A 122,734-nucleotide genomic window follows, 5' to 3' on the forward strand; every position below is an offset into this window, starting at 1 on the left:
AATAATAAATAAATTATTTAGCTTTAGTTCAGTCTTATTGTAAGCTTGGATTAATGTTTATTCTAAGGGAAGCTTATATATCACTTGACACAATTGTCACACAATACATTTTGCCTTACATTTTTCTTCTTCAAATATTTCCCCACTTAGGACATACACCAGGACTGGAAACATTAACTGAATGTGATTCATCCTGAATAAATAACTTATCAGTGCTGTTCACATTGCCAGTTTTATTAAAGCCTACAAGTCTGAAATGGTTTAATTGCTGCATTACTGCAGTCACATGTGCTCATAAATCACAAATACACCCAAACTGTGCCATCACACCGCTCGGCTAAGGGTGGAGAGAAGGGGTCAAAGTCACAGTCTGTTTTGTCAGTGGTGCAGAGTTATGGGCTCTGAGTTTAAAAGGGCACCTTTAAATGTGGATGGATTACATTACTGACCCTTTAATGCTGTTGTCTGAGACACAGAGATGCTCGTTGGGGAAGGCGTGTTTGGTAAGTGGGTAACTGTTCATCTCTGGCTACTGTGTCACCCCCAAATTTCTGACCAAATGATTCTGGGGGGTCACATTATATTCGAACAGCTCCACTTTACTGACGGTCATCAAGGGCAAAAGTCACTTGATGGACGGGCTCAAATGTCACAGATACGAGAGAACCGAGAACGTTCTTGTTCTCCAAGAGACAGGATCCTGCCACACAGCGGGGCGTCATGCATTTCACTCCCAGTCAACGTTATCGACAGGAACTAAGATGGATCACACCACCTTGTTTCCATCCAGTTACATGGATGACACTGCAGGTCACCATGTCATGATGTGGTGGAGGTGACTGCATATGTTCCTGTGGTTGCTATGAGAACGAGGTCCGAGCGCTTGAAAAGCTCTTAATGCTGTTAAAAAGTAGGGCAAACGCCGTGTGAGCTTGTGCACTGTATTACAGGCAGGCGGAGAACAGACTTTAATTGCACTCGTGGCCCATGTGCACCGATAGAATCGAGATTCTGACTGCCTCAGCAGCACTGCAAATGCAAATATTCTCTGCTTGGTTTCTAGAACAAAACACAAGATTTATTCCTCTCCTATTAAGCCCCTGACTAAATATGTTATTTCAGGTGATGATTCTGATCCTTGATGTAGCATATTTGTGTTTTTAAAAGCCGTGTTTCTGTCATCTAGGGCCTCAATAAGAGGTGTATATTTGTGTTTCTCTAGGTAAAGCTGTAGGTGTTGAAAAACTGTTTAAAGCCAGTGCTTAAATTAGCCTGCAGCAGCGCTTCAAAAAGAGAAAGCCCTAAATCATTTTTCATTCAGTTATGAAATCTTTATAATCTCAGTGAAATGTCACAGTCTTTCCTTAAAGAGTCCCTACTGAACCCCTTTTATCTGACACTGTTTTACAGACCCACCTAAAAGTTTAGATTCTTAGTCCGTGCATCAAATCATGGAGGGGTCTGACATTTTCATCTTGGGTGCATGTCCACTGTGAGAGACATAATCAAAAAAAAAAAAAAAAAAAAGATATCCAGAAATCACAATGCATGAATTTTTAATAATTTATTTATTTGATTTCTAAGTGGGAGAGCTTGCAAAGTCGCTGGGTGTTCAAATACTTATTTTCCTCACTGTGTATAGTCATTGTAAATAAATGTACATTTCTATATAATAGTGATATGTCAGAATTGTATATGAATGTGTTTTTATGTCCCTGTATATGTTAATGCCAGCATCCTAAACTATAATTCTAGATTTCATTTTTTGGATTAGCAGAGATGATGTGAACTAAGAGGATTTACCTAATGCAGCTGGAGATGATCTAGGGGATCGTTTCTGCTCTGTAAACATCCAGGGCTCCTTTTCCACTTTGGGCTACATCACAGCGTTCAAAAATTGTCTCCAATTTTGAGGCTTGATTAGGTAAAGAAATAGATCTTTTATTTTTTTCTACGAATAGACTATGGAAATAAAATCACATTATCCGCAATGTGTTGGGAAGACATAAAAACTGTAATAGCCTTTTGCATGGGTTTTCATGTTTTCATGCAACATCAAATGTAAACTTATTATACCCCATGACTCATTCTAGCAGACCTCAGCATCATGGAATGACCAGAGTGTATTTTAAATTCCACCCGCCTGTGTGTTTTGTATGATTTTATGTGGTTGTTGAGATTTATATCAGTTTATTGCTTTTTGAAGGAAAGCATCAGACACAAAAGCGTCTGCAGTTAATTTCAGATGTAATGCTTTAATCTGGCATATTTAATTGAGAATGCGGTAACACCTATTCACGATGCAAAACGCATGCAAAGTTCACTATTCACTTCACCTGAATGTTTTCATGTACTGACGTCAAGGCCATTAGCTACTCCAGTTCCCAAGCTAAGCAGTAGGAGGATTTTCAATGGGATCCCCAGGAACATCTAATGGATGGATGGATGGATGGATGGATGGATGGATGGATGGAGGGGTGAATGGGTGTATGGAAGGATGAATGGAAGGAAAGGAGGATGGATATATGTATTTTACAGTGTGTGTCAATATAAATTTTTCACAGTGTGTTTCAGAAATGTGAAATGTGTTTACATACCCAAGACCCAATGACTATTATGGTTGCCTTTTAGTATGTTAATTCAAGTTTCCCTCTTTTATGTTAAAAGATAACCACATTTGTTTGATGGTTTGTGACATATTACAGATTTCCAAGTATAAATCATAATACCTTGGCTAAGGATTCACCACATGAATACATGAATGTCCTGTTCATCATTCTTAAAATATCAACAACATCTGACCTTTAATAGCACTGATTTGTAACTGCGTTCTAAATGATAGATTCCTTGGAATCACATTTGCAATGTTTCATCATTTTGTAGACCCAGTGGTAGTAGACACCCCCTCTCCCCCCAGACCCCATCAGCCTATTAGGATACATGTGGAAGCCAAAATGTTTACAAATGAGAGAAAGAAGCAGGAGGCTCCCTTTAACCTCCTAACATCTTCTCACCTTCCCTGGCGTGGAGGTTTCCACAGCAACGCCTACACGTGCGTTCTGTTCTGTTTTGGGTTCGTGCTGTTGCTTCACCTCCACGTTTTGGGCTCCGTCCTGGTCACAGTATTCCCCTGTGTCCTGTTATTCCACGTTAAACCCTGTATTTAAGCCTTCTGTTTCGGTAGCTTTTCTGTCAGTGATTTTAGGAAAACAGTCATGCATGGTTGTTTGTTTTCCTGCATGCATTTCATGTCTTCCTATTAATCTGTTTCCCCATATGGTTTTTGGCCTTTGTCCTGACTCTGTTTTTGTTATCTTGTTTTCTCTTTGTTGGTCTTGTTGCTTCATTAAAACCTCTCTGCACTCACGACCCTCCACCCGTCCCTCATCCCTCGCTCGCCTACCCATGTCATACGTGCCATGACATCACAGAACTAATCAGATGCTTGCAGACATAAAAAAGTTGTTTTACTTATAATGAGATAACCTGGATTCACAAGTATTAACAAAAGCAAGGATCAAAACCAGAGCTGAAAGATTGCTGAACCCAGGAAGCATCCAAAAAACATAGTGCAAAAACAGTCCAGGTTAAAATGAGAAGACGAGAAGATAAAGCAGACCAAAGCAAACTGTGCAGGCAAAGAGAACAGAGGAGACGTGAACACACCAGGTCAGCAACTACAATAGGCAACAAGGACTGGGGAAATGTTTGGTGCACACATCTGAATACTGGCAATACTTTGCAGTAAGAAAAAACAAAACAGAAGCGATTAAATAGATTCGTATAATGAGCTACATTCAGTAGTGAATTCAGTAGTCTGGGGAATGGGGATGTTGCAAGGGTGTACTTGGGAACCTGGGAGTTGTAGTCAGGCATGTGGAGGGTGACTACACGACATCTGCAGTCTGGTTAAACCAGTTCAGATTTGGTATAAATCCTTAACATCTACTTCCCCTTCAGAAATACTTGAGGCCAGAAGTAACTCGCGTGGTATTACCTGCTTTGATGAGTTTTTTAGTCAATATTGTTGTTGCAAGGCATTCATGTTATAATTAGACTGCAGTATTGGGCCTTTCCTTTTATCATCAGAGTGACATCAATTGTGGAAAATTTGCCAATATCTGTTTCAGTGTATCAGCCAAATTTGGACTATTATCAGCTTTGAAGTAATTGCTTGCCTGTCAGTGGGATGCGGAAAGATTAGAGCACCACCAAATCCATCTTTGATTTTCATTTGTCTCAGAGCATTGCTTTTTTACTTTATTTTCTTCTTTCTTTCTTTCTTTCTTTCTTTCTTGTACTTTTCAAACCCAGCTATGACTGAATCAATAAGTACTTGGAGTTAGTGCTTACAGGGCCAGCAAGCATTCTCAATAACCAACACACATCTACACTGTGTGTGAGAGTAGAACAGACACTCTGCTCTAGTCTGGCCTCACTACGTATCCCATCATGCCCCCACACCAGCGTCATCTCTCAGAAAAACTCCTCTGCCCTTGACAATATATAGAAACATTTGTATTTAACATACTTACATTGTCGACATCACATTTTCCTGGATTCCTTCTTGGATTATTTTACTCCAGTGTCGAGCAGCACACCGGATTGAGCGCAAGGCTCACGTTCCAAAGGGATTTCTTCCATCGCTCCTTTTCTTTCCCAAAATAAGTCGATCTCCAGCTCCAACTCGAAGTCTGCATCTGACTTCAGAGGAAGCGTGGGGCTCAGGCCTGCAGATTGGCCTCCATCTCCACCAGGCACTGATAAGGGGCAGGAGGAAGGGAGGTGTGAGATGGGACAGGAAGGGTTCTGCTGGATAACAGGAAGGATAACGGTGAAACAAACATCTCGGCTAATGACTGATCCCCATGACGCTGCAAGCTCAACCTTTAACGAGGACCTGCGACTTGCCCAGACCATTGGCTCACACTTCACGGTGGATTGTGAAGCTGGATAATCCAAACATGTACACACACACAACCAAGTACACAAACACACACAAAGACACCAAATGTCACATAAAAAATAAATTCTATTTGGCAACCCAAAAAGAGACAATGAGGTACACAGTGCATTTACTGCAAGAGCAATATATATATATATATATATATATATATATATATATATATATATATATATATATATATATATATATATATATATATATTGGGCCTTGGGGCTCAGTCCTCCCGAGCATCATATCACGCAAAAGAACCTTGCTGGAAAAATAACAATCAATAAGTTGATTAAATGATGGCCTCCTCTGTTAGAGGATGACTCATTAACACATAAAGTGATAGATCCATCATTTCCTGCTCCGCTCTGTTCTCCCCCATTAGACTGCGACCGGCCTCTGCCACTGTGTCATCTGCAGGACCGTTCAGAGCTGCGAGCTGCCTGGCTCTCCTGATGTATCACCTCGCTTGATCGCCAGTGAAGTCCATCGAGACAGAGCATGATCAGGCGTGTATCTTTTTGGCTGTATTTGTCAAGCCTTTATTTTTGCGAGATGTTGCGCGTGCTTGTGTCCTTTCCTCTGAAGACTCACTGATCCAATCATGTGACCAGTAACGTAAAGTTCTAGCACAGAGTGTTGACATATTTTTGTTTTTACGGATCTCTCAGACTTCAACCCCACCTGAATCAGAATCGCATACACAGGTGCAAACAGACACTTGCACCGGACTAACCACACTCTCCCAACAGACTTTTCCTTAAACTGTGAAAGGTTAAATGCCGTTGTTAATTTGTGCTTAATGATTGTTTGGATGCTGTGAAGGTCAGGGAGCTGCAGAGGAACAGCACGAGTCCAGGAGAATTGATGGAGATCTCAACACCTGTGATAGAGGTGTGATAGAGGTGTGATGGATGTGTGATAGAGGTGTGCAGGAGTTTGCAAGGCAATTGCAAGAATATTTTGTCCAATAATCATACACACATTTATTCAATATTAAAACATTAACTGTAACCTGGAGGGAACACAAGTCAGCTTGCCTGTTACAAGAACGGAGGTGTGCATATTTTATTAATACTGCTCTTCTCTTATTAATAGGTGAGTAGGTCTCTCTGTCACCATGTCACTGTTTCTCCTTGTATATTTCCCCTTGTTCTCTCTCTTTTCTCTGTTTCTCTGTGCATCTGTGTTTTAGCCTGTTGTGTGTGTCTTTCATTTAACTGGCTATGGAGAACTAATAGGTGCTGTGATTGCAATGTAGTAGATCCTGAAGCCCTAGTTGTGTATGAATTATAGAGGAACTCTGACTGAGGCAAACAGCCATCCTCAAGTCTCAGCGACACACAGCAGCAGACAGCAGCTTCCTGGGGTTATCGTTTACACAGCCAAAGGCGGATCTGACAGAATTGTATCTGACTGGATGTATTGTTCCGATCTGGACTACATGTTGGGTCTACATCAATGTATCTGATAAAGAAGATAATCTGTAGTAAACTAGAAGTTTCCACCAGGGATATGCTGCTCAGTTTCTGATTGGTTCACAACGTTCTTGGCTTCTGCCCACTGTCAGGCTGTTGTTTTGCGTTCCCATTCATGTAACACTTAACTGAAGGGAAGTGTTCAGAAGGCTACATGACACCCACATAAGCCTTTCGTTACCACTGAATTAGATGTACATAAACATTTACAGACTCTTTTTACAACTGGCACAAGCTGTGATAAAAGCTGCTTTGTTAACTTTGGTGTCAGGTTGACATAACTATGGTGACATGAGAATGTGTCATGAGTGTGTGGGGTGAGATGACACAATATGACCCTGCAGCTCAGTGTGGGGTGTTTTTTTGGGTATGTCAGAGTGACATAATACTGATGATGCGGCAACATTTGAGGCTGTAGGCAAAACTGAATTAAAGGAAAGAATTCAAAAAGATGCTCAGCAGTTTCTCTTGTACTGTTATGACAATGACAAGACAAACATGAATGGTGAAAATGGTAAGAAGAGCTAATGTTAAAACACTTTTTTGTGCAGGGGGTAATGATATCCACAGCTTTCTTCTGAACATAACATTTTAACATAGAGAGTAAAAAAAATAAATCAAAAAAATAAATCTTCACTAAAATATGTTACACAGCAGTTTTTGTGACAGTGCTACAACAGTACAGGTGATGAAACAGATAATTTTTTTTTATTAATCATTAGCTTCATTTGCTATGTCATTTCACCCTCCACAGTGTCGTACCACATCATCATGTCAACCATTGCCTGTCACGTGACCCTGCCGTCAGAGTTACTGCATGCTTGTTATTTCAGTATTTCAGAGGATGACATCTCGTGTCTAGTTATTTGAGCGTTTCAACGCAGCCTAAGGCACTAATTTCCCAACACAGGTGATTGGGAACACATGACTTTAAATCATATTGTGAGGGGAGGGGCCCACTCAAAGACTTGTGAAGTATTCATGTCATGTACCACAAATCCACTTTAGCTGCATCTATTCCCTGCAGTCAATACTAGACTAAAACCAGAGTGGAGATGAGTTTCATATGTAATACATCTTAAAAGGATATTGGCACAAATATAAATGTACCTTATGTCCAAATTGATTATGTAAAATGTTCCATGATCTTTTTCATATTCAATTATTACAAACTTATTATTATTACTTTTCATACTGCAGGATAAGGGCACTTTTATTTATGTACTTTTATCTTCTGGATCTTAACAACTGTTGAACTGCTTTAAAATCTGCTTCTGTACTTTAAGATCTCCTTCTTTAAGATCTCCCTCTTTAAGATCTCCTTCTTTAAGATCTCCCTCTTTAAGATCGCCCTCTTTAAGATCGCCCTGTTTAAGATCTCCTTCTTTAGGATCTCCCTCTTTAAGATCTCCTTCTTTAAGATCTCCCTCTTTAAGATCGCCCTCTTTAAGATCGCCCTGTTTAAGATCTCCTTCTTTAAGATCACCCTCTTTAAGATCTCCTTCTTTAAGATCTCCCTCTTTAAGATCGCCCTCTTTAAGATCGCCCTGTTTAAGATCTCCTTCTTTAGGATCTCCCTCTTTAAGATCTCCTTCTTTAAGATCTCCCTCTTTAAGATCGCCCTCTTTAAGATCGCCCTGTTTAAGATCTCCTTCTTTAAGATCACCCTCTTTAAGATCACCCTCTTTAAGATCTCCTTCTTTAAGATCTCCCTCTTTAAGATTGCCCTCTTTAAGATCTCATTCTTTAAGATCACCCTCTTTAAGATCTCCTTCTTTAAGATCTCCCTCTTTAAGATCGCCCTCTTTAAGATCGCCCTGTTTAAGATCTCCTTCTTTAAGATCACCCTCTTTAAGATCACCCTCTTTAAGATCTCCTTCTTTAAGATCTCCCTCTTTAGGATCACCCTCTTAAAGATCTCATTCTTTAAGATCACCCTCTTTAAGATCTCCTTCTTTAAGATCTCCTTCTTTAAGATCACCCTCTTTAAGATCTCCCTCTTTAAGATCACCCTCTTTAAGATCACCCTCTTTAAGATCTCCCTCTTTAAGATCGCCCTCTTTAAGATCACCCTTTTTAAGATCTCCTTTTTTAAGATCACCCTCTTTAAGATCTCCTTCTTTAAGATCACCCTCTTTAAGATCTCCTTCTTTAAGATCTCCCTCTTTAAGATCACCCTCTTTAAGATCTCCCTCTTTAAGATCTCCTTCTTTAAGATCTCCCTCTTTAAGATCACCCTCTTTAAGATCTCCTTCTTTAAGATCACCCTCTTTAAGATCTCCTTCTTTAAGATCTCCCTCTTTAAGATCGCCCTCTTTAAGATCTCCCTCTTTAAGATCTCCTTCTTTAAGATCTCCTTCTTTAAGATCTCCCTCTTTAAGATCACCCTCTTTAAGATCTCCTTCTTTAAGATCACCCTCTTTAAGATCTCCTTCTTTAAGATCTCCCTCTTTAATATCTCCCTCTTTAAGATCACCCTCTTTAAGATCTCCTTCTTTAAGATCACCCTCTTTAAGATCTCCCTCTTTAAGATCGCCCTCTTTAAGATCACCCTCTTTAAGATCTCCTTCTTTAAGATCTCCTTCTTTAAGATCACCCTCTTTAAGATCTCCTTCTTTAAGATCTCCCTCTTTAAGATCGCCCTCTTTAAGATCTCCCTCTTTAAGATCTCCTTCTTTAAGATCTCCTTCTTTAAGATCTCCCTCTTTAAGATCACCCTCTTTAAGATCTCCTTCTTTAAGATCACCCTCTTTAAGATCTCCCTCTTTAAGATCACCCTCTTTAAGATCTTCTTTAAGATCTCCTTCTTTAGGATCTCCCTCTTTAAGATCTCCTTCTTTAAGATCTCCTTCTTTAAGATCTCCCTCTTTAAGATCTCCCTCTTTAAGATCACCCTCTTTAAGATCTCCTTCTTTAAGATCACCCTCTTTAAGATCTCCTTCTTTAAGATCTCCCTCTTTAAGATCTCCCTCTTTAAGATCACCCTCTTTAAGATCTCCTTCTTTAAGATCACCCTCTTTAAGATCTCCCTCTTTAAGATCGCCCTCTTTAAGATCACCCTCTTTAAGATCTCCTTCTTTAAGATCTCCCTCTTTAAGATCACCCTCTTTAAGATCTACCTCTTTAATATCTTCCTCTTTAAGATCACCCTCTTTAAGATTGCCCTCTTTAAGATCACCCTCTTTAAGATCTCCCTCTTTAAGATCTGTCTCATGTTCTTCTTCCTCATCCTGGCATTGCCACTATTGCGTGTAAAACGTCCAGTTGCCAGATAAGCAGTGATATTAAATTCCTGTAGCCTAATTTATCCTACTGACACTGCTTGTCATTAAGATCACAGTCAGGTATACACTTTGGCACCTGATGCAACTCATTAATGATGCTTGTAATTAGGCATTATGACAGTTGATGTATTAGCAAAAGCAGTGTGCCTGCTCTTTTTGATAGAATAACAGCACACAGCTGCAACCCTGTGTCCTCGCCCTGTTCAACCTTAAAGGTCAGTGCTCTAGAACCCATCCAGTCCCCTCAAAAAAAGAAAGAAAGACAAAAAAAAGAATGAACAATACCGCAGTAGCACAACTCAAAGGTTGGCAAAGGTTGGTGAGTTCTAGCATGTAAACAAGTCGAAGTGAAACCTCATCGGACGCACTGGCTAAGCACAGCTTTGTGACAGCGGTGCGGGCAGACATCCCTTTGGTCTGACTGGCAAAATATCTTTCCAGTCGGGCCTCGAGGCAGTGTTGCTTCACCATGCGAACCAGACACTTGGACCGAGCACAGAACTCCCTTTGCACATCATCCTTTATGGTACGAAATGAACTGAAACTGTCCCCAAGGGTGTTTTGTTATTGTTGTTGTTGTTGTTTTGTCTTGTGACTATGTGCCAGTTTTGTTGCTAGTATTTACTTCATCTGTTGTTCTTCTTGGGCCCATGAGAGTTTAAATAAGTAAATATAGAAAGACGATGGGAGTGAGCCCTTCTCTGAGACACGCTGCTAGCAGGGAGCGGTGCTGATCACCAGGGGATCGATCCTAAAAGCCTCTGATGATTTGATCTTCTGGGAGACGATGTTTGCTCGTTGTCGGTAACGTCCTTACAAGCTTGCACTCAGTCAGTCAGGAGTCTAGCAACCTGATCAGGATTTCAGGTGATTTCAGGAGAATATTCCTGCGTGTGCCAGTTGATCTTGTTTGTGAAGTTGTGCCGTACGGATGGCGCCGAGATGTCTGTGGAGAATGCAGTGCTGCAGGTGGCTCTTTTTAAGCAATATATGAGCTTGTACACCAATTTCCTCCAACCAGAAGCGATAGATGTTGTTTAGCTGTTAAGGTTTATGAAGCAGGACTGCTTGACCAAGTGACCGCTGCTCTCGGTAGGCTTTACTGTCAAATCATTTTATAAATCAGACAAGTCAAACAACAACGCCTAAGGAAATGTTTCCCTTTGGTTATTCGTTAAAAGACCCAATGCCCACTCAGATATCTCCCTTTCTGCACTGGGGCCTACAGCGTGAGCGCCTGACCGTGCGTTTGCCTCTGACCTCTCCCCGTCATCCTGTCCTGTGGCTGTGGACGTCCACCGCTGTCCATATTGCGTATTGCTTGGCATTTATGAATCTTTCATAGTCACAGAATAAACCTCCCTTGATACCCCCATCCTCATACATCATTGATGCTGTGTGCCAGATCTCGAGACTAATTCTATAAAGCACATATGGGGCGTTATTGCCCGTCTCGAAGGAATAATCTTACTGTGCTCTGGCCTTGCACAGAGAAGCCAGACTTATTCTGGATTTTAGCCTGAGCACATTGATTCCTGAATCTAGGCCATGCCTCCGCACGGCTTCATTCATTTGCACAGCACTGATAATGTGCCTTCTCATATTTGACAGAAACATACACACGTGAGGTTAAGCAGGTCCTTCCATGGAGCGTTAATGCTCTTTCTCTCGTGGAGCTCCCGGTGGGTTTGGGCACATGCTCACCCTGCTCCTGGAGCTCATTAAGACCTCGTAGTGCCACAGCATTCGTTTACTGGCTCGGGAAAGGCCACATGAAGCTAATTAATCCTGGAAAGATTAACTGAGTGGTCAGTATATCACAAGGAGAATTGTACAGAAGAAGCCATTCTTCCTTGCAGAACAAAATTGCCCTGGTAGATAAGTCATAGTAAATGATGTTTGCAATGTTTGTAAAAATCACTACATCATCAGCACTACTAGCCTTAGCGTCAAATACTCATCACATTACTACCCAGTGTGAGTGTATTATCTGTGGGTGTGAAATAGTCACCTGAAAGCAGGTGAGCACGCATCCGTCCACATACGGACGACGCCTTGTCAGACACATCTGGGATGTCAGGAGATAATGTCACTGTTTTCCACTCTAGAAGTTTGGAGTGATTCCGACAAAGCTAGATGTTTCTTTTAGTTTATTCTCTTCCACGTCTGGCCACGAGAAATTATTTTACGTTTCCCCCTGATCTTTTTTCCTTCTCCCCTCCAGAAAGGTTTCATTTGCAACATCTAACATCACACAGCGGGGCTGTCTTTGTTTCCACTCTCCTGAATATTGCAATAGGTGAACCTCCACTGCAATGTGCAGCATTGCAGCATAATAGTTTATTGCACATGTCTTGATCATCATATATCATATCTCTGTCTGTTTTATTAGCATTTATTTAGTATTGTGCACATTGTGCACAACAGTGGAAAATAATAAAACCGATCAAACATATCCTATTGAATGTTAAGCAACTGGAATACGTAACGATGTTGTGTAATCACTAGATCCGTATTTGAATCAGATGTAGTAATGTCTTCACATGCTCAACATTTCACATTAGACCATGCAGATATGGCTCAGTACACATGTTGGCAGATAACATTCAGCTGGGCTGATTGATCCTTCAGTCACCTCACAGGTGCAATAGTTGATAACATGTGATGTGTGATAAAGGAGAGGGCCAGGGAGTCAGGAACTCCTTCTCTAAGAGGCAGATGCTTTTCTTCTTCTAAAAAGGTTGGATTTGTTGTAATTCAATGGAGCAGACAAGCAATTCACTACCAGAAGGTGCTTATTTCATTATGGCTTCCACCCGGGTCATTGCGCTACATGTGGCAATGACATTTGTAAAGGTCAAAAACCTTTTTAACACAGGCTTTGGTTAGATAAAAAAGCAAATAAATAAATAAATGCCCACCTCTATTTCTTAGATTCTAAGTAGAGATTTTACCTGAATGAAAAACTATACAGGTACTCGTTGTTTGTAAATAAATAAATGTTCTACATACTTAGGTTTTTATGTTTAGATTTATCATTTTAAGTTTAAAATGGATAGTTCTTGGAACACCCAGACAACACATAATTCAATTAGACAAGACAATTGTCAATTAGACAAGTTCAGCACAATACAATAAATGTCTCTACAATAAATCCACATGGTGTAATTAAACCCCGCAGTGCAGCCCAATGCAACAAACATGACACTATAAATAAGTGAATCTATAAGTAAGTGGGTCTATAAATGAGTGGGTCTATAAATAAATGGGTCTATAAACGAGTGGGTCTATAAATAAGATCCATTTGAAATCGACAGAGTGAGCATACAGTGAGCGGTTCAGAAGTGTACAGGTCTGCAGACCTGAGCTCCTGCCCCTGTGCTCGTCAGGTCTGCTGCCTGCTGCGTGTTTCTGTGAACGGAGGTGAGAGCGCCACCTGCTGGAGCCCCTCCCACACAGCACTGCTTGCTCCAGGCACGTGGCCCCTGTTCACAAACTTTGGCTGGTGGTGCTCCTTCAGACGGCCAGCGTCCTCCACCGGCGTTCTTCTCTGGAGAGACCGGCCGCTACTGTGGATCTGAGAAGAATCCACCAAACTCGCATGAGGACCAGTCCTTGATGGTTAAATCCGAAATACAAATGAGATCAGCCAGAGAGGTGCACATATTACACAAAAAAACTTAATTGGGAAGATGTAGTCTGTGTGCCACTGCGTCAGAACAGAAATGTTTTTGAAATTAGAGAGCTGGAACCATGGAGCACGATTTAATTGAGCAACGGACTTCCTCTACCTGGCTGAGACAGAAACGTGTAGTTGTCACTGGGGTAAGAGCTGTCTGGAGGCTTCTGCTCATGTAAAAAACTCCCAGGAGTTCACTTAAAAAGTTCTCCATAGTAGTCAAACAGCGGTTTGTTTACAAATAGAGAAAAAATATGAACATGAGGATTTTAAAGAAAGGCTCATTTCAGGACTGACCGCCCATCTAAAGCCCAACTGCAATCTCATAACCTCCGTAGTACAACTGATTAAGAGGGTTGTGACCTATTACCTTATAGACCCAAGTTATAGTTCTGAAGATGCCATTGTCAGTGATGACCTATCATCTAACATCTGCAGCTAGTCCGTAATTGGTCCTGCTCCCTGGATTCAAAGGATAGCTCAGTCATTCTACAGCTGTGTTGGCCAGTGCGGAGTATCTGCAAGCTGACTTCCTCAGAAACGAGCAGTCAGCACTCTCCTCCAAGCAGGTTCAACTTCCTGGCAATGTGCCCTGAGCAGAACCTTGAAATCTCTTTTATGTACAATAATCTAAATATAAATATAATGTTTACTGAAGCAATAGGAGAGCTGAAAGTATTTCCAGTCTTCATTCACAGTCATTACTGGTGCTGCACATCTCCAGTCTGACATTTATTCTAGTCCCATAATAAAAACACATAACATATGCATTGCTTCACAATATGTTCATTATTTCACAGGCACAATATTTAAAATTATAACATCATTACATTTTGATAGACTCTTAGCTATCTATACTGATTATGTAAATTGCTTCCCAAATTGATTATTGCCTTGTCCTGAAATACAAAATATACAGCACAAAAATCCTTTGTACGACTAAAAGTGAAAAAACAGAACAGAGAGTAGAATGAAAACTGGTCGTATGGGAAATGTGAAATGTAAATGAGTAATGAGGAATCGTGTAGAAAAGGGTGTTTCACCTGACTGCTAACGTGATCTGGGTTTTTCCTCTGCATTAATGTGAAATTTAGAGACAGATTAACTTCTCTAGTAGATGAGAGGGGTCTAGCCGACATCACCTGCAGGTTCTGAGCTTATGTCCACAAACAGACTAAGACCGAGACTTCCATGCTTATGGGCATTTGCTGGGTTTCATGACGTTTTTCCTAGACTACTGCTCTCTGTATGCAAGCTATAAGCAAGAATGATTTGTGTGTCTCATTAATTGTGTCCTGGGTGGATCATTATTACATTGTATTGCCACAGGCAATAGGTCCAGTAACTCAAATCTATTATGAGCAGGTTCACTATAACTCTTATTTTAAGATCAAGCATAAACAAATTGCCATAGCAGCGGTCTGAGTTAAGCGTAGTCAACACAAGTCACAAGAAACACAAGGCACATAGAGAGTTCTGAAGCTCTACTAAGAATCCAGATTCATCAGAAGAATCCCAAATGTATTAGGTCATCTAACCTTGAGGAAAAACGTCAGAGAACTTCTTTAAAATGGCATGCGAATCAATGCCAACTGATGGGCCATTCACTGCAGTTAGAGCGCGTGACCTATCCACGCCTGACCTCTTGCACTGAAACCTACCACGGCCCTCGTGAAAGGGCCCTGATATGCCACTTTTTTGCTCGTGTCCAAGCAACGGCTTGTGCACCAAGCCAGCTAAGGAGTGATCGCTCTTAGCTCACAAAGGCGATTACGGACTTACCCAATCTCCCCCTTCAGGACTGAAGGCCAGGCCATGAAAGCTCGGGACGAGGGGCGTGCCACGACCGAACTGGCAAGGCTCTTTGGCCTTTGATGGACTTTTTAAAGATTCGGCTTCCATTTCCCACAAAGGCAACACTGGACAATAGGCAGGGACCGGGTCTAGAGGAACGGGACCCAAATCTGGCATCGCAGAGTGTGAGAAGCACATCAACGTGATTATAATCATGTGGGGCACCAAAGGCTGTCCGAAGTTTCGAAAGTTAGCTGGGCCAAGGTGACCCTGCGCTTTACTGCACATGTCTCTAGACTTGCAAATTTGCCCACTCAGTTCTCCGGCTGCTGCTTTGGAGGGTGTAGCACAGGCTAAAATGACAGCGTGGCTGAACTCATTCAGTATGAGCACTTGAACTTGAAGCTTCTGAATAATTGATTAGCATATTTGCTACATAATTGAGGGAGCTGTGGGGTGGCGTCATTTGCTCAGTCTCCCTTTCACATGGCTGTCTGAGAAACGCAGTGTATGTACAGCATGAGGTAACCTTGGAAACATCAGTTCCGGTCGCACACGTACACATGAATTGTGCTTAGGAACAAGGATGAAAACATCACTGGCTCGCAAGCTGGAGACACACAGTGTAAAATAATAGACACACAGTGTAAAATAATAGACACACAGTGTAAAATAATAGACACACAGTGTAAAATAATATCTTAATGTGCAAAGCAGCAAGCAGAACATTAGTTGCCTTCCTTCATAATGTTTTCATATTGTTCATATTGTTGCCCCATATATATATATATATATATATATATATATATATATATATATATATATATATATATATATATATATATATATATATATATAATGACAAAAGTCGCAGTAAAATGTGAAATATACCCAGTGAACATCATGCTCTCATATCTCAAGTCACATTTGTATATAGGGCTGATAAAAAAAGCAAAAACAAAAGGCAATAGGTTACAATCAGCTACAAAACTGAAAAGCATTTCTTATTTTAAACAGAATAATAAAGAACATTGAATTTGTTCCGGTTGGTTCCAGGCTATATTTCAACATTTAAAGCTTAAGCCCAACCCGATGAAATGGAGATGCTGATTACTGCGGTGATGTTTATGTCTCTGTCTGCTTTCGCATCTAGATCGTGCTGAGAAGATGTGGAGACAAGGAGTTGGACTGCAGTTTTACACTCACGGAAATTTACAACCTGATACAATGAATATTATATTGTATTTTTTCAAATATAAAGTGAGCACTTTAAAGCACTTTAAGCACAGTAGCTAATAAAGGGCCCGTGTGTGTGTGTGTGTGGAAGCACTTTACCTGCACAGCTGATGAAACGCCTCTGTCCAAAACATCCTGTTTCTCTGGAAACCTTGTGTGCTTCTCATCACTCTATGAAATGTCCCATCAGCAGGTAACACAGGTGGCCCCCATCCCATCCACGACAGCAGAAGGCAGGTCTGAGGAACACAGCAAGAGCCGATCATGGTGGCACCAAGCATGGAGCTGGGTCAGAATCAAAATGCAAGACACAGGCCACACACATGAGCCGTGGAGACAATCCAGCATCTAGTAGCAGAATGCAGGGTGCTAGGAGGCGAGCAAACACTGAGAGACAGTGCCAAGAGGCCAGGATCAAATACACGGACATTCGCAAGGAATGAGAGCTGGATGCTCCCAAGTCCAACCCAGAGGAACCATAGAGTGTTGGAGAGCAAGACTTAGATCATATGGCATCTCCAGGGGAAAGATCTCAGGGTGAATGGGCTAGCTCAACAGTAAAGATATTTGTCTAATAATCAAGATGCTGTTGTTTCAAGTTTCACCATCATGTTTTTAGTAAAATCCTAAAATCTTGAAATATTGAGTCTTAATTAGTTAGGCCTAACTTAATTGGTATCTAATCACCAAAGCAAAAGTCATTAATAAATAATAAAGTAAAATCTCATCTACAGTACATTGCTCACAAGGGCAGTGGGTGTCTAAAAAAATTTAACTGAACAGTGAAAGTTCTCAATTGTCCTCGGGTCCTAGAATGTGGTTTTAAAAGTGCGTCCTTTGTGCTTTAATGTGTTTCCCTGCCAGTCGGTGGTTGTCTTGCAGTGCTTCGCACGTGGGCTGCGCTATTCTACGGGACCAGATGTTAGAGCTGCTGTAAATGATGCTTTTATATGGTGCTTCAGATTGAATTAACTCCCTCAGTGGATTTACAGCTCAGAGCATAATGAAGCCTGTGCACAGCTTTTCCCACACAGTTAAACAGCACATTCAGTCTGCCCCTTCTCATGGTACTACTCATCATTTTCTCTTATTTCTCTCTCTCTCTCTCTCTCTCTCGCTCTCTCTCTCTCTCTCTCTCTCTCTCTCTCTCTCTCTCTCTGGTTTTCATACTGTAAAAAAAAAAGAAAATCAATCTTATTAGTTTTACTTTAGGGCAAGTTGAAATGCAGGTTTATTATAGTAGGAAGCAGGTACTGGAACGAGGCACCACTGTGAGGTGTTAACGGTACGACTGTGGGGTGTTGGCAGGGTACGACTGTTAGGTGTTGACAGGGTACAGCTGTGAGGTGTTGACAGTACAATTGTGAGGTGTTGACAGTATGATTGTGAAGTGTTGACGGTACGACTGTGAAGTGTTGACAGGGTACGAATAACAGTTGAATAAACTGACCTCTTTAACTGAAGCATGTTTAGAAGAATCGGGACCTGTCTGATTAATCCTTTTTTTACCTAAAATTTAAAAAATGCCTTTTATTTAAATGCATTCATAACTTTTGACTTCAATACATGAAATGATCAAGCCTTTATTTAACTGGTATTTCAGAAATTCACATTTTCATAATAACATGCATTTATATCATGTTCTCATCACCTCAATAGTCAGTTCTAGACACAGAAAAATCTAGTGAAAAAAGCTGCAAAAAAACTGGCCCATTAAGATGGACAATGAGATGCCAAATGATTAGGATATTGTAAATGAGCTGGGGAGGCCACAAATGTTGAAAATGGAAATGTGGTTAACTGGCTATTTCATGTTTGCTTGACGTGTCTGGTGGGAGGGCTTAGGAATGAGCAGAAAATTGTCATTCTGAACTATCAAATGTCATTTAACCAAGCTGGATGTTACATGTGTGCCAGGGAGAGCACAGGGTCAACAAAGGGTCAGTACAGGGTCACTGGAGAGAGGATTGTGTCCACACAGTGTCAGTGTCAGTGCAGTAACACAGGGTAGAACACAGTGTCAGTGTCAGCTCAGTAATGCAGCGTTGAACACAGTGTCAGTGTCAGCTCAGTAACAGGGGAGAACACAGTGTCAGTGTCAGCGCAGTATCACAGGGTCGAACACAGTGTCCGTGTCAGCGCAGTAACACAGGGTAGAACACTGTGTCAGTGTCAGCTCAGTAATGCAGCGTTGAACACAGTGTCAGTGTCAGCTCAGTAACAGGGGAGAACACAGTGTCAGTGCCAGCGCAGTATCATGGGGAGAACACAGTGTCAGTGTCAGCTCAGTAACAGGGGAGAACACAGTGTCAGTGTCAGCGCAGTAACACTGGGGAGAACACAGTGTCAGTGTCAGCTCAGTAACTGGGGAGAACACAGTGTCAGTGTCTGCGCAGTATCATGGGGAGAACACAGTGTCAGTGTCAGCGCAGTAACACTGGGGAGAACACAGTGTAAGTGTCTGCGCAGTATCATGGGGAGAACACAGTGTCAGTGTCAGCTCAGTAACACTGGGGAGAACACAGTGTCAGTGTCAGTGCAGTAACACTGGGGAGAACACAGTGTCAGTGTCAGCTCAGTAACACTGGGGAGAACACAGTGTCAGTGTCAGCGCAGTAACACTGGGGAGAACACAGTGTCAGTGTCTGCGCAGTAACACTGGGGAGAACACAGTGTCAGTGTCTGCGCAGTAACACTGGGGAGAACACAGTGTCAGTGTCTGCTCAGTAACGGGAGAACACAGTGTCAGTGTCAGCTCAGTAACACTGGGGAGAACACAGTGTCAGTGTCAGCTCAGTAACTGGGGAGAACACAGTGTCAGTGTCAGCTCAGTAACAGGGGAGAACACAGTGTCAGTGTCAGCTCAGTAACACTGGGGAGAACACAGTGTCTGCACACCTTGAGTAGGTCATGTTTCACATCATCATCATCATCATCACTCACATGCAATCAAATGTATGGGATGCCTACACGCCAACGAAGTTAGAATACCACTGATCATCTTACACTGCATAAAATATTAAGCCGAGCAGTCGAATCTCCACTCTGGGCTAAAATAAGAAAACCGCTTTTAAAATGCTAAGTCCCGCTTGGCTAAAACTGAGGCATCCAGCAGTCAGCCCAGTCTTCTCATATGTCATGTGTAACTAAAGCTGACTTCAGCAACCCAACAGCGTTATGGTGATGCCTCAACAGCTTCTGACAGAGAGCAGCACAGTACAGCGGAGAGCTGACAGCAGGAGAAGTGTTACATACGCGGCAACACGCTGGGTTAGGTGCAGGACGCAGGAACCACCCTCTCAAAGATGACACTGCACAGCCATATTTGCTGGCTTTCAAAATGGGTGTGTGTGTTCCAGCATTTGTACCCCAACTACAACTCCCACCCCCTAAAAATCTCCAACAGACAGGCCTTGGGCTGGCTGCGTGGAGACAGCCATCGTGTATGCATTGCCTTCTAAGCATCATGGGGCTGAAATCTGTTCAAGTTCACCTTAAACACACTTTAATTGAATTACCAGAGGGACATTTTTTAATTTGACTTTACAAGTCACGCAGAGAGGATTGCATGATAAATTTCATAAGTAGGAAATCTTTGCAATGGATGACTTTTTGACTCCTGTTTGTCCCTGTGAAGGAGAGAATAAATCACAGTTAAATCACAGTCAGGAACTTCAAAACAAAAGTGATTTTCTGAACCCTTCAATGGTTTTACTAAAAGGTTTTTCAAAGGGTACAGAAAGGGGTCACTGAAGGGAAAGTTTTTTATAGCTAAAGTTCATGGTCAAGAACCAGTAATAAATGGCAACCTCATCCCCTATTCAATCAGGGGACCCCTATTCAATCACTCTTTGAAGAGTGAACCCTATTCAATCACTTATATATATATATATATATATATATATATATATATATATATATATATATATATATATATATATATATGTGTGTGTGTGTGTGTGTGTGTGTGTGTGTGTGTGTGTGTGAGAGAGAGAGAGAGAGTGTGTGCGTGTGTGTGTGTGCGTGTGTGTGTGTGTGTGTGTGTGTGTGTGTGTGTGTGTGTGTGTGTGTGTGTGTGTATGTGTATGCACAGTAGATGAAGAACATCTACTGTTATGGTGAACCCTAGAACCATGAAACATTAAAACAACCATAAGACATGAAAAAAAAATCCTAACTTTGGCTTTAAAAATCCATCAGGTTGGAGCTGGAGTTGGTGTGACTGAAGTAGGTGGGGCTGGAGTGGGTGTGGCCGTGGCTGAAGTGGGTGGGGCTGGAGTGGGCCATGGGTTCTTGATCCTTCTTGCAAAATTCTTGGCGCTCAAGGTGCTGTCCTCTGCCAAGGTGCTGAAGTGTCCTTCTCCAAGGTCCTGAAATGGAAGAAGGGATCACAGGTGGTGCCACAAGTCTGAGCTTGGCATCACAGTATATATGTTATATAGCTTTTGTGTGAGTGTATATCCAAAGTCAAGCCCACAGTGTTCCATTCGTACAGCTGTTATATTTATCAGCAGTGGGAAGGCTAATTGGGGGTTATAAAATGCAGATTCATAATTATTTGAATACATGTTTATGTGTGTATCCTCCCAGAAATGAGCCATTCTGAGTTTGGTGCCTCATTAACTCAAATTATGCTTATTACTGCATATTACACTGCAGAACTGACCTAACACCACCTCCTCTTTATAATTCTCCAAGGTAGACCTCAGATTATTCAAAAATATGTTGCAGAAACCTCATTACTGATGCTTTACACTGCGCTAGTAAATAACAAAAGCTTAAAGGAGCTTATGTTTAGGTTAGATCTATGGTAAGGAAACATATGATTTGTTTGGAGATTTATACAGTTTAGTGGATGGAGTGGTGAAGAAAGCATGGAGTGGCCTAAACATTTTCGGTTTTTTTTTTTGTAGAAAATGCAGGTCTGCACAAGATGTACATCTCTCCCTGAAAGGCCCTGTAGACTATGTAGACAGCTAGACAGAGAGAGAGAGAGAGAGAGAGAGAGAGACAGATGGGGAGAGAGAGAAATGTGAGAGAAATAGTGGATGGAGAGAGAGAGAGAATCACAAGGCCAAATGACTATGTCAACAACCACTGGCAGCACATGTGTCATCTGAAAAACTTGAAAAATGCCTCAGTGTCTTTGAGAAACACAAGCCTGAGTGAGACTCTCTCTGACAACACAAGTTTATGCTGTGCTGAGTCTGTAAGTCTAAATGAGATGCTATTTCATGGCATGACTTTCATTGGAAGGATGTGCATCAAGGCAATTTCTGAGACACATAAGTCAGCCTCTGCCTCCGCAAATGGAGACAACAAAGGCTTTTTGAGAGAGCTCCCAGATAGAGGCATCAAAAGAATAACCGCAGACCCAATTCACACAACACAAAACAATCCGGGCAAAAAGGAACCAATTTTTTTAATGATCTGGGAAAATTTGTAGCTAATGAATGCATCTGAAGAAAGGCTTTTAAAATTGCATTATGCAGTACAATTGTTCTGTTAGGCTTTAGCATATCAGATAACTTGCTGATTTCTTGTAGTCATACTATCCAGACACACCTAGAACATGTTGCGCACAACATATTGTGCACAAAACTCATTTGCTTGTTGACAACATTCGCCATTTCGTTGTCTGCATTTTCCCATATATGCTGCCATGTCTCATAGACGTGAGCATGTTTTCATCAGATGTCCTGGGAGTTGCCCCACGGGCTGCAGTTACAGAATGACTACTTTGCTTTTACACTTAGAACTCATCTGTTTCGGTCTGTTGGATCACGCCAGACGGCCCGGCTCTGAATCTGCGTTTTCATCTGCAACGGTTTTATCTCACCACCATCTGTCGATTGCTTCCATGAATCTCTCAGTGTCTACAAGCCCTCAAGAATTCAATCTGCCTGGTTCTAACAGAATTATGAATATTAAGATGTCTCCTCTGTGGCATTTCCATGGAGGCAGCTCCCATATAAGGAATCACGAGTTACGTCACGGCCTCTTCGTTCCTCTGACTGGCTGATCGCATGACCCCTGACCCCTTCCACGAACACCAATTTCTCATTCTCCAGTGTACCATAACTCTTAAAAGTATATATATAATAATAGTAATAATAATAAGGATAATGCTAATAATAATAAAATACTCTTAATTAATCTTAATTAATCCTAAGAATTAAATTATCTAATCTTCTCAAAGTCAGCAATGAGTATTTGTTTAAATTTCAGTTTCATATATAAACAGGTGAATTCATGAATTGAAAAGACGTGCTGCAAAAAGATGCAAGAACCGAATGATAACTATGCAAGCCCTGCAACATCTCACCTGTGTGTTTGTAACTAGCTCTCCCACAGTGTCACTCATTATTAAAAGTATTCGTATCTGTGGGAGAAAACTACCTTTAGGGACCCAGTGTACTCCTCCAAATCTATACTACAGAGCGCTCTTGTCCCCGACTCACCTTGACAACACAAATAGGAACACAGGTAGATCAATACCTGCTCTGTGAAGGTGACCCCTTCTCACAGTCACCTGGACACAGCTCTCCTGAGATACTCACTGCGCGTCGAAGTAAGTCAAGTGTACACTTTCTCCGACAGCTAATGACTCCGGTTTCAAAAACACCCCCCCCCAGAACAATCCCTCACAGATGGAGCAGCATTGCAGTTACAATCCATGTCCCTATTTGGAGGGTTATTTGCGCTCCAGCACAAACACCCGGTGGCCATTTGATGGACGGCAGGTATTCAGCCCACCTATCAATCACAAGACTGCACAGAGACCTGCACATCTCTCAGCGTACAGAGCTCCGCTGTGTATCAGCTCCACTATAATGACCACTGCCAAGGATGAGCAGTGATTAAACATACAGGTCGGTTCATAGTTGGACACAGTTGGACAAGGGGACAGGAAAAATAGTACCCAGAGTCCATAAATGCATATTTTCTCACTTATACTTGCTGTCTTTTCTTTCTTCTCCTCTCTCTCTCTCTCTCTCTCTCTCTCTCTCTCTCTCTCTCTCCCTCATCTTTCTTTTCTCTCCCTATTCTTTCTGGCTTCAAGTCCGTTTCACTCTCTCTAAAAGTATACCCTAGGAAAACATTCCAAATACACAATCATAGAAAATCTCAGCACAAACATCCACTCCATCTTCTGCTGTCAAGCTAACCCGATGTCAAGAAAAAGTAGCCCAATAGATCCACTTCTCAGTGACACTTTTCACAGGATAAATGTTCTTTGTAGAGGGGAAAATGCAGTGAAAAAACCCAGCCCAGCTAATTTTCTGGTTTTGGACAAGATGACAGTTATAGGAAAAGTGCCACTCTCAGTATTTTGCTCCTCATTCACTTGCATGCAGGATGTATTCATCCAACGAGCAATCCAAAGTGTTTTCAAAGAGCCCAAATGGATCTTGGCATTAGCATAAGAATGGGGTTTGTCAGCAATATTAATACACAAACACTCTTCAGTGCCAGCTCCCCACAGACCCCACCATCATGCTGCCGCAGCTGAGATCAAGCTTCCTCAGGTCCAGCCAGGACAGCCTGGCAGCAGACTAGCTCCCCCCTGCCACAGCAGGGCTGCCCCTTGTCGGTGTGCGAGGTTATAGGCCAGAGGTCAAGGGTCACGGGTTTGAGTTGTGCTGTTTGAGTTGTGGGTTTGAGTTGTGCTGCTCTGAGTGGAAGGCGCTCTTCCTGTAGGGTTCAGTCAATATTACAATACATCACGCTCACCCAAGATAATCATGCTCGGTTCCATCAAAGAAGGCAGTACCAGAGATTACAAACCAGGGAGGGTTTTTGAAAAGCTACAAACTTCCGCATCAGTTTAGGACTTATTCTCCTGATGTCCAATAAAACTCTTCTTCAGCTGGGGGCAAAAGATCACATATGAATGCAAAGCATGACAGATTCTATGTGCAGACATATTGACCACTGTTTTGTGTCGCTATGGGATAAGCACAGCCTGACGGAATGGAGAGGCTCCATTAAACCCCATTAAAGCCCAGACTGCTGCTGACAGGGGCTTCTGGGAGGGCATGAGACTGATGGAGATGTTCATTAGTTATGCTGCTGGGCTAAAAGCAGCACTGATGATAAGTTTATTAACAACTCACTGGTTTAATCAAACACCTCCACTCTCACTTCCCTATTCCAGCCCGACGAATTTCCAAAGTAAAAGTCACCTATAAAGTCTCACACTGTGCTGTTTGGAACTTAAGTGATCACAGATGCACAGTTACTTGTTATTATAAAATTATGCTAGTATGATTCACTTAATTACTCTTTTCTCTCTCTGTCTTTCTCCCTCTTTCCTACTTTCTCTCCTTCGTTTTCGAGTTTTAGATTAGTTTCAGTGGGCTAGAGAGAGGGTTGCAATTGATAATCAATATCATAGACAGCAAACAGTCACGTGTTGGGCAACAGTGCACTGCACAGCTCTGCAAAACATCACACACATCAACACAAAGCAGAAACCCCATGCTAAGATGACAGCCAAACTCCTCGCTCCAGAGTCTATAACACCAAGTAAAGAGAGGCTAGATGTACCACTCTCCTCGCTCTGTCTATCACAACACAGACAGGCAACCTAAACCCACACACACACACACACACACACACACACACACACACACACACCGACACTTACACAATGATAGATTCTTTCAAAGGCAGTATTTTCCACTTTGCAAGCAAGAGATTGGTTTCCAGCTAAAGCCTATGTTATTAGTTTGTGCACAAATAAGATTGAAAATGGTATCCCCATAATTCCAGATTGCATTACAGAAAATACATTTTATACTTCTCGCAGGGGGCCTTTTTCCAAAATATCAATGATCATACAGCAGGGAGAGAGGGAATGAAGGGAACAAGGGCACATAAGGGAGGAGATGAAGGGAACAAGGGCACATAAGGGAGGAGATGAAGGGAACAAGGGCACATAAGGGAGGAGATGGTGGGAACAAGGGCAAATAAGGGAGGTGATGAAGGGAACAAGGGCAAATAAGGGAGTAGATGAAGGGAACAAGGGCACATAAGGGAGGAGATGAAGGGAACAAGGGCACATAAGGGAGGAGATGAAGGGAACAAGGGCACATAAGGGAGAAGATGAAGGGAACAAGGGCACATAAGGGAGAAGATGAAGGGAACAAGGGCACATAAGGGAGTAGATGAAGGGAACAAGGGCACATAAGGGAGGTGATGAAGGGAACAAGGGCACATAAGGGAGGAGATGAAGGGAACAAGGGCACATAAGGGAGAAGATGAAGGGAACAAGGGCACATAAGGGAGGAGATGAAGGGAACAAGGGCACATAAGGGAGGAGATGAAGGGAACAAGGGCACATAAGGGAGAAGATGAAGGGAACAAGGGCACATAAGGGAGAAGATGAAGGGAACAAGGGCACATAAGGGAGGAGATGAAGGGAACAAGGGCACATAAGGGAGGTGATGAAGGGAACAAGGGCACATAAGGGAGGAGATGAAGGGAACAAGGGCAAATAAGGGAGGAGATGAAGGGAACAAGGGCAAATAAGGGAGGAGATGAAGGGAACAAGGGCAAATAAGGGAGGAAATGAAGGAAACAAGGGCAAATAAGGGAGAAGATGGTGGGAACAAGGGCACATAAGGGAGGAGATGAAGGGAACAAGGGCAAATAAGGGAGGAAATGAAGGAAACAAGGGCAAATAAGGGAGAAGATGGTGGGAACAAGGGCACATAAGGGAGGAGATGAAGGGAACAAGGGCACATAAGGGAGGTGATGAAGGGAACAAGGGCACATAAGAGAGGAGATGAAGGGAACAAGGGCAAATAAGGGAGGAGATGAAGGGAACAAGGGCAAATAAGGGAGGAGATGAAGGGAACAAGGGCAAATAAGGGAGGAAATGAAGGAAACAAGGGCAAATAAGGGAGAAGATGGTGGGAACAAGGGCACATAAGGGAGGAGATGAAGGGAACAAGGGCAAATAAGGGAGGAAATGAAGGAAACAAGGGCAAATAAGGGAGAAGATGGTGGGAACAAGGGCACATAAGGGAGGAGATGAAGGGAACAAGGGCAAATAAGGGAGGAGATGAAGGGAACAAGGGCACATAAGGGAGGAGATGAAGGGAACAAGGGCAAATAAGGGAGGTGATGAAGGGAACAAGGGCAAATAAGAGAGAAGATGAAGGGAACAAGGGCACATAAGGGAGGAGATGAAGGGAACAAGGGCACATAAGGGAGAAGATGAAGGGAACAAGGGCAAATAAGGGAGGAGATGAAGGGAACAAGGGCACATAAGGGAGGAGATGAAGGGAACAAGGGCAAATAAGGGAGGAGATGAAGGGAACAAGGGCACATAAGGGAGGAGATGAAGGGAACAAGGGCAAATAAGGGAGGAGATGAAGGGAACGAGGGCAAATAAGGGAGGAGATGAAGGGAACAAGGGCAAATAAGGGAGGAAATGAAGGAAACAAGGGCAAATAAGGGAGAAGATGGTGGGAACAAGGGCACATAAGGGAGGAGATGAAGGGAACAAGGGCAAATAAGGGAGGAAATGAAGGAAACAAGGGCAAATAAGGGAGAAGATGGTGGGAACAAGGGCACATAAGGGAGGAGATGAAGGGAACAAGGGCACATAAGGGAGGAGATGAAGGGAACAAGGGCAAATAAGGGAGGAGATGAAGGGAACAAGGGCACATAAGGGAGGAGATGAAGGGAACAAGGGCAAATAAGGGAGGTGATGAAGGGAACAAGGGCAAATAAGGGAGAAGATGAAGGGAACAAGGGCACATAAGGGAGGAGATGAAGGGAACAAGGGCACATAAGGGAGGAGATGAAGGGAACAAGGGCACATAAGGGAGGAGATGAAGGGAAGAAGGGCAAATAAGGGAGGAGATGAAGGGAAGAAGGGCAAATAAGGGAGAAGATGAAGGGAACAAGGGCACATAAGGGAGGAGATGAAGGGAACAAGGGCAAATAAGGGAGGAGATGAAGGAAACAAGGGCAAATAAGGGAGAAGATGAAGGGAACAAGGGCAAATAAGCGAGGAAATGAAGGGAACAAGGGCAAATAAGCGAGGAAATGAAGGGAACAAGGGCAAATAAGGGAGAAGATGAAGGGAACAAGGGCACATAAGGAAGAAGATGAAGGGAACAAGGGCACATAAGGGAGAAGATGAAGGGAACAAGGGCACATAAGGGAGGAGATGAAGGGAACAAGGGCAAATAAGGGAGGAAATGAAGGGAACAAGGGCAAATAAGGGAGAAGATGAAGGGAACAAGGGCACATAAGGCAGGAGATGGTGGGAACAAGGGCACATAAGGGAGGAGATGAAGGGAACGAGGGCAAATAAGGGAGGAGATGAAGGGAACAAGGGCAAATAAGGGAGGAAATGAAGGAAACAAGGGCAAATAAGGGAGAAGATGGTGGGAACAAGGGCACATAAGGGAGGAGATGAAGGGAACAAGGGCAAATAAGGGAGGAAATGAAGGAAACAAGGGCAAATAAGGGAGAAGATGGTGGGAACAAGGGCACATAAGGGAGGAGATGAAGGGAACAAGGGCACATAAGGGAGGAGATGAAGGGAACAAGGGCAAATAAGGGAGGAGATGAAGGGAACAAGGGCACATAAGGGAGGAGATGAAGGGAACAAGGGCAAATAAGGGAGGTGATGAAGGGAACAAGGGCAAATAAGGGAGAAGATGAAGGGAACAAGGGCACATAAGGGAGGAGATGAAGGGAACAAGGGCACATAAGGGAGGAGATGAAGGGAACAAGGGCACATAAGGGAGGAGATGAAGGGAAGAAGGGCAAATAAGGGAGGAGATGAAGGGAAGAAGGGCAAATAAGGGAGAAGATGAAGGGAACAAGGGCACATAAGGGAGGAGATGAAGGGAACAAGGGCAAATAAGGGAGGAGATGAAGGAAACAAGGGCAAATAAGGGAGAAGATGAAGGGAACAAGGGCAAATAAGCGAGGAAATGAAGGGAACAAGGGCAAATAAGCGAGGAAATGAAGGGAACAAGGGCAAATAAGGGAGAAGATGAAGGGAACAAGGGCACATAAGGAAGAAGATGAAGGGAACAAGGGCACATAAGGGAGAAGATGAAGGGAACAAGGGCACATAAGGGAGGAGATGAAGGGAACAAGGGCAAATAAGGGAGGAAATGAAGGGAACAAGGGCAAATAAGGGAGAAGATGAAGGGAACAAGGGCACATAAGGCAGGAGATGGTGGGAACAAGGGCACATAAGGGAGGAGATGAAGGGAACAAGGGCAAATAAGGGAGAAGATGAAGGGAACAAGGGCAAATAAGGGAGAAGATGAAGGGAACAAGGGCAAATAAGGGAGAAGATGAAGGGATCAAGTGCAAATAAAGGACGAGATGAAAGGAACAAGGGCACATAAGGGAGGAGATGAAGGGAACAAGGGCAAATAAGGGAGAAGATGAAGGGAACAAGGGCAAATAAGGGAGGAGATGAAGGAAACAAGGGCAAATAAGGGAGGAGATGAAGGGAACAAGGGCACATAAGGGAGAAGATGAAGGGAACAAGGCCACATAAGGGAGGAGATGAAGGGAACAAGGGCAAATAAGGGAGGAGATGAAGGGAACAAGGGCACATAAGGGAGGAGAAAGCAGCAAGGAGAATGAGGAAGGGGGAACTCAATTTGTCACTAATCCAAGCACAGCGGGTTGAGAGAGAGAATCACTGAAACATGTTGCTGTTAAAAGCTGAAAGCACAGAGACACTGCTCATACCCTTAACTTGTAGCTAGTTTGGGCTGAAGAGCAGATAGCAAATACATTTTCATTTAATGTAGTGTTTCAGGCAAAATTAGAAAATCATATATTTATAAGATGAAATAAAATAAAGCAACAACAAGTGTTCATATTTATCTGTTATTGGGTTAAGAACAGAGGAAACCCAAATGTGCTACATAGTAGGAGAAACTGTTTACATGGTTTGTTTAAATGTGCTCTGATTGGCCAGACGCTCTCCCAGTTTTCATGGTTTGTTTAAACATGCTCTGATTGGCCAGACGCTCTCCCAGTTTTCATGGTTTGTTTAAACATGCTCTGATTGGCCAGACGCTCTCCCAGTTTTCATGGTTTGTTTAAACGTGCTCTGATTGGACAGATGCTCTCCCAGGCTTCATGGTTTGTTTAAACGTGCTCTGATTGGCCAGACGCTCTCCCAGTCTTCATGGTCATCAGTCTTAATGGTCTTCATTTATCTACTGGCAAATCACAGTGAAAGTTCAGTGATTGACACTTAGAGACCCACTAACACAGTCCAGCCCAACACCATGAAAGCAGTCCCCAAAGCCAAGAAGAGATGGGTTAGGCCGGGCTTACCAGTTCCACCTGCTGATCTCATAAACTATTCATCATTTACCATGACCTTTTTGTTTGTTGATTCCTTTGAATTCTAAAACTCATGGTACCAGTCCCGATAACCCTGAAAATGCATAATTTATATGCTTGTCAAACCCGGTCCATTCTCATTATTTTGACTAATTACTGAGCTTGTTTTATACTTAACTGAAACTAAAAGGAGGTAGCAGGAAGAAGCAAACTCTAGACGTGCCTGAAAAGACTGAGAAGACATTAAGGACACATGCCGACTCTCATCAGCATATTTTCTCTAATTGTGAGAGTGTGTTCCATCTTGCTGGGAAGATATATCATTTGAATAACAGGTCCAGATGCCAGGGCTATTGACTTAAGAAAATCATTAGAATTCTCACAGGTAGTCTCTCAGTGCTGCTCCTGGTGCTTTCTCGCGGAGAATGGAGGCGGAATAGTGAGAATGTGGAAGAAAAAAAAACAGATATGAAAGAGGAACAGAGAAAGAAAGTTCAGGTGGGTCATATTAGCGTCCCCTGTAGAAGCTTTCAGCTACGGCGTGATTTCCAGGAGACCAGTGCTGTATCCTGAAACATCTCCCAGCGCACCATGTAGCCCTGAATGGACGTTCCTGCGATGGAGAGTCTGCTGACGGAGCCTACAGGAGCCGTATGGAGAGTGATCAAAAGAACAGAAGAGAGGGGAGGGGAACGAACGGCCACAAGCCCTCTGAGCACAACGCTGGGTCTCCGCATGAACGTCTAATGGATGAACGGCCATTATTCAGACAATGGATGGGAAAAGCACTCTTCTCTATTGTTAACTTCAATGATGCAATGACTTTTATGGGGATTTTTTTTTTAGCTCCTGTGGGTGGTGGAGTTGGAAGGTGAGGTGGAGGCTGAGAAGATGATGTCCAGCAGGGCGGCGCTAATGGGATGCGGGAGAATGACATGATGCAATGGTGTGGTGGGCTTACGGGCTGGCGATGTGGCAGTGAGCACAGTGGTCCTGCAGAGGCTGATCATCACGGACCAAGCAGGCGCCGGGCAGGCAGGAGACCTTGGGCAGCCAGAGTCCTTGGGCAAAGTCACTGCTCAGTTTAGGTCACTACAATTGCTTAAAATTGCAAGAACATGAGTTGTTCCTAAAATATGATCTGATCTAGATCAGGATAATACATATAGGCAGTCTTAATTAGAACACACACACTGATGGATTCTTTCAAAGGCAGCATTTTCTTATTTGCTGTGCAAATACATCAGAAACTTGAACACATAAGCTACGGTGACCAGAAAAGTTAAAATAAATAAATCAATAAAGCTCAGTCAATAGGGGAAAATGAATTAATCTGCCATGTTGTTGTGCTTCTCTAAAACACCACAGCTTTATGCATGCTTGGGCTCATTTTTTATCATTTCCTGCAGTCTTCAAATTGTGTTTTATTTCAGAATGACAGTGAAGTATTACCTCATCGTGCTCGCTATTCGTGGCATGCTAAATATGCCACTTGTGTGCAGTAAATTAACCTAATTATTTATTATTATAGGATTCTTTTGTCTTGTTTTTCTGATTGAGAGGCTCACCATCTATTACATTTTATAAATCTTTATCCTGTTAGATAGAGAGCATCTCATTAGCTAATGAGCTAAATGTTGCCATCTCCTAAAATCTACAACTAAATATGTTTCTTAATTAGAATGTGGGGCCTCCTGTATTAATGTGATTATATCAATCACCTGCTGTAGTTAAAGTTAAAGTTTTACTCTGCAGAAATTGTATTTAGTATTCACATTAGGTTTCATTGGCTTTGCAGGAAAAATGTGGATGCCGTTCATTAATAGATGCTCAATTTTAACAATGGCAGCTTACATTACAAATGTATCAATGTTTGATCATCACATAAAGGTAGTATCAGTTGCCAAAGACATATGTTGCACTCCATGTCAATGGATATTCAAGGTAAGGTTAAATCATAGTTTTAAGGTTGCTGTCTAGAGAACTAAAATTCACACTAGAAGTCATTAATCACTTATCTGTGAGGAAGGAAATATACCTACGGTGGATATCTGGAGCCCAGTCTTTCAGCCAATAGTTTTATTGTATTGATCTTGCTCCTGGAAATAGATAAAGTATATTTGATGTATCCCATAAACGCAGCCTTCAGCTTTGCTATAATCTAATGGGCTTTGAGGCCGTTGGACTCAGTGGGGCTCTTATAGGGTTTAGGGAGGATCAAGCTCTTATAAAATGAGTTGATTCTGCTCCAGATGATAGAATCAGTGGACAGATTAATATCTTATCAGAGGGAAAGCACAAAGAATGGAACAATAAGAAGCTAAAGAAGGCAGAGGCCATGTGTGAGAACGGCAGGTGAGTCCTCAAGCCTGATATTAAATTGTTTAATTCCTTCCTTCACTTTTGATCCTTTGACAGAGATCAATATTGATCATCTCTGTCCTTTGGGCCTGAGGGTGATTGACAAGTCATCTGGTCTGGTTAAGGCCATGGCTGTGGCTTATATTGAGGCAGGCAGGCAATCCACGGGGCAGCGGAGAGGAAAGAATGAGCTCTTCCCTAGAAACAGCTGGAATTAAATAAGAGGCTCTGGGCATTGCAGACACGCTACTCACAGCAAAGTTAATTTATCAAAGAAGAAAATTAGGTTTAATGTGACATCAGAAGTTTAAATAAACATCAACATGAAATTACATTATCTAATACATAAAGTTTAATAAAGGTGATGTTATATTGTTGATTTGTTTCCTTTCAAAGAATTATCTTCATAAAATCATAAAATACACAATTATTGCCAGAGCTCAAGGTGGTATGGTACACACATACACACACACTTTAAGGGTGGCTAGTTTGTATACATGTATATGATTGTGTTTGTAAATGTATATACATGTTTATAATTATAATTATATAGTTTTGCTGTGCCTTTTGGGAATCATTTACAGAATCTCTGCTCACAGTATAATGTTTTGTGGGGATTGGTATTTTCATTTATACAATGAAGTATATACAAATACAGATGAAACTCAAACAATGAGCATAAACCTGCTGTCAGTGAGAGAAGCTTGTATATATAATCAACTAAAAACTTGATTACTGAGATCAAAACTCTACCATAATGAATCTACCATATTTATTTCTCATTGGTTTGTTTGAATTATGATTTGATCTTTCTGTATTTAATCATATTAGTGGTACTATATCATCTTGTGGTCAGGTCTAAGTCCCTTGTCTTGTCTCATGGGGCGCTGTGGCTGCTGCAGTGGTTATAAAGAGATCATATGTAATGTTAAGCCACTCTCTCCAGTCACCTGCTCACCATTAGATTTCCAAAGTGCCTTAGAAGGTATAAATAAATAAGGTACACCACCCTTCCTTCATCATAAACAACAGACAACAACAGTGGTGACTTCCCATTTCAAACTTTGCCAGAAAGCATGATTTTATGGAATTGTGTGCTGATGAATTAAAATACAAATATCTTGTTTGTATTTTCATGATATTATTAACAACAAAGAAACAATCAATGGGGCCACAGATGATAAGGGCAAACAGAGAAAAAACACAAAATCTAAGAGAGGTCACAAGTACAGTCATCTCCTTAAATGAGAAAATTCTTTCTTTTATGTTTGTTCAGATGCTGTATAAAGTCTAGGATACGCAATAAAAAAAGGTTTTCCACGCTTTCACAATAGCAGGCTACACTTCACTGAGTCATGCAGTTGTGCATTCAGGATTTACTATTTTGAGATAAAATATAAAAAATAACTGCCTATAGATACCAGCTGTTATCCAGTTCTGTAAAATTGTTTTCTTAGAAGGGGTAAAACCAGAAAATAAAATGTTTACTGTGTATTAACTTTAGGGCTGAAGTTGAGTCACTTAATAGACAGGGCTCCGCAATATAGTTCATTGGGATCAGAAAATGCGCATGGCTTCAACAACAAACAACCACAAGGCAGTCCAAAAAGAAATGTACCATGAATATTGTGTGCATCGTTTGTTAAAAGAGGGTTGTTGTTAATGTGAACATCACATTTCATAGAGAAATTCATTAGAAAGCATTTGTCCTACAATCATATGTAGTCATATGTAGTGTTTCTAAGACCCACTCTCATGGGCCCAAAACACGTTCCCCAGACCCAGAAGGTCAGGGGTGAGAGTACTGCTATTTTCTCCACATGAATAAATAATTGACCCATTTACATTACATTTAGCTGCACCAGAAATGTCAAAGGATAAACTGAAAAAAAAACCTCTGTGAGTAATGATCCATTTTAGCGAGACTATGTGGGAGTTCTCCTGTTCTGGGATGATGAAACTGGGTTTGAGTTGGCCTACAAGGTGTCATCTCAGCAATGATGGAGACAAGGTGTCCACATCAGGTTGTCCACCATGATTATCTAAACAATCTCCATCTCTCAGCACTATGTCCTTGTGGTATACTTTAAGGCTATACCCTTTTACAGGCCATAGAAAGAACATCTGGGTGAACACTCTCTCTCTCTCTCTCTCTCTCTCCATCCTTCTCCTCCCACTTTCTCTCCAACCCTCTGCAGTGTCTCCAAGGGATGTGACATAACCCTGCAAGGACAGAGCAGCTGGATGGAGACATTTTAATACGGGTCATAAACAGGAGCCCGTTTGCTGCTGGGGAAGATGTCAGTGGTGGTGAAGGGCACATGTTTATTAATGTTTACCTTTACAACATGATGAAAAAATCAGACCCAGAGACATTTTTTTTTACTGATGATGAAAGAAACCATCTGCTGGATGCCCACAATATCTCAACCTGAGATATTTTGATTAGGTACTCTTTGAAGAGATAAAGCATTTCCTCGCAGGAGGAGTGGTTATTGTACATTTGTATGCATAACTTTTCTGCTCTGTGGAATAAAGCTATATTGCCCCTCAAGTAGCACATGAAGAATATCTGGATTATATGATGAATTCATAAAATATTGATGTTTGTGAAATTTTTGTATTTCATTTCTGTATTTACAAAGTATTCCATATGGAAGCCTGCATCATTCTTCCACTGGGCAATGCAGATATGTGTGGAACGGGTTCACACTACAATTCCCTGTTCCTTGATTACTTTGTATAGCCTGTGTAATTTTTTTAGCAAAACTTTTCCCAAGGATGCTTTACCTTTAAGTGATTCCTGATGTCAGTGAATTGCTTTCCGGTTCGATGTGAGGACTTTTCAGTGGCTCTTCCATTTGATAAATGTGGGAGGATAGTAAATGTCGAAAACGAAGGGGGAAAATAACCTTCACTACACAGCCACTCACTGCTGTCTCTTTACTTCTAATGGGGAATTCATCATCTGTTCAGATGCATGCAAATGTTGAGTGAATACGTGCCCGACTGTGCAAAACAAAATAATAAAGTATAGCGTGGTTTGTTTTGTTGTTTGTTAGATTCAGATTTAGCCCCCCACCCCTCACGACACCCAACCCCACCCACCTCCCTTCGCACAAATGGCGAAAATGGCGGTCAATCAGTGTAACACAGCACCTCCATCTGTCTACATGTAACAGTAACTCTTCCGCATTAAAAACGGACGGGACTAATGGCTTTTAATAAGTTATAATATCCTGGATGTCATTTTTAATTAGAGCTGTGATTGCCGGAAGTGGTCTCACCATTGCAGTGATCAGTAATGATACACCGTTAACCCGTCGCCCTTCCGACAGAGCCCACATCGCCTCTCTCTCTTTACATGGCTTAATTGCAACTTCTCCGCCGAGGACACGGGTAACCCAATATAACGTGGAGCTATCGCTCAGAACCTGTCTGGATTAAATGTCCACCAAGCTGTTGTAGATCACCACGGTCCATGTTCCGCACCCACCGACGCGCTAGTGTTACACTAAATATGCGGTCCCGCTAATGCTGTTCTGGACCTGACACGTCCAACCCGTGAGGAACAAGACAGTCCGTGTGCGGAGAGGAGAGTGTGTGCGAAACAGCACTGCGTTTCTTATGGATTCAAATGAAATATACTTCTTTTATTAATTGGCAACAGATTACTCTGCTCTTTGTCTCATGCTTGGTCAAATAATGACACTGAGATCGGTTCAGTTATTATTCAAAGAAAAGAATAATAGAAATAGCATCTTACATTAGCTGTCAAAGTGACTAAAAGGTCATCATCTGTCATCTTTAGCGCTTTTACGTCATTGTACATGTAAGCCTCTCTGAGGTGGCCGGTCTCTCACTGGGACTAATCATGAAGAGACAAACTTCAATTCAACAGGTCGTCATGTCGCCATTCTTCACAAATATGTTTGCGTCCCTTATCAGATTTTATGGAAGCTAACAGTTTACTATGGGAGATGAAAAATATGAGTTTCTATGCAACAACATCTGTTGCCATGTTTTTGTATGTGTATTTTGAAAATTATTTAATAACAATGATTAAAACATGCTTTTATATTGACAATTATTTGTTATCATTTTTTTGGCCCACCTCCATCCCTCCCCCCACCCCATCCCCCCATCTTTGGAGGACAACTTTGTTTTTATTGTAAGGATCACGTATGTAAGTTGTCACGTTGTGGGGGGGCCCCCTGCCGGTCGCCCCCGTTTACAGCGGCAGATGTCCTGTTTTTGGTCACGTGATGTTCGTCCTTCAGGTGGGCGGGACCCGTGATCCGTCTCACCTGAGGGTCGTTTGTTCGTCTATATATGTCTTGTCTTTGTACCAGTTGACTGCTGGTTATTATTTCCTTAATCTGGATCTATGTCACGGGTATTTGGTTTGCGCACTTTCTATTAAACCATCCTCTTTCCCTGAGACTTGGCGTGATCGCTTCCTTTTTTAGTTGCTCACACTGCCCGTCACAGAATAACCAGCCACCTTTCGGAAGCCGCCAGTCTCCTTTGCTTTCTCCTTCCTTCGTGGTCATGTCTCGTGGTAAGTGTTTGTCTACGTGCTGTGTGTTTGTCGTGTTTTGTCCGAGAGAGTGTTGAGTCTGTCCCCACTCGTCCCGCCGTGTTTAAATGTTGTTTGTGTAAGACACGTTAAATCACACGGCGGTGACTAGAGCTGGGGACCAGTAGGCTCCGCTCTCGCCCAGCGAAACTACCGGTGCCTCACATTGCGCACGTCCGTTGTTCGTTATCGTCTGTATGTGTGTGTGTGTGTACGTTGTGTTGTTTTAATAACGACGCGGACGTGAGCGAGTGTGTGGGTGTGTGTGTGTGTTTCGCTGGTGGTGTTTGTGTGTGTATGTAGACGGGTCCACCGATGCATGCTGCGCGCTAGAACGCGTGAGACGCGAATCTCTCTGCTCCTTTCGCCTCGCTCACCCGATATTCCGTGGTGACGGGGGTGAGCGACTGCGAGACAGGGAGACGCGTCGCTGTGGGCGTGACGCGTAAGCCGCTCGTGGATAGCTCTCTCTCTCTCCAAAGATCTGCGGATCCCATGGTGAACATGGTGAGAGAGAGAGAGCTGGAGTAGGTGCGTCGCGCTCTACAGAGCGCGCGCATCGGTGGGTCCTGTCCGTTTGTTTGTGTTCTCTGTCTTTGCGTGTTCGTTTTGTCCTAGAGTGTAGCGTGCTTTGTTTTATGTAATTCCTTTCTTGCACCCCTCTTCACTGTGTGTGGGGAGGGGCCCATTTGAGGTCCCGTGCCACCTCATCCTAGGTGCGTGTGTGTTATATGTTGTGTCTGTGTTTTTTGTTTTGTTGTTCCCCGGAGGGGCCCCCTCTAAATATGTTTTTGGGGGGGAGCTATGGGGTTCCTGAGCCACGGCAAGTGGCTCAGAAGGCACTGCTCCATCAGGAGACCTGACCTTTGGGAGGGACCCCTGAGCAGGGAGGAGCCCCTGTACCCCTTTGTAGGCTGAGGATGCCTGGGGTGTATGGACAGGGTGTCTCCTCATGCTAAGAAGGGGTCCCTTCCCCCCTGGGTAAAAGGGGGGGTCAGTGATCAGAGCAGTGCGCGTTTTGTGTTATGTGTTGTCTGTGTGCGTGTGTGTGTGATGTGTTGCAGGTCGCTCCTGGTGGTGGACTGCGGCACTCCCGGACCTAGTGGGGTCTCCAGGAGGAGACCCTCCCCTTCGAGCTCGGGGTGACCAGCGTGTCCCTGATGCGGATTGCCAGGGCCCTTGGGTTGGGTGGAGGAGTCCACCTTGAGATGAGGGGCCCCAGGAGGGGTTCACTCCCCAGGAGTCTGGGGTGACCCCTAGCGAAAAGGGCAGGGGTCAGCTCCGAGCGAGGAGGTAGGTTCGGGAGGTGGTTGGTAGAAGCCGTGGCCGCACCCCAGTGTGGCGGCCTGCACACATCCACACCTGTGACGTTCGTTGGGCCATGTGCTCCCGGTCCGCACTCAGCGGTGGGGCTTAAGCGGCCTAATGGCCGGTTAGGGCGCGAGGGCCCTGTGACCGACCAGGGCGTGGTTATCGTCTTGTTGACGGCCCAGTCGGTCCAGGGTCCCGCCCAGGAGGCGAGCTAACCTGTCTGTCTTTTTATGTTTTCAGCTCAGGACGGCAGGGAACCGGTCCCTGTCTTGTCCCCGCCCTTCCGCCCCTTTGTTGTGTTTTGTGTGCTGCCGCTGTAAGCCGCACATCCGGAGGGGAGTGCGGCTTTGGTGGGGGGGTCTGTCACGTTGTGGGGGGGCCCCCTGCTGGTCGCCCCCGTTTACAGCAGCAGATGTCCTGTTTTTGGTCACGTGATGTTCGTCCTTCAGGTGGGCGGGACCCGTGATCCGTCTCACCTGAGGGTCATTTGTTCGTCTATATATGTCTTGTCTTTGTACCAGTTGACTGCTGGTTATTATTTCCTTAATCTGGATCTATGTCACGGGTATTTGGTTTGCGCACTTTCTATTAAACCATCCTCTTTCCCTGAGACTTGGCGTGATCGCTTCCTTTTTTAGTTGCTCACACTGCCCGTCACATAAGTATAATACAGTACAATAGTGATAAAAAATAATTGGGGTTAGGTGGACCATACAGGAGAGGAGAGAAAAGAGAAGGAGAGAAAAGAGGGGTAGAGAAAGCCTAAATGTTCTAAATCTAAATATTATACGGAATTACTCTGTTATTGACCTTGAGTCGTATATAAACTATCATTAAACCACATCATTTTTTTGGTTTTGAAGATATTACTAGACATTGAAATCTGTGCTGTGCACTTTTATATGGCTGCGGAAGTCATCTCTGTGCACACATTATGGATCAAAGTGGATGCGACGCATAAATGTAACTTTTCAGTGAAGTTACATATACGTTGTGTCAAATGTAAAGAACGCACACAAAAGAAACATGCAGGCGAGCATTCAACCGAAGTGTTTAACGACAACGAAGCAGTACGTGAATGTGCACCAAGTACAACGAAATAAGCCAACGTAACATACAGCGACACCGGCCATGATCCTAAACAGAGCTTAAATGAAATAGGGAACAACATAATAACATCATAACCCCAGATGGTGTGACCACTGATGGGAAATACACGTCACCTGATGAAGGCGTGGCATAGGCGAAGACGAAGCGAAGGCTATAAACAACAACAAACTTAAACAAAGCCACGTGCAGAACCGCCGCTTCTTGCACGGACGTCCGGAATGATGAGGGGCCGTGCCACTGTGGAGCACGCGGCATAGAACAACAGATTGAAGCTCGTCAGTATAATCTATTTAACTCTGTCAGGGCTTCCTAACAAACAAGAAGTATGAGATCCTTCCGAATAAAAGGATGTGAAGAACAGAGACAGAATATTTCCACACAGTCATAAAATAAAATACAAAGAATCTCTCTGTATGTCTTGCATAGTTTGAGTGTGCCAAATTCTGTTCAAGGAATCAAAGACTAATGTGTATAAGTATTTTATTTTCCAAATATTATGTATTATGTAAAATGTTATGTAATTCTGTTAAAGGAAATTTCTGTAATTTGGTTAAAAACACGTCCTTCTGCATATGCATATGCATCTGTGGAACAAACATATCCTTCACCATCACCAGACTGGATGTGATGTTTTCGTGCTGAAACCAGCCATCAAGGCCCAACGTCAGAAGCTTCAGAGGCGTACTGTGGAGACCTGCAGTAGCAGTGCCCTCACCCATTCGCAGGAATACACCAAAAAAGTCAAAGAAATGTCATTGTAGGCCAAAACATCCAGTCCAAATGTCAAACATGTTTTAGACCCAATACCAAAACTTCAGTTACAGCTACAGGCTAACTTAACTTCAGGTGAATTAACCAAGGTAGTTGTTTGACTCTTTCTGTGACAAAAAGATTTGTCAGATATGATTGCTTCTTCACCTGAATTTATGACATGTACTCACCACAGAGCACAACAGCAAAGCCGACATTAACTTCACTAGTATAAATATAGAGTAAGAGTTCTGAATCCTCAATTCATCCACAAAAAGTTCTTAGTCTTAGTACATAAAGTCTAGCTGGATAATATCACGTGCAAAACATGTGTGGATATTTTTAGAAATAGATCTATCCTAAATGTATTATATATGATGAAATATGATGCTCTGATTTATAAACAATCAGTTCCGACAGTCCTGCCAATAATAAAAAAAATTGTGGAAGCTATAGCTAAAGAAGGAATAATCAATAGTGCTTCCCATTTTAAGGAATTCCCACCAATACCCCAGAGAAATGATTTAAAAGGCACAGGTATACCAGTTCAAAGTGAAACAAATTATTTGGCAAAGACTAACCACAGTACCGTTGATTGAGATGTAATGCATGGCGATTTATTGGCGAACGCATTAAAATTATAAGCGTTAAATCATCTGTCCTTCCTCACTCATGACTGTAGAGACTGCTTATTGCCAAGATATACAGTCAAATCTACAGCTGCAATAGCTCCCAATTCAATACAATAGTGCAACAGACCCATACCTTCATATTGAGCGGTCTTATTTCTCCCATAGTTAACAGTAGACAGAATTATTAGAATAGGTTTGCACTTTTTCTTACAGTGACAATGACATCTGTGTGCATAAGAGTCCCTTTACTCATTGCTGTGACACAGACGAAGCCCAGATTACATTTTGGACCACTCATATAAATGCACATAACTAAATTATAAACTACTCATGGACCTTTTTTACAACTATGTGACATTTACTGACAAAACAAGGACAATATACTTAAGACAAATGTTACAGCATAACACAGTTTCTCTGGAAACATTGTGTTCTTCAACACTATTTTTAATCTCTCTCATATATGTGTTTGTAGCTATTCATTTATTAAATAATTTAGTAAAAAATACATATACACCTAAATACTATACGTTATGTATATATATATATATATATATATATATATATATATATATATATATATATATATATATATATATATATATATATATAAATACAGTATGAATTCTCCACCCATATTCGTATTAGAGAGATGAGTATCTCATGGACTTTTTAAATATGGTATTAAAACCACACATAATCAAAATTTCATCCAGACGTTCTGTTAGAACTACCACATGCACCTTCACTGACTTACTTATTTTGTAGTTCTATTCACTACAAGCACATGAGTGCAAATGCCAGCAGCCACCATCACAGGAATTCCACTGTGCATGTTATTGTGTAAGTGTGTGGAAGGGGATGGGCTTCATATCAAAGATTGAGTAGCCTGTTTGTTCCCAAAATAGGTCCTGAGGCAAACATCATTATGTGCTTATGTTTTTCAAAAGCTACAACAGTGGAGCGAAATATTTGAGATTAATTATATAATTGATACCAATATTATATACTTTAATCTGTCTTGCATTTAATACATGAGGTTAGCTAAGTATTAATAACTCAGTTTATCAGTTGGTAGTGAAGTAGATAACAGTGGATAACGCTATGTGCCCTATACCTGTAAGGGTGTTTTGGCCTAGCACTTTCCTATCTGTGTAACATGGTTGAAAAGTGTAAGTCGTTCTGGATATGAGTGTCTGATAAATGTTAAATTAAGCCGAAGAGAGAAATTCTCCTCAATGTCTACAAGGCTAGTTTGACAAGGAGCAGGATAGATGGTAGTGTAAGACATTATGCCACGTTAAGCCTTAACATGGCAGACACTGTGATCTCCAGCTGCCCCCTGCTGGATTAGCTTCGTGTTTCCTTTGGTTATATTATTTGTATTACCTCTTACTTACCTGGTGGCACAAACAAAGGTTTTCATTCGTTTAAGTTGGTGTAAAAATTAAATATATTTTGACAGATGTTGCAGTAGCTCATTTTAATCTTGATGATTAGGTTAGACTGTGTCGTGAACTTTTTTGTTTTCTAAAAGGTTGAGAAGGCATGTGTCTCATTCATAATGCATGACAATGAAAATGAACATGCAAATGTTTACACAACCTAGCCTTAAATAATCAAGACAGCAATATACATATTGCTGCCGAGAACAGCGAGCTTTATTCATCTTGAAATGCAGATGTATGCATTCGCAAACACATAGCTTTGACAGCCTGAATGGGATATTACTTTTCTTGCCTGATGTAGGCCTACATGTTACATGTGCAGTGCACACATAGGTCTGAAGTCATTCGAAATACAAGGAATTACAGCATCACTCAACGGGATGGTCCTGTATTTGCATAAAGACGTCTGAAGATGTGCACATATCCCGAAGTTTTATATGTATAACGAACCCATTATGGGTGCTCGAATTACTTTTAATTGTTGTAATTTTACAATGTTACACAGTAGGGGGCAGTACAGGCCTTTGGATGGACGTAGGAGGCGACGGACGGTATTGCAGAGTTTCCTCGTGCTTCTGGGATACTGGAGGACTTACTCGTTGTAGAATGTCATGGCGACCATCATCGAGCAAGTTTTCCCGTGGTTTCGTAACTGATGATCATTCCTGGTAATCACATCTAGATCAGGTTAGTACGTTTACCTCGCATCTGTCGCGACTGCTATCTCCAGTGGCCTCCACCGCTCTTAAATGCGCTTAAACACGCTGCGGTTTGACACAAAAAACATATATCGCATAGCTCCGTAACAAGCGACAGTGTGATTAGCTTAGCGTGTTAGCTAGCTGCCCGGGCAGGAAGCGCCAGTAGCGGGTGAGGTGGTCGTACGAGCCCGCCTTTGAGTGCTAGTCGGCTAGCGAGATGCTCCGTTTGGGCAGCTTCATTTCTCCCAAAGAAAAATTAATTACATTTTTTAATGTTAATTTCCTCATCGATATTGCCTCGGTGTTTTTTTTATTATTATTTTAGTCGCATCGTCGAATAACCCCCGTTCCAGCCGCCGGATGGACGGACGGGCCTTAAGCCTGGCGGGTTGTAACGCCGCCGCAGCCCCGCGTTGGTCCCGTTAGCGGTTAGCTGCCCCGCTAGCCGACTAGCCTAGCAGCGCGCGCGCGTGGGGCCTACACGGCTGCTGCTGGAACAAAACGGAAAACATAACACTAATGAATTAATTAAACCCATTATAGTCCGTTCAATACGTTACATTAAATAATGTATAAATGTATATAATAATGTATAAATGTATATAATAATGTATAAATAGCGGCCTCGCTCGTCAGGTTAATTGAGGAGGAGGGGGGGTCATCAAAATTAGCAGCCCAGCTAACCGCCGTTCGTCGTGTTAGCCGTAGCTGAGGCGCTGCTTTTTTTTCTTTGTCACCTCGACGCCGCTGACCTACATATTTGTCGCATGAAACGCGTCGTTTGCTTTTAGTGTCGTCTAGCTAGACATTATATTCACTTTTTTGCGTGTTAACCTAATTGGTTTCCTGGTGATTCAGTTTCATTGCCAGCGACACGGCTGTGATGTAGCCGCTACCTCAGCGAGCTTCTAGAAGCATCTTTGTGAGGACCAGCGCGAGCGGCGGCTACACGGCTGTGGCGCGAGCGGCGACACCGCCGACCTTAAAGTTGTGATCTCGTGTGAATGGTTTTTTTTTGTTCTTATGTGTTCGTACGCGGTCGCTCGCAAACATTTGATTTCTGATTTCCCCCAAATAAATGTTGGTTAACGGGACGTTTCCCGCTGACGGCTCAACAGCCAACGTGGTGCAGAGCCTTGGCGGGAGTTGTTTGTGGTGTGCGCTGCGCTATCCCGTGGCCTCGGGTGGCCAATGCAACTGCTTTGGTTCGGCTGACCTAGTAAACTTGGTGTGTTGACGTTAGTTTAGTTGCTCGAGTATTTAACAAATGTATTAACTTTAATGCATTTAACCCCCCCCCCCCCCCCGTCGCATTTACCGAAATCATTCCAGGTTGGGGAAAATATGTGAACGGCTTTTCTTCTTTAAACCGAATGAAACGTGGGTAGCAGGACTTGCTTATGCACTGTGCCGCCAACTATGATAAGTGGTCCATGTCCCATATACACAGCGCTTAGTAAGCCTGTGTCATGTTGTGCAGGTGTGTGGGTGAGCTATATATAAATAATGCGTTTGTGTATATGTGTGTCTTTTAAATCTAGTGTTTTGGAGATATGTAAGCATGCACATAAAAAACAAACAAAAAAATGCACAGCTACATATAGGCTATTTTTGTTGCTGTCTTAAAGATTGTTTTTAAGAACAGCCTGTTGGATTAGAGAAGAAACAAAAGTGGGCAGTATTTTGGTCTGGAATTAAGAACCATAGATGTAAATATTTGGAACTTTATGTTCAAACACTTGACATGAATACATTTGTGATACAGTTGTATAAAATGTATATTTGTTTAAAATGTTATATCCTTGTGACTGGCTCTTTTTTTATAGAGTGAACAGTGAGGGTCTCATCAGCATCTTCAATTTTGCTCAGTCAGTTTAAATAATACCCAGTTTCCACTAAGATCTTCAGAGGTCTGCTGTGGAGTTGAGGAAATGGAATGTGCCAAGAACACCAGTGTTGGTATGTCGTATACCTGAATTTTTTTTTTACTGATGTTCAGTAATTTGACAAATCACTCAAAATATCATAGATATGATTATCAAATCAGGTTGTTTTGAGACAAAATAAAAATCTGTTTATGTGCTACAGTTATGGGGCCTTTTAAATTCTTTGGTCTTCCTACATATCACATCTGACCAGAAATATAAATTTTATTTGGCAGCAGCACATAAAACAAATCATGAAGCTGATAGACAAGTGCTAACCTGTGACACATTATGAAAATATGCTGGTTTTGAACATCACTGTATTGAATTATTCTTTTCACATGTTGACGTTTTAGCTAGCAAGCTTCCTAGTTATATAACCATTTTATAAATGAATTAAACATAAGCATTCAGAGAATTTACAGGTAATTTTTTGAGCCTTGAGTACAAGTTCTAAAAAGGATGTAACTGCATCATCCTCTCCCACCACCAGAAGGTATTGATCCATCTGAGACTGCTCCGTGTGAAGAAATTGCTCTCCGAGATGGTGGTGAGACACCACGAAAGAAAAATAAGAAGCACAAAAAGCACAAAAGCAAGAAGAAGCGTAAGAAGAAGAAGGGAGACAGGGAGAGCAGCTCTGAATCTGGAGTTGAGTCAGATGGAGAGAATCAAACAAAACTGAGGTAGGGCTTCGCCTGCGAGTCTGAAATAAAGAGGTTTTTTCTGGCCTTGTGCTTTTGTTTAGAAGAAATACTTTTAATAAAATAATGTCTGTGTAATTTTATATAGTATGAAGAAAGAAGGCCCTTCCAGCTTTGAGACTAGTGATCAAAATGAGGATAAAGCAACCACAAAAAATTCTGTCCCAGGTCAGTGTTTTTATTTATTTACTTATAATTGTTATTTCTTGATTAATGTGCCTGGGTCACTGAAGTTTGTTCACTCGGGATAATTTGACAAAATCATAATGCTATAATTTGTTGACAGAAGGTCATGATGATGATGATGTCAAAGTCAGAAAAACAAAGCATCATGGGGGGAAAAAGAAGAAGAAAAAGAAGCGCAAGGAAGGAGAAAAACATGAGAGAAATTCTTCTCATTCTCAATCAGTGAGTACGTCAGAGTCAGGGTCGGAGTCAGAATCTGAATCAAAGACTCAGCAGGCACCGCAGACAAATCCCCCTAACCTGGACAAGAAACCAGCTGTGGCTGCAACGATAATCTCAAATGACAGGTATAAAGATAATGTATCTCAACCAGATGAAAAAAAGGGAGATGTAACTAGTCAATCTGAGCATGTTGAAGAGCAGCATATAAAACCATCATGGAAGAAAGAAGAGTCTCCTCAGAATGCGCATTCTCAAGATGTAAACACCGAAGAACATGGTGAAAACCAGACACAGTTGGAGAATTTTGGGAAAAGTGGGGGTTTTGGCAAAGCTCAAGAACTCCCTGATATTATCCCCAAGCAGGAGAATGTGCACAAAGATCAAGTCAGCCAAAAGGAAACAAATCGGGAAAAGAGAGGAAAGGGAGATGCAGCAGAAGAGTCTGTTTCTAGATCAAGATCACGATCACATTCTGGAAATAAAGTGACTAAGTCGAGCCATAGTCGTTCTAGAACTCCAAAGCAATCAGGAGTGTCGGTTCAGCAAAAAGATAAGTCATTATCAAGAGAGAGGTCTGTTTCTAGCTCGAAGAAGAAGAGTAAAACACAAAAAAGGGCATCAAAGTCTCCATCTGAAAAACGTAGATCTCGGTCTAGATCCGTCAGGGCACCAAGGCGTAAATCGAGGTCCCCGTCAAGGTCTGGAAAAAGAAGACGTCGCTCTGACTCCAGGTCACGTAACAGGACCAGAAGATCTAGGACTAGGTCTCCCCGACGCGGCCGTCGATCAAGGTCTAGATCTGTAGTAAGGGTACGCCGTTCAAGATCAAGGTCAAGACGATCCGTTTCTCGGCGAAAGAACCGTGCCTCAAGATCACGTTCTAGATCTATTCGGAGAGGCAGGCGCTCACGATCACGGTCTCGTAAAAGGACACCAGTGTCCCGTACAAGACGGTCTCGGTCAAGGTCTGTTAGGAGAGTAAGACGAACCCGCTCAAGGTCCATTGTGATTCTCAGGCGATCTAGATCTAGAATGAAAAGAAATAGACGATCTAGATCGAGGTCCGTTCGTAAAAACAGGTCGAGGTCTAGAACACCAAGAAGGCGAACTAGATCTCCTTCCCCTCTGCGTTCTAGACGTAGCAAATCAAGGTCTCCTGTTCGTCAGAGGAGGTCAAAATCTCCACGAAGGGTCAGATCAGAATCAAGATCTCCTAAGCGCAGTAAGCGTTCAAAATCAAGATCTGTATCTCGTCTTTCAAAGTCTGTATCACCCAAGCTCAGGAAAGGAGCAAAAAAACCTAAGAGGTCAAGATCGGTTTCACAGAGAGACACATCCAGATCTAGATCCAATTCAAGAGGAAGACTTTCATCAGACAGAAGTCAGTCTCCAGCTAAGAGCAGGTCTAAGTCTTTGTCTCCTGCCAAAGAACAAAAATTGTCAGTGGAGAATTCTAAAACTTCTGAATGTAATTATAAAGAAGCATCACCCGATCCCCAACCACAGACAAGTGTCACTGAGGAAGACAATACAGCTCCTACAAAAGGGTGGAAACCAATCTCTTCCGAATCTCCACAGAAAACATCAAGTGAACACTCAACACAATCAGAACCTGAATCAAAACAGGAAGATGCCATGATGGAGATACAGAGCACCTTGGAAAGCAAAGAAATGCAAAAAACATCCAGATCAAGGTCTTCTTCATCAGAACCATTACCTCAGAATGCAAGTACTGGATCAGATGATAATGAGCAGTCTGATAATTCAAGATCTCCCTCACCAAGTCCAACAAAAGAATCAGTGTCCAAACCCAACAGAAAGTCCAAGTCACCTGTACATAGGAAGCGCTCCAGGTCTGTCTCGTCCACCCATAAGGCACGGTCCAAATCAAAATCTCTTAGTGGTAAGGACAAATCTAAATCTCCAGTAAGGAAGCGAAAGTCCAGTTCTCCCCCTCACAGCCTAAGGAAACGTTCAAAAACGAGGTCCCCTGTTCGTAGAAAGAGATCACGTTCAAGATCAGTCACGCGTAGAGGGAAATCAAGGTCTAAATCTCGCACTAGGACCAAGCGCTCAAAGTCCAAAACCCCCAAAAGGAAACGATCTAAATCTAGATCACCTGTCCGAAAAAGGCGGTCTAAATCACGCTCTCCTGCTCGAAGGAAAAGATCAAAGAGCCCAGATAAAAGTAAACGGTCAAAATCCCGTTCACCAGCCAGGAAGAGGAGGTCACGATCACGGTCAAAGTCAAGGGTGCGTCCTTCACGATCTAGAAGATCGCGTTCTACTTCACGCCGGAGGAGACCTGTTTTTCGAGGTCGATCTTTTGATCGACGCGATCGCTGGAAGCGTGAGCCAAGTCATTCTCCCATTCTCATCCTCCGTAAAAGAAGATCCACCTCAAGAACTCGTCGCAGCTCTAGCAAGACACCACCTCGCCTCACTGATCTAGGTAACTGCACATTTCTATTTGGGAATGAACGCAGATTTAATCTTTCTTATGATCGTGATTATGATCTACATTATCCCTTTTGCTTTACACAGATAAAGATCAGCTATTGGAAATAGCTAAGGCTAATGCAGCAGCAATGTGCGCTAAAGCAGGCATGCCCATCCCAGAGAGCCTTAAGCCCAAGGCTATCCTTCAGTTGCCTTTGCCAACCCCTACTCCGGCTCCACTGTCTTTACCTCTACCCCTGCCAGTTCCCAACTTGCCCATGAACCTGCCAATGGGCATACCTGGCATGCCCGGAATGCCAAACATGCCTATGAATGCTGCTATGGCTAGCATGACTGCAGCCACCATGACTGCAGCCCTGTCTAACATGGGAGCTTTGGCAGCCATGCCCCCTATGCCTCCGCTCCCCACCATTACCAATAAACCACCTCCAGCACCTACTCCAAATCTGGCTAACATAGAAGAAGTGAAAAGAAAAGTGGCACAGCAGGCTAACAGCATTAGTATCAAGGAGCTGACGGAGGTAAGAGTCATTTCTTTGATATTTGGGGTGCCTGCCACAGTTGGTTGATAAGTGATTAGCATTGCTGAGTCTTCTAGAGGGTTTTAACTGCAAGCTGTCTAGATTTGATAATGTAACTGAGGTTATAGCGGCGAATGAAGAGTATTCAATCAGTTTGTAATTTTGTTATTTTTCTGATTTTAGAAATGTAAACAGATTGCAGAAAGTAAGGAGGAGATGAGCATTGCAAGGCCTCATGTGTCTGATGATGAAGATGATGGAAAACGGGTAAGAATTCCTTGGCAAAGATAGACAATCATAGAGTAATATGATTGCACTCTGGTTAGACTCCTGTATATTGGTATACACTGTAAAATAAGGTAATATTTTAGGCTATTTTGTATCCTGCTAAATTTTTTGGATATGGTAAATTTCCCACTAGTTGTTGTCTTAGGTTTTCTAAGGGTTTTTAAGTTGTCATTCGTATTCAAAGCGTCGTATGTACTTAAATTAAAAGATGATGTGGCATAAACACTTGCTTCAACATCTCTTTCCTTCTCTCATTCCCTTTTCAGTAACCCACTGGTGCTTCATCAACTGTATCCCTCCTTAACCCTGATGGAAATCCTTAATTCCTGGTTAAATGAGATGATGTTGTCTGGATGCTAACAGCCTGTACATCTGTGAGGCAGAACTTGTTCCAGTGAATATTTCAACCATCTTGACATTTTCATTTTTATTGTCACTTCGTGACTCCCACCATAGGAGGCAGGATTCTTCTTGCCTCAGGACTTGATGTACTAAATCTAGATGCTAGATCATTTTGTGTTTCTTCAGGTGGGGTAGGGGGCTTCCTCATACAGTGAAGCAAATGTACTGCTTGGTCAGATTCAAAGTGAAGTATTATTTGACTTTCAGTATCTCTTGAAAGTTAAAAGAAGCAACTTATTTCAAGCTGATGTTTGTCTTTTAGGTTAACAATTTGAGAAATTTAGCCCAACCATACCCATGGATCATCTCATTAAATGTAAACTGCATTTATTAAGTACTCAATTATTTGCTAACTTTTTTTCTGGAAATAAAAATAATTTTTAGAAATTAAAATTTGATGATAAAATTGTAAGTGCTATACTTCATGAATGATATTTTCCTTAGTGTGAAGTTATACGATCTGACCAACAACTGGCTTGTAAACGTGCTTAGCCAATATTTGATGTGCTGGAGGCTAACGGCTTTGACCTGGTTAGAAACTCAAATCTGAGTGGACCTACATTTTGTCAGGCCTTTTGAAGAAGTCCATATTCAAGGTTGGTTTTTAGATCTCTGACAGAATTTTAAAAGGGCACACTGTTGGTTTTAGATCTTGAGAGGTGTACAGTACTGTTTTATCTTGTAATTTGAAATGACTGAAAATGTATGTGTTTTTGCCCAGTAGAGGTTTGTGGTCGGGTGCTTTGTTTATAATAGGTGTGAAGTTACTCATCAACATTTTAGGAAAGGGGTTAAAAGATAAGAATACATAATATTTACAGAAAAAAAAACTTCACACTATACTGTCTGTTGTGTAGCCTAGGTGTTCTTTTTGTGCGGCGTTTACTGAATTCTCCTTTTGTCTTTCTTTTCGCTACTGTTGATAAATTGTGCACAGATTCTTATGCCCAATCAATAGAACTGTTGGGAGTCAGAAAGGTTCGCTTTAAGTGTCCTCAAACACTTCAGCCACCATAAGACACATGTGCCGTCTCTAAGGTTTAGCTTTATACTTGTGATTGTGGTCCCACAGAACAAAGCTGTGCACACAAAATATGCACTCAGTTGCCAGTCAACAGATAAGTGATTGAAAGTTTCTAGTAATTAAATCAGTAATTTCCGTACTAGTATCAATTGGTTATATTCTGTGTGCTCTTTATTACTGATGATTGAGTGTTCATCACTTACGAGACTTCCAACAGTGGTACAGATATTGTGTTCTCAGTTGATGGTCTGCTGATGCTTAGCTTTATACAAACCAAATCGGATCTAAATATTGAGTTATAACAGCAAGTATTGGTTAGGCAAAATGATAATGGTGGTTGATGGAGTGAATGTTTTAGTGAAGGTTATGCATTTGCAAGTCATAAACCATAGCAAACTGTCTAAATTTGTGAACAGTTTTTTTCTACTGATTTGATTTTCATTATGCCCTTCTGCTACAGGAAAAAAATGTAAATGCTCACCATAACTTTGAAATTTGTCTGATTAGAAGACTACACAGTGAGTGGTACTCAAAGCACAAGTGGCAGTGTACTTTTTTAATCCTTTTGTACAGGCCCAAGTACCGTGTTGTAGTGTAGTATTCATTTTGATGACCCACTGCAGTTGAGATTTTTTTTTCTGCCTTAGGATAATGTTGCTTGCTTTGTACATAATGCAGCATTGATTATTAAAATAAATTACCATGATCATTTGAATGTTTTGGTTTTTGTTGGCAGCGTTACATTTAATTAGAGCTGCACCACATATCTGCAGCCAGTATATTCTTTGCCAGTACATTCAGTCTTGGAATTAATTACAATAGATTTTCATCACTCCAACAGATTATGCCTTCTGTTTAATTTAGGTTTTGTTGTTTTTTTTTTTTTTTTTTTTTTTTTTACTTTTACTATAGTTGCGAGACAAGCTAGTAAAAGGTGGTTGGTTCCCTGAATTTATCTTCAGTGGCTTCAGATTTTTAGATTTAGATTACTCATTAAGTCAAATTTATTTATATAGTGCTTTTCACAACACATGTTGTCACAAAGCAGCTTTACAATCGTATGGGTCCAGATCCCTAATGAACAAACCAAAGGCATCGGTGGCAAGGAAAAACTCCCTATTAAGCAAAGTATCCAATGGTAATTTTTTTTCCTTCTGTGTTTTCTGGCCGTATGCTTTCTTTTATGGTCACCAGTTCAAAGCACAAAATGACAACATTTCAGAAAAGTTACAGTATTTTTATACCACTTTGTGTTCAGAGCAAGCATGTGACATACAGCGTCAGGTCCTCAGAGGATGCTTTTAGAGGAGCATCATTTATGCCTTGTACTTGAAAAGGGTCATTATTATTTTTACAGTTCTCAAAGAAAGAAGCACTATAAGATGATAGTCAAAGAACCATGCTCTGTCATTTTAAGTGTCTATAAATCTGTTGTCAAGTCTTAGAAGTCAAAGTAGCCAAAGACGATCTTCGTGAACACATCATGTCTACCAAAAAAACCACAGATGCAAATCTGAATCTTTGATCTGTTTATATATTTTGTTTATGACTTGCTGGCCCCTTGTATTCTGGATATCAATTATTAGATGTGTTCACACTTAGGATGAAAACTACTAGACTAATAAAAACTTACTTTGCCGGTACTCTCATTAATAATGAACAATATTAAGTTTCTATGGACATATTCCATTACTGCCTATCCTCCATAATCTCTTGAGATAACATTTTATTGATTCTGAAGGAAATTGCAGATGAATTAACTGGCACTCTACACAATATTGTGTAAACTACACTTGTAACATTTATAAATATCTTATTTTGTATGAACACTGTATTGCCAAAAGTATTCGCTGACCCAAATTATCGAAACCAGGTGTTCCAGTCACTTCCATGGCCATAGGTGTATAAAATTAAGCACAAACATTTTTACAAACATTTGTGAAATGGGTCGCGCTCAGGAGCTCAGTGAATTCCAGCGTAGCACTGTGATGGGATGCCACCTGTGCAACAAATCAGGTTGTGAAATTTCCTCTCTAATAAATATTCCACAGTCAACTGTCAGCTGTTTTATAAGAAAATGGAAGTGTTTGAGAACGACAGCAACTCATCCATGAAGTGGTAGGACACAAACTGATGAAGGGCGGTCAGCGGATGCTGAAGCACATAGTGTGAAGAGGTTGCCAACTCTGCAGAGTCAATCACTACAGACATGCAAACATAATGTGGCCTTCAGATTAGCTCAAGGACAGTGTGCAGAGAACTTCATGGAATGGGTTTCCATGGTTGAGCAGCTGCATCCAAGCCTTCACCAAGTGCAATTCAAAGCATCGGATGGAGTGATGTAAAACACACCACCACTGGACTCTAGAGCAGTGGAGGCGCGTTCTCTGGAGTGAATAATCACACTTCTCCATCTGGCAATCTGATGGATCAGTCTGGGTTTGGCAGTTGCCAGGAGAACGGTACTTGTCTATCTGCATTGTGCAAAGTGTAAAGTTTGGTGGAGGGGGGATTATGGTGTGGGGTTGTTTTTCAGGAGCTGGGCTTGGCCCCTTAGTTCCAGTGAAAGGAACTCTGAATACTTTAGCATACCAAGACATTTTGGACAATTTCATGCTCCCAACTTTGTGGGATCTTTTGCAGGCTACACTGACAGTTGTCCAAATAGTCACTTGTCTCACTGTTGATGAGCATGTCTTTGATGTTTTTACCTCATGTGTAGGACATTAGTTGAGTGTCCTTATAAAAGGATACAGCCCCTCTAGGTTTCTGAAGTATATTAGCCACTGTTTTATTTGTATGATAACACACACACACACACGCGCGCGCACGATGAATCTGAAGAAGATTGTTTCCAGGTCAGTGACTGCAGTGTACTTTGATACAATATGTAGAGATATAAAACATTGTGGTGAAGTTCACAGTTTCCAGAGAAACAGGACGTTTCATACAGAGGTCCTTCATCAGCTGTGCAAGCTAAGTGCTTCTGAATTAATAAAAGGAAGTGGAGGAGGAATAACATTCATTCCAAGGGTTTCTAAAGTTCCAATAGTGTAGAGTGTGTGCGTTTTTTCTTTGAATATCATTGCTGCCATAGCAACAACTGGCTATGCAAACAAATATGTCATTAATACGGTGTCCATTAGCATTAAATTGCCCTGACACTGGACACGACATTCTTAATCCTGATGGTCTGAAGGTGTTCTTCAACATAAAGCTGATTAAATTCTTTATGTTACTTGCAAGTAATGCAGTAGCATGAAGGGGTGATGACAACTGATTCTTTTGGGCTAGTTATTTTAGTGGCCTTGTTAATAAATTTACATGTAGCACATCTAGCAGGTTGCTGTCTGTGCTACCACAGTTAATATTTGAATGGTCATTTTACTCTTAATGTTTTGTCTTGTGTAAAACATTAAAAGGGGATCCTGGAGGATTCTGAACTGTTTGTCCTCTTAATAGCAATTTTAATGCCAATGGACATTGCATTAATTACACAACTGTCTGCATTTCCAGTTCAATTTAGGAAATTTAAAGGATAAATTAACCCCATTCATCCTCATGCATTATTGTTTGAATTGTGTACTGCACAGATACTTTGAACAGCCACTTTATTTGCGTTTCACAACGCATTTGTCCTTGAAAACCGCAGTAATTAATTGTGGTGTAGATTCAATTAGGTGTTAAAATAGCTTTACAGGAATCTCGCCCATGCATACGGTATAACTAGCAATTGCTGCGAATTAGAGGTACGGAGCAACCTTCTACCTCGTCCCTGGAAGATCTATAGGATATATTACGATATGGGGGCTATGAAGGGCATGTTCTCCCTCTCACACACGCACATATTTTTATATGGTATTTCTGTATGTATAAACATTTTAGGAACGGATGTTTGACTGCAAATTCTGCTCGTATGTACATAAATTCAAGTGACATTGTATTTAACATACTAAATTATATATATTTTTCTAAATCTCCTCTTTGAGCAGGACTCAAGGCCAGCACGTTTGTTCATGGCGAGGCTTTAATTTTGACAAATGTGTGTCCAACAGCCGGTTGTTGCTGCTTTCACAGTCAATAAGGGCAATTTCTTTGAACTACTACCTTAATGTCTGAATAATGTGACTTTGGGTTGCTGCTATACATGTAATCAACATTAACAACATAACCACACAAACCATGTAGCTCATGTTGGCGGTTTACTGTATCACACAGTTCCAGTCTGAGGTACTCGAACTAAACGAGCTAGCTGGCTCCACGACCAGCGCGGTTCTTCAGCCTAACTCCATAATAAACACAAGCGTCGCTAGCCAGCGAGCTAACAGCTACACTTTCGATAAATTAACTCCACCGATGCAGCAAGTCGCACCCGGTCACCGAGATGACACCGTCGACGTGCGTTTTACGGAGTTGCCGAGCTCCCTGGTCGCGTGTAAAGTTGCCGAAGAGATGTTCGCCGACGTCCCGTTGAAAGTGAGTACGCGCAGCTAACACCCAGCTAGCCGGCTAATGCTAACGGGCGTTTTAGCCAGCAGCGGTGGATAAAACACACACGACCCACACGAGCGGGCTACCGTGTGGGGGCCGACGGCAGGTTGAACCGCGTCTGTGTGGTTTAATTCACATATGGCTCTTCTGGCTGACTTCAACCTCCCTTACCTGGCGAGGTTACACGCTTATTAGTTACGTTCTTGGCAGTTTTGCTTTAAAACCTATTTGTTCTAACCTGCTGGGTTTGAGTGTTTTTGTGTATTTTGGTCACTTGCTTCGTACTGTTCCGTGTATTCTTATTTAGGAGAGAAGACGGTGTTTCAGAGAGGTCAACCGTGTTATATTTAGGAGAGAAGACGGTGTTTCAGAGAGGTCAACTGTGTTATATTTTCTTCCAAATAAGACCAAATCTACGTGGCTGGATGGAAATCAACAGCTTGTCAAAAACGGGATAATGACATGGAGTCAAATAGCTTTCTGAGTAGAGAAATATTGTGTTACTGTATCTGTCATTTGTTAGAACATAATGTTTCTGCCTGTAATGTGAAGGCAAAGGAACAAGTGTACATAGACTTATTCTGACTTGCTGCTCTGGCACTTGGGGAAAGCCAAAATCTGAATTGAACACCATCTGTAGAATGATGGCATGATTTTAAAGTCCTGTCTTCACTGACATTATTGACAGAAAACGTTTGTGAACTCTGTTGTTTAGCATCAAGTGGATTTTGGGGTGTCCTGCTTGAGTGGCATGTTTCATAACACGCCAGGACTGGGAACAAGACATTATCTTTCATTTGACACGCTTTTGTTGATTTGATCATGCGCTTTGGATCAATGGCATGTTGTATGACTGAGTGTTAAGCCTCAAAATATTTCCATTCTTTAAATTTAGGTTAGGGATTTTGGAGAGGAGTTCATGTTAAATTTAAATGCAGTCACAACACATGAAGCACCATACACACAATATTAATTTTCAAAACATGCCAGAAATATCATGTGAAAGTGTAGTCATGACTTGAAATGCAGTACATGTATGATGTGTTTTGATATGCAGTACCTAACATGATGAAAGCATAAGGAATCTAGGCCTCTTGCATATATCTACCATTATAGTATTTTGATTGCTATAAAAGCCTTTGAATGAAGGGATACTAAATGGACAACAAGCACGTCGGAGTTCTAAATTGTCAAATGAATTTTGGTAAGATAGGGGTTTTAAATCGCTTGTAATTAATCTTGTGTTTAAATGTATATAATAATACATGGCAGCTTATTATTGGTTTTCACCCGTTAGTGCATTCTCAGATGAAATCTAAAACCTGTCATATGTAAATTAGACTTACACTGAACTTAGTTAGCTGATGGTCTTGTGATGGAAAATTCCTCTGCATTTAGTGTCTTTCATGGAAAGCCTGGAATGCACAAATAGATTAGTGTTGCAGCACCCTAAAGCAGTCGTAAAGATTTTACACAGTGGAAACTGCAAGATAGTTACCTCTGTTACAATTTAGGAAAGTCCTCTGAAGGACAGTGAGAATGAGACCAGAGAGTCAAATATAAACCAAAGACAGTGACTCACAGAGGAAGTGTTATGTTGCCAACTTTCCTGCATGAGTTTAGAACTTCTGTCCTGGTCCATTATAGCCTTTTGGCTTAAATGCTGGCTGGCAGTTTCCATTTGACCTAGCCTACTTACAAACTGACTCGTCATTACCTAAATCTTTGTTATTAAACCTTTGTTGAATTAACATCAGCATGTCATTATTGTAGCTCGTCAGCAAAGATGTTCAGAGTGGCCATCAGGTTTTGGTATTGATATGAAATGCTTTCAAACTCTACCATTAATTTAAATGAGTAAAACTTTTTTGTTTTCTTTGTCCAATTAACACTTTTGCGGTGGTACTGTGGAACTTCCAGGTGGTGTTTTCAGAAACAAGAGTTGCGGTGTAGAGCTGTGGTTTCATGGCTTTGTTCTCTCTAAATAAATAGGAAGGCCTTTTAAACAAACATGCTGTCATGTGCTATCAATAGCTGAAACGTTTCGGCTCTTAGCTAGATTCTCAGTTCTTTTTCTGTGTTTATCGGTGATCACATGTCTGTAGTACAAAACATGTAGAAAATAGAAGAGTCTACAGATGGATGAATTACAGACTTTGACGGAGGATTAGTGAAGTCACTTGGTTAAATTTACTAGCCTAGTTGTTGCTGTTTGTTCAGACAACATTTGAGCTGCTGACTCTACATCATTTTGCCATCTGCACCATCGCTGTTCTAATACGACCAGATTGCCTGGTGTCCTTTTAAAAATGTGCTGGCAGCTGCTGTGGATAGACTGGCTGGAAAGGATGTGTGGATGGAGCAGACTGTGGAGGGTGGAACTGTGGATGGAGCAGACTGTGAGGGTGGAACTGTGGATGGAGCGGACTGGATGGAGTGGACTGTGGATGGAGCGGACTGGAGGGTGGAACTGTGGATGGAGCAGACTGTGGAGGGTGGAACTGTGGATGGAGCAGACTGGATGGAGTGGACTGTGGAGGGTGGAACTGTGGATGGAGCAGACTGGATGGAGTGGACTGTGGAGGGTGGAACTGTGGATGGAGCGGACTGGAGGGTGGAACTGTGGATGGAGCAGACTGGATGGAGTGGACTGTGGAGGGTGGAACTGTGGATGGAGCGGACTGGAGGGTGGAACTGTGGATGGAGCGGACTGGATGGAGTGGACTGTGGAGGGTGGAACTGTGGATGGAGCAGACTGTGGAGGGTGGAACTGTGGATGGAGTGGACTGTGGAGGGTGGAACTGTGGATGGAGCGGACTGGAGGGTGGAACTGTGGATGGAGCGGACTGGAGGGTGGAACTGTGGATGGAGCAGACTGGGGGAGGAGGATGGTGCTGTATGTATGAAGCAGATTGGCACACAAGATGGAGCTCAGGGGGATGGTCAAACTGGGGAGGAGGGCAGGGCAGTGTGGATGGACAAGAGGAGGGCGGAGCTATGTGGATGGAAAAGAGGTGGGCGGAGCTGTGTGGATGGACAGTAGTTGGGAGGAGCTGTGTATATAACAGCACCTGGCTCAAGAAATATTGCTGTGCTCCACCACGCCATTGCGGCTTTGCAAAACACCTCCGGCTTCCACATTTTTCCACCCTGTGTTCTTTCCGTTTTGTTTTATTTTGGTTTCACATTTCCAGTTTCCCACTCCCGTGGGAGTGGTCTGGCTCTGCTGGAGCAGCACCCGCACACAAGCACGGACACACCCACACCTCAGGATATCTGTACAGCCGAGCGTGATTTTGTCAGGGGCTATAATGTAACGGTTGGGCTGCTTCTCCTGATAGGTTCACCTTCACAGAGAGAAAGGGTAGTGTTGGTAAGGTTTGCCAGATATGGACAGAAAGACGTCATACAGTGTAAAAATAAGTCTGACGTCTTAAAGCTGAATGCCACTTAAAATGAAGGAATGGGTACTCTGCAGTAAAGGGTCACATCTATTGGATCTGCAGTCAGAGAGAGTGTGGGAGCAAATGGAGCGATGGTACAGACATAGATAGAGAGAGAGAGAGAGAGAGAGAGAGCTAGAGAGAAGAATTAGCACCCATGGAAAGTATGCTGCAGTGAGTTCTTGATAACACAGCTGTCTCTTTGCTCAGCTCAGTCGATTAAATTTTCCATCCATAGGTGGGGCGAGGGGGGTGTGTGTATGTATGTGTGTGTGTGTGTGTGTGTGTGTGTGTGTGTGAGAGAGAGAGAGAGAGTTTCAGAAGTATATGTTGGATCAGTTTTCCAGTTCTGCATGTCCAGTAGGAATGCGTCATAGTGTAGGGCAGAGATTGGCAGATCTGGGTTTCTGCTGTAGGGAAGGGAATAGCACATATTTTCCAGGCCTTGCATTCTCTGTTTGAGTACAGATTAGTCAGCACAGACAGCAGTCTGGGTCGACAGTGGGTAAGGAGGGCGGGGCTTGTGGGCTCAGTCCCTTCCTGAATGGGTTGGGCCTGTTGCTGTGGATCTGGGGGAGGCTTCTATATAAAAAGCAGAGCACAGGGTAGTTTGCAGTCTGACCAAGCCATGAAGACGTCTATTCAGTGAAACGGGAACAAAGTACCTTCCAGAAAATTCCGTGTGGGCAAAATAGCGTGGCCTTGCCATATTAAGAATTTGCTGCGCTGAACAGTTCTCTTTTCACCTTATTCGTTTATAGATTTTTTTTTATCAAAGCACCAGCACTGGCAGAACTGGGTTTGATGTGCTGCTGATTCAGGCTGTGACCTATTTCTGGCATCAGACTCTTAAGCCGACCGTCGCCTTTACAACAGAGAGGAAGACAGAGAAGGACGAAGAGCAAACACAGAGGAACAGGCACCATCTCCTGAACAGCCTCCACCTGCCCTCACGCTGGGGAAGGCAACACGGCCCGCTCTCCTCCGCCCTTCCTGCCCGCTCCGATCGCTCTCGTCTCGAGTCCTGCGCAGGATCCGCCGAACGTCCGTCATGCATTTGAAAAGCGTGAAGTGTGACCCGTTTTGCCTTATCGCCTCTCTGGAGGACCTGGACATGTTTAACAGACCGGAGACCAGGGTAGGGGAGCACGTCTCACGCACAATTTGAATATGAACCTCATTTTCTATCTCCTATGTCTCACAAAAAAAAGACAGCGGTGTGCAAATGTAAAGATATATATAAAGATGGAAAAAAAAACTCCCTTCTTCGGTTCTAAACAAAAGTCTGTCAGTTGTGGTTTTTATTTGGGACTGTCCAGTTAAAGGCTATGTGTCATGAACAGAATATTGTTTGGTGCAGTTGTATTCTTAAATAGTTCAAAACGACATCTGTTTCAGACATTTGAACAAGCTGGTAACGTGGTTGGTGTGGACAGTGGGGGAGAGAGGTTAGAAACTAAGGTTAGGAATGTTGTCACTGAGGGTTGGGGCAGGACAAGCCCTCTGTTTTGAAATGTAAGACTAGGAAGGTTCTGAATTCCAGGTTTAGCAGGACGTGCACCGTTCATCTGGTTAGACGTTTTCTGCACCCTCGGCTACGTTTTCCACATATGTGGCTCTGTGGCTGAATCAGTGGTCGAGGCTCAGGGATGATGGGAGTTCTGGGTTTAGGGATAGGCACCTCTAAGCTTCGAGTCTGACGCAGGTGGTTACATATACACAGTGCCGACACACACACAGCGCTAAGCCGTGCTTTTGCCACGCTGTTTTACATGGAGCCTAATCCAGTATTCTATCAGCACATGACGGCTCGTTCACGTCCGTTCCCGGAGCTCGCTGTGATTCTTCCTTGTTACCCTGGTAACCGTTATCTTGTAGAGTTCTCTTAGACAGTCATTTGTAGGCCTTGTATTGCATTAGCATTGTGTGCGTCACTGGGGATTAATATAGAAACCCTTGCACAATGTCAATCTGTCATACCCACTGAAAACAAGAAAATCAGGCCAATGCAGTTGTGTGTTCATATCCATCGCATGTATTTCTGTCCCAAAGTAATTTTGTGTGCACTCCATGTGTCTTGTCAGGCCCGTTTTGAGGAGCTCTTCCGTGCCTTTGACAGCGAGGCTACCTTCCAGTTCTTCAAGAGCTTCAGGCGAGTGCGAATAAACTTCACCAACGCTCTGGCGGCCGCGGAGGCCAGAGCCAAACTCCACAAGACGGACTTCAGCGGGAGGGAAGTGCGTCTCTACTTCGCCCAGGTGCGTTTATGCTGCTTTACTGCTGTTCAAAGGAAACTGCTGTCTGTGTGTGTTTTCTGCCCCTTTTTCCCCCCTCACTTTCTATTTTTTTTCACTTTTATTCCTCCCATTTATCTTTTAATGTCATAATTTAAGGACAAAATTTTTTTTGAATGTCAGCATCTGACATGTCGTATTATTTTTATTTATGACCCCGTCCCTCGTTCTGATCCTCCCCCGGTTTAGTCTGTACATATAGGGAGTCCACGGCTGGAGCCTCCAAAACCAGACAAGCAGTTTCTCCTCTCTCCACCTCCTTCTCCACCAGTGGGGTGGGAACAGGCTCAGGACGCCACCCCTGTCATCAACTACGATCTTTTATGTGCCATCACCAGACTTGGTCCAGGTACAGATGTGCACATGAAAACCTACATGCTCAAATGGAACACAAACATCTCAACGATTGATTAATTCTATCAGTCAGAATCTCTTAGACAGCAGCATGGTAAACTGGGATATTGTTAATGCACTACTTCAGGCACTACTACTGCATGTGGCTGTATGAAGGAATCAGATGGTGCAGAATACCGAGCCCTGAGGATCTCCGTTCTGTCTCCTGTACTTATTTCTAGGGGAGAAGTATGAGCTCCACTCTGGGACCCCCACCACCCCCAGCGTGGTAGTGCACGTGTGCGAGAGCGACCAGGACAGCTCTGGCGCCGAGGACGACCTCGACGGCTTCAGACGGCCCCGTCCAAGAATTGTCCAGACCCGGCGTCCTGATTACGTCCCTGGCATCACACAGTGAGCCCGCAGAGCTTGTCCTTGTGCCGCCGGCTTTGCTGGACCACCTCGGGTCTGCTGGGAGGTCTGCCACGTCATGCAGTCAGTCTGCCTCTCCTAGAAGAAACCTTGATTCAGATCCCAGCGCTGTGGAAGGATGTCCAGGAATTGCATGCATTTGTTGATAAAGTGGCTCATTTCTCCATAGTTGAAGGTCAAAGGTGCTTCAAGAATGCTTTCCATTGGTGTCTATGGCTACAGAGAAGAGAAGTCTGTAGTTGTGAGTTCATATATTTCCTTTATCTTGGGAAGCATGCTTTATCCCAGTGAAGAGGTGTGGTATGTATGTGATATCTTTCTTTTTAACTTTTGTTTTTGAATTTTACACATGGCTTTTCACTTTTAATGTAAGCCTCACCGGAGAGGAGAGATAGTGATGTTCCTGTACTTGTGCAGGAATACTGACGTAGACTTTCAGAGGTTGTGGTTATGGGCAACTTTTTTTTCCCCCCTTTATTCTGTATATAAGGGTCACTCTGTTTATTAACAGTTATTAAGTCCCTTGGTTAATTTTGTAGTATCATGGTTAAAAACTTTCATTGACCGAAAATCTGAAGATGGAGCTCTCATTTAGAAATAATTTTTCTCAACAATGAAGTTGTAATCATTTGTTTGCCTTAACATCTTTGATGAACATTACTCATACATATTTTAACCAAGAATTAAACATTAGACGTTTTGATCCAATGTAAAACCTAATTTTAGATTTTTTTATGGGTATACTTTGGCATGCTTGAAATTTGCATTATTTTGTTCAGGACCACAGCACTGTAAAGCAATATGTTATGATGATGGGGGAATGTTATGATCTTTAGCAAAATTTGCACAAGTTACATTATTACATGGTAAAAGTGAGCCTAACAACGCCTTTTCATGTTTGTATATGTATTGTTACCTCACTGTAATGTCTTAAATGTCTAATACAGATTTATACACAAATGCTTGGTTTCAATATTATTGACTCAATAATGGATTCTGTTTTTGTATATAAACAGCCATAACCGAAATAATAGGAATTTGACTTAGCCAGTCGTCCCGTATGTTTTTTTTTCTGATTGTCGCAATTGCCATTACTATTTTAGTATTATGTTGTTGAGCCCACATAACTGAAGTCTTTTTTTATATGGATTCAGCCATTATTAAGGAATGAATCAGCATTCTGCACTGGTATAATACAATAATGACGAGTTTGGTGGACCTTTCAAGGTGAGGCGTGTATTGGCCTTGAAATAGTACCCACGAGTCTCAAACCCGAGTATGTCGACGCCTGTTTCAATGTGCTGCATTGTTCACGGCTGTGGATCAAGGTCACGGAGAACGGGCCAAGAGTGATGGCTCCACTTCCTGTGTAAGCCTCAGCAATAATGGCCGCCTCTGTTTCTCTATTAATGTCAGAAGTTACGTTTTAATGATGTTACAGATCCTATTAGACCAGTTAATCTGTATTCCAAATTTGTGTAAATGAGACATTGTTTTAATTTATGGTGGCTCCAGTGTTTTAAATTTGAGGTAATAAAGCACCGCATGGTTCACCTTTTCTGTATTGCAGTCCATTCCAGCTACTTCAGACACTAGACAAGCATGTTGGGCTGTGTGTGTGACCGAGCTGCTGTAGATCAGATCAGGAGACAGATGACCTTGACTCTTGTTAGACTCATTAAATGTGTTGATATCCTGAGGGAACATGATCGTGTGTGTGTGTTCCATGTATGTGGGTGAAAGTGCGTAAGCGGGTGGAGACAATTCCCTGAGTAGCCCTCATAACTCACTTTTCAGGTAGACCTAAGGTGCAAGCTGCCATCTCGCAGAGGACTTTGTGATCCTTTATTTGAATAACCTACAATTTGTACTGGCCACTGAAGAGCGGAAGGTATGTCGTTTTAAAAGACGTCTTCTGCTTGATCTTTCCTCACGTCTCCATTTAATACTTCCGTTGACCTATAGGATATAACTGCATGAAGCCAATTTGGTCTGTTTCGCTACGGGTAAATGTCAGTAATGCAAACCGAATGTACTTTTTTTTTTTTTCCAGCCGAGACAAGCATGCTAGTGCGGAACAGTTCAGCTGTGCATTCCCTCCTGTTGTCCTGGCTACAGCACTATGTAAATGGGACCTGGTACTCACCATCAGCACTGCTCCCTACTGCTGCTACACCTGGCCATCTCAGTGCGACACAGGTCAAAGGGCAAAGTCATGGGATGATCTACATCTTACTGGTGGTAGGTCTCTTCAGCTTCTTCACCTTTGGAATCATGTTCAGCTACATCCGTTCTAAAAAGCTGGAGAACTCCCAGGATCCTTACCACCAGTACATAGCCAGAGACTGGGCGGCTGTGCCGGAGCCTTCCTCCAAAACCATCACCCAGGCCCTCAGAGGAGCCAGACAGCAGGAGGCGGTAGTTATTGGAAACCCAACCGCACTGGATCGTCTGCCTGGTTGAGGCACCAGGAGACCCAGCTGTGCCCCGGTTCTCCACATGCAGTATGTCGTGCAGAGCAGATCATAAATACGTATTAATTATATAGTAACCACTGTTGTAATGTTGTCTCACTGCACTTTATTGAACGGAATATAACTAATATTGTCACCTACACTAAATGTTTTCACATTTGCATCAGATTTCTTTTATCTTAATAATCACAATTTGAATCCTTAGATTCAACATTCATAAAGGCTTTTAACCCTGTATTGATTTTAAATATTTTTATTCACAAAATAAATCAATTTTATTCACATGATGATGATTTGTGACGATACCCATGAAAGGTGTCACCTTTGTTTAATTGTTATAGAACATACCTCTAATTCTAATTCCCTTTACATCATATCAGTGATGATAATACATGGGAATCATTTTCAGGGTTGAATCTGTGTAACTAACTGTTCAGAACAGCCTGTTTACAGTAATAACATTTGGTAGAAGTTCATTTGAGCAGACTCTGCACCCACAGGATCAATCCTCGCCGATTGTTCCGCTGAAACGTGGACGCTTTCTCTCTCTCCTGCTCTTGCGTCTTCTCTCGCTCTCTCTCCTTCTCCTTTCTACACTCCTGGTCGGCTCTCAGTACTTTTTCCACTTCCCTGTTCAAGTCAAAATGAACCATCTGCCAACTCATGAGAGGCACGATTAAGTTGAAATCGTCCACTTGTTTATTGAGTTTCAAGAGTTCTTGGGCGAAGACAGCACAGTGCTCCTTCCACCGGAGCTGCTCCGAATGGGTCATGGTGCCGCTTTGCCGAGCTCGGACCTCCCGTAGCCTCTCACGCATCTTTTGAATAGTCTCTCTAATCTCTTTCTGAGCCACAATCCACTCGGGCTGGTAACCATTGTCTATGAGGATCCTGTTGAGGTTGTGGGTCATGGGGTCAGCGTAGGGGTTGTGGTCGAACTTGCTGAGCGGTTTTCCCGTTCCGCTGAGGTTGCGGAAGTCACCGCGGGCCATGGACTCCTGAATGAGGTCCTCCACCAGCCGCTCCACAGCCTGCGTGATTTTAATTTGCTTGCTGCGCACACGCGTGTCCCTGCTGATCACGGAGCCCTCCTCTGCAGACGCCTTCTCCATCTGTTTGTAGCGGTACTCCAAGACCTGGTCGTTGGCACGGTCCACGCGAAGCTGCCGATACTGCCGCTCGCGCTGGCTGGGCGTGCCTGAGCCCACGCCTTCAAAGCTGAGGTAGTGTCGGTGCTGCGGGGCGTGGCTTTTCATCTTCTCCTCTTCCTCCTCATCCATCGCTGCCTGAGAATGCTGTTGTGCGGACTGCTGTCTGGCCAGGTGTGCCAGGACAACCCTGTAAGCCTCCTCTACGAGGGAGAACAGAGCGGCATCGGCCGTGGGGGCTCCGCAGTCCGGGTGGTACAGCTTGGCCATACGCAGATAGGCCTCCTTAACTTGGGCATGGCTGCTGTCGCAGTCGTCGGGCAGCTGCAGCAGACGGTAGCTCTCTGGTAAACTGCGGCTGCGCTGAGGGCCGGAGGACAGCAGACCGACCGTGTTCCAAAGAAGCGGAAGCACTTTGTGGAGGTCTCTACGTTTGGGTAGGAACACAGAGCAGCTCATTGTGTGCTGAGTAGCCAGAAAGCAGCTTGAAAAATGCAAATAACAATAACAACAATAAAAGTTAGATTGAAGACATGCTGCAGTTTAAACAAACAAAAAGAATTATAATCTAACCTTCAATACAGTTTATTATCTCTGTAAATACAGCAGGAAAAGCCAGACCAGCGGTGAAAGACGGTCACTTTCTGTCCCATTAGGCTGTCTAAGTGCCTAATTTTAGCTTAATTTCTTATAAACTGTCAACTATTCCTGTAGTAATTTGGGTCATTTTTATGTAACGACCAAAAAACGTTTACATGTAGGAATTTTAGGAGTCAAAACTGTGTAAAGTAGCAGACGCTAATCCGCTGGACAGGAGTATCTTCCGAATACAGTACAGGTAAATAACTAAATGTACCTTAGCTAGCTAGCTAACTATTGCACCCATAGCTATATAGCTATTGGTTAGCTAAGACAGCTGTACACGTACTAAAGCCTGTAGTTAAAGACCACCCTATGTTAAAACACAGAACAGAATAGATTATATACCTCAGTTTACTCTAAAAGTGCTTCCATTTCAGATGAAGCACAGATAGGCTATGAAGGTCCGTCGCTATGACTGATTTGTGCGCAAACGATTTGTTGTCGTGGAAGAAGAAATGCATGCTGGGATTCGTAGTTTGAATCAGGGAATAGACTGCAGCATTAAACTCTAGGTGGCGCACACGTTAACCGCTTCATGGTGAACACAGAGTAAACGATCTAGTTCATTTTTCCGAGGTTCTTAAATTTCTGACTTTACATAAAACAATAATTACTGTGGTTGATCATTTGGGAGTTAATACACAATGACCTGTATGATAACCTGCTATTAGAGGCAATGATCCTCTAATACTGATATACTTACAGATGCCACTTCTGTAAGTTATTCAATTTAAATGAAAGAGGTTATTAGCTGCAGAGTATTGCAGCTAAGCTGTATTTAGCCACCATCTTGATCATGGTAATTTCATGGTATCATGGTAATTTATTCATGATGGTTTACTGAGATTTTGTGTTCTGTCAGATATCCAGATGGTTTTCAAAGGGATCACTGAAGTCAATTCAAACATTAATAATCTTACTGGCTGCAGGAAATTAATTTGTGTTAATGGGGGGATTTATTGGTAGGTATCAGAACAAACGTGGTTAATAGAAGAGCAGAGTAGTGTTTGTCCACATCCATGTCATGTCGACATCTGTGATCCACTGGGTCCTAAATAATTCAGTTGGCTTAATTTTTTTACTCGTGTTCTGAAAGCATCTTCACTCATGCTGATATAGCTGCAGAATTTAACCCAAATATTCAGCTTTCACATAGCCTAAATTAAAAAAGAATCTGTTTTTAACTTTGCAAACCATAATAAAGGCATGTGTTCAAATGTCTGGGAAATGAGCACCCACACACACACACACACACACACACACACACACACATATAGGAATATATACATACATATATGTATATATGCCAACCACTTACATCTACCATACTGATCTGCCTTATCTATCTCTTCAGCTCCTGCAGGTGGTTCAGGAGAGGTGTTGAAATGGCCTGCAGCATACAGATGTCCACTTTGACTCCACTGAACACTCTCTTAGGGAAAATGTGCCAGCATGTCTTTTCTTCTGCTGCTTTGGGCATGTGAGAAGTCCCCGTGTCCCAGAGACTGGCACCGCCTTAATGAGTGTGTGCTGCAGACGCTGCACGAGTGTGTGTCCCAAATACATGATCAGAAAGAACCAGCCGAGCACAGAAACACCACAAAATGCATTTTCCACAATGCCAAACATCCCCCCAGTTTTATTGGTTGATAACATTTTACCATTAGAATGACAAAGAATTTATATTTATAGTCTGTGAATGCATCACTTTCAAATATTTAAGTAGGAAGATTCAGTAATAGGAAAAATAAATACACAAATAGCAGTATTAGATCATTAAAAATAAACAACATGTAACTTGATGAATGTCTTCCACACATTCTGTACGTCTTGTGCTCTATGCCTTGATCTTATGTTGCAACCAACGTCCAAACAGTACGTTAATAGTCCACGAGGGGTCCCTGTTACTATTTATAGCGTTTGTCATTAACACTTTTCTGCTCTCCTTCGGAATTAAGACTGCTCTTAATTTAGTTACATTCTAGATTATGTTTCACTAGATTTAATAAATGTCAGTTTTAATCTTACGATTAAGATCTTTTGACACGGAACTCACATGAACGAGTCAAATGTTTTAAAGCTAAAGAAAACAAGCTCGGGACATAAAACCGTCGCGAATCGAACCGTACCGCGCCAAGCAGGCCCTAGTGGAAATGGGCCATATGTGGAGAGCTGACACAAAGGAGCGGACATGCGCAGTCATTTCCATCACACCGCGTCTACTACATACAGATTGTTTCAGCTCCGTCCTTCTACTTACCTGCTGGAAATAGCTGATTTGTAGTCATTACGCCAACGGCAATTTAGCATAAGTTGCTCGTTTACATTGTTCACTTTCACGTATGAAACGTGCGATAATCAAGGATGATCAAGCTTCTCTCATCTTCACGTCACTCACGCGTCTCAGGTGTGGAGAGACTAAAACTAGTCAGGTGACAACTGTAAGGAGGCAAAGTGAACCACACCAGACTGAACTGTCAGGTGTTGTCACGACAGCTAACACTTTTTTATACCGTTTCTAAAAAAAAGTTTAGATTTATATTCTGAATATTATGGGTATTATTTAATTTCACATTAAACTATATGCTACCGTAACCCAACAATAAAAAACATTGTTCAGTTACAGGCGACACTAAGCATTCTCTCACATACAGGGATGCACGTTTTTTTGCCCACATTTGACAATCTCCATCTTATTATAAACCAACTGAAAACTGAAAACTGTATAAAATGCCACAGAATATGAAAGTGCTGGGTGTAAATAACATTTATTTCGCTTGTGCCTCCGGAGCTGGGCTAAATGAAGGCGAAATTCATACACAGACGCAATTCAGCGTGATTCACACAAAACAGCTGCTGTAAATAAATAGACTTATCGCTTGAAATGGAAACGATAAAATTAAAAACGAGTGATGTAAATGGAACAGATTTCGAGATGTAAATAAACTAAGAAGTAAAAGACGCGTTAGACATTAAAATGTTAAATGATTTCAAAATAAACATGTACGTTGTCATGATAAAATATGAAAATAAAGACTTAAAAATGTAAATAATAACACTGCATTGTAATACTGAAAGTTACAATTTTAAAGCACAGTGTTATAAGATTTATGACAACAGTGCTTAAATTCAGATGAAAGGCTCGTCAAATAAATAAAAAAACTGGAATCCTTTAATAGTATATACTATTATATTATATTATAGTATAGTATAATACTATTATATTATAGTATAATACTATTATATTTAATAGTAATAGTATAATAGCTCAATGTTTATACTGGTGTTATACAGTGTTTATACTGGTGTTATACATGTTTATACTGGGAAGGGCGAACTGACAGCCAGCAAGAAATAGATAGATACCTGCACGGTCCACAATGCAATGACTATGAATACAAATCTATTAAGCCATGTGGACATAGCATGATGCTCTTCAGGTGGGACCACGGAGGCTGAAAGTACACGTTGCCTGGCAACAGTGAAGCGGGTTCCAGGGAGGGCGGCTGGATCTTCTCGGCTCCACTTTCTTCTTCAGGTCACATGTAATAGCCTGAGCGCTGCTAAGTCAGTTGCTAGGTCTGTCAGTTTCCTGTCAAAATTCCTGTCGAGTTTCTGATAATAATTAAGAAAATGTAAAAGGTTGACCCTTCAAAAGTCCTTAATTGGCTATTTCTGCCTTTATATCTACTATTTTCTTAAAGCAGGACTACGATATTACTGTAGTTTTATCTATTGAGACATGGAAATGCCATGAATAAACAAAGTAAACGACGCTTCCCCATATCAAAACACGAGCTAATGTGAGCATACGTTCCATTTTAAATGTAGGCCTATTCACTGCTTGTTCAGGAAGCCTCAGCGGGACCTGTGTGTTCCCGCCCAGCTCACTTCAGGGTTCCCTGCTTGTCATCCTTTCATTAACAGGCCCTTCATGAGAGCAAACGGCAGCGCCACCGAGAAACACCGCATTGTCCTTTTGTGTGAAGCGCAGTTGCGCCCTCTGCTGGTGAAGTCGGTGTTTTCTTTTGTAAGGGGGCTCCAGAAACAGCAGGTTTCGCCTTATGTCAGCGACAGTAGCCATTTGCGATGTCGTCTGGTTGCGCATCTTGGACACTGCCAAGTTCTTCTGTCCATCTGGACTATCAAATGATCTCTTGTATTAAGCCTTGTGTTAATGAATTATGGTTTTCTAATCTTGGTACTTTTGTTTCGTTCATTTTTTTTTCAAAAGGAACTGAACTTCCTCTCTGCAATCCCCACTGGGTCTACTTGGGAAGTGCTGTCGTCATGGCCTCACACTCTGTTTGGAAGAGGGGTTTGAGCTGAAGAGACACCAACCGAGTTTAAGTTTATGTTATATTTATAAAGATTTACACTGTAATGATTCTATTGAAATTGCTTATATTTCAGTAAATGAACATATCAGTGGTCATTGGTATAGTAGGCTACAGAAAACGCAGTGTGTGTGAATGTATGTGTGTGTGTGTGTGTGTGTGTGTGTGTGTGTGTGTGTGTGTGTGTGTGTGTGTGTGTATTCAATGCCATGCTGTCCTCTTTCAGTGAGTTTATACAAAAACAAGAAGCTCTTTGTTTTGTGTGCCAGACAGTGTGGCCAATCCAATCCAAATCTCTCTCTCTCTCTCTCTCTCTCTCTCTCTCTCTCTCTCTCTCTCTCTTCTCTCTCTCACTCACTCACTCACTCACTCACTCTCACTCACTCACTCACTTTCTCTCACTCTCTCTCTCACTCCCTCTCTCCCTCTCTCTCAACTTTCTGGTGATTTTAATGTGATCCCACTGACTCTGATGATGTGCTGATACAGGCTCTGTGCAGGAGGAGGAGGAGGAGGAGGAGGAGGAGGAAGAGTGTGGCCTGCCTAGTAACCCCAGTGGCCAATGGAACATTCTCATGGTGGGCCAAATAGTCGGGAACCCCTCTTCTCCTTTTTTGTTTCTTGTCTTTGTGTCCCAGGTACTGAAAAGAGTCTCCGCATCCTGCTGGGGCCGCACACAGTGGTGTCAGTGTTACACTGTTTTCTACGTTTGGAGTGGGGTGAAGAATTATAGCAAGGCCTGTAGGACAGCCCCACTTCCCACACACACAGACCTGCACAATCCATCTCAGCTCCACGTTAGCATGCTAATCACCATTACACAGCTAGGCGGCTGATGCTATCAGTAATGTCAAGCTGGGCAAACAGGCGAAGACTAGTCATGTAAAGGAATTGTTATGTTAAAATAATAACGAGTCTTTTAGAAGTAAAATTAGACATTGAAATGATTGTGCAAGACAAGAAAACAAAAAAGTATCTATAAAAAAATAATACTGTCGCTTCACTGGATCATACTTAATAACACTAGTCAAGAAAATGGAACTTTATTGTCCCCTAAAATAGGTAAAATGTAGCATACTTTAATGCTGAATTAAGATCTAGCATATGGTGATTTTATGCTGATTTTATTAAGTGAAAGAATAATTAAACTTTAAATTAAGTAATGTTATATATTACATATGGACATATTCAAATGTGTCCAGTGGTACTTGTCAAATTTGTGTGATATTTCACCTGTTTGACCTTAGGAATGTCTTCTCCAGGCCCGTTGACAGTATTGCTGGGGCCCGGGACAAGAAAGTTTCATGTAACCCCCCCCCCCCCCCCCCCCCGGCTTACGTCATTTGAATTTTCTCTGTAGTAGACAATCCTTGTGTTAGGTCATATAGTATATAATACAGCCACATATCAGCTGTTTCTGACAGCTGACTGGTTTATACTTGACGTGTCGCGAGCGGCGCGAGGGTCCGCGCGGCGAAAATGAAGTAATCGCAGTGGCACCGAACATGCGCGAGGGACTCGATTCTTCGCGAGGTCGTGCACCTCTCGAATTTTGTAACTTCGCGCGCGCCGCGCTTCTGCGCAATGAACAAAGTCACGTTTGCAGGGTTCATACACCTTTATAAGGTGGAATTCAAGCACTTGTACGTCACTTTAAAGGTCCATTTCAATATTTCCCTGAACGCTAAACATAATTAAGTTAAATATTTATACATATACTCGAAATAATTTGCTTTTTATTTACATTATTTAATGGTTGTTTATTTTCAAAACGCCCAATCTTAACGTCTTCACGTTCTCTCATTTTTCGTCCTGGAATTACATTTGTTGTGAAACGAAGTAGTACTTTAGCCTAAATTCCAGCACTTTTCAAACCTGGAACACAATGCATTAAAATACATTAAAATTCGACTTTCTTTTCTGCGCTCCAGATTTCTGTATTTACTTTAACTATCCACCACTGTATTTCCCGCTGTTGGGCGGGTACCGGCCGGCTACGGTCGATGCTGGATCAAACCATTTTTCAGTGGGAGGCGGGGGTGTATGCACTTAATGGAAAATATGCAGATAGGTAAAAAACATATATTTTAGCCATTGAGCTTATTTTGAGTACAAAAATTTATATTAATGAAAGATTTCAAGATTATTTAAAATTATAGACTTTAAATAAAAAATAAATTGCTGGGCTCTTTGATGGGCCCCCCTGGCCCTGGGGCCCGGGACAACAGACCCGGTTGTCCCCCCCTGTCGACGGGGCTGGTCTTCTCCAGTGTCCAGTAGTCATATAGGGGCATCGTAGAGATGTTCCTCAATGAACACAATTAAACAACAAACAAAACAAGCAACTGAGTGATAGAGAAAGTCTTAAAATATATTGATTCGGCATATAAAAAGAAACCAAAAACATGTACATAATATTTTTTGAGTTTGGGACAAAATATTTTGTTAACCAGTAATATAAATATAGAAGTCTAAAATAACAACCAGATTTATGCAGCACATTGAAAACTCCAAAAAATAATTTGTCTTCAAATTAATTGTAATAAAACTCATGGCCAACTTCAAGTCATCCACTATTCCCTCATGTAAGGTGCAATAAATTCATTTCAGGCCACATAAATAACGCTTGAAGGTACTTTAGCGACAGTTTTGCTATTTGCTCAGAATTCTTATATCAAATAAGTAAGAAACATTAAACTTTCTAACAACAGAAAATGTTGTTTCTCTTGACAGAATGCCTCAGCATTGGGAAAGCATTGCTGGTTGCCATGACATCAGTAACAGAATTTGTTTCTTCTTTTCTGTGTTTATTCTTTTTTTCTTCTTTTATGTGTTTATATATAACAAGACATTTTTTCTATCTGAGCATCCTTGATGTTGTCGGATTATGCTTTCATATTAATTATACATATTAGCAAAGAACACACACAGATATGAAACTTTCCAAACATTTGCTCATACACCATGCAGGAGTTTTGCTCATGTTTTGTCCCATGTCTCATTGTTCCTGTTTGTTGTTCATTGTGTTGATCTACTTCCTGCTGTCTAGCTGGTTAACTTAGTGATACTGAACCAGAGACATTATAGAGGTAATCTATAGGCATCTTAGTAATCCTCCCACACTTGACAGAAGTAATCTATAGGGATCTCAGTAACCCTCCCACACTTGACAGAAGTAATCTATAGGCATTTTAGTAATCCTCCCACACTTGACAGAAGTAATCTATAGGGATCTCAGTAACCCTCCCACACTTGACAGAAGTAATCTATAGGGATCTCAGTAACCCTCCCACACTTGACAGAAGTAATCTATAGGGATCTCAGTAACCCTCCCACACTTGACAGAAGTAATCTATAGGGATCTCAGTAACCCTCCCACACATGATCAGTGTAGGTCATAGTGACAAGAGAAGTTGAACGAAATGCACAAAATGGGTGTTAAGATTATTTCAAAATGTAATGGGTGAAAACGTAGGCTACTGTTTTGACCTCGCAAATTTACTCGAGTAAGTAAAAAGCATCATTTTTTAAAACAACTCTTCAAAGTACAATTTGTTCAAAAAGTGCACTAAAGTAAATGTAAGAAAGTAAACACAGCACATTACTACCTCACTTTGGTCATGGAGAGAAAATTTAAGGTACTGTATAATTTGAAAGAACAGCCACAGTGAGTCTTTTAGTGATGAAACAGGAATTAGGGCGAAGACCTTCACGGCTCCGGCTTAGCAGAAAAGCCCAAGATGCATTAAAAAAAGTGTGGACATACCTAACAGTGAAAAGCAAGCAAGAGATGGTGAAAGGTAGCAGGAGATAAAGGGTCTCACCAGCCGGACCGATGGAGGCACTCTGAGATAAAGTGATGCAGGCGGAGAGGTGATGGAGAGGTGAGGTGGAGCATATCCTGCCCAAGCAGGATGGTGGTGGTGGTAGCATGAACAGTCACAAATCAGAGGCCACGGAAGAAGTGAGTCAGTGTGGTGGACACACAGACACGGCATGCAGAGTCATGGAAGGAAATCAAGCAGCAAAGACATATGAGAGACAGAGAGAATGATGGGACAGAGAGGTGATTCCGCTCACGTTGATTTACCCACACAGGCTCCCTCAGGAGTCCTGCCAATTCTGCGGCCATGGCGCGGGTCAGCCTGTAAGGACACAGGCCATGGCTCAGGTCAGCCTGTAAGGACACAGACCATGGCTCGGGTCAGCCTGTAAGGACACAGGCCATGGCTCAGGTCAGCCTGTAAGGTCACAGGCCATGGCTCGGGTCAGCCTGTAAGGACACAGACCATGGCTCGGGTCAGCCTGTAAGGACACAGGCCATGGCTCAGGTCAGCCTGTAAGGACATAGGCCATGGCTCAGGTCAGCCTGTAAGGTCACAGGCCATGGCTCGGGTCAGCCTGTAAGGTCACAGGCCATGGCTCGGGTCAGCCTGTAAGGTCACAGGCCATGGTTCGAATCAGCCTGTAAGGACACGGGTCATAGCTTGGCTCTACCTGTTAGGACACAGGTCATGGCTCAGCTCTACCTGTCAGGACATGGGTCATGGCTTCACTCTAGTGTTTTGTTTGGCATGTTCAAAAAACATGAATGGTTGCATGTTAGGTCTGGAATAGGTAAAAAATATTAGCTGTTAAGGTGTTTAGCTATGTCAGCCTTTAGAAGGAAATTAGCAAAAAATAGTAACATCTGATTAGAATAAAAGAAATTAGTGAAATGCAAAATGAAAAGGTGCAGCAAATAAATAACTAATTAGGGCTGTGTGGTAATGTGTGTGTGTGTGTTAAGCTGATTTGACAATGCTTATTTACTGATGTTCTATATAATACTTTTAAGTTAATTAAATTCATTTACTATGCATTCATCAGTCTGTCGGTTCATGAACTAGTATATAGGTTTAAACAGTTTTGGAAATTGCCCGTCTGGTTTGTGTTGTAGGGGATGAGTCTTAAGCTGCTTAGGCTCTGGCTCTCAGTGATACTGGGACTGTCTGACCTAATGACACCTGGCAGTCATCACATATAACCACATGGAGAACCAGAGATTACTACTTTGTTTGTACTGACATATAAAACTCTCTTGCTTGCCAATGTTCCTCTCAGAACAGAAACACCAGTTTCTTGTTGCACTGTAAGAATGGACTATTATATAATGAGATATATTTTTAAATACAGTGTTAAGTCCCTCAGCTAGGCAGCATCTATGTGGCCTGTAGTCCAGAGCCTGGTCCAGGTCTCTTGGCCGCTCTTCAGTGTTCTCTGACACTGTAGCACAACAAGTCAGAAAACAAAAAGCAATCTTGGAGAGCATCGAACGACTCCAGCTGCTCCTCTAGGTGGGGATGAAATGCCTGTTTTGCAGGGAGTCACTGTGACAGGCCTCTTCTCCCAGTGTGAATAAGGCCGCGTCGTTATCTGCAGGCTGTCTGCGGGTTGCCAGAGCTTGCGCGGCTCCTCGGCAGAAGCCCGGGGAAGATAAAACGGTGGACAGAGCAGAGCTGTCTGAGTGGACACGACTAAGAAAGAAGCAAAGTAGTACATCAGCACATAAACAATACGCTTGAGGTTTGGCTCATGGCAGGATGGGAAGGGGGGGGGGGGGCAACATGAGTAGCACATGGTTGGACAAGTGTTTCAGTATATTTGTGGCTATGTATGAGACCAATGATAAAGAAATGATTTTTTGATATACATTGACATGCCATCTAAACATTGATAATCTGGCATAGTTTTAGCTGATGCTAAAATGCCCATTTCACAGTGTTTCACAATGTGACACAAATGTCACAGTGTTTGTTTTTTTAACAACTGATTTATTACAGGTTAAGGTGCAATGCCCTTTTAAAATAAGATAGGGCCATCTAGCCATTAGATACATAAATAATACAGTATGAAATCGTTTTGTAGTGTCAATAAAGGCATGCTCACAAGTCTTTGTTTTGGGACTCTGTTGTTTCAAGTATGTATTTTTCAAGTATCTCAGTATATTTCTGAGTATAATGGATAGAACTATCCATCATCCATAGAACGGCCTTTCATATGATCCAGTGGCCTCTGTGTGCCTGCTTGTAATCCTATACCTTGAGACGCGTATTATCAGGTTGTTATAATTCCATCAAGCCGTCTGCGGACATAAAGTGATGAAAAGTAGGCTAGTTACTTAAAACTGAAAAGCCACGCCCATCTTCAGCGTAAACGTCATCGGAGGAGGAGCTCTATATAAAGTTGAAAGTATTGGCGCACTTAGAAGGGTTGGAGAGTTGCGCTCACTGTACTGAAGGCGCTTGATGTTGAGAACAAGTCAAATAAGTTCTTCTAGGCTGCAGCAGTTATTGTGAAGACAGTCCGGGCTTGGTGGGAGAAGAAAGCGGTTGCATTTGGCGAAGAAAAATGGGACGCGGAGTAAGTAAAACTACATAGACAGTCACAAATTTGTCATTTACGATATGGAATTTGAGTATGTTTAGCATAACAAGACATTCGCTGTTTCGTAAGCAGTTGTAATTAGTAGTGATAAAGTGATAATGCGTGATAATCCTCACGGTTGCGGAGAAATTACTAAACGGTCAATAATTCATAGTGAGTTTATTAAACACAGCAATGGAGAGATTTTAGTCTATCTATCTATCTATCTATCTATCTATCTATCTATCTATCTATCTATCTATCTATTTTTATTTTCTCTTTGTATTTTTTATCTATTTTATTTTTATTTTTTCTCTTTTTGTGATCTAACTTTCTGTTTTGTTATTTTGCTGGAAAGGGAGATGTTCCTTATGAATACAAAAAAGTGGTAAGGAAAAGGAAAGGCAAATGTTTATATAGCAGACATATACAAAACGAGTTAAGTTATTTCACAACTAAAAGCCAAGTATAACAGATACTTGATTTGAATAAAGAAAATGAAATGATTAAAAAGTTACATTGAAAAAAATATTTAATGAAGGGATGGAGATAAGAGACGGAGATTTGGAGATTACACACACACACACACACACACACACATATATATATATATATATATATATATATATATATATGTGTGTGTGTGTATATATGTGTGTGTGTGTGTGTGTGTATATATATATATATATATATATATATATATATATATATATATATATATATATATATATATCAAGGTGTTAAAATGAGGTGTAGGATTAGTAGTCCAATCAGATGCCTGTGGAAATGGGTGAGTGGGCAAATAAGTTCCATCCTGCTGTGGAAAACACAACAATTGCTTGTATTTCAGGGCCTGAGGCACTTTTTGGACCACTATGTATTAGAGGTGTGTGATCCCTGTCTAAAGACTTAAATGCATCATTGTGCTTAGTAAACTAGTATGTAGTGTATCGTCCTCTCCAAAACTTCTGAGACCATCCAAAGTGACTGCTTTCAAAAACCTCTTAAACCTTACAGGAGAGTGATGAGACATGAAACAAGACAAGTTTTTGAAAACAGAAACTTTCTAAGCGATGCCTCTAGCATTGTGAAACATCTCCTGGAATGTTGTGAAGAGTTAAACTTTATATTTCCTCACTTTGGCTTCTGATCCCTTCAGGTATTTCTTTAGGCTGTTTGTTTCCAGCTACAGAGTGAATTATTCAATTGCATCGAATTTGCACTTATTTGTATTGAAACCACAAGTCACATAGAACATCCATTACACATAAAGTGTATTAATTAGCTTTATGTGTAATGGGTGTTCTATATGATTTATGGTTTCAATGCAAATAAGTTGTTTTTTAATCTCATTTCTCTTTTAATGAGAGTCTTTATCTCATCTCTCCTCTTCAGCAGAGTGTGCAGATTAGGACAGGTTTAGGGTTAATGCGATTCAGTGTTTCCAAGCCTCCTCTGGCACTCCCTCATGTCAAGCACAAAGGTGATAAAAAAAAATACCGTAAGCCTTATCCTTGAAGCAACAATGGCGCTAAACTCTTCCTGAACAGTGAGTTGAATAAAACATGAGCGTAAAGGTTTTTCAGAGGTGCTTCATCCGTCCCATCTGGATATCCGCAACACTCCCAGGTGTCTAGAGAGGAGCTGGTGGGTCAGACATTAATGTATAATGATGTTCCTCATTGTGCTCTTGGGAGGAGTGGCAGAGAGATTAATGAAAAGATACAGATGACTTTTCTGTCTGAAGCCATTATTGGTTTCATTTGGCAGGACACCAGGTTGACATGGTGCCTGCCTGTGCTCTTTGTTACAAGATCATATGTGTTGAAAAGGATGTTGCTAGATTAACAAATACTTAGTATCAGTTTCTTACTCATTGGCTGGACTAAGGTCACTGAGTTAGTTTCCATGACAATAATAACTTAAACTGATTATTACCTCAGAAGTGACACTGTACAGCTAAAGCTACATTAGCATTTCAGAAAACAAGCTCCATACATCACCATATAAACACACTATTATAAATGCTAGGGTCAAGATCACCTCCTCAGCACCCTCCACAGGTCGAGACCCCTCTGGCCCTAGTGCCCCCCCCCCCCCCCACACCACTGATGTAGGCCAAGATTGCACCTAATGAAAAGACCGTGGCTGCATTACTGGATGAGCAACTCACAACTGAACCCAAGTCACGAAAATACAAGTTTCTCAAATATTACTGAAGACCGGAAGATGTGCTAAAACCATTGGAAATGCACCAAGACCTTAAACTCATTTCTTGAGTAGGTATTTCAGATCAAGCTCCCCTACTGGAGTAGGTGCAGTGTATGCTGCTTGCATCACTGGAGTTAAGGTAGAGGGTGACTCTGGATCAGCGGACACAGGAAGCAGTGGACGAGTATTTGAGATGATTCTGCCATCAAGGTGGTGAGGACGTGATGAGAGAGAAGCGTGGGGTCTGACTGGAGTAGCATGGCACGCAAGATCCGATGAGCAAGACCAATCATTCTTTCCCAAGAGCCTCCCATGTGACATGAGTGTGGTTTATTAAAAGTCAAGCCTTCTGAGCGGAAGGAAACCTTGGATCTCAGGATCATCCATGCGTCTTTCACTCCATGCAATCTATAGTGAAATTGATTCCAAGAATCTTGGAAGACCATCGTATGGAAGTAGACCTTCATGAGGCTTTAATAAAGCATGAGATGGACAAGGTCCTGTGACCTCAAAGTGAACAGTTCACATTCCCAGGCAAGTATATAGCACTGCCCAATGTTTGTTTTATGCCATTTCCCCTGTAGTCCGTCGTGAGACAACACTCCATGGACTGAAGGCATCTACAATTTCTCAACTGAACGAGGGATCCATTGCAAGTCTATCCACAGGTAAGTCATCATGTTTTGCTCCTCAGGACTTCTTCAGAGTTTCCGGCAAATTACACATTCAATTATCACACAGGAGACTAACTTCTTTGTTCTGAGAATCCACACACTAGAAGAGCAATGTGCTCCTTAAGTGAGATGGCGACCCTGATGTGAAACATCTTGGTGGTACTATCTCACAAGCAAAGTTTACACATGATTGTTCTTGGGGAGTATCACTGAGTGACTTGTCCGTCCTTATCAATGAAAGGATTCAGCTTCAACAAAGGACAATTCTTTTGGAGACTTATTCTTCTAGCAGTTCATCCTTGAATTCAATCTGTTGTACACTCCAGATTATTTTCATTGTGGCCTGCGTTTGTGGACCTTCTGGGTTTTGCTTGGAAACCTTGGAAACCTCCCTTCCACAATGATGACCTTCATCTTTCCTTTTATCAAAGACTTCTTGGAGGAAAAGCATTCAAACTGTTATGGACTGAGAAGTTTAACAATGGTTTTAGCTGTGAAAGAAACCACTTCCAGGTAAACTTCAATGCCATGCTCTGGTGCAACAAGGTCAAACTCGATGTCATTGTTGAAGACAAATGTTTTCGAAGTTGGAGTTTGAAATTCTTGAAAAATGTTTTGTAGGAGATTAATAGCTCTGTTTTGATGGAGAAATCCAATCAGACCATCGTCCACTTAAATGTGCCTGTTGACGAAATGCCTGGTTTCTTTTCTCCTGTTTCGGTAGATATCCTTAGTCTATAAATTGCCACATGTGGCGAGGAGCTATTTCCAAACACATGTACCTTCATGTGGTACTCCATTATACCTTTTGCAAGAACATTCTAAAAGAGCACCCCAAAAATTTGGTGGTCGTCCCTTACAGAGAAACAGTAGAACAGCTGTTCCATATCAGCTGCCATCTCCATGGGCTTTTATCAAAAAGTACATCAGGACACTGAGAAGAATACTTCAGTCTGGGCCACGTAAGATGATATCATTCAATGACATCACGCAATGACATCATTCAATGACATTATTCAATGACACTCGCTCATACTTGGCTCTCAAGTCGAAAGCTGTCCATATTTGTCCTGGCTTTTGTGGATGGTGTACTCCAAACAATGGAAGGTACCTCTTCATCGGGCTTCAAGGCAGGCACTAGCTCTTCTTGATATCACGTATCTTTCGCATGAATTTAACAAAGCGATCTCTCATGTCGGCTTTCTTGTCAAGGCTCTGTCTGACAGTGCAGAGCCATTTCATTAAGATCCCGTTGTTTGGTAGTCGCAGCTTGGGTGTTACAGAAGTTGCAAGTGGTGCAAACCAACTATCTTGCTCATCTTGATAAATCTTGCCTGATGGTGAGAAGCTTTTATATTGTAGCGAAGGCACAAGCACTTCATTGCCTTCTTTTCTGACACCAAGGCTGTTTGGAGTGTGTGGTAAGGATCTCTATAGCTCAGTTGGTTACACACAATGCTGCTCTTGTGCAGCCTCAACATATCTCCGCCTAAGAGCAGAATTTGTGTTCATCAATGAATGGGTTTTCACGTGAACAATGTAAACTAAGATGGTGATATGCGACTTCTGGAGAGGGTACCTTGGAATCCCTCCAGAATCATGTCACATTCCAGAAATGGAGAAAGAGGCAAGTTCGTATGAGCATCAATGGACTCTGTGATGAAGATTTTGGCTCTCCTTCCTTCCATTTCCATGATGCCTGAATGCCATCCATGATGCCATGATTCCCTGAGTAAGTAAGGCTCTATGCTTCCTTACAAACTTAAGCTGTCAAAGAATCTGAATGAACAAGAGAGAGCAGTTGCTCTGATCATATAGGACTCATCCATGTGGACGTACATCATGTTTGTTTATGTTTTGTTTTGTTCTGTTGGCATGCCAGCACGACATGTCGCTCTTCCTCGTGTTGTCGTGTCCCCCTTGTTTGCGTGTCTGCACCCGAGTCCAGTTCTCCCATGATCTCCCTGCCCTTATACACTCCCCTGTTTGGTCTTCTGGTTGCTGGTTGTTATTTCCATGTTCTTCCGTGAGTCATCAAACTAAATGTTAACATGTCGTTATTGTTACCTCAGTAAGTAGTGTTTGTTGTTGCCTTTTTACTTTCGCTTCATTACACGGTTTGACTTCACAAATCCTTGTGTTTTCCTCCTGCACAATGTCCTTCTCTTTCAGGAATGCTTCCTCTTCCACGAGGGTCTTGCTGTGACATTGTCTGAGAGGATTTCTGGAGGGGCTATAGCTCATCTTGATCCTGACGCTTATCAGATTCCTTTGCAGTGAACTTGTGTGGGGCTTCTGTCCTTCTCACTGATGTCTGCTCTGTGATTGTTCTTCCCAGGTCTCTCACCTTTCCCAATGTCCGCTGAGAGACAGGAGAAGTTGGGCTCTTCTATGACTTTAGAAAAGACAGAGGTGGGCTGAAATATAAAATTGTTGTCAAATCTAATCTTGGACCCCTGTGACATACACTTTCCTTCTAGTCTGTATGGTAGCTTCTATATGGTAGAATTAATGCCACATGCTGTATCCAGGAAGGTGAGACCAGGTGAGTGTCCTTCTTTAGCAAGTTCTATTTCAAGTAAGAGGTCTCCTAATTCTATCAGCTTAACATTCTTTCTGTCAGTTATTTTTGGAAACTTTGGTAAATGTTCATAAAGAGGACATTCGATATATCGATATACTCAATCACCTCAGGAACTCCACGTGTTTCATCCAGGGGCTGCCAAACAATGATGAGGTCTGTCATGACATTATGAACTTGTGCATAACAGAACCTCTACGTCTGCTCTGCTAACTGTGACCCTAGCCTTCTGATTAGGAGCTCAAGTTCATCTCTAGATGACAAAGGCATTTCTCTGGTCACAGTCAGAAAGGAGGATTTCCATATGTGGTAGCTTTTTGGGTTTACATCTCTGTAATGTAGCTGACACTAGTCTGATTAGATATTTTACTAAATATGTCACAGTGGGCGTGCCATGACAGGTGTTGATGACCTAAATGGTCCATAATGGCATGATAGACCTGCATTAGATGCTCACAGAATGGGTTCAGAGTGATTCATGGGAAAACATCACTCTCTAGGCTCCCTATATGCAAATGCATCATCTTCCTAGACACATTGTGTGGCAGTGTGTCTGGCAGTGTGTCCTTGTTTGTGGCCTTCTCTGAGTTCCCTGACAGTGACAGAATGTATGGTGTTTGCTGCAGGTTGTTACTTGTTAATTTCGTGAATACGATTGTCAATAAACATAGTCTAGGACTCTTTTGATCCCCAGAGGAGGCTGAAAGATGCTCATTTCTGAGAGATTGTTGTTCCTCATCCTGAGCATCATCTTAAAAAAACATCTTAAGGACATTCGATTCTTGGTTGGAATTGGTCAACTGATTTGTGCCCATACTCCGAGCGCTTTAATTCATGCTCATGACTCAAATGGTTTGATGAGCTAGAACAATGATATCTTGTTTCAAGAAACTCACGACAAACATCTGCTTCAGGGAATCGAGATTCAAGGTTTGCTGGTTCAGCCATGACATTGGCTGTAACTGTGCTCTTATGGTGGCATCTGCTGAGGTATATGCCTTTCTACTCCTTGGTCCTCATTTGAAGTAGAACTGGATGGAGCTGTCTATTTAGATGGTGAGCGAGCGTGTTCAAACTCAAATTCTTTGTTTCTGTGTTACTTCAATTCACAGTATATTGGTTTTCTTTGAGTTCCTTAGACATGTGTTTTTTAATTATACAACTGAAATAAATGGACATTACATAGTATCAGTTGCTTACTCATTAAGTATACATGGGCTGGCCTACTTAAGATAATTTAAGATCGAGGTTACAACATAGGATCCAAGATGACTCCATTTCCAGATGAGAAACTAACAGCTGAACTTGAGTTACATAAACACAAGCTTCTCAAATATCAGTGAAAATCAGAAGAGGGATCTAAAGCCAATTATAATTGCACAGTTCTTGACCTCATATAAAGCATTACCAGAACATCTCTGTTCATCTCCTGTGTTCATGTACCTTTTGAAAGCCCACGAACACTGACATTGATACAGTATGTCGCTTGGTTGATGCACCATTGAAGATACAAAGTCTTAGAACTCTGAAAATGTGGTTTCTCCCCTACTTTAAGGACATGCAGTTGAATTTGAAGTTGAATTGTGTCATAGCTTCTGTTTCTTGCTCAGAACAGAGACTGTGCAATAGAGAGTGTGTTCAAACTAGTGGTTGGTCGCCATCCTTCCAGTGTGTATTCCATTTCTTTAATCAGTTACCTCTTCCCATTTTAAAATCAATTTTAATTTTGGGAATAGAGCAATAGCCTAATTTCATAAACGTCTTTAATTTGCCACGGCAGGTAATGTAACATCTAATATTAAAGAAAAATGTGGACATTTAAATTTAATGCACAATCTACTGCAGAAGGGGCGCGATTATGAAGTGGCAGCAACGTCTGAGCAAGGTGTGAAGAAAAAGAAAAAAGAGAAAAACATGGATGATCTAAAAAAGGAAGTGGATTTGGTAAGCATTTTGATTTTAGTTTTGTTACACTGGCTTAGCATACGACACAAATTTGACAATCTGTTGCTTTCTATTGATATTTAAGGACGATCACAAGCTGAGCCCAGAAGAACTTGAGCGTAAATATGGTTCAGACCTGAACAGGGTAAGATGATGAGCTTTGTGTATATTCATCTTCTTGGATTTAAATGAATATTACCATTTGATCATGTGATCACCAAATCCCCCCTTTTTTATTATTATTAATAATAATAATAATAATAATAATAATAATAATAATAATAATAATCTTTATTTGTATAGCACCTTTCATACATACATGCAACTCAAAGTGCTTTACAGTATAAATAAAAGAAACATTAAAAGGAGATAAGACAAGAAAATTTAAAAGAAATTAAATATAAAAATTGTTGAGTTGAAGTTTGTATACCTCAACGCAAAAGTTCCAAGTTTTGTTTATTTATTTTACTTACATTTATCATGCATGGAATATAGAATAAACAAAATTCTTCCCTTCCATTCCATTCTATCTTTCCATCATTCTGTTCTTTCATCTGTCCATCCTCCTACTCCAGGGTCTTACGCATGCCCGTGCGGAGGAGATCCTTGCTCGCGATGGGCCAAACGCTCTCTCACCTCCTCCTGTTACACCAGAGTGGGTGAAGTTCTGTAAGCAGATGTTCGGAGGATTTTCCCTGCTGCTGTGGACTGGTGCCGTTCTCTGCTTCTTTGCTTATGGTATTCTATCCGCGATAGAAGATGAGCCATCTAGTGATAACGTGAGTGCAATACACTAACATAGCTGGTTTTGATTTGTTAGTAATGTTCATAATCTTAATTTATGCATGACCATTTTCTGCCTCCAATGCAGCTGTATTTGGGAGTGGTGCTATCAGCTGTCGTCTTCATCACTGGTTGCTTCTCGTACTACCAAGAGTCCAAGAGCTCTAGAATCATGGAGTCCTTCAAGAACTTGGTTCCCCAGGTAAAGGTGTCCTTCATACTGGGGAGTGAATGCTAACAAGATCTATCAAGGAGGCAAAATCACAAACAGTTGAAACTTGGAACAGGTGAACTTGGAACAGGTGAACTTGGTATATGCAATTATTTAGATTATTATTAGAGAGGTGAAGAGAAGAATTTTGCTGACTACTTAATGAATACGTAATTTCTTATGGTACTGTTTTAAGAGTGAAACAAAAGTTCTAAATTAAATAAAACTGGTCTAATCAGCTGTAGTTTGTAATGGACTTGCTCTGGTGAAAATATCTTCCAGCAAGCCTTGGTCATCCGCAGTGGTGAGAGAAAGCAAATATGTGCTGAAGAGGTGGTGGTGGGTGATCTGGTGGAGGTGAAGGGCGGAGACAGGATTCCAGCAGACCTGCGCATCATTTGTGCAACTGGCTGTAAGGTGGGTTGTTTGAGATTAAACTCCATCAGCTTGGAATTCACATTTTTTTACTCTACTGTAGATCCGTAAAAACCCTACTAAGTATATTACATTCTTGTGCTGATCTCACAGGTGGACAACTCCTCTCTCACCGGAGAGTCAGAACCCCAGACTCGGTCTCCCGATTTCTCTAATGACAACCCCCTGGAGACTAGGAACATTGCTTTTTTCTCAACCAACTGTGTGGAAGGTACTGCGTGTTACTGGTGATAATGGTAGATTAGTCCTCAAGGGCTGCACATGTCTGCACATGTTACACGTCTGATCTGATGGCAGTGATTTGCCTTCAGGAAGTGCTCGGGGTATGGTTATCAGCACCGGGGACCGCACTGTAATGGGTCGCATCGCCACGCTCACCTCTGGGCTTGAGGTGGGCCGGACACCCATCTCCATTGAAATCGAGCACTTCATCCACATCATCACGGGTGTGGCGGTCTTCCTCGGGCTGTCGTTCTTTATCCTATCTATCGTCCTGGGCTATAGCTGGCTCGAAGCAGTCATCTTCCTCATTGGAATCATTGTGGCAAATGTACCTGAAGGTCTTCTTGCTACCGTTACTGTGAGTAAACGCATGTGTTGACCAAAAGCAAAACAAATGGTATTTAAAGCCGGCCCTCCTCCATAAATGATATTAGCCTTGACTTGCTGATCTTCTCTGTTTGTCATCTCTATGGCATCAGGTGTGTCTCACACTAACAGCTAAACGCATGGCCAAGAAAAACTGCTTGGTGAAGAATCTTGAGGCTGTAGAAACCCTAGGTTCCACCTCCACCATTTGCTCGGACAAGACTGGAACCTTGACCCAGAACCGCATGACTGTGGCCCACATGTGGTTTGACAATCAGATCCATGAAGCAGACACCAGTGAAAACCAGAGCGGCGTCAGCTTTGACCGCTCTTCAGGAACCTGGACCAGCCTGGCACGCATTGCTGGGATCTGCAATAGAGCTGTGTTCTTAGCAGACCAGAATGAAGTTCCTATTCTAAAGGTAAGCACAATGCACAATAACATTACTGAGCACGAATCTACTAAATCAGCACTAACTGTTGCAAAAGCAATTTGTGTTTGGTGGTTGTCCTTTTTGTAAGATACATAACCCATATAGACTTGCTGCAATAACTGGTTTGATTATTGTTTGAACGACAATGAAAATTAATAACAAAAGTGTTCACTGCAGTGTCCTGACCTCTTTGACAGAGAGACGTTGCTGGAGACGCTTCTGAGTCTGCCCTCTTGAAATGCATTGAACTTTGCTGTGGACCTGTGAAAGCCATGAGAGATAAATACTCAAAAGTTGCAGAAATTCCTTTCAATTCAACCAACAAATACCAGGTTGGCCCAGCAAACACAATACCCTATATAGATCATGCTCATTGTGCTTAATTTATTTATTTTTAAAGCAGCTTTAATATATTTGAACTTTTCTCTCAATTTAGTAATAGCTAATTTTGTAAAATGCCCTTATATCGAATGACAGAAGGATTGTTTAGCTTGTGGCATGGTCAAACACCTCTAAATGCTGTAAGAGGGCATTTGACTTGTAGAGGATTGATTTGGGTGATTGCATGTGGGAACCTTAGAGAGACTCACCGTCATCCTTCATTGCTAATAAGAATGTGGACATGTCTTTATATCTGGACATGTTCTCGGGGACATTTCGTAGAGGGCATATAACAGAGCTGATATTCTCAGCACTGTTTAGACCACAGGGTGTGCCAGGCTATAATCATATTTACTTGATTTATTAGAAAGGATGCGAGCTTAGCCTGCTTGTAATTTCCATTCAATACCATTAAGTTGACAATGGAATCTGAGGTATAAAATGCCTTTCTTTGCGTTCGCAACCGTAGGTCTCTGTGCACAATAATGCAGATACTGCATCCCCGGCCAAGTACATCCTCGTAATGAAAGGTGCTCCAGAAAGGATACTGGACCGTTGCAGCCACATTCTGATGCATGGGAAAGAGATACCTCTGGACGACGAGATGAAGGACGCCTTCCAAAATGCTTATATGGAACTAGGGGGCCTGGGAGAGAGAGTTTTGGGTAAGGGTGGGGGGGAGCAGAACGATCTATTTTTTATATCTATTTTATTACGTTTTCATGACTAACACCAGATTGTTTTTTCGTCACCAGGATTTTGTCACCAGTTCCTTCCTCCAGAGGAGTTTCCAGATGACTTCACGTTTGACACAGAAGAGGTGAACTTTCCTACTAAGAACCTTTGCTTTGTTGGCCTCATGTCCATGATTGACCCCCCTCGTGCCGCGGTACCAGATGCTGTGGGCAAATGCAGGAGTGCTGGAATAAAGGTATGGCAACTGGAGTGTCTTCTCATATTCATTATGTTAATGCCATCATTTGAATCTAATTTAAATATTCCCTTTATTTAGGTTATCATGGTCACTGGTGACCACCCAATCACTGCTAAGGCCATTGCTAAAGGTGTTGGAATTATCTCAGAAGGCAATGAGACTGTTGAGGACATTGCTGCACGCTTGAACATTCCTGTGGCGGAGGTTAATCCCAGGTGTGACCGTTCCTCAAGATCCTATACACTAGTTTGCTGTTCTCTGAGTACCTAATTCAGAAATGCATCAGTATTCCTCCCTTGCAGACTTGTAGGAGCATTGCGCATGCTAAAAACAAAACAAAACAAAAGCATTACAGCGTCAAGAGAGCCTTAACGTTTGATGAGAACGCATGAGCCGTTGGTCATCGGTCATTTATGTGCCGTGTTTCTTTTGGGAAATGTGTTGTCATGGCTGACACACCAAAGTGCTCATTATACCCATCACGATGGCTTAAAGCAACTAACGTCCTTCTATTTCAGAGATGCTAAAGCTTGCGTGGTCCACGGGGGAGAACTTAAGGAGCTTAGCTCAGAACAGCTTGATGACATCCTGAAATATCACACAGAGATCGTATTTGCCAGAACATCACCACAGCAAAAACTAATTATTGTTGAGGGGTGTCAGCGGCAGGTAAAAGACTTTATGCCTCTGTATCTCCTGTATCTCTGTATCTCCTGTATCTCTGAATATCTACTGTATATATCTGTATCTCTGAATTTCTACTGTATATAGGCCTATCTGTATCTCCGAATCTCCTGTATTTGTTTCAATCTTCTGTATGGAGCATTCTAGCTGGAAACATGCTATAATACTGCAATTCTCATTCAAACATATTTATTTTGTGCCACAGGGAGCCATTGTAGCTGTGACTGGTGATGGTGTGAATGACTCACCTGCACTGAAGAAGGCTGACATCGGGGTTGCTATGGGCATAGCGGGCTCTGATGTTTCCAAGCAGGCGGCCGACATGATTCTGCTTGATGACAACTTTGCGTCGATTGTGACTGGCATTGAAGAAGGTACAGGGCCTTTGTTGACGTGGCATTTCCCAAATCCCGTCTAGAATCCTGTGTTTCTACTGAGGTTTGTCCCCGTTCAGGCCGGCTGATCTTTGACAACCTGAAGAAGTCCATTGCCTACACCTTGACCAGCAATATACCCGAGATCACACCATTTCTGTTCTTCATCATCGCCGATATCCCTCTGCCACTTGGAACTGTCACCATTCTGTGTATTGACCTAGGAACAGACATGGTCAGTCTCAAACCTGCTAGTGCTACCTATCTCCCTGAGATAAATCGTTTAGTTAGGATGCCATCTAAAATCTTCTTTTGTTTTAAGGTCCCAGCTATTTCCCTGGCCTATGAATCTGCTGAGAGTGATATCATGAAGAGGCAGCCCAGGAACCCCCGTACAGACAAACTAGTGAATGAGAGGCTCATCAGTATTGCATATGGGCAGATAGGTATGGATGCCATGGGCCTGAGGTTTGATATCTCTTTTCTTTAACTTGTTGAACTTTGCTGTTCCCGTTGGTTTCAAACTCCAATCTGGGACTTTAGTTTGATTTCATGAGGTGTATCAGCAGACAATTAGAGAGATTAGTGGTCCTCTTGTATCAAAGGCAAAAAAACATAATGTGACATTAAAAAATTTGTTAACAAATTAATTAGTTGCACGTTGTCCTTAGGTATGATACAGGCGCTAGCTGGCTTCTTCACATATTTTGTGATCCTGGCTGAAAATGGTTTCAAGCCCACATTTCTACTTGGAATCCGTACAAGATGGGATGATAAGCATGTCAATGATCTTGAGGACACTTACGGGCAACAGTGGGTAAGCTGACCTCCTTTTTCACCCAGGGTGCAGATTATAAAGATTTGTGCCACGCTGTGGTAATTGTGGTAGTTTTTTCTTGAGTAGACTTATGAACAGAGGAAGACTGTGGAGTTCACCTGCCATACGGCCTTCTTCGCCAGTATTGTGGTTGTGCAGTGGGCTGACCTGATCATCTGTAAGACCCGGAGGAACTCTGTCTTCCAGCAGGGCATGAAGTAAGTCGTTCAGCTCCAGTGGTAGTACCATATCTGGCCATATGGACAAAATGTGGACTATGATATGATTGGGTATTTTCACATGGTTAAAACCTCTTTGGTTTTTGTTTCCTACAGAAATAGAATCCTCATATTCGGACTGTTTGAGGAAACGGCACTTGCGTGCTTTATGTCATACTGCCCTGGGATGGATGTGGGTCTCAGAATGTATCCTCTCAAGTAAGCAGATTTAATACTCACTATTATAAAGGTTTGGAGCTTTGCTATAAATTTGAATCTTTCATTTGATGTGCTGAACTATTCGCCTGTAGACCCACATGGTGGCTGTGTGCCTTCCCATACTCTTTGCTCATCTTCATCTATGATGAAATCAGGAAGCTTCTCATTAGACGCTGTCCTGGAGGTAAGTGTCATGATTTGCCTGTATGATTTTTAAGATCCATCATGATAACAGTCCTGATTAATGTATTTTTTTATTTTTACCTTTAAGGTTGGGTGGAGCAAGAGACATACTACTAGAACATCTTGAGCCTTGTTTGCTGTTGTTTTTGTTTTTGCTAAGTTCTCTGACATCTTTGCATTTAAATTTCTAATCTCAATAAATTTCAATGGCAGTATATAGAGGACGCTGATCTTTTGACAACATGGCATGTGCATGTTTAATACATGATTTTAACCATCTAATATGAATAAACACTGAGTGTGATCCCATTTCATTCATCTGAATTATTTAGTGGCCTCACGTCCTTGTGCTGTTATGTATTTGTGCGTACGTTTTAGTTTTACTTCCAAATCGGAATTCTCACTTAAGGTTCACGCTCTAATTAGCTGGCTATGCTCCAAGTCAGAAATAAAAGGGAGGAGAGGTAGGCATGGATACCACACAGCAACGCCGAGCGATGTCGTTTGCAGTGAGGGACCTCTTTGTATGATGCTGAGGTATTCTGCAGTGGAGGTGCTTGAATGTTCCATGACGCCATTCGGCTTGTGCTCCTTTCATTGGCTTCATTCATTCATCCGGGCCTCATTCATTCCTCGGCCCCATTTGAATGCAAAGCCACCAAGTTGTTCAACTCAGCTTCTGCGGGACAGACAGTCGTGCCACGTTTAGTCAGCACACGATTAGGCGTCCAGTGCATTTTCAGTTAGCGATTTTGTTTTATCTACGTAGGCATAGATATTAATATAGCAGTGCAGGAAGCACAAGTTCTGATAGAGCTGATGTCCTTCAGAGGCCTTAATTGGAAGTGTGTGAGGGAAAAGGGACAGAGTGGATGAATTTGCATAATAAATGGAAGAGGAAGATTAAAGTTTGTGGTGCTGTAAACTTGTCCGGGGTTTGACTCCGCCTTCATCTCAACACCAGTCACTGCAATGGATTTGTATTGTTTATCTTCTTTTGATGGGCATAGCTCTGCTGACCTACTTCCTCTATCACTAATGCCAGAACCCCCAGAACTGAGCTTGTCTGATCATTCACAACATCATAATAAACGGTCAAATTTCCATTCACAATTACAGTATGTATTTGCCTTGTTTTGCATATGAATGAAATATACAATCACACTGTAGGCATACAAATGAAACCCAGCCCTCATTCACAACTGTTAGCAAATTATTCAGAAATCCATGTGCTTATTTGAAAAATAAGCATTACAAATGTGAACAACACCAAAAAGTACTTCTGAAGGCATATTAAGGGTAGGTCTATTCTGACAACTGCTCAATTCACGAACCCTATTAGTTTCTGTAAATGTACTTTACTAAAACACGAGTATTTGTGAGCTGTCAGTGGAAGTGCACCAAATGGATCTACGGTTGCCTGTCAAGGGTGGACCGACATGTCCAAGGCTGTAACTGTACAATAAATTGTGTCAGTCATGCTATAAATAGTTAATTTTTTAATTAGCCGTGTTACCTCCTATTCACTCTGAAACACTTGGATCATGTTACAGGCACGTACAATCCTGATTCAGAAATGCTGCATGTCCAGAGACCTTTGTTTTTTTTTTTTTTGAAAATGAAAAATACTTAAAATGAAATCTACCTGTTGTAGGTATCTGAGTGTGAACCACACACTGAGTGGGAGAGTCTACAACACTCATTTTCATGGCACCCTGAGAGTACATATGTGACTATATTTTTTACTTCATGAGATATAAGTCTCTCCCTATTTCTCACTCACTCATCACAAAAGACTGATGCCTTGAATCGTCAGTGTAATAGGAGTAATGAGTGGTTAACTAAGCTTGCAGTGCTACAGCAACCACAAATGAAAACATCGAGCTCCAGACAGTGTGAAGAATCAAAAGAAGCTTGTCAGGGTGCCATTAAGCTAATTATTATTATTTTATTATTCTCATTATTTCATCTCAAATGTGGCTACAGATACTGAATGAACATAGCAGCAAAATTGTTTTATTAAATCAGACATTAACGAACACTCTGTTCTGACTATCTTTGAGCACCCTTAATATACTGGTAGCATGTGACCGGATGATTTTCAACTCTTGTAAACTACATCAGGCGTTTAACACCAAGCTTGCACTCTTAAGCATTTAGTGTATGAATACCAGTAATGTATATGTCATTAAAATAAACAGGCAGCAATAGCGTCTACACCAAGGCATTTCTAATAACTGTCTTTTCCAGATGAGTATTATAAATTCCTGTTTCTCATGCCAGGATAAATCAAATAAGTAGTCAATGCGGTCAGAGCAGGTTTTCTACAGTGTTCCTGATCTGGGCGACTGTGTACTAGCTCAGAGCAGGTTTTCTGGAGTGTTCCTGATCTGGGCAGTGTTCTGTCAAAAAATCTGGACAAAGAACACTCCATGGTAATGATATTCTCCAATGGCATTGGCGTCTTTCTGCTGGACAATGTGCCCTACCACACTGCACAAATTCTTCAAGAATGGTTTGAAGAACATGACAAAAGAGTTTGGGGGTTTGACTTGGCCTCCAAATTCCCCGGATCTCAATCTGATTTAGCATCTGCTGGATATTCTGGAAAAAGAAGTCTGATCTATAGAGGCCCCATCAAGCAACTTACAAGACAAGATCTGTCTTCATGCCAGAAACCACAGGATACCTTCAGAGGTCTTGTGGAGCTCATGGCTTGGCAGTTCAGAGTTGTTTTGGCAGAAAAAGGGGATTAACACAATATTACGAAGGTGGTTGTAATGTTATGGCTAACATTGGCGTGCATAAATAATATACATTAATAATATTTGCCCTGGGATTTATCTCCAATAACTATTATTTAAAGCAATATTACATACCTGAAACATTAAGTACTATTTAGCCATATTTGCATAGTCCATCTTCAGAATAATTGTACTGTCAGAACACATGGTAATTCTGCAGACTGAAATGAAAATTATCAGAACATGCAAATGTTCTTAAAATTAATCTAATGAATCTGTATAATGGCTGGATATTCAAAATGTTCAATGTGGAAGCCAGTAATTACCCAACTCTGCTTATCAGCTATCCAATCAAATCCAAGCTGGACAATTATTTTTCTCAACTAAGTGTTGCCATCCTCTGTTTCTGAGTGGGGAGGAAAAGAGAATGAAGGAGGAAAAAAGAATGAAGTCCACCTGTAGAAATGAATAAGATTCATTGATATATAGTAACACTATATAATAAGCACTACATAATAAATTTGTTTATTTTGTGCTTTATAGGACTGGCCTCAAATCTGTATTTTAAGTGTAAAACATCCTATATAAATATACAAACTTTTAAAACTTTTTTACTCACCATTTTGAGAAAGGTGTCTTTTATGAGTTTTTTTTTTATGAGGGTTGACGACTTGTATTCAAAATGGAAGCTGAACTGACATTTTTCTTTTTGCTACTTTTTACTATTAATATTGAACTATTAATACATAATATCAATTTTAAAAATACCATGCAGTACATTTGAATTATTGTAGTGATGTCCTGCAGCACTTTGCTGTTGAATGTGTTGTTTAATTATTGCAGTGGTGCCCCCATATTTAATTACAGTCCAACATGAAGTCCATGAATAAACGAAAACACAAACACGTGTCTGAGAAGTGTGATTGCCATGACTGGGTGTCCCCCAAGGACACAGCTCTCTTCTCCAAAGGACTACATGTCATCATGCCCCTGTTGACAAAGAAAATATGAAGGAAACATTTATCACTTGTTAGACACTCCTTATCTTTGTCAGTTTTGGGACACAGCTAATTTGGGAGTATTTCTATTTTGGAAAGAAATGAATAATGAAAACAAATGTCCTGTCATGTCAATCAATCAATCAATCAAATTTTATTTATATAGCGCTTTTTACAACAGTTGTTGTCACAAAGCAGCTTTACAAGTGCCGAGTCCTAGCCCCCAGTGAGCAAGCCAAGGGCGACAGTGGCAAGGAATGTCCTGTTATGTAACTACAGATGGCCTTTTACCTACAGGTACCAGTAAGTTATATTGGTACCTACAGGTTCTACAGGTACCATGGCTCCTGTTTCTCTACAAAGAAGCAAAATGATGCCATCATACAAGAGTAGCACATGTAAAGCTTCTGTTTCCCTTTCAAAGACTCCTGCTGAAAAACAGGAAGTTACACATTTCTAAAAATCAAACCTCCAAACTTAATAAAAGATACCTGAGCATTTTCTAATGATTAGACAAAATACTTTTTTGTGGTTGTTGTAACTCTGTATGCTTCACTCAATAAAACCAATTATCACTGTAGGCCATTAATCTCAAATGAATTTGTGAGCCAACACTGCGGAAAAGCAATTGGTATTCAATTATGTTATAGCTTCTGTTTACAAAAGTCCTGACTATGCAGCTGATTCTAGAAAACAGGTAATAGACTAACCTGGTCCTTTTCCCTAAATGCAACCTCAGATCTCCAGGTTTACATTTTATTGAACATTATGTAACAGCTTTTGGCTTAATCTTAGTCATGGAGTTATGACAATTGTGCATTTGTTCCTGTTGCTAACTGGTTCCAAAGGAAAGGACAATATTGCACCAGTACTAGCCTCCCTGCAGTGCCTGATTGTTGCCTTTATGATACATTTTAAAATGTTAACATATCAGCCAATGAATGATGATGGACCAAAATATATTTCTGAGCTATATGTTCCATATTTAAAGGCTAGGTCAGTGAGGTTCTCTACCCAAGGGCTTTTAGGAGTTCCCAAGACTACTCAAAAATGTCAGGGTAACTTTGCTCTTAGACGTTAGAGCTGCTGAAACACTGTAGTTTTACTTGGAAAAGTTTACTTGGACAATTATATAAATTAATGTATACTTATTTACTTACATTAATGTGTCATGACTCCCCTCCTCTAACATTGTGTTTAGCGAGGTGTTACGGAATGACCAGAATGCAGCAGGTGTGTGGAATCCTGGTATGTGGTCACTCTGCTTTGGCAATGCCCTGTCACACCACCACCAAGCTGGACAAAGTAATTCCCCTGGCACTGAGGAGACAACAGTTTCTCCTCGCTGGTCTGTACCTGCTGAGGCAAAACAAGTAACTCCAGTTGCGATGAGACTAGCGACTACAGTCAGTACAGGTGTGACAGTGACGGTGAGAAGCACCTGGTGGTACATGATGGTTGCAGGGTCAGTTTGCTTGGGAGCTCTTTCCATAGTGCCTGTCTCTTCCCGAGTGTCAGCTGTGTCAAATGCCCCTGCCCCTGGAGTCCTAAAGAAAGGCCAGTCAGAGGTTGCTCTTTATGCTTTGTTGTTTTCTTTACTACCTTTGTGGTTCTGACTTCCATGCTGTTTTTGGACTTTGGAAGCCATGTATTAGGCTGGGGTTCATCATGTATTAGGCTGCGGTTCACCATACATTAGACCAGGGTTCACCATGCATTAGACCAGGGTTCACCAATCAATATGTCTGAGGAGTAAAGCTATTAGTACAGCAAGAGACTCTGAGACAGCATTTAGCTTTTGTTGGAAAAGTCTCTCATCACAATTGTCCACACCGGTTGCCAGTCAACATACTTGTATTTTTTTAATGCAATGGTTTTCAATGGTCTTAATTCACATAAGCCAATGTGTCCAGCAAAAGACACTCGAGAGGGTGTTTTGAACTGTAGGTTTTTGTAGGGCCAGCTGCAGTTTGGTTTACAAAGCTCGGCTTTACTCACAACACACTGCAGGCCTGCTGTGAGTAGAAATGTCCCTCAGGCGTAACTGAAACCTTCCAACGCTATTACACAGAATAGCAAATGAAGTGGAATGTGCACTATAGATTTCAGTTTGATATCATTGAGCCAGTAATACTGGGGCTCCAGAGATGTAAGCGTAGAGGTCTTATGCTTTGACACTAATGGTGCAATTGGTGTGGGAATGAATGTAAGATGCTTTGGCAAATATAGCTGATAGAAGGATGTTTTGGGGAAAATAGTATTAGTGTGAACCATGTTTAAATCCTCTGATCTTCCCATGATGCATTGTGACAGCGCGTGATCTCCTTAAATCAAATCCACATTTATCATCAGGGTCTTCATATCTGTTTAAACATTTGTCTGAAAGTTTTGAACATTGTTGGTGATATCTGGTATTCACGTATTTTGCCAGACATTGTAGCATTTTAGTATTGTAGCAGTCTTTCTTTGTTTAGAACAATGAATTATTAATAAATGTTCATATGAATAGTTCTGTTTATTTATTTATTTGTTTATTTGACATGATGAAATTTGAAAAATCCAAGTTTAAAATCTATCCAAGGCCAAGTTTAGTTTTCAGAGGTGGTATTGTATTAACTGGTGCATGTGTTTGCTTGCAGCAAAACATCTTAAGTTGTGATCTTTTCCAATTCATCAAAATGACCAAAATAATAATGTATGTTGAAGTTAAACAAATATCTCCCATGGAAAAGAAAACAGAATACGGATACTATGAGAAAGTAAGCAGATCTAGAAGCAGATCTAGGTTTTCTAGATGGGGGTTGACAGTTATGTTATTGTCATGCAAAGTCACCAAAGTAAGTCTATAACATCTACATCCCTTCCTTAATACGGGGGAGTAGACAGACAAATGTTTGCTTCAACGTTGTAGCAAGATACACTTTTAATCTTTAATTTTTAATCGTTCATTTTCATTTTAATTCGGAGTCTATGGAATATTTGTGCTAAATGACTGACCACAGCCATGTGAATGTGTTCTTCCACGTTAGAATGTTTCACTTTCTAGATTAGTGCTCCCTCTTCTGGTCAGTGAGTCATCCTTATCAGTTCTCAAAATTATTATGCAAAGGATCACATCTCTAGTTCTTTATCTGCTGATTGATTAAGCGTTATTCAAGACAATATTTTAGAGGAAACTGTAATAATACAGAGCATACTTACAAAGAATCAATAAATATTCGGCAATGTCTAATCAGTTCCTGTTTAAAAACGTCCTGACTAATGAATCCACATAGGCCTATGTAAGAACTCTGTAAGATAAGCACAAATCTCAACATAAATGCTTTAGATACTTTCAATAATTTTTAATTGTAGGCTTTAGATGATCACGTGTTTTTTTCTGTATATAAGGTGTGTGAAAACGTATGCGGAAAGAAAAAGATTGCATGTATTACAGTGCAGTCTAAACATGTTTTCGTATGCATTTTGGAAACAGATGTAATAAATGTCTTGTTTTACCTAGAGCACTAATGTGTGTGTTCTGGTGTAGGCTGCATTTAGCGGACCGGAGCGATGCTCTCTCGTAATGAGCTTTGATTCATCTCCTCTGGGCTCGTAAACACACAAACACTCGGGGGGACTAGACACGCGGAGCGCGTGCTGTAAAAGACAAACACAGCAAACTCCGCCAAAAACCAAAGGTCATGCTCCATCGCCCATGTGAGGCACGTTTGGCGGGGGACCAGTGCCGATAGCTGTTGCTCACATCCTCGGTTTCATCGCTTTTCTTTTCGCTTCTTTCTTTAGAGCTTTTCAAAGCTGCTTTCGAGCTGTTTGGAGACCAAGGCGATGATCCCGGTGCTGTTCAGGTGTGAACTTGCCCTATGACCAACCGCAGCCTGGTCACTCTGAGCTGGCTCGTTATTCACACACACGTCTTGATTCCACCCAGAGTCAGCAATGTAATCTTTAGAAGACGTAAGGCAGACCATTGCATGGCAACAGATCATCTGAATTAATTAGCATTCAAGCAATTGGATAGTCACAGTGACATTATGCTAATAATAGCCTAGTAATGTTTAAAAGGAACCTCCATCTTCTGGAGAGCTGCTCCCATGCAATGAGTAGAATATGACTCAAAAGAAAGGGATCTCGGTTCTTTTAGTTCTTGAATTAAAAATTCTTTAGCAGTATATGTACATGTTCTTGTCGTCTTCTGGGTTTTAGCTATGGTATAACACAATCATCATCATCAGACCTTCATTACATACATCTCCGCAGCATGAATGAATGATGAGTGTACCCAGAGGTGTCTGTGCTATACAGGAGGCATCTGTGAGGTATCAAACCCTGATCTTTGGAACATGTTCCAGAGGTCACTCAAAGACCTGACCACACTCTCCTCAGGATTACAGAGTGCTTTGCAATGTAATGTGCTTACTGCCTGATGTGCATAGACCAAGTTGCACAAACGTTGCTGTCGTTTCAAAGAATATTCACTTATAGTGCTTTCTTCGAGCATTATGTCTAATGGGCTCTTTATATTCAATCCTTTCTAAAGGCGTATTTTCACTTGATCTGTATTAAAAGAATAAATACCTGTCTGCACTTGAAATTACCCATAATCACACAGGATATAGTGTAATATGGTAGTGCAGAGCAATGGTATAATGTATAATGTCACTCGAGCCCATTTGGTTTTTGATTAGATGGTTGTCTGAATAGCTGGAAACATGAAAGCTTTTTGAAAAGAGAGAATAGAATGGCAGTGTAGGAAAGAGCGGAGAAAGCTGCACAACCTTCTAGACCTTCTAGACCTTTAACCTAGTTCATATACAAATATTTAAGCCTTGAGAAATGATGATGACGACAACAACAGGAAAAATGTGTTTTATCCGGTGGACATTTTTACTAGCATAGTTTACTAACATATTCTCTATACGTTATGTACTGAACATCTCAGCTTAATAAGACAGCAAATCAATATTTTAGCACAGAGATGCACCATGACAGGTAACAACCTGTCATTCTAATGGCTGAGAAGTTAATCGGGTACACTGTGTTAATTCAGATGGTTGAGGTTGCATCACTTGACAGTGCCTCTGTAGTGTCTTGTTTACATGACAGAAGTTCTTACTGGACTATATGATCAATGCATATTTGAAGCCATATATTTACATGGTCCACTGCATCACTGACACCATTATAATTATCAAGCCCAGCTAATGAATTGAAGATGACAGATACATGCATAAAAACAGACACGGCTGCGGATAATTGCTTGGTGACTCTAATTAAACTACAGGCACTTTAATGGCACATCTTATAGCCGTACAGACCTATTCTCACAGCCGGCGGGCTTTGCGTGTTTTGCTCGTGCAAGCGTTTCCTTTATGGCAAGGGTGTTTAAATAGGCACAGCATGATTAGACCGGGATCAATGGCAATCAGGAGGAGGGGTATGCACTGACATCTGGTCCCGCTAGGAAACTGCACAGTTAGCACTCTGCTGTCGAATACTACCTTTTTGTAGATGTATAAAAAGAGGAACAAAATATGTATGAGGGGGGACTTTATTGTCAGAAAAAAATGCATGACATTTGCATTCTAACCTTGTCAAAGACACAGTGAAACTCAGTGAGATATGAGTGATTTCAAATTGGTGAAGGTTTTTCAGTTCAAACCTTTCAGATAAATCATTTGAAGAGCCTCTGTGACATTGGGATGCCGTCAGCAAGAACTTAGCTGCAATACTGCAACCAAAGAGGCATAAGAGAAGAATTGAGTACATCATTATTGGTAAATATGAAAGTACCACATGAAAGCCTTGTCCAGTCCTTTGAAAAGAAACAGTTTAAAGTGTGGAGCAGGTCTGTAAAAGATAAAGGACACCTGTACTTTGTTACTGTACTCAAAGTGTAAGGTAACTGCAGTAATGTTTCAACTAACTGTCCTGGCTCACACAAAAGAGTGGTAACTTCAGTTCAACGTGATCTAAGGAGCCAAGAAGCGCATCCTTCCCTGGACGCTGGAAGGAGATGCAGGTTAAGACTTCAAGGTGCTTAATGTACTTCAGGATCAAAGTGCTTACTTTGTTAGTATGTGAAAATATGGCTTTGAGTTGGATTGCTGGTCAGGATGTCTTTGTTTTGCTGTGCACTGCTGGAGGCTGGAAGTTAATGGGAAGGCAGTGTTGCTGCATTCACAGGCAGGTTGAATAGTCAATGACTTGAAAAGGACATAAGCACAAACCTGAGGGGGTTTTTTTTTGTGTGTTTTTTTGGTTTTTACACTGTCTTACCACTTGGTGGCAGTCACAGGTTTTTGAATTTCTGTGTTTTTCCCCCCAAAGTAGTGGTGAGAATCAGATGATCTTTAAGTTGTTGTTGTTGTTGTTGTTTTTTTTTTACTGTCAAACCGGTGTCCGGTATGAACTTCAGTTATGTAAACAAGATAGCATGGGGTCACTGTAAAGAGATTCAGCCTCAATCATTTGAATGAACAAAGTGTACCCAATAAACTTATCAGCTATCACAGTGACAGGCTGCTACCTATCATGGTGCATCTCTGTCCTAAAGGTGTTTATTTCCTTATTAGCAATTTTATATTTCAATGCTGCCAGAGTTGGGACAATTCATGGCATTTGTTATGTACATTATCTTTTATGATTTCTCAGGAAGAAAATCGTTATGAGAATGCATGCATTATGAGAATGCATGCATTATGAGAATGGATGCATAAATAGGTAAGTAATAAATGCAAAAAATTAAAATAAATATTTGCTGACAAAATGTGTGTAACCTGTGTAGTGTAGAACTGTGGCGATATCAAAATAAAAGTACTTAGGGGTTCAGCTTCGTTCTGAGAAGTCTGTCAGTAACAGATGTATTTCAGTTCAACCTTTTGTCCCTTGAGTACTCAAATGATCCCCTGATGATATGCTGAAGACACATCGTATGCGAGTTTATTTTGATTCACTCAAATTTGCAGAGCTTTCCAAACTCAAGTATCATGACTGCATGTTGGGCTGGTAAAAAAAAAAGAGATGACACACCTTCAGTGGCATTTACATTCATCACCCACTCGGTGTCCTCCCACGCAAGAGACGTCATCTTACTGACCACTGTGGAGAAGGCGAGTTTGGAGACGGTTTAATTGTGGCCTGTCTTTGTCAAGTTCAACTCTTCAGAAAGTAGCTCTCCATAGCTATGTAAAGCCCACAATGAAAGGAAGCTGGAGTCCTCGTCTTGATAAGTGCCCGACAGAAAATGAAGTCCGGTGCCATGCATTTCCCTGCCACGCTGTCAGTCACTGTGGCGGGCCTGGGTGGCATACATTATTCATGTTGCCGAGGCGTTCTTGCACGCATTGTTGGGACAAATGGAGTGATAAAAAAGTAGCCTTAAGCTCAGCGCGGAGCTTCTGGCTACGTGGAGAAGGGCCCAATGTTCTGAACGGCAGTCCATCACGTTCCTGACAGACATCCTGCGTTATTGATTCTGCAGGAGGAGCGCGGCAGGGAATCTAAAGGCTACCACGGAGATGATCGAAAAGGTTCCTGTTGCTCTGCGCCTACGTTTGCCGCTATGCCTCACCTCCCTCCCAAAAGAGACATGCTGCTCAGGAATAGTGAAACAGATTTAAAAGACACAGTCACCATGGACGTTAGCTATATAAAACTGCCCAACGATCTTGTTTTTTAAGTATGGCGGTTTTGTTTTGAGTTATTCCTTTTTGGATGTTTCATTTGTTTCTAGCAATTCAGGAGTGTCCTTCATCGAGAGCATGGCGATGAGATAAAGGATGCCGTGTCGCCAGTGACAGGGATGCCATTCGGTTACTAAATCTGTCTCCTTGGATTCATATTTGGAGAATTAAGCACACCACTTGCTCTCTGGGGCCTCTTAACCAGAGTACTCTCTCCTAACATTAAGTGTCTAACCACTGTGTCCTGATTACGACCTTAATGGTGTCAATTAATCCCAGTGAACTGGACAAAGCCCAGAGGAGAGTTCACCAGAAACATCAGGACTTGGCAAGCCTGCCTCAGACGCTGTTTATACAGAGATGCTTAGTGAACAGTGCAGCCTAGTGTAAATTCTGTTTATTCATCCACACAGGGCAGATGTTACTGGATATTAAAAGACAAATAAATGTGGTCACCCATTACAGTAAATAAAGAAGCTTGTTATCTTATAACTGCGTTTTTGTTTGAGTTCTCTCAGGCAATTCAGCAAAAAAACATACAATTTTATTGATGCCTGCTCCTATCAACGCTGAGACATGTAAGAAAGCCATAATCCCCTCTCTCGTGTGATGAGGGATGTGGAGGGAATATGAATGCTAGTTATGTTTTTAAATAAAAAAAACAGGAGGTTATTAAACTTGCCGTGGTGGGGGGATGGGGCAAATGAGATGACCCTCAAACCCTCACGAGTGAAAACAAGCTGTCAGATATGACTGCCCGACAGAGGTATACGTCCCCGTGACGTCCCGGTGGAAGGCCAGGAAGCAACACCACCTTTCGAGTGGCATGTTCAATCCTTCAGAGGGGGATAAACTCATGTCTATGTAAACAGAAAGTGAAAGTAAGGATTAAGTGTAGCTTAAGATGAGCCGCCATGGTCTAACAACGGGGTCAAACGAGGTTTTGCTTTTGTCACATAGATTTTCATGCACACAGCCTTGTCACTTCACGGGCCTTGTGGGAGTGGATGTCGTTTGGCAGTCTCTGAGTACTGCCACGCTGTGTTAAGCCATGTAGAACAGCCTGGAGACATTCAGGATGGGGGACAAAAGGAGTTGGAGGTATGGAGGTACACTGGGATTACGTGTATGTTCTGCGCTAGCCTGGCTGAAGATGTTTGATGTCCAACGTCCTTTACTTGTTTTCATGGATTGTATTTGGCAAACTGCCACACTCCGAAATGAGCGGTGATCAGTCAGATTCATCGACTAGATGCTACGCTTGCTATTCATGCTGCGTATGATGAATGAATAATCAGTGAAGAGATGAATTGGTATACAGCCAGTGAAAAGCTCTCCGTGTGGAGTTTGTTATAGGATCATTGCAATTGTACTTTAGGTTAGAATAGATTTTGCTCAGTCATTGTCAGGTATCAATAGACATTGCTTATTCCATTTTCAAAACAACATTTTGCACATACCCAAACTTGGGTAAGTACATTAAATGGGTTTCCATTCCAGAATTTCAACAGGCTGACTTATTTGGCTGGTCATGAATCAGTTTAGGTTAAAATATATCCTATTATTCCTTCATAGATCACATGGCAAAGGTGTTACATGTTTTTTTAATGTTACACGCTTCTGAAGATGAACTCTGAGAGGCAGTGTGGAAATTACTGTTTACTAAAGTTCTCTGTTCTTCATGTTACTTCAGAAAGAACATGCATCATCATCTCTACTTCTTCGAATATCAATTGCTTTGATTTTAATTGGGTCAAGTTTGATTCAAAATGCAGCACTGAATGCCGAGACAAATTCAGTGTGAATGATTGAAAATGATTGAAATTTGATTTGTATGGCTTATAATTTTGTGTCAGTCTCTATTGTTTAACAGTAGAAGAGCTTATAGTTTTCCATGTGTCACAAAGGGATTTAATTAGCCCTTATTAGCTTTCCACTTTCTTAGCCCAGGTGTCAGCAAAATGTTCGGCTCCCAGCACATTACAACACTTACACTGTCCATCCCAATGAAAGAACATTTCCTAGCATCGGCTTAAAGAGCTTTTTTCATCTTGTCTTTAGTTTTATCAGTGTAGTCAAAAATGTAGTTGTGAAGTATACACGGGAGTTATGGAGACAGGCCTGAGAGAAATGCTAACCTTCCAAAGCCACATTTATTTGAGCAGCCTGAGAGACCTGAGTGGAGATTTATGGTTCTTATTCTGCAGTAAAAGTTCTTCCTCAGGGTTTCATGATGTGTAGTAATGCCCCTCCGATCTATCTATCACATCCATGAATAATCAGTTTCTCTTCTTTCATACCAGTGAGGATGACATGTCAAGCACATCCAGACTCTCTTTTCCATTGTCTTTCTCGAATACACCATAATCAAAACCATCTAAATGGAAATGTCTTTTAACACAGCCAGGGTCTCATACTTGGAGAGGCACATATTAAAAACAAAGCAAAACAAACAAACAAAAATCCCTAATAAATAAATAAATAAATATAATTCTTGCTGATACTCTGGAGAGCTGCTTTAACTATAAGCAGCACTTTTTCCAGTTTATGATTCAGTAACATTTGCACCAAGTACAGTTTGTCTGACGTCCAAGATTTTGTAGAAATGAGATAGGTACGTTTGTCATTATCATAGTCTTTGGGTGTTTTGATTCACATAATTTTATGCCTAAGATTTGTAGAGCAAACAGTCCCAACACAAAACCAAAAATTCGAATAAAGAGGCAAAGTGAGAAATGGTCAGGGAGCAATGAACAGGAATTTCAGAAACATCATATTACATCATATTTTATCATTCTCAAAGTAGCTGGATTATATCAGCAACCTTGGATATATTTTTGTGCACAAATCTGGTGTCCTTAGGTATGTGTAAGATTGCAGTCACCCAGGTAAGAGTCTGTCTGACAGATATGTAATATGGCTGAAAATGCCATTTGCCTTGACCAGATGTATATGTCAGGTAAGAATTTGTCATCTTACTTCAAGTACATTGTATGCAGTGTAGCCAGGACTGGACTGACTGAATCTGGTCAACTTAATCTCCAGATTGTTCCAGACTGAAATGAACTGCTAATTCTACTGAAATTACAAGTCACATATCTGACTGCTGATTCAATTTCTTATCTATTGGTCAAATATACAAATATATTACAGTACACATCATTCTTCTCTTTGGTCTGCAGTACATTTACTGGCAAAATTAAATAAATACAAACACACTCCAGTTTTTCCACAGCGAGCACAGAGAGAACACAACCTTGGCAACAGTAATTTTGTCTGGGATTGTTCAGATAAAATGATCCTTGTCCGTGTGCTGTTATAGGCCAATCTCTGGTCTTCAAAACTTTGTTCTCTTCTGTTCCCACTGCCGTGCACATCTGTGGTATCACCAGTTGATAAAATCACATTGGTCACTTTGGCTCTGTCCCACCACAGCTGGTCAGTGTCATACCACCAGCTGTGAGATCTTGAGGCTGTGTGGTGGTTTACCAGAATGTCGTTGGTCATTGATTGGTGATTGGTCAAAGCTTGTTCTTGATTTAGGAAATACTCATGTCTGAGATTAGAAGCTGATAAGAGCTTGACAGGAGCTTTGTGCAGCTGGGACAAAGGAGGTGGGTCAGGACCAATACTGGGATTGCTCGCTCCCTCCTTATACATCTAGCTAGCATTTTGTTTGCTGCATTGTTTTTTATAACATGTATATGTCAAAGTTCAAATTTCCTGTGCCACGCCGTTAGAGATTAATATGGGACACAGCCTCTCATTTTTCATATAGATAAGCAATTGGGTATTAAAGTAAACAACAACCTTGCAGGCTTTTCACATGGGTATCAGAGAGGGATAGTGAACTAACCCTAACCACATTCGCATCCCTGGTGACTAAGGCCATACCCAGCCCCACTTACACCATTCTTGTGAGCTCTGAGCCACGGATTCTATATGGGCTTTACGCACTACTCACCACACTTGCAGCACATAAATTAATCTCCACATATTTATCCTCTGCATTGCCCCCATGTAACCAATCACCTCCTAACTTGCTTCATCTCCTGTATCCCCAAATGGAATTGTTTAAAAAAGTCTATCCATTTTAAACTCCATTTTATTTCAAAGTACAACACTCTGTCTGGGCTCAGCTAAGTTAATATATCATGGGATACAGTTTTTTTTTACTCTGCTTGTCAAATTTTTCCCAAACAAACCCATTGTCCCAGTTTTTGCACGATGTGCTTCCTCTTCCTGTTCACAAAACTCATTATTCGCTTTCTCTCTTTTGATGAAGCGTCGTTAAACCCTGTCCATGAGTCAGCTGACCCAAGCCCTGTTCTTCCACACATGTCTCTGCGGTCCAATTCACTCCTGCTTTTGCACATTTAAATGAAAAGAATAACTAAACTTGTCAGCAGTAGCTCCACAACCCCTCTCCCATACCACACCACACTACTTAGACAACACGGCACCCCTGGCGACTTCCTTATGGCCTCATTCATAATCCTCTACAGCCTCTTTACATGATCACAACCTCGTAAGCCATCGGTGGCAGGAAGCCAAACTGGAGGCACTACACTGAAATGTTCCTGGTGAAAATGACTTCTCAGTGTTATTAATAGCCTGCACCATTTCCTTCTTCAACACCACAACTTGCTCTTCATAATTCATCGCTGCACTGTTCCATCTACCTAAACGATTAACTGGTCTCTCCAGTGTAGGAGATATCAGTTCTCCTTCCAACACATCATTCATATAACCTTCATCCTTGCCCACCTAAGGCTGTCATTTATCTTATCAAGCAACCGGCAGGAACATGGCACGGTAGCTGTCGGCGTTGTGATGTCATCCATGTATGCACTGATTAGAGGGAGCTCGGTACTGTCCTGGACCTTCTCACCACCTACAACCCACTTTGAAGTCCTGATGATCACCTCCATCGCCATCATAAATGCTAATGGTTAAATAATACAGGCCGATATACCTATTTCCAACTGCTGCCAGAACACAGCATACTCTCCTGTAATAAACCGAGCTGAATATCCTCAATATAAGCTTTAACAAGCCTAGTAATCCTCTCTGGTACCTTGAAGAACCCAAATGCCTTCCAGAAGAGATTATGCCGTTCCAAGGCAAATGCATTAGCCAAATCTAGGAAAACCACATGTGGGACTCTACTCTTCTACTGTGCTTTCTGAATCTGATGCCAAGCCATACTGCTATACTCCAGACTGCCTGCAGAACGTGAAGTGCATGCTTCTTGCACTGATGTACCAGTTGACTCACTCACTTTGAAATATATTGCCAATCTCCATGCAATCACACTAAATAAACTCTTACTCTCAACATTAAGAAGGCGTATAGGCCGAAACTGCTCTATACCCACAGCATCCTTCTCTTTCAGGATAAGAATTTTAATGTCTAACTAACTGGACTGTATTATGCTTATAAATCCAGGGTTATGTTAAATTCATGTGAAGATCAGTAATCTGTTGTCCATGTTTACTAGTAAAACAATAAACTAGGAGAGCCAAATAGTAAACCTTTGACAACAGGTTGAGTGCTGTTTCAGCATTAAAGAACTTAAAGGTTACACAGATCATCATGACACTGGGCTGTGCAATGGCATTTGCTCTTTCTAACACATCTAGAATTAACCTGTGGAGTCCAATATATGTATTCAGTTTCACATGCATTATTTTTATATTACAATACTTTCACCTACACATATTTCTGTCACTGGTTCCAGGAAAGCGAATATGGGCGCCGGGTCTCTTTGGTAAGTGGTAAGTGACACAATAACAAAAAATAAAAGTCTTTACACAACTGCACGTTCATGGACAATAAACAAAAAATGCCTTAAAAATTAATTTAAAAAAATAAAAAACAATACATTTTCAAAATATCTTTTTTGCAGGAAATTTGTCCAAATCGTTCTTTTTCCTGTGTGTCTTTACATAGTGCAACAGAGATATAATGCTGTTGGTGTGGCTCATTCCTTAGTAAATCTGTAGTGCACGAATGAATATTAGTGATTATTTATGGACTAGACCAAATTCGCATGTACATTAGAAAGGATCTGAAAAACAGCTTTTGAAAACAAGCCATTTTTTTCTGCCCATGCTTTCCTTGTACCTTTTCACTTTCTCTTGCCTCAAGAAAACAGAAAGAAACAAGACTTGTTTTACACTGATTCATTCTTCTAGTGTGTTTTTGCACTTAACACATGTTCCATTTGTGTGTGTTCCACTCAAAGGCCTAGATTCACAATCACTAGTGGACTCTTTTGAATGCCGTGATTCAAGTATTGCTATTTACTATTATTCTTTTGTTAATGATGGAAGCAAAAAATGAAATATCAGAGATATATTTTCCTACTCATTTCCAATTAGAAATCCATTGAAATGTAGACCCCTGAGTTACTTCTCCCAGAGTATTACGATTGACAACACCCTTTTGTACTTTTCCTTTTGCAAACAGAAGGGCTTTTTAAAACTTTGTATGGAGAGTAATCTTAAACTGGGGAGTTTCGTCTTCCTTCTGTGTTATTGTTCCCCTGCCTTTTTCTTCATGTTTTCATGGCCTCAATTCTGACAAATAATAGCTTACCAAATGTAAAACTGTTTATGTTGGTTATTTAAGAACAAATGTTATTAATAATCAAATTATACAAAATGTGATTGAACAGCTAACCACAACTTGATGAGATCACATCACAGGCTGGCACTAACTTCACTGCCAAATTAACACACATAATCTGAATCTAACTCAAGATACAGCGCAAGCGAGAGATACAGATACAGCCATCACTTGCAACTGATGGCTCAGAGTACCAGTTAGAATGGAGAGCGAGAGAGAGAGAGAGAGAGAGAGAGACAGACAGACAGACAGAAAGCTCTTCACAAGAGACCTCCCCTTGCCTCCCTTACTCTTAACCCCCTATGCCATGGACATGGCTGAATAATATGGCATAAATTTCCAATTAAGTCCTTCCACAATGATAATGCATGCGGCATAGTGAAATCAAAAGGTGACAAAGTAATGAAGAAGACACCAGGAGCTCTTTACTGCTGTGCCCAAGTTCTCCAACTAGTGCAATTAAACTTCAGTAGGTAATCTTGTGAATTCCAAGACAGTTCACTACGTTCACTACGTTCACATCAATTTTTAGAGAGTTTGAAGTCTAAGATAGTTTGAGACTAAAAGGTTTTAGCAAAAATCCTTTCACAAAATATTTAGAGTAGCATTTACAGTGGTGATTTGTCCTGATATCACTGAATAAGCAAAGAATGCATTAATACATTTACCTACACATTGTTTTAGGCGTCCTGGTGCTCAGTCTACCAATGCTAACAGATATATGTCAGGGTACATGTCAGGGTACATTCCAGGATACATCAGGGTACATTTCAGGGTACTTTCTGTTCTCAAATTGCTTTATAGATGGGGAGACATATGGTACTGGGTCCTCTTTGTTTAAACAAACAAACTTTGAACATATTCAAAAGTTGAACATGTGTGGTATGAATATGTATATGAACAAAAAACAAAAAAATCTCACACACAATGACTATGCAAAGGACTAGCTATGTAAAATCTACAAACTAGTCTATTGGAAACCAACCATGCACATTGATTGAAACGTCACACTTGAAGGGGAATGCAAAACAAACAATCACTACACAAACAGTACAGTACTACACAAGTACACACTACTTGTTTATTAATTATTTGTATTAATTTTATTACTTCAAATGTGTTAATACCATGCTAAAAAGTATACAATATTGGAAAAACAGATGTCACAAATAAACTTTAAATGGACTGTGCTGATTATACACTGAATTAACACACAACAACACACAAGCCAATTTACTTTTCTGCTATATTTATCATAGCAGACATTGTTTTCCAAGTCGTAGATATTTTTAGCTGGTTTCTGTACATTCATCCTGTCAAAATGGACAGAATGCTTTGAAGAGCTTGAACCTAAGGCTGGTGTGACAGCATCCCACTCTCACATGTCCCTCAACACCATCCAGCCGGAGGTGGAAGGGTGTTATAGCAGAGGAAGCCGGCGCTTTCAAACTCTCAGAACTCACCTTTCTCCTCTTTCCTACATTCCAATAAGGCTGGAGATGGACCGTTTGAACCTGACGTGACCCACTATTGCTGAGCTAGGAGAACGCAGGGGAAGATGATGTGAAGAGGCAGCAACGTGGTCCCAGTGGTCAAGCTCATAATGTACTCTGCTCTAACATGGGAGCTGGTGTCTAGTTGTGCCAATGAGATTTAATTTCATATGTGTTTGTTTTTTATTTCAAAACCATAGATTTGGTCTGAATAATTTTGAAACACAACAGCTAGGGTTTCGGGATAGTCAGCCTCAAAAACATTTCAAAACTGAGATGCAGATATAAAGATGAACTGGACAAAAATGTAACAAATCTGTATTTCCTATAATGCCAGATTAGACATTATTAATTATAAATTATACATATTTGTCTGTGATAAATTGTTTGCAAAAGTTATACACACTATACCTAAATCCAACTACTTCAATCAGCTATAATGTAGGGTTGATGATGTATTCTCAATGGTCAACCCAGTATTTGATGGAATCTTTGCACTTCATATCTTCAAGTTTCATAGCTTCAAAATCAGTCTTTACCAATTTTACATTCTCTGGCTAATGATTCAAAGCACAGGTTTCATTTGAAAGATTCTCCAAGAGCAATTCTTCAAGACTTTGGTATCTGGTATTGTTTTAACAGTTAATCCCTTGGCCTGTTCGAGGAGTCTAGAGTGAAAGTCAGATCTGAGCATTGTTTTGATTGTATTATGGTTTTCTATGACTTTGTTAAGGAGCCGATAGGGCTCGTCTCATTTTTGTATAGTTTTCCTAACATATCGTGTACTTTGTCAACATCTGTTTCTGACTTGCTTTGAATATGCTGTGGTTCACTCTCTATAGTACTGACAACCTTCACATACCCAGGTGTTTTTTTCTGAAGTGGTCTAGCATTTATCCTGCACCACTGCCAGTGCAGGCAGAGGCAACTCAGACCAACAGACCCATTAAATGTTGCTCTAGTTGAAAGGACTGAATATTTTATACGAAGCTCACTCATTTCTTTTTAACTTAATGAGAATTTTCACATACGTGAACACCATAGGTAGGATCTGTATTGCTTTCTCACACTGCTGTATATTATTGCGTTATATTCATTCTCCATTTGCTGATTTACAGTGTAAAGAAATAATATTTCAGGTTTTCTATGTACTTCATTTGCGTTGTATTGAGATCGGAGGGATGTGGTGACCGTCTCTGGTTTTCTAGAATTAAAGAACCATTTCAACAGGGTAAATGTTAGTACATCCTCTATTTGGACAAGCACTTGAGATAAAGTGTGAAAGCTCTCAAACATCCAGTGTCTGCACCATAAAGAGATAATGAAATGGTGAGGTGGGGTGTCCATGAAGAAACAACAAAAAAAAAAAACAACAGGGAAAAATGAACTAGAGAAACTGGCAAAATGTTACACCGAGATACTTCCTTCTTATAAACAAAATTCTAAGATTTTGCATAGGCACTTGGAAGAGTAACCACAATGTGGCATGTAGATCAAAAGAGGATACCATTGCATTTCAGTACATATCACTACACTGTACAGCTGCACAAAAATGAGGAATGTTTTAAACATCTTTATGAAGTTCGCTTCTTAAAAGACCCATATGACAAATCTTTATTTATTGCATGAATACCCTTCTCTCCCCCCCCCTCTCTCTCTCTTTCTCTCTCTCTCTCTCTCTCTCTCTCTCTCTCTCTCTCTCTCTCTCTCTCTCTCTTTCTCTCTCCTCTCTCTCATTCCCTCACAGCCTCACCTTCTTCACTAAAATTTGCAATCAGGACAACATGGTTCACCCCAGGATCACAGCTCTGGAAATCTCAATTATGCACTGCTTGATTGAAATGAATATTTAAGTGGCAGAATATAAATGAACAAAAGGCCACTTCAGTTTTCCCCTGCAGGACCTTACACCTCTTCCCAGAAATGTGCACTTTTAGAAGGTGTGTATGAAATATTGTGGATATATTCAATTACAGCATTAGGAGTGCGATGCATTATGTCTCAGTGAAAAATTGGGTAATATCAATTCTCTAGATAATTATCACAAAAGATTACATAAAGAAATATAGAGTCCATGCGGAAGCATCAATTTTCCCATAGTTTGGCTAGCAAAAAAAGATTACAAAGGCAGTATGTTTTCAACACTTTGCTGAATTAAAAAGATGCACTATAATGTTGCATTAAAGGCTGGTATGCAGATGTACAGATGTGCTATGACAGCTGTTTTAACAAACTTGCTTAGCTTTTTGTTCAGTAATGTTAACATGTCTTGCAGTAAGAATGATATATTCTGCTATATTTTTCTTAGTCATAAAGATGGACAATGTCTAGTATAAACATCATAAATCCTTTATTTGCACACACACACACACACACACACACACACACACACACACACACACACACACACACACACACACACACACACACACACACACACAAATATATATTCAGAGCTGGGCAGGCAAAGTGCTTCTTTGCACTACATCTTTTATATGTAATACGTTGTGTAATAGGTAGGGAGTCATTTTACTAAATCTTTGACCATTTACATTCTCATGCTGATTGGACAGGCCATTGCAGGTAAAAGCTTCATATTGGAAAACTGGTACTTGTAGCATTCTTCCAATTCTTTTCACACCCATCAGTGCCTCCTTCTGCAATTGTGTCAAATATGTTGACATCCACGCAGGAAAAATATTGTTTAGTTTATTTTGTACAGGCTGATACAACCTTATATGAAGATCTGCTGATGGAATGGGGATTATATTGCATGGATTAATTGTTTAATTAATCGATTAATTCAAAGCTACGGATACATATGGCAGTTTCACCTCTTTGTGACTGATCAGGTTTTCTGCTCATATGATCATAAATATATTTATATCTCTCACTTCTGGTCTTATAGGGTAAGTTCATTATCAGGTTCTCTGGACGTTTATTACTCATTCAGACGCCATGACAGGAGTAGCAGGCTTAGCCTGGGAGCTGCTTAGTGTGCATTAAGAGATTAACAGAACAGGGGAGAGTGTTTGTACCATAGCAGAGTCTTCATTATACTGCGGAATTAAGTTGGATTTTGCAGCGGGATTTAGTTGCATATCTGTCACCATAACAGGCACAACAACAGGCCTCTGGGATTCAATTCGTCGTTTACATCTGAAGGGTGAACAAAAGCGTTTTGTGCATGTGAAGCATAATGTGTTTGGATTCACATGGTGAATATCTTAGTGCACGAATTCGGTAGGTGTGACGGCGAACGGGTTTTTCGGGTTAAATGAAGCTTTTCTGTCTTTGCAGCAAGTGTTGTAATGAGCCTTAGACAGAGAAACGCTGAATGGGAAATGAGAAATAAAGTTACCTGCTCTGGTATGACATCATCTGTTGGCTTTGTCTTCCACCAGTTAATGATGTTGTGTTTGCCAATGGCTACGTTCATAATGAGATTCAAATCCCATCATTTGTAATTGTCAAGTGAGACACATGCAAATCAAAACAAACCAAAGGGAATATGATACAGTCCAATAAACCTGAACATCACCTAGTTAGATACCTTACACTCACTCCCCTCATTATTATAAACATTTTTTCTGAATTGTATCTTGTAGGTGCCATGCACAATCTGTTAGCCATCCACCCAGTCTGGCACTGGGGTGGGACACAATCGATCAGATATTTTAGGAAGCTATCCCACTCCCACCCCAACAGTGACACTGATGGCTAAAAACTCCAGCAATACTGCTGTGCCCAACACAAATACAACACCCACTGCAATATCACTGTCACAGCTGTGTGAAAAAAGGCCCACTACCCGAATAATAACCACCCATCAGTTGAGAACTTTAACCTAAGGGTGGCTCGGAGAGGTGTAAGATAGGAATTTTAAATAAAGTGGGTGGTAAGCGAAACTAAAACGACACAACCAAGGATCGATCCTAAGGATAAGGTTAGGATAAGTATAGCAAAATCTCTAAGCATTATGTGATTTACTCATTTAAAACGACAAAAAACACATACATGTGTTTATTAGTAAAAGTGTTAAGAGACATACTGCATGTAACAGATGTGCAACATTTAACCTGAAAGTCATCAGAGGGTGCTCAGCGACCGAGTCCCTTAAGGGTTCACCCCAACCCCAGCAGAATAACCAATTCTCTGGATCAATGGGCATGGTCTTCAACTGACCATTTGTCTTCCTGGGTCTCCTATTTTTGCCACTGCACTCTCCCTGTTCCAACTATTAAGAAGCACAGACAGCACATGTGGAATGAGACCAGGGAAAACTGGAGACAAAATGAAAAAAAAAAAAAACAAATACAGAAACGGGGCAGAAATGCATATAAACACATATTTATATTTATATATATATATATATATATATATATTTATATATAAAAATATAAACACACTGAGGTTTTATGAAGTAGCGACCATGTACACAAGCATGAATGAGGCATTTCTAACCTGCAGGTGTGGATACATGGTGGGAGGTGCCACCACCTGTACAAACGTAACATTGGTGGCCAAAAAAAAGCAAACAACAGACCAGAAGGAAATTGTGAAGACATTGTTAGCATTAATTTGTGATGATCTTTATATAAAAACAGTCATAAAACAAATTATATAATTAGAGATATGGTTACAACCTTCCTCTATTTTAGAATCCATGCATTTAAACTAAAAGGGAAAGTTTTATGTAATCTTGGGTTAGGTGGCTTTATTGAAATGAGCGAAGTGTGGGTTTGTGTCATTGGAGTTCATTTCAGTAGAGCTTTTAATATGATCTTATTTAATATTGTCTATTGTATATTTTATATGATATGCTTAAGGAAGATGTAGGCTGTTTTTCTCAGTGGGTCAGGTTACAGATTACAGAGGTGTTACATCTGCTAAAGAATATTCTGTAGATGTAGAAGATCACCAGAACAATTATAGAAAATAAAAAATATGAACTCCTGTAAACATGTAGTTAAGCATCATGTTAGCCGAGGTCAGCGTTGTGACTTCACAGCGAATGAAAGGGCCTTTTGCAGGAAGGCAGTGACCTCTACAGAGTTTCTGAACCTGAGCCACATCTTTTGAAAGCAATGGTCTGGTATTTTCAACCCATATATTATTATTAAAAATGTTGCTTCCTTTCATTCATAATCACACAACCCCACTGATGGCTTAAGCAATGAGAAAACACATTTGCACAGTCCAATAGAGTGAATGTGTAAGTCTTCAGAAATAAAAAATGTTTTTTTGTTTATGTGCGGTCACATTGGATTTTAAATATTTGACAAAATAAAAGAACCACTAAATGTTTTTCTCAGTTGCTTTTCAGAAATGTTGGTATGTACAATTGCAAATGCAAATAGTATTAATACAATCAAAGATGGTATTATCATTATTCAAACTTGCATGAAAAAATATAAAATATTAAGAGATATAGAAAAGCGTATTGTGAGCTCCCCTTTTGAGAAAGATATACTGGAGCATTTGAACTTCAGTGAAAGCTAGTACAGAGGAATAGTATGTTTTTCATATCTGAGGTGAACAGAAGTTTGAAATGATAGGAAAGCACAATTTTAATAAGGTACGGGCTGAGAAATGATCCTACCCTTTAACGGAACACATCCTTCAAGGACTGCATTCTTCTTTCAGAAGAGATGGCCCCACGTATTTGGGGGCTTAAGGTTGCATAACTTTGTGAGCCATTAATTTACTCCTTTAAAAGTTTTATGGCTACACTTCTCCGCATCTTTTGTCAGCTTTATATGTTTATTTTTTTATTTTCCTCTGTCATCCTCCCTGACCTCACTGACCAGACAGGCTGTGATTATGCAGAGGCGGGGGAGTGAGTTGTTTCCTCATCATTTGGAGTGTTTCATGCTCTTTTAGTTGAAGGTCATGGTTATTGAGGCAATCAGTGAACTGACACATTGTTTTCATAGGTGAGTGCACTCTCAATGAGTACTGTAATGTGTGTTTGGACCGCTTCAGTCATGGTCCAAACTGAGCACGCCTGTTTCACACATAACGTTTGTCTACACACCATACCATCTGTGATGCACAACCAGAGGCCTGCACAGCCATGTCTGAGGAAACTGAACTTCTTTAAGGTAAAGGAGATAAAACTAGCAAGTGAGAGCTATTTCATTATTTCATGAAATGGTTGGATGTATCTCAGGTTGGTTGCCTGTATCTCAGTACCTTCCTTTGTGCTGTTTATAGATTATACAGTTTAAATGGTTTACCACTTCTGAAAGGCTGTCACTTTATTCAACATTTTAACAATGTGCAAGTTAAATGTGAAATGTTAAATGCATTTAGCTTCACGTTAAATAGTTCAAACGGGTTCAACATTTCTTCATTTCTTCAAATGACTTAACAACTGGAATTTAAATGATAAATGATAATGTAGAAAAAGTGAATAACTAAGTAATAAAAGAAATATCATTAAAATGTAGTTCACTGTGGTTTGTAGATATCTGCAAAACATCACACCTTTCTCTGAGATAGACATTAGGTGTATTATCAGATTAAGATTAGGGATTAAGATTATTTGGATTAAGAACTCAAATGATTATTTTACTTTTATCCTAACTTTTTGTCACTCAGTAAACAGATATAGCAAGAGCTGAATATTGAGGGTAGAGATTGAGCTAAGAATACAGTCCAAATATATGTTATCACCACAGCCTTCATGTTCCTTCATAATTACAAATGAAATCATCCTGTAAATTAATTAATGAGTTTACTCAGGAATGTCCCACATTGCCAGGCCATGTTGTCATTATTTTGACAGTTAATTCAGTGTTGTGTCACTGTAAAGCACTATTTCTAGATAAGGGCATTTGCTCATTGGACTTCAATGTCACCTTTACCAAAGCTCAGTAAGAGCAGAATGGAGTTTCACAGGTATGCCACTGAAGGGATTTTTTTTTTTCTTTTATCAGTCAACACAGTACAGGCATGAACACGTTTTTTGTATTTAAAGACACACCCCCATTAAAAGTTAATCATACACAGCTGATCACAATAACGACAGGGCGTGGATACAGAGAACACATGGGAATACCAAAACATGAGCATATGGAAAAACAGAATAACGTCGGAACACGGAAACAAAACTGACAGGTGGGGGGCGGAGCCAGACGTGACAGGTCCTTTTCTGATTTGCCTCTCATTGTGACCTACCCTTTCTTTTCTCTCTCTAGTGCAGTGCATATTTACCTACTGTCTTATCAGCTGTAAAACTCGAGGTTTACTACGCTGTTTAAGCCAGGAAATCCTTGCCCGTCCCACCCTAGCAAATTGCTGGAATCCAGAATTCACTTGACTGATTTACCAAGCAGGGGATTCATAGACATAGATTTACTGACTGATCTCCCAAATTTACAGCCATTAAGACCAACAATCATGAGTGTACTAATGAGTTATAATCCAGCGAATGACTACACACGCTAAAGATGCCCTGTACTCTACAGCATGGCAGCTGATTCTTAGATTTCTTGCCTAATAACATTACCTCTGCCTCCATATAAATCTGTACACTCACAGGACAGAGATAACAGAGTCGGCTCTGTCATTAAAACCTCATTTACATTCATTACATCCCCATGCACAGTGTCTGCCAGACGTATCCAGACTGACTTACGTATTTCATCAGTGTGACACTATGTTGTGCTTCGTAGGAATCCATCCCCAGACGCTGTTGCAGCACCTTGTTGTACCTCGTCTACCAGGCAGGAAGCAAACACAAGTCAAGGTTTTGCAGAACCTATTGTTTAGGAAGAATAAAAGTAAAATAGATATGTAAACATTTAAACAGAAAGCTAAATAGAAACCTCAAAACAATGAAGACAGAACAAATCAAGCAAACAAGGGACAGCAAGGCAGAGATGTGACAGATGATCACACACAGACAAGTTGATTATAAGGAGAAACTACATAGGGTGAAGGACCGTCCAGTTTTTGTACGACTGCTAACTGCTAACGTTTACCAAAACTTAAGATAATGTTTCAAAACTCTAAACACATCAACACGTTTACCTCATACAAATAGCCAAATAGTTAATTTCCTGTTCAACAGAACATTTTCTTAACCAAATACTCTGCATTTCACAACGCAAACAAAGTTTTCTCTATATACGCTAACTCTGTTTTTACTGTGTGCATTTTTGGTAACATACTGTCTACACAATGAGTGATGTTTACAGTAATATAACGTACAGTACTGTATGGAATGTAGATTAGACAAAAAAGGAGTCTGTGACAGTCTTACGTTAAAGGGACATGAAATTGTAGCCTAACCCAAAAAATGATTACCATAATTGTAAACATAATTAGCCATGGTCCTATTAGCCATTTTACACTTTTTTGTATATGTGTACACAAAAACAGCCACACAAGGGGGAAAAACAGAACACAAAACCGAACAATCTTGTTACGTGTTATCTAAACGGTCTTCAGCATTTGGCCACATGTTTTTATTCACATCACGTCTGATGTTGGCCATGCACCTGGGATAGAAACGCTAGGCATGCCTTATCCACCCCTGACAGTCTTCAGTTGAAATGTCCCTGCAGCCGGCATCCATTGCATCCAGGACGCACATTTGGTCATGGGGCCGATGATCATACACCTTCCACCTCCAGACTGAAAAAGTTCCTCAGTGGGGGTGAGGAGAGGCGAGTAGGGCGGGAGGAAAAGGGACATCACTCTTGAATGGTCTGCAAACCAGTTTGTGATGACATGAGAATGACGGAATGCTACGTTGTCCCATCACAAATGTCCTCGTGTTTCCTCCCACCTGTTCCCTTTCAGCTTCTGCTTTATGGAGTTGACGGAGTACAAAGCAAGAAAGTCTATTTTTCTTTAACTTATTTTACTTTCAAGAACATAGCCTTAAGGAAATAGTCCATCTGAGTCAGTCACAAAACTTGTTTTAGCTGTCGAGTCTGAAGATGTTTCTTCACGTGTTTTTGACTAGCCCTTTGAGTCATATAAAGTGCTGACCACGTTGGGCAGCTCAGAAGAGTATACAGCGTCAAATCATTTCTGAAAGCAGGAGAAGTTGCTAGCTATCTTTTAGTGCAATGTTTACAAGTTCACATCCAACATCCTCATGCTAGAACTGCTTTATTGCTTGATATTTCTTACTTTTAATATTTTTGGTGTTGACCATTGAAACCTAGAATTTTTAGGTAGCGACGGCAAACCCCTGTTAGCTCGGTTTGTACATTTTAATTTTTTTAAATCAAATGATCTTGATAATGCCACATGTGCTAGCTGTCAAAGCAGAGCCCATTTTCAGCTACTTGTGCTGTTTCTCCCACACATGTGGAAGGATGTTCTGGTTAATAGTCTGTTTTACTGTTTCATGAGGGCTGAAGGCCTTTTTTGGTGCTGTTGTTTTCATTTGAAGTTGTACTAAAGCGTTCACACAATAGTTCTATCAGTGTCCTGCTGACCATAATCAGATTTAATTAAAGAGAATTGATGTGAATCTTTCAGATTAGACTTATTTTTTTATAATATACATATGCAAAGAATATTTAAATTATTAGGCTTCACCGTCATATGAATTTTACTGCAGTTTTAGAAGTTTATGCATTTGAAGACATGCACATTGGTTATTTTTATTACTGTCACGGTGCGGAGGCCACCTGCCCACTGCCCCCGTCAGCAGTGCCAGTATTCCATGTCTGTCCTGTCATTATTGCGTTGAGTTTGTCCTTCAGGTGGACGGGACCCATTAGGGAGTTTGCCACCTGAGGGTCGTTTGTCTGTCTATATATGTCTTGTCTTTGTCCCTGTTGACTGCTAGTTATTGTATCCTTAATTTGGTTTAGTTCACATGTTTTGAGTTTGTGCACTTTACATTAAATGCTCCATTTCCCTGAGAATGTTGTGATTTGCTTCTTCCTTTTTTACACTCCTTCATCCTTCATTATTACTTCACCTCACATTTCTGTTCAAGCCAGTATCATTAGCACTGCAGTCAACATACCATCAGGGTCAGCTAAGCAGTTCTTGTCTTTGCACTCACAGTACTACTTATATATTAGCCTGTACCTTCTAACTAACCAATTATTAAGAAACGATTTTCAGTTTTACTGTATTAACTCCACTGCCTCTATGTTTGTCTGGTTATCTGGTACAAAGTCACAGAAATATTGAGTTATAAAGCTATATGCTAGACATTAGTTTGATTATTACCAGTTAAGCCAATCAAATTGACATTGCTACATTGCTGAACCCAATCTTTTGCAAAGATCCCATTTTATTTTTATCTTTAGCAAAAAGGTAATACAGGTTTTTTATCCTTTTTTATTTATGAATATGTGAGACGGTGTTAAATGCCATGATGTCTTTGAAGAGCTATGCGTTATGCCACTCCAAACATTGGGCTTCACTTACACCTCATTTGATTACCAAAATGAACTGATCTATCACTTAACAGGAAGGAGAAACACAATGGCGCTGAGGAAAGGAGCATGTAGATTTGAGCGGATCTGATTTTACTCTGTCAAAAGCCCCAAATAGGACTGAAACCAGAGACTGTCACTTTTGGGCTTTGGTGGTGTCATCAGCAGTAGCAACGCATTCCCATGGTAAAGACTCTAAAAATAGACGTGCTTTGACCAGGAATGTACACAGGGACTGTGAACTGTACTTCAGGCACGGGGCATTTCCCTGTCCGTGCTCTCATGATTCTTTAAGAGCTTAAGGGAACAGAGGGAGGTGTAGCTCTGGGGGCAACTTCCAAAGTGTGTGTGTGTGTGTGTGTGTGTGTGTGTGTGTGTGTGTGTGTGTGTGTGTGTGTGTGTGTGTGTGTGTGTGTGTGTGTGTGTGTGTGTGTGTGTGTGTGTGTGTGTGTGTGCGTGCCAGATAGAAACAGCCTCCGAGTGATAATGTGAGTCCCAGGGACCCTGAATAAGGGCGAGTAATCGATTCATAGCCAACTCGTTGAATGCACTAATAAGGCTCTCAGGATTCCTCCTGATACCAAGAAGCTTCACTTGTGTCTTTGTTGTAGTTGTCTCAGCCTGAAGTTTAGCTACAAGAGACACTCCAGACTGGATAAAGACATCTTAGGGACTTATTACAGTCTCTGTTTGTAAGACTAGTAGGAACTCTTGAGGTACTGAGGTTTTTGTTGATATTTCCTTAAAAATGACAGCTCTATATGTGCTCTGGTGGTTTCATTTGAAAATGTGTAACTCAGGAAAATGTCCTTATGCTGTAGAGCCATCTCTTAATGTCTTTTAGTGGACCCTCAGTTATCGTAGTCATAGTATTTACAAGTTGATATCCTGCCTTCCAATAAAAAGGAAGAAAAGACAGAAAGGTCCTCGGAGGAATTTTGGCAGTCATCAAGCGTCCATGGCAAGTCATACACGTGTGTGGAAGATGTGCCCTTGGTACACCAGTGTCTAAATGGCCACTGTGGGGGAAATCAAACTGAAAATGAATATGATGCAGACTTCCAATAAATCTAAAAGCTTCGTTCTATTGTGTCTGTTCTTCCTCCCTGTCACAGGGAATTGACGGAGTGCTGTGTGGTCTAAAAATGGTGAAGCACTGCAGATATGAGAATAAAACTGTGCCAGTGAGGTGAGGAGGATTCACTCTTTAGGTAATGCATTACGACAGTCTCCAACCCAGGAGGAAAAGTATCTTGCTCTTTGCCCACAAAATTACATTTGAGCTCCTCAGAAACATTGGCTCAAGCGAGATAAGAATGTCCTATTAATTTCTGTTTTTTGTCTTTTGTGGAAGAGACTGCATATTAAACTCATAAAATTTTGTCTTTATGTTTTAATTTGCCAAGGGTGGGGTCATGTTATCCCTCTATAAAACCTTCAGACTAAACAGGACGACTTGGCGTGCAACATGTCTATTCATCTGATTTTTCTCTCTCAGAAATGCAAATGTCCTCCGCTCCAATGTACAGTACCTGGCGTTTTCTATTTCATAGGACACAATGGATTCAGAGAATGTGTTGTTGCTAATTAGCATGGCCTGATTTGCATCAGAGCAGGAAGTGAACCCTGCTTCTATTCTTGGGTGTTGTGTATGTAAGCATCATCAACATGACAATACGAGCTGGATTTCTGCAATTTGCCCTTAATTGGAGGGAAAGGAGAAAAAAAACACAATTAACAAAGAAAGTAGGTTGAAATCCATTTTTCCTCTCAATGGGATGTTGGCACAGAAATCCAGTGGCTTAATGAGTTGCAGGGAGGTTGTGATGTGCACCAACCCCTGAGGTGTTCCTGGGTATCTCCTGTCTCCAGCTCACAGGTGGTATGGGCAAACAGAAACAGGGATTTTTTTTTCCCCACCAAATTGCCACGTGATGTAGAGACCTCATTCAGGAGCAGTGGATGGCCCAGCCCTTCTCATTAGCCCCTGTGAGTCCTTCATTAGAGAGACTGGGGCTCTCCGCGAAGGCCCCTGCCAGAGACCAGAAGGAACTTCTCTGCTTTCTTCCATTGCATCAAAGAGCCGACAGGACTGCATAAAGCCGAGCGGTTAGTAATGAGGTGGTGACGGGGAGAGCTGACCGAACGGTGAAGTGATTGCCGTGACAGGCAGACTAATGCGGATGACAAGACCGGAGGACAACCGCCGGAGTTCTGACAAAAAAATGCAGCTGAATTGTGATTGAAGGCAAATGGTGTGGATTATCTGTCTCACCCTGCTGTACTCATCGTAACTGTCTTCTCGTCAGACCGTCTTGGATGACAACGGTGTTCTACGGCAAGAGGTGAGCATGGCTACCAAATGACCATTTTTGAACAGGGTATGTTAAACGTCCTCAATATCTTATTAGTCTTAGACATGGCTCTGTAAGTAATGACATTCATAGCCATATTCATTCAAATCTAGACCATCATGTCTATTGAGAAACACCTGATCTACAGTATTATCATGGTATACTTTACTGCTTCAATGTAATTTGGGGCAAATTATTTAGAATTTGTCAGTCTGTGGTGTCTGCAGTTTGCTCTCCCCCCTACGCCTCAGGCCTATATTTCCATTTTTAACAGACAATCAAAAATCCATCTAAGACCCTGCACACCAACCGATCATAAGGTCGACAGGCAGAGCCAGCGATCTGTGTGAGC

At 41.4% G+C, this 122,734-nt stretch overlaps 5 protein-coding genes and 2 long non-coding RNA genes across 17 annotated transcripts; 4 read left to right on the plus strand and 3 right to left on the minus strand.

The window, feature by feature from the left end:
* Nucleotides 1-16,075: 16,075 nt before the first annotated feature.
* Nucleotides 16,076-20,073, minus strand: LOC143511945 (uncharacterized). The gene is made up of 3 exons (XR_013130306.1): nucleotides 17,876-20,073; nucleotides 16,525-16,664; nucleotides 16,076-16,348 (listed from the first exon to the last, which is right to left on the minus strand). It is a non-coding gene; the product is annotated as an uncharacterized LOC143511945 (long non-coding RNA).
* A 383-nt stretch (nucleotides 20,074-20,456) lies between these two features.
* On the minus strand, nucleotides 20,457-56,539 carry LOC143511946 (uncharacterized). Its single transcript, XR_013130307.1, has 3 exons — nucleotides 56,467-56,539; nucleotides 56,231-56,299; nucleotides 20,457-20,795 (listed from the first exon to the last, which is right to left on the minus strand). It is a non-coding gene; the product is annotated as an uncharacterized LOC143511946 (long non-coding RNA).
* On the plus strand, nucleotides 42,498-51,099 carry sona (SON DNA and RNA binding protein a). Of its 5 annotated transcripts, XM_077001711.1 has the most exons (9): nucleotides 43,261-43,889; nucleotides 43,994-44,141; nucleotides 44,488-44,620; nucleotides 45,080-45,272; nucleotides 45,379-45,458; nucleotides 45,577-48,150; nucleotides 48,243-48,679; nucleotides 48,863-48,946; nucleotides 49,234-51,099. In XM_077001711.1, exons 3-9 carry the CDS (start codon nucleotides 44,593-44,595, stop codon nucleotides 49,234-49,236), a joined length of 3,399 nt encoding a protein of 1,132 aa, XP_076857826.1. In that variant the 5' UTR covers nucleotides 43,261-43,889; nucleotides 43,994-44,141; nucleotides 44,488-44,592; the 3' UTR covers nucleotides 49,237-51,099. The 5 variants fall into 5 exon arrangements, with proteins under 5 accessions (XP_076857824.1, XP_076857827.1, XP_076857829.1 ...); XM_077001709.1 differs by lacking the exons at nucleotides 43,261-43,889; nucleotides 43,994-44,141 and adding an exon at nucleotides 42,498-42,647; XM_077001712.1 differs by lacking the exons at nucleotides 43,261-43,889; nucleotides 43,994-44,141 and adding an exon at nucleotides 42,498-42,647 and having other exon boundaries at nucleotides 45,580-48,150.
* rcan1a (regulator of calcineurin 1a) lies at nucleotides 54,459-62,939 on the plus strand. Of its 2 annotated transcripts, none has more exons than XM_077001718.1 (4): nucleotides 54,459-54,869; nucleotides 60,412-60,585; nucleotides 60,811-60,970; nucleotides 61,197-62,939. In XM_077001718.1, exons 1-4 carry the CDS (start codon nucleotides 54,585-54,587, stop codon nucleotides 61,370-61,372), a joined length of 795 nt encoding a protein of 264 aa, XP_076857833.1. In that variant the 5' UTR covers nucleotides 54,459-54,584; the 3' UTR covers nucleotides 61,373-62,939. The 2 variants fall into 2 exon arrangements, with proteins under 2 accessions (XP_076857833.1, XP_076857834.1); XM_077001719.1 differs by lacking the exon at nucleotides 54,459-54,869 and adding an exon at nucleotides 58,349-59,465.
* A 511-nt stretch (nucleotides 62,940-63,450) lies between these two features.
* Nucleotides 63,451-63,849, plus strand: LOC143511540 (potassium voltage-gated channel subfamily E member 1-like). The gene has a single exon (XM_077001144.1). It carries the CDS (start codon nucleotides 63,451-63,453, stop codon nucleotides 63,847-63,849), a length of 399 nt encoding a protein of 132 aa, XP_076857259.1.
* A 139-nt stretch (nucleotides 63,850-63,988) lies between these two features.
* On the minus strand, nucleotides 63,989-66,090 carry dnajc28 (DnaJ (Hsp40) homolog, subfamily C, member 28). Of its 3 annotated transcripts, none has more exons than XM_077001716.1 (2): nucleotides 65,996-66,090; nucleotides 63,989-65,435 (listed from the first exon to the last, which is right to left on the minus strand). In XM_077001716.1, the coding sequence occupies exon 2, from the start codon at nucleotides 65,276-65,278 to the stop codon at nucleotides 64,334-64,336; it is 945 nt and encodes a 314-aa protein (XP_076857831.1). In that variant the 5' UTR covers nucleotides 65,279-65,435; nucleotides 65,996-66,090; the 3' UTR covers nucleotides 63,989-64,333. The 3 variants fall into 3 exon arrangements, with proteins under 3 accessions (XP_076857831.1, XP_076857832.1, XP_076857830.1); XM_077001717.1 differs by lacking the exon at nucleotides 65,996-66,090 and adding an exon at nucleotides 65,582-65,987; XM_077001715.1 differs by having other exon boundaries at nucleotides 63,990-65,492; nucleotides 65,996-66,088.
* A 10,138-nt stretch (nucleotides 66,091-76,228) lies between these two features.
* Nucleotides 76,229-90,372, plus strand: atp1a1b (ATPase Na+/K+ transporting subunit alpha 1b). Of its 4 annotated transcripts, XM_077001721.1 has the most exons (24): nucleotides 76,234-76,389; nucleotides 79,188-79,271; nucleotides 81,616-81,689; nucleotides 83,704-83,802; nucleotides 83,888-83,947; nucleotides 84,378-84,581; nucleotides 84,674-84,787; nucleotides 85,079-85,213; nucleotides 85,325-85,442; nucleotides 85,543-85,811; nucleotides 85,933-86,241; nucleotides 86,451-86,585; nucleotides 87,104-87,299; nucleotides 87,390-87,565; nucleotides 87,647-87,783; nucleotides 88,087-88,237; nucleotides 88,458-88,626; nucleotides 88,707-88,861; nucleotides 88,949-89,072; nucleotides 89,298-89,443; nucleotides 89,531-89,661; nucleotides 89,779-89,880; nucleotides 89,973-90,064; nucleotides 90,152-90,372. In XM_077001721.1, exons 3-24 carry the CDS (start codon nucleotides 81,633-81,635, stop codon nucleotides 90,178-90,180), a joined length of 3,108 nt encoding a protein of 1,035 aa, XP_076857836.1. In that variant the 5' UTR covers nucleotides 76,234-76,389; nucleotides 79,188-79,271; nucleotides 81,616-81,632; the 3' UTR covers nucleotides 90,181-90,372. The 4 variants fall into 4 exon arrangements, with proteins under 4 accessions (XP_076857838.1, XP_076857836.1, XP_076857839.1 ...); XM_077001724.1 differs by lacking the exon at nucleotides 81,616-81,689; XM_077001722.1 differs by lacking the exon at nucleotides 79,188-79,271 and having other exon boundaries at nucleotides 76,239-76,389.
* Nucleotides 90,373-122,734: the final 32,362 nt, after the last annotated feature.

This window comes from Brachyhypopomus gauderio, chromosome 4 (genome assembly GCF_052324685.1).
Source record: "Brachyhypopomus gauderio isolate BG-103 chromosome 4, BGAUD_0.2, whole genome shotgun sequence".
Classification (NCBI taxonomy): Eukaryota; Metazoa; Chordata; class Actinopteri; order Gymnotiformes; family Hypopomidae; genus Brachyhypopomus; species Brachyhypopomus gauderio.

Coding starts and splice junctions, on each gene's coding strand:
- sona (XM_077001709.1), top strand. CDS start 44,593: ATGGAATGTGCCAAGAACACCAGTGTTG. Junction 44,621..45,079: donor TGCCAAGAACACCAGTGTTG/GTATGTCGTATA, acceptor TCCCACCACCAG/AAGGTATTGATCCATCTGAG. Junction 48,151..48,242: donor ACCTCGCCTCACTGATCTAG/GTAACTGCACAT, acceptor TGCTTTACACAG/ATAAAGATCAGCTATTGGAA.
- rcan1a (XM_077001718.1), top strand. CDS start 54,585: ATGTTGGCGGTTTACTGTATCACACAGTTCCAGTCTGAGGTACTCGAA. Junction 54,870..60,411: donor TCGCCGACGTCCCGTTGAAA/GTGAGTACGCGC, acceptor GTGTCTTGTCAG/GCCCGTTTTGAGGAGCTCTT. Junction 60,586..60,810: donor TGCGTCTCTACTTCGCCCAG/GTGCGTTTATGC, acceptor CCCCCGGTTTAG/TCTGTACATATAGGGAGTCC.
- LOC143511540 (XM_077001144.1), top strand. CDS start 63,451: ATGCTAGTGCGGAACAGTTCAGCTGTGCATTCCCTCCTGTTGTCCTGG.
- dnajc28 (XM_077001715.1), bottom strand. CDS start 65,467: ATGAGCTGCTCTGTGTTCCTACCCAAACGTAGAGACCTCCACAAAGTG.
- atp1a1b (XM_077001721.1), top strand. CDS start 81,633: ATGTCCGCTGAGAGACAGGAGAAGTTGGGCTCTTCTATGACTTTAGAA. Junction 85,443..85,542: donor CTCAACCAACTGTGTGGAAG/GTACTGCGTGTT, acceptor ATTTGCCTTCAG/GAAGTGCTCGGGGTATGGTT. Junction 86,242..86,450: donor ATGAAGTTCCTATTCTAAAG/GTAAGCACAATG, acceptor CCTCTTTGACAG/AGAGACGTTGCTGGAGACGC.